This window comes from Vipera ursinii (genome assembly GCF_947247035.1).
Source record: "Vipera ursinii genome assembly, chromosome: 6".
Classification (NCBI taxonomy): Eukaryota; Metazoa; Chordata; class Lepidosauria; order Squamata; family Viperidae; genus Vipera; species Vipera ursinii.
The window spans coordinates 21,474,199-21,618,377 of NC_139515.1; the positions used below are offsets into that span (position 1 = coordinate 21,474,199).

Here is a 144,179-nt window from a genome sequence, read left to right on the forward strand (position 1 = left end):
CTTGAAGTTGATACAAAAATCAGAACTGGGGACCTCTGGAAAGGAGGTAGCCTATCCAAAGAGTAGAGACAAACACAAGAAATGAAACTCAGAAGATCCAAGGTGTGGAGTTACAATTGCAACACACATATAACATGGAGGAGAAAGGAAAGTTTAGACTTGCAATACAACTAGGAAAAAGTGGAAAAGGGTAAAAGACACTACTGTAGAAAGAGACAACCTAAACATATAAAAGGAATAAGGGATACTGTAAATGTTTAAATTAAAACATAAAAAAGTTTTTAAAGGTAGTCCTTGACTTCTAACCATAACTGAGCTCACAATTTTGTTCATATGTCGTGACATTCATAAAGTGGGTTGTCACTTGACTGTGCCCAATTTTACAATCTTTTTGTGGCAGTTGTTAAGTGAATACAATGATCATAATGTAAATATTGCAGTCATTAAGCAAATCCCATGGTTGTTAAGCAAACCCATTGTTTGCTAAGGGGCCAGACCCATTGTTTTTCAGAAACCAAAAATAAACAGTAAAATAGTCCAGATCAATCCCAGATGTTGAGTGATAGTAGAAGGAATTGCCACAATAAAGACTTGTTGTGCAGGAGCAGCTTAAGAAGATAATGAAGATAATTTCTTTTTCTTCTCATGATTAGTATAAACTGTTATAAGATTCTCCAAATCGTCATTTCCCTAAAAATCCGGCATGAAACCAGAGCAGTCAGCTAAAGATCTCAAATGAAATAGCATCAGCATACAGATGTTATAAAGTCTGCATGCACAGAATAAAATAAAATATTCTACAGAATATTAAAAGAGGCAGATGGTAGCAGGTAAATTTCTGCTACCATCAGACTGAGAGAATCCAGTAGGGAATTGTTGATGGAAAAGTCTTCATCATGGTTCAGTCCAAGTTGGGAATAAACAACATGGCGACTGCTTTAGAAAGAAGGTTCCAGTTTATTGAAGAGGAGAGCCAAACAGAAAGATGGCTCTGGAAGAAAAAGAGAAAAAGCACATGTAGCAGGGAGTGGTAGATTTTTATACATTCTTGAGCCTTTTGTTTGTAGTTGTTCCTGTGGCATGAACTTTGACCTGAGTCTGAGCATGCCTTTCTGGTATTCTGATGGTGGTGGGTTAATCCTATTATGTCCCAAAGGTCATATCCTGCTTCCCTGGGGCTGGAGCTGATGACAGTTGGATTGTTTGGTGTGAGGGATTGCTGTTTCTAGGAATCTTTCTTCCTAATCCGTTTCCTGACTCTAGTCTTTCTGACAAGATTATCACATCTGCATTTCTGCAGACTTGAGCATGCCTTTCTGGTATTCTGATGGTGGTGGGTTAATCCTATTATGTCCCAAAGGTCATATCCTGCTTCCCTGGGGCTGGAGCTGATGACAGTTGGATTGTTTGGTGTGAGGGATTGCTGTTTCTAGGAATCTTTCTTCCTAATCCGTTTCCTGACTCTAGTCTTTCTGACAAGATTATCACATCTGCATTTCTGCAGACTTGGTTTCTGTTTGGGACAGAGAGACTTGTGTGTGTGTGTGTGGGGGGGGGGTAGTTTCTGCCTTTAAAATCCTTTAGGGAAATATATTCTGCCTTTTAAATATTTCCAACAATATTTCTTTCTCCTGGAGTGGGGCTGACTTCCCACAGAATCAAGGATGGGGAATAGAATGGACTTCACAGCCTTTATGAAAAAGTGAAACCTGCGCCTGTGGAATCATCCTTGATGTAGAAATTCCCAGGGCTTTTTTTCTCATAGAACACTCAGAACGGAGTTCCAGCACCTTTTTTGGATGGAACCTTGTAGGGTAGGCAAGGCGAGTTGTATGACGTGCGTGAGTTCCGGCACCTTTTTCTTTTACAAAAAAAGCACTGGAAATTCCAATGGGAAAGCAAGAGTTAATGGCCAGAAATAATTTTTAACTAGTTTATGCGGAAGGTAGGAGGTTGTTATCTGTAATGTATTGGCTAATGATAACCACGCTGTGATCCTTTAGACGTTTCTTCTGATGAAGAATACAAATCGTTGTTCCTCTCTGTTTTGCATTGGTCAAACCATAGTTGGAATATTGTACACATTTGGGAAAGATATGGATAATGTGAAACGTGTCGAGAACAACCATAGTTGGAAGAAGAAAGAGATGAGAAATAGTAGGAGATGCTGTCAAGTCTGAAGAAATCAGTGGTGACATACAATAATTATTGGGCTGGGAGCTTACAAATCTCTATGAAGTTTATGCATTGACCAGCGAAGCGAAGGGAGGCTGCCGTACTAAACATTCTTCATTAGCGCCCCCAATAAAGAAAAGGACAAATTAGACCGTTCGCACTTCACATCACCAAGAGCGCATGCGCATCTTTCCTGTTCCGCAATTTCCGGGTTACAAATGATAGAGTGAGAAGGGCTAGAACAGCTTAGTAGGAGACAGCCAAGAGGTTTTGCTGCAAGTTGGTGCGTTGGTCCGGGGAAGGAGCAGTCCGCCCCTTTACGGATCTTTCCCGTTAAATGTGGGTCTGGAACAAGCACCATGCCTGTGGAAGTAGTGAGTAGGTCCCTTAGGAGGGTAAAAAATTCTCTGCCCAAACACCTACAGAAAGCCGGTCTCGAGCATTTGCAGCTGGGGCACGATTATGCGAACCAATACATTCAGGTAAAAACAGTTCATTGCATTTCAGAGGGAAAAAAGACTGGCAAAATGCCAGTCTTGAGATACGGGTGGAGTTACGAGATGCATTCAGTTTAAATCCAGTAGTTCTTAAAATAGGTATCTCTTTTCCTGATCTTGAATAATACCAATTCCTGTGGGGAAAAAAAGACCCCAGACTATTTTACGCAAGCAACTTGGCAATTCCAAGTTGGATCTTTGACACACAAACACGGATTTACAAATTGGTATCTTATCCTCAGGATTTGCCCAAATTAACCTCAGTTTAAGAACCACATATCTAATATATAGATATTTAGAGAATAAACGGATTTGTAGGTGAATCTTTTCCATAGATACGGTAATTCACATGATCCATTCATGTTTTAATTTTAACGTTTTATTTTTGGTTTTTATTTCTTTTTCTGAAGACACATAGGAGCCTTCTGAAGGCACAGTCCTAGGCGATTTTATTCCATGTGGGTATAAAATATGCAAGTTTGTTTTACTGATACAGAATTGAAGCTGGAGAAATCTTTATAATATAAAGCTAACAGTGCTGGAATAAAAATCTATCTGGTAAATTATTAGGATTTTTCCACTTTTCTTTTAAATTAATTTATAAAGTCTCCTAGCCTTTTTTTAATTGGCAAACCATGTCAGAAGAATGAATTTTATTTCTGTCAGCAATTTTCTGTTGTGCCATAGTTATTCCAATATAAATAGTATTATGTCACCTATGCTTTGAATATACACTGTGATTCAAGATACAACAATATATTAGGCCTGTTGTTGACATTTTTATATACAGATTCCAGTCTTTCTTCTGATCTTTGCTTTTCCTTGATCTTGAACAAGTATTTCGGTTGCTGTTTATGTACTACTTTTGTTTATTCTGAGAAAAATGCAGAAAAATCTTGCAATCAGATTTCATTGATATTCATATACACAGCGTGTATGACATTAAGCCAAAGATGATGTGTTTCTCATTGCTCATAATGGGTAACCTGAGAACTACAAAGTAAAAAGCATCATTAGGAAGAGCCACAGGAGTTTTGTAAGAAAAATATTTTAACTCAATTTTGTCAGTTTTATAAAACGTTTTCAAAAGGGCCAGCAACATAGTTCTATGCCTGCTCAGAAATAAGTTGCACTAAATTCAGTGATATCTATTACAAGCACTGTTTTTTTTTCAAAAAAGGTGCCAGAACTCTCATCTTGTTAATCTTTTATTTATATAATTTTATTTAGATATTTATATAATTTAAAATTATATATCCAATTCTTAACAAATTTAATTTATTGTATTTAAGGCAAATGTTCATAGTAAATTCCAAAGTTTTGTCCAATTCTCATCCGGCAAATCTTTGAGATTTGAGCCAAGTTTAATTCATAATTGCCTTTAGTTTTTTCATCTGTTTTTGGCTTAGATGAAATAATGCATCTTTCAGGCATTCACCAAATAAACTAGAATTGTAAGCATCTCCTTAAATACAAACAGCTTATAAGCCGGACCTACCTGTATTAGCAACCACATTATTGATGGCTTGTACATACCATCTCAAGTGAATGAGATGCTCCTATAACCCAAAATTCATCCCTGCCAAAATAGTTATTTTCATCAGACATAGTTCATGAAGAACTTAGAACACTAAGTTCTGTTTTATCAAATTTATCATGAAGACAGCATAGTAGGCTGCCATGGGGTGAAAAATTGTAGAATAACTCTGCCATGTTTATATACTCCAGGTGGGTATAGTAAAGATGGAACATTATTTTTTTTTGTCTACTTGGAAAATGATGTGCTGCACTTCAATAGGAGACAACTTTTGCATATATAGTATGACATATATTGAGTTCCTTTTGGAAGGACTAGCAGTGGAAGATAATAGATGTCTAATACAAGTGCATATGCTGCCTTCAACATATATGTGTTTAATTGATGGAGTCATGTTACAAGATAATGAATTGAAAGAAATTGTTATTAGTACATAAGTTAAACATTTTGTTTCTATTTACAACTGCTGATAAAAAATGGCCTGGCTATGTTCAAATTATACACACAAGACAGGCTTAGGTGAGGGGGAAAGTGTTACAATTCAATCTATTTATGAATATGAATGAATATGTCCCCAGGCGCCTGATGGACCCAGATAGGTTCCAGACGGCGCTTGGATTGATTCCTACCTCCCTTTCCCACAGCCCGGTCGAGACCTTAGTTGACGCCTGGCAACGGGCTGCTTCAGAGGCCCTCGACCGCGTTGTGCCTTTGCGGCCTCTGACCCAGCGCAGATCCCGGCTTGCTCCTTGGTTTTCCGTGGACCTGCGGGAGATGAAGCGCCGGAGAAGGGGCTTAGAGAGCATTTGGAGATCCAGTTGGTCCGAGTCTGACCGAACACAGTTAAGGTCCTTTTCTAGATCTTATCTTGTGGCAATGGAGGTGGCGAAGCGTGCTTACTTCGCCACCCTCATTGCATCCGCAGATAACCGCCCGGCCACCCTTTTTAGGGTGGCCCGCTCCCTTTTAAATTAAGGGACAGGAGAGGACCCCTTGCGGGGACGGGCTGAGGAATTTAGTGAGTATCTGGTGGATAAAATCGCTCAGATTCGGGCTGGTCTGGACTCTGATTGGGCAGTATCTGACGAGGGGGAAGCGATGGGTTTGGCCGAGAATATTTGGGAAGAGTGACTCCGGATGAAGTGGAAATTAAGTGCCGCCACGTGTTTGTTGGACCCGTGTCCCTCCTGGCTGGTTTATGCAGCTCGGGAGGTTACACGAGGCTGGCTCCTGGCAGTTATTAATGCTTCCTTGAGTGAGGGGTGCTTCCCTGCCGCCTTGAAGGAGGCAGTGGTGAGGCCCCTCCTCAAGAAACCTGCCTTGGATCCAGCTATTTTAAATAACTTTCGTCCTGTCTCCAACCTTCGCTTTCTTGCGAAGGTTGTTGAGAGCGTGGTGGCACGGCAGCTCCCTTTGGTCCTGGAGGAAACTAAGTATCTGGATGTGTACCAATCGGGTTTCAGGCCCAGGTACAGCACGGAGATGGCATTGGTCGCGCTGGTGGATGATCTCTGACGGGCCCGAGATAGGGGTTATTCCTCTGTCCTGGTCCTATTAGATCTCTCAGCAGCTTTTGATACCATCAACTATGGTATCTTGCTGCGACGTCTTGAGGGGTTGGGAGTGGGAGGCACCGTTTTTACGGTGGTTCTCCTACCTCTCGGGCCATTTGCAGACGGTGTTGGTAGGGGGGCAGAGGTCGGCCCCTAGGCCCCTTAGTTGTGGGGTGCCTCAGGGGTCGGTACTCTCGCCCCTCCTGTTCAACATCTATATGAAGCCGCTGGGTGAGATCATCCGTGGTTTCGGGGTGAGGTATCATCAATATGCTGATGATACCCAGCTTTTCATCTCCACCCTGAACCAACCCAGTGATGCCCTTGACGTGATGTCCCGTTGCCTGGAAGCGGTACGGATTTGGATGGGGAAGAACAGGCTGAACCCGGCCAAGACTGAGTGGCTTTACGTACCGGCATCTCGTTTAGTCCAAGAGGTTCCATCTTTGGTTATGGGAGGAGAGGTGTTACCTCCCGTTGATAGGGCACGCAATTTAGGCATCCTCCTGGATTCACGACTCAGTTTCGAAGATCATATTGGAGTCGTGGCCAGGGGGGCATTTGCCCAGGTTCGCCTGGTGCGCCAGTTGCGCCTCTATCTGGACCGAGATGCCCTACATACAGTCACTCACGCACTCGTTACCTCCCGTATAGATTACTGCAAAGCTCTCTACATGGGGCTGCCCTTGAAGACCACCCGGAGGTTCCAGCTGGTGCAGAATGCGGCCACGCAGGTAGTGATGGGGGCATCCTGATACTCCCATATTACACCCCTCCTGTGTGAGCTGCATTGGTTACCGGTTGTCCTCTGGGTGAGATTTAAGGTGCTGGTACTTACCTTTAAAGCCCTACATGGCTTAGGCCTGGGATATTTGCAGGACCGTCTGCTGCCGGGAACAATCTCTCATCGCCCAGTACGCTCACACAGAGAGGGCCTCCTCGGGGTGCTGTTGGCTAGACAATGTTGGCTGGCGACTCCCAGGGGGAGGGCCTTCTCTGTGGGAGCGCCAGCCCTATGGAACCAACTTCCCCTTGAGCTCCGGATGACCCCGGATCTCCGGTCCTTTCGCCGCAGCCTTAAAACACTTCTTTTCCATCAGGCTGACCTGGACTGACGACAGTGATTTTAAAATGTTTTTTAATGTTTAACTTCAATTGTAATTTATTTTATTGGGGCTGTTAATTTAATTCTTTTTAACTTTTGTATTGTTGTATTTTATTGTTGTTAGCCGCCCTGAGTCCTTCAGGAGATAGGGCGGCATATAAGTCCCAAAAATAAATAAATAAATAAATAAATAATTGCCCAGTGTATTTTAACAGTGATATAGAACTGTGCTATGAGGAGCTTACAATTTACATTTCTTATTCTTGGGGAACTAATAACAGAAAGAAAATGGATTGAAAAAGTAGATGCAAAAGTAACATTAGATAAATATGAGAAAATATATTTATGAAAAAAATGCTTAAGATTACCACTTCAGATAGAAGTACAAAATCTGCAAGAATCCAGATAACCACTAAAATAGTAGCCATGAGACACAGTTCCTGGCTGAGGGAGGTGACCCCCAGCCCCTTCAGCCACACAGGACGATGTGGTCAAACCAGGTTAAGTCAGTGCAGCAGTTCAGGGCCAATCCGTGCAAGGTGATGTGTCTCCCACTATGCACACTGATGGCGCAGAGCTTGCAGTTGCCGAGCCAGACGCTGGTGCAGGAGGGCGGCGAGTAGGCCGAGGTGGCGGCAGGCATCATGGGCCAGGCTCTCCAGGGCAGCCATGTAGGCATGCAGGGTGAGGAGGCGGCGGTGCAGGTCCAGCACCCGATAGGCCACTAGTTGGCCTGGCCTGTGGAAGGTCAGCCACCCCACGTGCGCCACCTCTGCCCACGCCGCGCAGCCCCATTGTGTAGAGCGGGCCCCGCGGCTCCCACAGCACCGTGGCATTGCCGCTTCTGTCTCCTCCAGGTATCTTCAGGATTACTGTTAAAAAGAAGTGGAGAGGGAAATCGTGTCCGCCAGGCCTCGCCTCCCCATTGGGCCAAAGGTCTCTCAGAGGGCAGGGTGGACTTGACAAATGCGAGTTATTTGAGGAGGGGGTTTCTTTTCCACTGCATTTTCTCCTTCTGATTTGTGGTCAGCCTGGCTGACATGAGGTGAGTACGAGGCAGGTGCACACATGCTTTCCGTGCTTCGGTGCCAGGCTCTCCATGCTGCAGCGCGGCATGGAGAGCCTGGCTGAAACGGGTGAGCATGAGGCAGGAGTGCACATGGACTCCACTTTTTTGGCAGGGCAGAATTAAGTGCTGCTCCTCACCTCCCACTCCTAGTCCTCTCTTACTTACAACTAGGAGATGGTGTAGTTGGGCAGCAGGGAGGGGTGCAAAGTTCCTGCCAACTTGCCTTTGTTGCAGACAACTTGCATGTGCAACGTTTGCCAGTTGGGTCTTGTGGCGTGCTCAGCAGCAATTCCTATTGGCTTTGGAAAGCCAATAGAGGGAGTAGCACAGCTTGTGCAAAAGTTGAAAAAAACCATCAAAAAAGGTGCCAGAACTCCGCTCTGAGCGTTCTATGAGAAAAAAAGCCCTGATTACAAGATTAGTGAAATTAGGATTGTAGCCTGAATCATCATCATCCCAACCATCATACTTATTCTTTGCCAGTGATCCACCGTGTAAATGTTGGCTTGAAGGGAAATGAAATTTATTTTCTACTTAACTGTGAATATTGACTTTCCCTCAGAACTGTTTGTGACAGAAAAGCAATGATGTTGTCTTGCCAGGTTGTATTTGCCTTAGATTTATATTTTTAGGAATGTACTCTTAATTCCTCTGCCTCTATAAAAACACCTGAATCTATTTAGTATTCTAGAAATATTTCAGAGGGATGTGGACAGATAATATTGTTTTAAGGTATAATTTTAAGTTCTGAATAAGGTTGATGTTTATAAAGTTTCAACATTTATTAGAGTATTTTCCTCTGTTTTAGGGATCAGTTGTCATGTCCTATCAATTGATTCGACTTGCAAATGGGACATCTTTCTTCAAGATACTACTTCAAGGTATTTCAGCACAATGAGTACTATATTCTCATGATTGTATTCTTGGTTAAGTTTGTCAAAGAAAGTTCAACGTGGAAGATGTGGTTGAGATATACAGAATAGAACAGCAGGGAACGATCACGGAACATATAGTTCCTGAGGGCATGGATGCAAGTTCTATTATGCAGTGTAAATAGTGTAAATAATGCTAGATATAATTTGAGAAAAACTTTCCAAACTGTGAATCTTGCTTTTTAGTATTTGTTCACTGTGAAGTAAAACAAGATGAGCATAATTTTGCTTGTAGAATGACTTGGGGACAAATAGTTCTTTAAGCATTAAAACTATCCTATGAAAAATGTTCCGTGACTAGTCACTGCATATTAAGAAGTGTTTTCTTCTTAATTGTCGTAGGGTTTCCTTCACTTTCTGATGAGAAATAATCTGGTATGCTAAGTTCTAATATTGGCAAATGTGGGAGCAGGAGCTGCTGCTATTCAATTTAGACATATGCAAATAGTGAGACTGATACTTATCTTTTCAGAATCAGAAAACTCATCTTCCAGGAATAGCAGCATCTATATTTTAGTATTTGGGAAACTGGCAGAAGATTGTGCCAAAGTTGTCCAACAAGGGGTAAGTGATTTTATTTTTCTTGTTACTAATATTAATATAAATTGTATATCTATATGTACCCAATTGATACACTTAACAATTGCAACACCAACCTATGTAGCTTTATTTTAATTTATTGTTCATTGTTCATTGTCATTTTCTCCACATTTCTTACTGTTTTTCTTTTTTGCCTCATTTTTTTGTAAAATTTTGCATGGTAGTATGATGAATGTTTGGAAGACCATTTGCAGTTAACAAATGGCTTGTAATGGTCTTACAACCATTCATTTAGAATTTTTGCAGACATGTTTTTGAGACAGACCATTGTAATCCAATACCATCTCTACTGTTTGCTCTAAGCGAGCAGCTGATGTCTTAAAAATGAATATGTTAGATCTAATGAAGCAGCCAGCTCACAGAATTTCTTTTATATGTAAGAAAAATGAGTTGGAATGCAAATCTCTACAAACTTTTATACATTCTATATTTGTAAAGAGAGCCAGTTTGATTAAGGCAGCAGGCTAGAAACCAGGAAAGTGTGAGTTCTAATCCTGCCTTAGGCACAAAACCAACTGAATGACCTTGGCCCAATTAGTCTCTCTCAGACCTAGGAGGAACTATCTCTGAAACACCTTGTCAAGAATGCCGCTGAGATCACTACAGAAGTGGTCAGGAACCAAGTCTGGCTTAAAGGTACAAACACATACACACACATACTTATACATCCTTTTTTTGTAAAGCATAAATGATTTGGGCACATCTTGAGAAAATAAAATATAATTGAATAATATTGAAATCAGTGGTACTTCTTCATGAGTCCATCACTTTCAGTGGAATGTTCATATACAATTTGGTGAAAAAGTATTCACCCTTCTCCACCTTGGATTTTCTAAACATTTGCATTTCTTTTCCATTAAAAGCTACAGTTGCAAGAAAAAGTATGTGAACCCTTTGGGATTATGTGGAGTTTTGCATGAATTGGCCATAAAATGCACTCTAAACGTCATGTATTTTTATTTATTTTTTTATTTTAATCCCATTTATATCCCGCCCTTCTCCAAAGACTCAGGGCGGCTTACAATCTAAGCACAAATCAAATGTGCTTAGCAATAGCCTTCATTCTGTGTCACAACAATAGAAAAACACAGTCTGCTTAAAATAATTCTACACAAACATTAGCTGTTGTCATGTTTTAATTGAACATAAGATGGAAACATTCACAGTGCAGGGTGGAAAAAGTATGTGAACCTTTGGACTTAATAACTGGTTGACCCTCTTGGCAGCAATAACCTCAACCAAACGTTTCCTGTAGTTGCAGATCAGACCTGCACAACGATCTGGAGTAATTTTGGACCACTCCTCTTCACAAAACTGTTTCAGTGTAGCAATATTCTTGGGATGTCTGGTGTGAATCGCTCTCTTAAGGTCATGCCACAGCATTTTAATCGGGTTGAGGTCAGGACTCTGACTGGGCCACTCCAGAAGGCGTATTCTGTTCTGTTGAAGCCATTGTTTTGTTGAATTACTTGTATGCTTTGGGTCATTGTCCTGTTGCATCACCCATCCTCTGCGGAGCTTCAGTTGGCAGACAGATGGTCGTACGTTTTCCTGCAAAATGTCCTGATAAATTCTGGAATTCATTTTCCCATCAATGACAACAATCCGTCCAGGCCCTAAGGCAGCAAAGCAGCCCCAAGCCATGATGCTCCCTCCACCATGTTTTACAGTGGGGATGAGGTTTTGATGTTGGTGTGCTGTGCCTTTTTTTATCCACACATAGTGTTGTGTGTTTTTCCCAAACAACTCAATTTTGGTTTCATCTGTCCACAGTATATTTTGCCAGTAGTGCTGTGGAACATCCAGGTGCTCTTTTGCAAACTTCAAACGTGCTGCAATATTTTTTTTGGACAGCAATGGCTTCCTCTGTGGTGTCCTCCCATGTACTCCATTCTTGTTTAATGTTTTTCTTATTGTAGATGTGTCAACAAAAATGTTAGCATGTGCCAGAGATTTCTGTAGGTCTTTAGCTGACACTCTAGGATTCTTCTTTACCTCATTAAGCATTGTGCGCTGTGCTCTTGCAGTCATTTTTACAGGACGACCACGCCTAGGGAGAGTAGCAACAGTGCTAAACTTTCTCCATTTGTAGACAGTCTGTCTTACCGTGGACATATGAACATCAAGGCTTTTGGATATACTTTTGTAACCCTTTCCAGCTTCATGCAAGTCAACAATTCTTGATCGTAGGACTTCTGAGAGCTCTTTTCTGCAAGGCATGGTTCACATCAGACAGTGCTTCTTGAGACCAGTAAACCCAAAACAGGTGTTTTTTTTTAAAGGGCAGGACAGCTGTCAGCAACACATCCAATATCATCATACTGATTGGAGTCAAGTTTGGCTCACTCTTGGCTCCAATTAGCTCTTGGAGAAGTCATTAGGCTAGGGATTCGCATACTTTTTCCACCCTGCACTGTGAATGTTTACATGTTATGTTCAATTAAAACATGACAACAGCTAATGTTTGTGTAGTATTATTTTAAGCAGACTGTGTTTTTCTATTGTGACATGACCTTTAGAGCGCATTTTATGGCCAATTCATGCAAAACTCCACGTAATCCCAAAGGGTTCACATACTTTTTCTTGCAACTGTAAGAGAGCTTTACATGGGCCCTATCAATATTAAAAGTCAGTCTGAATGAACAAATAACAGCAAAGTGCAGTTCATTGGTTTGATAAAGTCATCTGCAAGCAGTATGACATTGTGAAAATGTAATTGACCCTTTAGATTCAGCATCTGGTTGCACTAACTTTGGCCTCAAGAATTACAAAACATTTCTTTTCTCATCACGTTCAATGGCAGAGGTACATAAAAAAGCTGAAAGGGAGTAAATACTTTTTCACAGAATTGTTTCCAAGTCTATTAGACCTACAAGCTGTTTTAATGTCAAACATCAAAAATGATTTATATTGTACTTACACAGGAATAAGCTATGTCATTCCCTTTGACATATTAGAAAATATTTTCTATTTTTCTGCCTCTGTATATGTGTGAGAGAGTTTTAAGAAATGTCTGGGTTACTTCTTCTGACAAGCTAATATAGTCTGGTTTGGATTGGCTTCATTTCATTGTTACATGCAAGTATTGCTGTAGTACAGTTTTCAGGTTATTTACTGTTTAGAAAGTGTAATGGAAAGCTTCATTACAAAAGTCATTTTTCATCAAGTCACATTTTTGACTTTATAACTTTTTGGCTGTTGAGTTAATACCATATAGGCTGAAAAATATATGTGTATATTTCTATTTATATTCATAATTCTGATTTATAAAATATATTGGTGAAGGGGACTTTTATCAAGAATTGAATTTTTCAAGAAACGTTTTTTATTTTTTAATTTGCACTTTTTCAGACACCATATTAGTTTTTTCTTTAATAAAATTATTAAAAATGACTTTTTAAATAAAGTTAATATTTTTATAATTATTATCTTATTTAAGTGACCCATATTTCACTTATTCAGCACTTTGATACTTGCACATTTCTACATCTGATTTTTTTTTCAGCTTAGTCTTGTTTTTTTTTAAGAGTTATTAATCTTAGCCTTATTTCTTCCTTAATTTAAATGGTTATTTTGCTTACCATAGGAGTCAGAAAGAAATAAACACTTAAACATCTTTCCTAGCATGAAAAAAAATACAATTCTTGGTTAAAGTGGGTTTTATTTTAAAATTGCCATATATAACATGCTTAGTTACAATTATAACATTCAGCATTCAGACTATAATATTTATACTTCAAATCTTTGCTGTTGGATCTTCTGTTACCCAATTCTATCAGATTGCTACTACATCAAGGTTTCTTATAATTGGTTATTATAATCTGCAAACCTACATTGTACTCAATCCATTCTCCTTCATTTGTATTTCATTGTTTTTGTCATTGCATTTATTTAAAGGCTTCTCTATTTTTAACATGTTTTCTCTTTGTTAAGGATTGTAATATATGGAGGCACTATTCATCTTAAAATGGGCAGTTTGGTTCTGTCTCATTTTATTCATTTTAGTATTTTTCAAAATTATAGCAATAGCATTTAGACTTACATACCATTCCATAATGCTTTACAGCACTCTCTAAGCAGTTTAGAGAGGCAGCATATTGCCACCAAAAATCTGGGTCCTCATTTTACTGACCAAGGGACGATGGAAGGGTGAGTCAATCTTGAGCCATTCAGAATCAAACTCCTGGAGTGAGCAGTGAGTTAGCCTGCAGCACTCCATTCTAAACACTGCACCATCATTGTTTTTATTATCATTTTTAAAAGGTAGGGATAAAAAGATGTGATGTAAATGGTATAGTGACGGATATAATAACATTCTCATTGGCTTTTTTTTTAATAGGTTATCATCATGGTGGTTGGGTTCAGCTTGGCAAAGTCCACTAACGATTGCAGTAGGCATGGGTGTCAGGTGGAAGTGTCTGATGAAGCCGGCTCTACGATTTATGTATATTGATCAAGTTTTTTTTTTTCTCATTCTCTCCATTTTCACTTAATCTGTAGTTGAATTAGACAGTAATTTTAAAAGATGACTGTGGTTATTACAATTTAATTAAGTCATGATGCTTAACAAGATATCTCTTTGTTTTATATATTTTTTATTTCTAGTAAATATGAGCAGTCATGGTCATTATCAATAAATAAGAATAAAGAAAGAATATTAATTTTTACACGATGCTTGTTTTATATTGTGTTTTTATGGGAGTTTTTGAAGCAGTATGCAAATAAATATGTAACTAAAAAGTTAAAAATACTAAAAACTATAAATTTGATAGTTGCTTTCAAAGGAATATTAGTGTATACTATTATAATATTGTGTGTTCTCTGATATAAATATATAGATATAGATTTTTAAATTAAAATATCAGATAATGCTATGTTTCTGGATCTTTAAATCTAAATAAGTTATAAAAATCTGAATTTCTCATTATCCCTTATTGATGTAATTAAGTGTAATAGGAGAAATAAAATCTCTCAATAGTATTACAGTACTATTAGTTTAGTGAAGATGTTTCTCATTGATAGAATATACTTAATGTTATGTTTTCAAAATAGTAAATACGTAATGAATCTACAAGTAGCTTTGTTTAAGAGAACAAACTGATGGAAAAAAATGATCTCTTGTTCATAAGATCATTTTTTCTTTTCTCCTGTTCAATAGCATATGAAATAAGTGTCCATTTCTGATATAATACATAGTGTTTAATTTTAATAAATATTTAATGAAAGTCTTGTTAAAATATTGGCATGAAGATTCTGAAATTACTTTTAACATGTTTATAGTGCTAAAAGTCTTTTTACCCCCAGGTTTGTACTGGATCATCACAACATGTGACTAGGAAAGAAACAGTATCCATGGTAAGTTTGAATCAATTAAATTTGTGGGCTCAATATCTAAAATAAGTTTTCCTTATTCACAATATGTTGCTGCATTAGGTAACAAGGCCTGGACCAAACTTATCCACACTGGGAAGAGATTGTAAGGTCAGAAAATATCCAGGAAATAATATCACATTGTTGCCAATGGTTTTATATAGAGATAGGATATATATTTTTTTCATTTTTTTCATGGAAGGAGAATTACCGTATTTTTCAGACCATAAGACACACCAAACCATAAGACGCACCCAGTTTTTAGAGCAGGAAAACAAGAAAAAAAATTCTTTCTCCTTCTCTAATCTCTCCCTCTCTTTCTCTCTCTCTCTTTCCCTCCCTCTCCCATTGTCCCTCCCTTCCTTCCTTCCTTCCTTCCTTCCTTCCTTCCTTCCTTCCTTCCTTCCCTCCCTCCCTCTTTGTCCTTCCCTCTCTGCATTAGAGCAGTACCCGCGGAGGGGGCCCTGCAGCCCGGCTTACTCTTGCAGAAAGCAAGCTGAAATGGAGTGAGGGAGATTGCCAGAAATGCGAATCGGCCGATCTCGCGCTCCTGCAAACTCCCTCGCTCGGTTTCAGCTTCCCTTGCTACAAGAGAAAGCAGGCTGAAACGAGGCAGATTGCAGCAGCGCGAGATCAGCCGATTCGCATTCCTGGCAATCTCCCTTACTCCGTTTCAGCCTGCTTTCTCTTGTAGCAAGGGAAGCTGAAACTGAGCGAGGGAGAGTGCAGGAGCGTGAGATCGGCGTTTCTCAGCACGTGCCGATTCGTGCTCCTGGCAATCTCCCTTGCTTTCCACTTGCGGAGGTTGGGGCTGGCCATACGGATCACCTTCGGACCATAAGACGCACCGTCGTTTTCCCCCCCACTTTTGGGGGAAAAAAGTGCGTCTTATGGTCTGAAAAATACGGTAGCTCTTATACTAGTGCAAATAATTTGAAAAGACACTTTGCTTGCAAGTGAAGAAGCCCCTTGCTTTTTTATTAAAGTTTTTAAAAAGACATACAAACTAAACCAAATTAATAAAGAACAGAAACAGTAAAAGAAAGAAAAAAAGCAAAAGTGCAGAAATAATAAAAAATATACCGTATTTTCCGGTGTATAAGACGACTTTTTAACCCATGAAAATCACCTCAAAAGTTGGGGGGTCGTCTTATACACCCAGTCGTCTTATACGCCGGAAAAAAATCAGCGATCGGGCGGGAGCCAGCAGGACTGCCCTGCGCATGCATGCGCTCTCCAGCTGTTAAGGAGCACTCCTTAGCAGCTGGGGAGTGCGCGCGTGTGCAGGACTGTCCTGCCGGCTCCTGCTCGACGCTCTTCCCTCTTGAGGCAGCATTCCCGAGGACTCCTTAGGAGCCGGGGAGCTAGCGAGCGGGAGAGCCAGCCAGCGAGCGAGCACACAGGCAGACGGGCGAGCAGCACCTACTTTCGCGCCGCACCGGAATTTCTCCCGTGCTCGTGCGCCGGCCTCCCAGATGCCCCTCGCGCAAGCTCCGGATGCTGCCGCGTGCTGCCCACCTTTCTAGCGCGGCTTTGTCTCTTGCGCTGTCTTGCGGGCGCCGGCGCCGCCCCTCAATGTGTGTCCCCCCCGCCGCAAGAGGGTGTCATTTGTCGTAAAAAAAAAATGGAAGGGGAGAAAGCGCCTGACGTACGTGTGGGCTATAGGTAACCCAACCCTAGACCGTGGCAGCAGGCGGCGTTGGGATAGGGGAGGCGAGGCGCGCGTTCTTCCTTCCCTCTGAAGAGGCAGCCCCGGCAGTTCTTCCACCGGGCTTACTCCGTTTGCTGAATCTTTGTAGTTACTTAAGTAAGTGCTAGGCATTTTTAATAGGTCGCATCGTTTCTTTTCTCCACGTATTGGCACCTCGCCTTTCTACGCTCTTACCTCTCTGGCTCTGTGTTTGAATACACCTACATGCTGCACACACCGGTAACTTTAACAAGCCAAGATGACGTCAAAATGATTGTACCGCTGATACGACAAAATCATTGTACCATTGATATGAGGGTTTGGTCATTAGCATTCCTCCACATGCCTCCCTTTCCCCGACCCGTGAATCCTTTGCAAACACACATGATAACCATCAAAATCCCTTTTCAGGGCAAACCATATTATGAATTCTCTCCCCCCCCCCAGCATTTTCTTACATGAGAGATTATAAATTAGTCCTAAGGAGTGCTCGTTAACAGCTGGGGAGCGCATGTGTGCGCAGGACTGCCCTGCCGGCTCCCGCCAGACGCTCTTCCCTCTTGAGGCAGCATCGCTCCCCGGCTCCTAAGGAGTCCTCTGGGATGCTGCCTCAAGAGGGAAGAGCGTCGGGCGGGAGCCGGCAGGACAGTCTTGCACACGCGCGCACTCCCCGGCTGCTAAGGAGTGCTCCTTAACAGCTGGGGAGCGCGTGCGTGCGCAGGACTGCCCTGCCGGCTCCCGCCAGACGCCAGCCTGCCCTGCTTCCTCTACAGTGAGAGGGGAGGGCGTGCCTTCCCGGGCTCGCTGATTTTCCGGCGTATAAGACGAAAATCTTGAAAATCATCTCAAAAGTTGGGGGGTCGTCTTATACGCCCAGTCGTGTTATACGCCGGAAAATACGGTAAAAAGCTTTTGATTTTCTGTGCAGCAATTTACAAAATTCTCTCTTCTATAATTATAAAAACCTCTCAATCTTTTCTATTGATATCTACTTCTGTATTTTTTAAAAAAAAGGCATTATGTGAGTTTGCATGATGATATCCACTACTTGAAAAAATTAATGGACCTCTAGTTTATATGGGAAAAATCTCTTTTTTCATAATCGATTCTACAATTTTAAGGTTAATAAAAAAATAAAATAATTCAGTCACAGAATTTTTGACCAGCTTGCCATAGATCATGTTCTCACGGATCATTTTATCTTTTATCTTGCCAGAAAGTTGTTCCCCAATACACATACACTCCTCTGAATCACCTTAAAAATGGAACTGTTGTCAACTTGTATGGGGCTGTGACATTCTTCAAGCCTCCATATTTCAGCAAAGGAACTGGTATGTATGATTGAATATACATCTTACCATTATAATATGTTGGGGTATATGCTTTTTTTAAGCAAATGAGTGCCAAAATAGATTGTGAACTAATGGCCAATTTCAGATAAACGGCCATAGCTGATCAAGTAAATAGTCATATCAGCCCATTTTGGAGAAAATTGTGGAAAAGGTGGTTGAATAATAGCAACAGAGGATCTTGGAGGAAATGGATTATCATTCAATGGATCAATAATAATCCATGGATATAAATTATTATTCAGTCTGGCTTCAGACCAAGGTACCGTGCAGAGGCAGTTTGGGCACATATGCTCATGATGTTTGGCAGAGCATGATGTATCCATCCTAATGCCCCTTGTTCTCTCAATGGCTTTTGATACTGTTGGACCAGCTGTGGGATATGAGTAGGAGGTACTATGTGGCAGTGGTTCCCCATGGTCAAGTTTTATTTGATGATGACAGAGATTGATTCATGGTGCCTCCTATTTGGGGTACTTTCGGGCTTGATGATCTTTGCTAGATTAGCCACTACTTCAGATTGCTGTATCATAGTTAGTTTTACATTACCATCCCAAGCTGTGTAGATAAAATTATTGTATTGACCAGTGTATGGGGGTTTTTCAAGTCTGGATAGGGCAGAACTCAATCTTAACAAGACTGTGTGACTATTTGGACCCCCTGACATGGGGATCTCGCCAGCTGTGGTCTTGGATGGGGCTGCATTATTCCAGAGAAGACTGGTGCACAACTTGGGGTGGGGGCAGCTACCGCATGAAGAGCAAGTGGCAGCTGAGGTCAGGAGGGCCTTTGCATAGGTTCATCTTGTGTGCCAGTTGTGCCCTTTTTTCAATTGGAGATCCTTCAGAGATTCACTCATGTCCTGGTTACATCACAGTTGGATTATTGCAGTATGTTCTACATGGGGCTGCTCTTGAAGATCACCCTGAAGCAGTGGTGGGGTTCAAATACCTGAACAACAAGTTCTTCGCATGGATGCAGGCCTGGGCCTCCGAAGCCTAGAATGGTCTTCTGGAAGTAGCATCCATGCATTCCCAGTGACTTCTGGAAGTAGCTTCATGCACCTCCGGCAGGCCGTTCTAGGCCTCTCGGGCCTCCGAGGCCTAGAACAGACTTCCAGAAGTGGCAGCCACACACTTCTGGGGGGCTGTTCTAGTCCTGTGTGCGTTCAGCCAGTTCTCTGAACTCAACAAAATTTAGCTACCGGTTCTACTGAACCGGTGCAAATCGGCTGAATCCCACCACTGCCTAGAAGCTACAGCTGGTTTAATATGCAGTGGACCAAGCAGTAACAGGCACCTCTCAATGTGCCCATGTGTCACCACTGCTGCACAAGCTGCATTGGTTGCCAGTTGGCTTCCAAATGCAGTCCAGTTTGTTGGTTATTACCTATAAAAAGCCCTGTATGGCAGAGGTGGCTGCATACCTGAGAGAATGCTAGTCTCCAACTATTTATTGTCCTCAGTACATTCTGGCAGAGAGGGGGTACTCCAGGACCTCTCCATTAAATGTTGCCATCTTGTGGGTCTAAGTGTGCCTTCTTTGTTGTGGCCCCTTGGGGACAGTGTCCCCCCAGAGATCAGGACAGCACCTTCTCTTCTACGGGTCTGGAAAGCTTTGAAAACCTGGTTTTCGTCCTAGGCCTGGGTTTGATGTTATTCATTTAATGACTCCTGTTTTGTTTTGTGGATTTTGTTATTAAAGCATTTTAGTCCGGGCTCCCTATGATTTTAGCTGTTTTTATGTCTTTTTTAGTTTTCTGCCCTGCTCATTGTCCAATGATTTTGGTGATTATTAAATTTAAATAAATAAATGAAATACATTCTGATATTACAGAATGGGTAGGAATCTTGTAGAGTGGACCTTGACCACCAGGTCAAGGGAAAAGTAGACATGTTCATAAGTGGTCCAGAATAAAACCTGAATGTGTCCAAACCTCTTTAACCATATTTTACTTAAAGGTAAAGGTAAAGGTTCCCCCGCACATGCGTGCTAGTCGTTTCCGACTCTGGGGGCTGGTGCTCATCTCCGTTTCAAAGCTGAAGAGCCAGCACTTGTCCAAGGACGTCTCCGTGGTCATGTGGCCAGAATGACTAGACGCCAAAGGCGCACGGAACGCTGTTACCTTCCCACCTTAGTGGTCCCTATTTTTCTACTTGCATTTTTACGTGCTTTCAAACTGCTAGATTGGCAGAAGCTGGGATGAGTAACAGGCGCCAAACTGCCGACCTTCTGATCGATAAGCTCAGCGTCCTAACCCATTAATTTATTTTTCTTAAGTAGATTTCTCTAATTTTATCTTAAATTTACTGAATTTAATATCTTACATCAAAGTTTATCACTCAAGGCTTTCTAACAGTAGAATATTTTCTGAATTAAGTGGACACAGGCTATGGAGCAAGAAGAAAAGTTCAGCAGTTGTCTCTCTCTGCTGCTGACTTCGATTACTCTCATTTGTCAATGCAGTGGCAAACTGTAGAAGAAAAGAGAAAAAGGCAAGAAAGAAAGTAATAAGGACACAAAAAAACAAAGAACTTAAGAGTTACTCTTTCCTCCAAAAAAGAACTCTTTGAATAGAGGCGCCAAGTTGGCCTCAGGCTCTTTAGCCATTATAAAACTTTGGTTTAATAAGAGATGCAAAAGGTTTGCTACTATAAGACTGTTTTCTATGCATTAATTTTGAAGGGATGTTGATTTGCATTTTTTCTTTGTAATTGTAACACTTATTAAGTGAGTGAGTGCCTTACAGAATGGGTAAGGAAAATATGCAATATTGAAGTAGCCAACTTTATAAATTGCTAACAAATGTATAATTTAATTTGAACTTTTTCTGCATAAACAGAATCTGAAATTTGCAGAGTCCTTGTGCAATTATGTTTTTCCAAGAATAATTACTTTAAAACAGAGGTCTCCAACCTTGGCAACTTTAAGACTTGTGGACTTCGACTGGCTGAGGAATTCTGAGAGTTCAAGTCCACAAAGCCTAAAGTTGCCAAGGTTGGAAACTTCTGCTTTAAAACATCCCAAATTATATCACCAGAAAAAGTTGGAAAGTCATGCTGAATTTTCAGAAGAATGTGAAATTGTTGTGAGACTCCACAGATATTCAGTATATTTGTTGTGTTTATCTCCTAACAAGAAAAATGAAAAGTGCACTGTCAGGTGTGTTGTGCTTCTTTCTCATTTAAATCCCCCCTTCTTTCAGATTAGTCACAGTTAGGCTAATGTGTTTTGAAATGGTTATTATTGGTTCTTTTCCAAACTATTTACAAACCCATTTTGGTCTACAAACTTTATTCAAATATGCCAATAAAGTGTAATTTGGATAATTAAAATCCCACTGCAAATATAACCATAATCATACTTAGCTTTGAAAAAGTTAATGAAACGAACGAAAGTATTGGAAATTTAGATAATTTGGAGAGAGGAGTATAATTTCTTCATACTGTATAATTCATAGACTCCCACTCTTTTTGTAAACCATTTATAAAAAACATTTTTGTTTGCTTGTGTGTAATACTGGTTATAGAACTGTGAGAAATCTTAAAACCTTATAAAAGTACTACAACAAAGTCATTGCAAACAATTGGTTGAATCCAAATTTGATGATATTTATTTTCATTGAAATAATTAAAACTTAAATTAACAATGACTTTTGTCATTGTAATAAAATGGACTTGTTGCTTTAAAAGGGATTCAACTCTTTAAATAAAGAAATTTGCAATGGCAAAATATGAATCCTCAAAACAAAGATATTATGTAGTAATTGCTTTTAAGCATTAAACCATTGAAGAAAATAATCCTAGGGAATAGATCAATTGAATATTAGTTTTTTCCAGTAATTTAATTTAGATTTTCATAGGTTCCTCAATTCATAACAAAAAACCCTTATTTTTTACTTTTTAAATATTATGAAATGATTCTCACATACCATAATATTGTAAAATGTTACATCATATTATAATAGTAATTATAGTGCATAGTTATTAGAATTTAGTTTCATTTATAAAGTATCATGACAAATATCTGAGACTGTTTTGAAGACATTAGATATTAACTGAAACTGATTAAAAAAACATAATAAGAACCACAATTTTCATAGCTAAATAAACTAAAAAAGTTTATCTTGAGATATGAAAGAAACATTGAGGATAGTTTAGGTTTTTAATTAAGTTTAGATCTACTTGACAACAGTAGGGTACTAAAGATAAAATGGTGTGCCACACTGAACTCATGGACAAAGCAGTTCTTCACAATTAACTCTTTCTTTCTGCCTGAATTCTGGATGGATCAGGGTATTCTTGAACCTTCAATTGAAGGGTATTCTTTATTATTTTAATTATTTATTTCAACAATTTTAATGCCACTCTATGAATATACAATATGTATAGCATATCTAATAAACTAGATAATCACTTTTTTTACCAAAAAAAATCCACCGTCACTCATTTAAGGTATGATCCCCATCTAAACAATGCAGTTTCCACAGCTTTATGTAAAAGGCATCTGGCCTGTTTCCCTTTCACCACCATTTCCAGCTGGAAGATTTGTTGGTTTTCTGATCATTTTGATCACTTTTTCCTTATCTTATTTTTCTGCTAATATTTACAAAGCAAAGCTGGTATGCTTTCCAATAAATTAAATGTGTGGATACTATAAAGATCTTTTTAGTGGTAAAAAGGTAAAGGTTTCCCCGCACATGCGTGCTAGTCGTTTCCAACTCTAGGGGCCGGTGCTCATCTCCGTTTCAAAGCCGAAGAGCCAGCGCTTGTCCGAGGACGTCTCCGTGGTCATGTGGCCGGCATGACTAGACGCCAAAGGCGCATGGAACGCTGTTACCTTCCCACCGTAGTGGTCCCTATTTTTCTACTTGCATTTTTACGTGCTTTCGAACTGCTAGGTTGGCAGAAGCTGGGACGAGTAACAGGCGCTCACTCTGTTACGCGGCACTCGGGATTCGACCCGCCAAACTGCCGACCTTCTGATCGACAAGCTCAGTGTCCTAACCCACTGAGCCACCATGTGCCACTTTTAGTGGTATTCAGTAGTATATTGGTAACTAGCATACTTTTGAGATCTTTTTATAGAATTAATGTACATGTAATCACAATGTGATTGCAAAGCAGGTGGCAACATTCTATATATCACATTGACTTCAGTTTTTCTTTTGATGAAATGCAGAATGTATAAAGTAAGTTACAAATCGAGTAATGAATAAAAGAGTTATCAGTTATTGTTAATGTCCAATACACATAGGGAGAGTCCATTCCAATAAACCTGTTGCAAAATCTTAAAGTAATAGTTTCCATTTTTTAGACATCTGCCATTGATTTCTATATTAAGTCGATTTGCAGGTTTTTCAAAATTAAGTATCTGAACAAAATAGTTTTCCGTTCAAAAGCTTTTGTGAGAAGATGTTCATTTGTTACTGAGTGTAATGTATGAAAAGAGATGGATGGATATGTTTTTGTTTTGCTGAGACAGCAAGAACATTTTATTATATATTTTAAAACTTTGGGAAAATTAGCATGCAAGATTTATTTTCTTGTTTTATTTGTTTATAAATAAATTGTAAAAAAAATGTCGGAATTACTTTCATATAAAGTAGATGTATAGGAAAATTCTAGCTAAAAGCTATATTTAAAAAAAACATTTAAATTCATTCATGGATCAGACAAATATTTTGATAAATTGTCTGATAGGTTGGATTTTATTGATCCATTCATCAGTTCATATTGTTTCTTGATTTTAAATAAGCAGATAGATCTAATTGATTGAAAAGAGTACAATATGTCTGTTATGGTGGCAGCAACACAACTGACAACATTTTGTGTGAAAAATAAAGATATTGATAGAATCAATCTGCTACTAATTAACCACATTTTGCTATTTGTTATATGAACTTTTCAAATATTGCTTTAGTTCATTTGTATTGTCATTGAAAGATTGACAAGGAATTAGTAGTAAAGTCATATGGAATTTTACAGTTTAGTACTTTAGTACTTTGCCGGCATCAACTTCCCTTCGCCCTGTGCGTTCCCACAGAGAGGGCCTCCTCAGGGTGCCACCGATCAGAGAATGTCGATTGGTGGCCCCCAGGGGGAGATCCTTCTCTGTGGGCACCCCGGAGCTATGGAATCAGTTACCGGTTGAGCTCCGGATGGCGCCCGATCTTCGCTCCTTTCGTCGCGATCTAAAAACATTCTTATTCGAACAAGCCGGCCTGGCCTGATGGGGGATTGGTTTGGTTTTTATTGTTGTTTTATTGGGGTTTTAATATTGTATTTACTGTTTTTACTGGGCAGATATTTAATTCCTTTTTAATTTTTGTAACTTTGTATTTTTATTCTTGCCCTGTTCACTGCCCTGAGTCCTTCGGGAGAAGGGCGGTATATAAATATTATTAAATAAATAAATATTATTAAATAAATAAATAAAATAAATATGCCAATGTACTATGTGTCATTTGTGACAGGGAAATGAAAAATAAAGAAATAATCTGGATTTCTTTGCATGACAAACATGTTCTTTTTCATTCTTTTTCTCAACATGTGCAGATTATTGCTCAATGGTGACCATTGTAGATCAGTCCAACGTGAAGCTGGTGTGTACATTTTTTCATCTAGTCAAAGATGCCCTTCCACAGGTCTACAGAAATGGTGATATTGTTCGATTTCACAGAATAATGGTAATTTTAATGCACTTCCTGCCATGTGGTAAGAAAGCACTATAGTCTGTTCAAAGGAAAGAGAGCAGATACTTCTTGGCATTAATCTTTGACAGAGAGAATTCTAACTTTTATGGGCTTGCTGATGCATATTGGTCACTTATCCATTCAACTGAACTAGAAGGCTCCACATGGCCTTTGGGCGGCATGGTAGGGGAACGCAGGTCTAGCTCAAAAAACTTTGAACTTAATTTTAAATGAATTATAATTAGATTACATTAATGATAATAGGATGACTATTTAGGAATGTTGCTTTCTACCACATTAACGTCGAGGGAAATTCTTAGACAATTCCTGGCCTTTAATGGACTGCACAAAGTTTTGAGTTCTCTACCATAGCCAGAGGACTAGCCATATTATTCTTGTAGGTAGGCGGAACTGAGGCTTTCTCAAATTACTCTGTGCATTTTGTCTTTGTCTTATGATAAGGGTGGGATTTTGTATGTGATCTGTCATCCTGATCGTAGGTGGATCTTGAACTGTGATCCATGACAGACAGCATGGTTGTTTCTATTAGACATTTTACTTCTGTGCTATCATGTTTAAAGAAACACAATCATTCACAAATATTAATTAGAGATACTCTTTTGCTGCCTCTTCTTGGTCATTACTCTAGCCTTATTTATTTTTGTTTGCTATTCTTTTAGCAGAATCTTGATGTCCTTGAACTTGTAATTCTCTCTCACTTTTCAATATATTTCAATCTTGATGGAGCGGGGGGGGGGATAATTTGGGGATAATTTTTCAACTTTGTCAGGTGAACTGGTTGTAAAGTACATTTTACAGGTGAAAATTGTGAGTGTTTACTTTGTTCAGTGGTTCAAATTAGGGGATATTCACAGTATTAAGCAACATAAATATTTGGTATATAGCATACCAAAGTATTTGGTTCGATTGCATGAATATTGTTCTGGTGGATTTTTTTTCCAACTATGGCAATATATTTGTTCACTAGAGAATGAAATGTAAGCAAACTTATATTGGGCATTGATTTATATCCTGTTAGAATTCCTGATTTTTTAAAAATGATTATGTATCATTTACTTCATTTTGCACCTTAGTTGAAGTTATTTTTAACATACAGTTAGCGTTTAGCAATTGCTTCATACAGTGAGTGTTCATAGTTATGACGGTGATAAAAATATAACTTTGTGACCAATTCTTGCATTTACGACCTTCAAAGGTCTGCAAAGAGAAGGAAAGCTGAAGTAAGCTGACAAGCACCACAGCAATATCACTTAGTGACCGCTTCACTAAATGACGGCTTTACTGAACCCAGTTGTGATGGTTAAATGGTGACTGCCTTTATATCTGATTTAGATTAAGCACACTATTCGAGTCCACCTTTTTTATTTAGATAGGCATGTTTTATTTAGATAGGAGCCTTGGTGGAGCAGTGGGCTAATGCCTCCTTAAGTAACACCAGCTGCCTGCAATTAGTGCAGGTTCGCATCCCACCAGGCTCAAGGTTGACTCAGCCTTCCATCCTTCCGAGGTAGGTAAAATGAGGACCCAGATTGTTGGGGGCAATTAAGCTGACTTTGTAATAATGCCGCTTGGGGTGTGTGTGAAAGCCCTAATAAGCAGGCATATACATAGAATGAAGGCTACTGCTAAGCTTGTAAGCCGCCCTGAGTCTTCGGAGAAGGGCGGGATATAAATGGAATTAAAATAAAAATAAATAAAATAAATGTTTTAGGTACTTATTAAAATGAAAGGCAAAATCACAAAACAGTGTCTCACTTATTTTGGCCATGTCATGTAGAGGAATTCACTGTAGAAAGTAATTATGTTTGGAAGAGTTAGTGATTAAAAGAGAATTCCCCAATCTTTCTGGCTTTGCAGGCCGGCCAGGCTCCGCATGAGTGGTGGGAAAGCATGTGTGTGGTGGGCACACACGCACACTGCTCACGCAAGTGGAACATGTGTGCGCTTGCCCGCCACTTTCACCGTCCAATTCCAAATGGCTCAAGGCCCAGTACTGGGCTGTAGCCCCGGGGGTTGGGGAACCCTAGGTTAAAGAAAACAAAGCCACCAAAGAACAAAAAATCACCAAGAGTTGAACACAACTAAATGGATATCATCATCGTCATTGAATGAAATGATTTGCTATTTGCCACATTCCATCAAGCATATTTCAAGCGCTGGGCGCTGCTGGGCAAGTGCAGTTTTGTAACCGTTTCTCTGAAAATTCAATTCAGGTGTGTTTGGGGTTCAATTGCAGGCAAATTTAGAATAATATTTTAATTAAGCTACTCAATCATTCTAGTTTTAAGCTTCCTGAATGATTTTGGTATTCTCACAAAGAGATGCACAAATTTATATGTAGAATGCACAGACTTTTAATCTATGGACAGATGAAACAACATTCCTTTGTTGCTTGTTTATTTAGATTAGATGTAATATATAAACAAACCAAAAAGAAAAAAAAGCAAGAGAAGAAAAATTTCACACATTGATAAGCCATAAAATGGACTGGTGTTTGTGACAGAAATTATTTAACTCTCTTAAAATACTTGGCAGTACTCTGATAATATAATCCATCTCTTTTCTACAAGATCTGTTAAATATAAAGGGAGTCTGAAGGTCTGAGCATCGAGTGTTATAGAGGAATGTATGAGCTAAGGACTTCAGTTCCTCATAAACACATTTGCTCTAAAAATGGAAATACTGTGCTTTCTGCCCAAAACTGCTATCTTATTAATATCGTTTTATTGCCAAAAAAGTAAATGATTAATTGGAGATTTTATGTATATAAATATTTCTGTCCATATAGATAGAGATATGTACTGTAGGTATATGCATTGGTAAGATTTTAAAGAGTAGGGCATAATAAAGTATTATAACAATTTGCATCAGTAAAGTAAAATAAATTAGGTGTTTCCAATGAGAATATATAAATATAGTTTCAGTTTAGGAACACCATGGTTGTTTGAAACCTAAGCCAATATTATATATGAAAATTTAATTTAACACCTAACCCAAGGATGCCATTTTTCTCAAATATTAAAATCAGAACTGCTTTAGATATCCAGGTTTATTTGAAGGGATCAAGTCTCACAGCTCATATATTCCAAAGTATAACTCAGTAGGCTGTCATTAAAGCCTGTTCAAGAACAATCATATAATTGCTTCAGCAAGTTGAAGTTCTGCAAGAATTCACTAAATCCCATGCAGCTACTGATGGTAATGATGGAAACAAGATAAATCGTGCCATAAATCCCTGCGGATGTACTTAGGCTCTATGAAATATATAACCATTTATACATTTAATAATTGTAGAAATACATTAAAGCTGATACAGTCCTTTTTAAAATTCCCCAGTCAGTTATTGAAAGAATCTATTCCTAGTCTGATCTTAACTGATCTTCTCCAAACCAGATGCATCCTTCTGGCCCAGTTGACTATACTAAGGACTCGTAGCGTATTGCATCTGCTGACCAATAAACCAAACAAAATTGCAGTAGACTCAGTAAAAGATTAGGAAAATAAAGAGCCAGAGGAAGGAAAGATGAGACAAATGCATTCTCCCATTGAAAAGAAATAACATTTGAAAGAATGAGCTATTTGAGCAAGACAGTGATTGTATTATGTTTGACAACGCATTCTCCTTATAGCAAATATTGGTGACCAGGTAAGTAAAGAAAATAGCCATTTCAAGTATCATTGTACTGATTACAGAAGCTGATTTATTTCACCAAAGACTAGTATTATTTTTATCAAGGAAGATTTATTACCTGGAAAGTACCTAATTTTGAAACTGTTATGCCTCTCAGATGTTGATCATCCTTTTAGCAACCAACTGCAAATAAAAATGCTATAATCAGATGTTTATTATAGCAGAACAGCTGTTTACATGAAGCATCAACAGTGCTGGCTTACATTGTTTCTAGTTCAAACACATTGAAATTCAATATTTTTGCAAACTAATGTCTTCCTTCAGAAACAGGGAGGCAATCTGTGGTACTGTGTTAGTGTTTTTATCACCACGTTATTAGTCACTTTGTCCGTTTAATTCTAGAAGGTTTCACACTTATGTTTTCTGCAAATAAAATGGCCATATGTACTCAGTTTATATCTGCTGGATTTCAGATAATGACCCCAGAGCATATAGAAGAATTGAGGACTTTCTCCATTCCACCAGTTGAGAGTTAAAAAAAAAAAACCAAATAAAGAGATGTTCTGAAACCATAGGTTAACCTATTAACTGTAATTTGATACTTTCTAAACATCTTGGGTTTTTTATTACATAATTTTTAGTATGAAGCTTTAACATTTTAGGAGAAACTCTATTCTATATGATACACATTTTTATTCTTGTAGATCGAAGAGTTCAATCATCAGATCCAAGGGAAATCAGGTCCTGGATTTGCTTCACTTACATTTGATGGTAACATTGGAGCCCCAGTGATTCCCCGAACATCTAGTAAAACATTTTCATTTACGGATGAAGACAGAAAAACCGTAGAAGACCTGCGTGTTTGGGTAGCAAGTAATCTTTTCAGTCCGCCTTCCATGAAAAAATTATGTGACATCCAGCCATCAACGTTTTTTGAAATCACTGGCCAACTAATAGCAAAAGCTAAAGTGGATGGATCTTCTTATCTTCTCAAGGTCTCTTTTTATGATTATTCCCATCTCTGCACTCATTATGTTTTAATTCAACAATAATTTCATACTAGCTGTAGGTACAGTTGCAAGAAAAACTGTGAACCCTTTGGGATTACGTGGAGTTTTGCGTGAATTGGCCATAAAATGCCCTGTAAACGTCATGTAAGTCACAACAATAGAAAAACAGTCTGCTTAAAATAATACTACACAAACAGCTGTTGTCAAGTTCTAATTGAACATAAGATGGAAATATTCACGGTGCAGGGTGGCAAAAGTATGTGAACCTTTGGACTTAATAACTGGCTGACCCTCCTTTGGCAGCAATAAAACATGACAACAGCTAATGTTTGTGTAGTATTATTTTAAGCAGACTGTGTTTTTCTATTGTTGTGACTTACATGACATTTAGAGTGCATTTTATGGCCAATTCATGCAAAACTCCACGTAATCCCAAAGGATTCACATACTTTTTCTTGCAACTGTAGGCTATAACTGAATCTTTGGGGGTTTTTTCTTCCATCAAAATCATTTTAAATCTTCTGCTAATAATGCTGCATTTTATAATTCCTGAAACTTTTGGATACCAAAATTTTCATTAAAACAAGTTAATAAGTTCTGGTTTTCACTGACCATGTTTTGGCTCACTTTGTGGTGGCATCTATCCAAACTGACTTCATTATTTGATGGCCCTGATTATCATACGAATAATTAGTACTTTGGGAAGGAAATAGTTCTATGTACTTGTAAACATCTTTGCTTGAAGCCATATTTTTCCTATCCTGTTAAATCTCTTTTGAATCTTTTTTAGTATTACCCAGTTACAGATTTTGATTTTTTCCCTATGAACCAGGGCAATTAGGATTGCTTATTAAACTTCAATATATTCAAACAAAAATGTATTTCCTAGGAAATATACTAAGAAAATATGATTGAAATAATGTACGCTGTTAACCTCCTTTGCAACTATTTGGAATTCTGAAAGTTTAAAAATATAAAATATGTCAAAATAGGTATACAAATTGTGATAATTCTGTGTGAGAGAGAGACTTAAATTTTGCCATGGTTAGATGCATTTTGCTTTCTTTACCTCAGTATGCATTAGCTTTATCATACTTTCCATTAATAAATTGAATTACACTGCTTTACGAAATTTACTTTTATATTCCTTTGTACTGCAGCCCATTATAACTACTCTTGTCACTAGTAAACTATGAGAAAATTGGTTTATAAGAAGTTTTAATGTCTTAAAAATATTCTCCATATTCTGTGTTTTGGCTTCATTTTCGGGAAGTCATGTTTGCTTCTCTGGATGACCTGAGAGTTTTCTATGTCAGATACATACCAATATCTCTCAGATTTCTACATTTGATTATCTGGATCGACAGGCTTTCTGAAACCTTGCTTATGATGCTGTTTTGTTGATCAATAAAAATAGCAGAAAATTGAAGAAAGGCATGGAGAACGTCTCCTAACCTTTCAAGCAGATACCGTATGTTTAATGAGTAATGGAGTTTGCATAAAAGAAGCATGTTTATAATTAGAATACGGCACTGATTCATTGTGAATTTCTGTCTTCCATTGGTTAAAAGGGGAAAAGGCGTTTGTAGCCATTAAAATGGCATATTTTATTCCTAACTTGTTTCAAGTTTCAAACGCTCAATTTAGATAGATGGTTGGAACATTTTGCATGGCCTACTTACAAGTTTAGGAGAATGAATAAAACACATTTATCCAAAACATTGCCACTAGCATTTTTAGGAGCACTCTGCCTTGTTCTTTTAAATTATTCCCCGGAAGATTGCAAAATAATGTTCTTTATACATAAATACTGTCTCAAAGAAATTTAACAAAATGTGAATGAATGTTTGTTCTCTGAGCTTATGGGTTGGTTTCCGAACGCTTTGTTACCAGGCTTGGTAACATCTTCAACGGAGTTTAGCGGACAAATACATTAACAAAATATATTTTGTTTTATGTATATATACAGGTATTTGAAGAAGAATCTTTGGGGAATTACAAGTTGTGTATCCTTTATTGTAGTTTTTAAGCCTTACTGTGTAATATTATTTGTGCAATTTTCTCTGATTCTAAAAAAAGAGTGTTTTTTGTTTCATTGCAGGTATGGGATGGCACAAAATGCCCTTTCCCATCTTGGAATGTGCTTGTTAAAGAAGAAGACCTAGAGGGAGATGAATATTTCCTCCGTAGATTAAAATACCTAACAGTGGATGTTGTAGCTTACGATAATCATGTGCATGTGGCAAAACTATTAAAGGTAAAGGAACTTCTTGGCAATTACAGCTCTTTTTTTTTTGCTAGTTCTGTTTTAACTCTCCATTTTTTACTGAAAGTGAATCTGTGTGTACATTTATTTAAATTAAATTAATTGAATTTATATAAATTGTGTAAGTGCCATGATTAGTCCCAACAAACCAAATCTCCAGGGAGGGGGGAGGGAGAACGAGTAAAGAAAATTCAATTAACTTATTATGAAAAAGAGTATTTAAGAGTTATATTACATCTTTTTGAATACAACTATGAACATTTGGAAAAAAAGATGAAGTCTTCAGGTTTTTTCCTATTACTCAGATAAACTGTTTTTTAAAAAAAATGTAGCCTTGTATATTATACTGTTTTATTTGTTATTATTTTTTTTGCTTTAAAAATAGTATTTTTAAAAAAATTAACATAGTCTTCTATGAATTTGTGATTTGTTCATAAATATTTTCTAAATGTTTCATTTTGAGATTCATACATTATTTTGGGACTTCTGCAATGTAGAAAGAAAACGTTTTAATTTTTATTCCTTATTGAAGAGTGCCATCTTGCTAAGAGGGTTATTTGTAACATAGGAATTATTACTGCAAGTCTTAAATAATTGTATTTCTAATGATATTACATTTTCAAGATTGCAATATAATTGCATTCTACTGCTAAGGTGGTACAGGTAATCATCCACTTACCACCTATTGTTTAGCAACCAATCAAAGTTACGATGAACCTTTCTTGAGGCTACTTGCAATTCTGATTCAAACTTGCAACAGTGTCCCTCCCCTTTCAGTCACTTGACCAAACTTTAGACACTTAGCAGCACGGCTGCATTTACAGACGTTTGCAGTACCCTAGGGTCATGTGACTCTGTTTTACAACGGGTTTGCCAAAAACCAATACTTAACCCACATAGTTAAAAAGCTTTACCAACTTACCATTGTTGGTATGTCTCTAATGTAGCTGGAGAAAGTTGCATTTTCATTTTAGCCATTCACATTCTCACTTGCATTGTTGAACAAGAATCGCACTGCAATGCAGTCATGTACCAATTAATGCCAACCATTTCTCCAATTCCAACCTGCCATATGGAAAACGAGCTCCAGTTGTTTGGGAATTTACATTTCTAGATTTGCTGGTTTGTTTTAAGCCATTTTCACTAAATACCCTTAAGTTAAATTGGGATTTGTTTTCTTCAAGGCCACTTTTTAAGAAAAGAGATAATTGTCTAGTCCTTGTTCACTGGAGATAAATCAAAGTTAGGGTTCCTTATTTTCCATTCTGCCTCAGTTTGCTTTGGATTTTTACTAATTAAAATGCAGCAAAACAGCTTCTATTACCTATGAGAGGTAGAGTTCATCTTTTTGCTGGTACATTTTGTGACAAAATAAAAACTTAATCCTAATACATTGATCCAGTTGTGCAAATGTATGGAAACTGATTGTGTGTTCACTCTGTCCAATTCTGTTGTTCAGGAGTGAGCATTGTGAAATAAATTGCCAAGCAGAGATAGGTGTAGGTGGCTCCTGACTTATGACCACAGTTGGGACCAGCATTACCACTGCTAACCAGGTTGATTGTTAAGTGAGTCACACACAGTTTTACACAATCTTTTTTGTCATGTTTGTTAAGTGAATCAATGTCATTGTTAAGTAAATCCGGCTTCCTTCATTGACTTTTCTTATTGGAAGCTGGCCGGAAAATTCATAAATGGTATCCCGTGATATTTTTTATTTTATTTTTTATTTTAATTCCATTTATATCCCGCCCTTCTCCGAAGACTCAGGGCGGCTTACAAGCTTAGCAGTAGCCTTCATTCTATGTATATGCCTGCTTATTAGGGCTTTCACACACACCCAAGCGGCATTAATACAAAGTCAGCTTATTGCCCCCAACAATCTGGGTCCTCATTTTACCTACCTCGGAAGGATGGAAGGCTGAGTCAACCTTGAGCCTGGTGGGATGCGAACCTGCACTAATTGCAGGCAGCTGGTGTTACTTAAGGAGGCATTAGCCCACTGCTCCAGCAAGGCTCTTTTTGACTCTGCAGCTGCCACAATTACATGCTATTTGCCAGCGTGCCCCAATTTTGATCATGACTGTGCTGCAACAGATATAAGTTGGAGGGTCACTATTTTCAGTGCTGTTGTAACTTTGAACTATCACTAAACGAATGGTTGAAAGTCGAGAACTGTAATAGGACTGCTTTACTGAAAAGACAGGAGACTAACAAATGGAAGAAGCAGGTGAGGACTGATTAAGGATACTGACTATGGAGGGGAAATGATTGAAAAAGCAGCTGAGCAAGGGCATTGATGCTAAAAATATGTATGGGCCCTATATTTTGTTCAAAGAACATTATGAGCGTGTTCATCTTCTTACAAGGATTTACAATGCAGGAGTTGGATTTTGGCTGCAGTTAAGTGGTTATGAATTTTTAAACATGGAAGTATTTCAATAACTAGTTTGTGCAGACTTTTGTTTAGAATTTCCTGTTCACAAGCTGGAAAGGTAAAAGTATGCAATCCTGCCACTCACTGGAAATTACTGGTAGTGCACTAGAACTTTTTTTTCCAGTGAGCTTAAAGTGCATTAGTTTTGTATGATCTCACTGTTGAGAGGCATTGCTGATTTCTTAAACAACACTTCTGTGCAAACATTCAGTCATAGTTCATGCTCCATAAGTACACAACACCTGACACACCTCTGTATGATATAAAGTTAAATACTTTTCTGAAAACTGCAATCCATACTTACTGCTTATGTTGACTTGCTTATAAATTTAATAAAAAGCATAAATATGGCCTTTGCAAAAGTTTAGATACCCTTTTAGTCAATACTTTAATACATTTTTGGCAGAAACAATAGTTTCCAGCCATTCCTTATAGCTAGTGAACAGTTTGTTTGTTTTTTGAATTTTTAAAAAAACTTTTCATGACAGAATTCTTTTAGCTCAGAAATATTCTTAGGTTTCTTTACATGCACGGTGCATATGAGATCTTCCCATATAATTTCCATATTATTCAAGTTGGGGGGACCGCAAAAGCTATTCAAAAAACATTTTCTCTCTTTCCTATAATTCTTTCAGGGTTGATTTGAAGGTAGAGTATGTTTTGGATTGTTACCTTGCTGAAATATCCAATCTTCTTTCACCTTCAGATTGTTCATTGACAGAGACATTCCTGATATCCATCCATCAATTTACACCATTTTATGTAAAAAGAAATCCACTTAGAACTGAAGAATTCTGAAGCTAAGATTTGCTTTATATTCAGAATTGCATCAGACTCCACTATTCTACGTGCCTAATAACTCACTATGTCTTTAATTTTCTAGTGTAATTTTAGGCAGCTAGAAAGGCTTACCATTATATCGATTATATCTTCCTTAACAGTAACTATTATTTTATCATCCAGGGTTAAGTTAAAAAATACTATTAAATTATAAGAAAGTATACATTGTCGTAATTAGATGTTTTGTAGATAACAATAATCCAATTCTTTTTTCTGTGTATTTTAAGATTGGACAATTCATTTCAATGTACAACGTGCACATCAAACCCCAAACTTCTGAAAACGGGCTTGATGTTATACAGTTTCTTCTTCATGGAGGCACAGGGTATGGTCGTGGGATTGCTGTCCTGCCCGAAAACCACCCAGATATCATAGAACTAAAGTCGTGAGTAAATAACATTTAAGATTTGGAGAGAAAACATGCTAATTTGTTCAGCCCGGCATTTCCCATAAATGGAGCAGCCTTGATTAATTCCATTCCCAAAGTTTTAAAATTCTCAAATTAACATCCCACAATTCTTTGACCAGAGATTCTTTGCTATTTATGAACTGTGATGTGCATCTTCTGTGCCTGGGAATGTCTGTATTCCCAGGAGGGAGGGAGCACATTCCAAAGGACAAGAGACAACATAGTTAGATAGTTTGTGTGAGAGAAAGAAGGTGAAGATGGTTCCTCTCTAATAGTTCCCAAAATATATATTTTATGGTGCAAGTAGTCTCTCTTAGCTTGGCAAGATTTCTGTCTATAGGTAAGGAACAATAAAGAAATCTGCTTTGAAGAATCTCAGCATGTCTTTCTTGGTTTTTGGAGCTTGACAATAGTATTCCATACTGTAAGCAAATCTCTGTATCATGAATTGTTCAGGATAATTTCCATAGAGCAGAACAAAACTATTCAGACACCCCTTTGAGGATAAAGCTGTTATTTCATATTTGTATGATTGTACAAAATGTAAACTATGAGCAGGCCTGAATGCAAGTTATCGTATTGGCTTCTGTTCAGCGTGGGGCTCTGCTCTCCTAATTCATCTTCTTGTGATATACCTGCGATAGCCTTTTCCACTCTGGATGCTCTTGAATGAATTTCTTGTCCCAGAATTGTCAGTGATAAATACACTGTGGGACTCTGGGACATAAGTTTTGGGAGGTAGACAAGTAGGATAAGATTAGTTACCACACTCTGCTTTCTGGGCTTCTGATTAGCACAGTAGTGGCAGAGGACAAAAGAGAAAGGTGAGTTCAGAGCTGCTTTCTGCTTTTGCTATTGTTGAATATAGCTATGGCATAAATACTTTTTTGTAAATTCTGGTGTACATTACTTTTAAGTGAGTATCTCTCCCTATCTAGTTCCCTTACCTTATTTGTTTGTTTGTGTGTGTGTGTGTGTGTGTATGTATGTGTGTGTGTATGAATACGTACATAGTATACATAGTATATACACACACTTGCGTAATTTGTTGATCTAGAATAAAAGAACATCTTATCCACAGTTATATACAAGCACCTTGCTTGTTAATGGTAGTACAGTAGAGTATATATCAACATTTAGTTAGTAGGGAATGCATCTGAATGGGTCATTTGTCAGATACACATTACGACAATACTGGTTTTCATACACCATCACACTTCCAAAAGACCTTGTAATTTAACATTTTAGATCTGAGCATAACATTCTGGAAATAATGGCATGGAAATTTAGAGATGTGAAAATTATGGCACAATCAATATCTGCTAATATTAAAGTGTTGTTATACTTATGAAGCAGTAGAATTAACTGAAATCTAATTTCCTGTTTTTAATAGTCTGCTAAACTTTATTCACTTTTAGTATATTTATATATATTCATTATTAGATTTCTGGACACTGTAGACTTGGCATTAAGCGAGACTTCAGAAAGAGATTCTCCGGAGCCTGAAATTTCTTGTAATATATGTAAGTTTTTTTAAAAATATCTTTTTTGTATATTCATAGAACAGGATTGAGAAACCTGTCTCAAAGTTTTTCTGAGCAACAGTCTCTAGGAGCCCTAGCCAGCAAGTTCAGCAGTGAAAAGATACTGAAAAATATAATTCAACATTCGGAAGAGCACAGATCCTATTTTTATAACGTGGTTAAGTCCACTGCTGTTTCTTTTCTTGATGCAAAACAAGATACTAAGAAAAGCTAGAACATTTTAGTAAACAACTGTGCTGTAGATGTATTCACAGCAGAATAATATTTCTTTTTGTAATAGTATGAAATAATAAATTCTGAATTTATATGTAGTACTGCTGTCTTGAAAATGAAATAAAATTCCAACAATGTATGGAAAAATCTACATTGGTAGAATTTTAAATTTAAAATGCTTATTTCGCTGCGTTGTTCTCCGAAAATTTAAATAGGTAATCCGCTTATACAATATGGCTAATCAAATCTGAAAAGAAACCCACCATATCTGTAATTATTTACATGTTATTAATTAGAATTGAACTCTATTATCTTACATTTCCATCTCTATATGCTATACTTCTTTCTTTTCTGTTGCTTATGTAAAACAGTGCTAGGAAAAAAAGAAAATGAATTTCCCCTTTCCTTTTTTTCAAAGTAGGATCCTGTGTAGAAAGATGTCAGCAGTTGTCTGTTACAGGTAAGAATTTCACGTTAGGTATTCTGTGTATTTTAGAATGGGAAGAGAACTTCTTTTATAATAGGACTTCCTGCCTATTCTTTCCTGTGGCTCTGAGATATTTTAGAATAGCACTGTTGGTGAGTTTAAAAAAATAATAAAATAATTATAAATTTATCAATTAAAAATAATTTGATTAAAGTAATTGATTTAATAAACAAACTGTAATAGAGCAGGAAATGGTGGGGAGGGCCTTAGAGAAGCAGAAGTTTGTTTTGTTTGTTTCTTTGACTCGGCTAGGAAAGCATTTTGTCCCAGGCTATAATATTTGAATTGATGTGTTGTGTATTTATAAACTTGATTTAATCCATCAACAATATTGTGAAACAAAACCTAGTTATACACCAGTTTTTAAAATTCTTGGATGCACTGACATTCTGCTAATATAAAAAAACACATACATTTTATATATGTGTTTTATATATATATATATATGTCAAATGCTTGTTAACTATTTTTAGATTACCTTGCTAGGCCCCAAACATGGGACAAATCTTTATTTCCTGTGTCAGCCTAACCTGAAGGCCATCGACAGGCAGTAGTCACACCGGTGACAGCTCATATTTGTGTAAATTTTAAATTGCTAACAAAGAATTAAGGGAGACTGATATGCATTTCAAACTTATTAGTTTTCATCAGTCAGCCATACCCTTCTGAGATTCGAATCTCAGAAGGTTCGAATCTCAGAAGGGTATGGCTGACTGATGAAAACTAATAAGTTTGAAATGCATATCAGTCTCCCTTAACTCTTTGTTAGCAATTTAAAATTTACATATATATATATATATATATATATATATATATATATATATATATATATATATATATATATATAGGATATGTCTATATATGAAAAGAAAAGTACAGAAATTAGGAGAATTTATGAATGCATACAAATGTGTAACCAACTGCAAATAAGTTTGTCCACCCTTAGTCCAAGATGTTGTTGCTGTTGTTGCACATGAGTGTTGATGAGGGCATATGTTTTTAAGTGCTCTATATAGTTTAAACTTAAACATTTGAAATGCCAATTAATATAAATAAATGAGAAATTCAGCAAAGTAGCTTAATGGATAACTGATGGTGTTCCTGAATATATATTTGTTCATGTTTATCCAAATGCTTTTTATGTTTTCATTGTTTTATAGTACTAACAGATCACCAGCATTTTGATGCAACTACACTGAATACCATCAGAATGAGCCAGATTCCTCAGAACTACCGCATCAGAGCTAGGCTGCTTAAATTCGAGCCTGAAAAACTCCACCAGTCTGTAAAACTTCATTGCCCTCAGTGCAATTCATTGTAAGTGTCCAAGTGATACAGATACTTGTATCTGTTGCTGGAGCCGTTGCTTACAGGATAGAATAGCATTATATATTTAATCCCCTGCAATTTAAAATCTACAATAAATACATCATTTATTTTTATATTCTATATTTAATTAATATTGTTATTTTATCTATTAAAAATTCTAAATTGCTACAATCAAAGCTTTATAGTAAAGAAACCAGACACTAAAAGCTACATATCCAGTAAGGTCAAATAAAGTGCAAAATGTAAAAACCCAAACAAGCTAGGCAGTAACAAGGGGAATATTATATGAATGTTTGCAACTAAGTATTCTGTACCCTCCAATCAAACTCAACATGCAGTTTTCTTGGTGGTGTTAGAAAAGATATTTGCCGTTACCTTTTCACTAAATGTTTTTTCACTTTCTGATCTACCTTATAATCCTGAAATGTCTAGTTTCCCTTCCAGGCAATAATTAGGCCATTTTCATCTCAATTTTTTTTTAGATAAGCTGGACATTGCCAACTTCTAGTTGTATTTGGCTGATCTAGTATAGCCTCAAGAGCTGAGAAGATTAGATCTAGTTAATACCTGAATTTGATAATACCTAACAACACCAAGATTGTAGGCTGGATTGGGAAATAAGAAAAATAATCCAGGTTTTTATTTTTTTGCAAACAAACAAACAAAAAATCTAAACACTACCCAAACCAAAAAAAAAAAGAAACTTCTATCCAAGAAAACTCTATGAATGTAATCATGGAAGTCATGAAGAGTTGAATTCCACTTGAAGGAGATGATACCTTTAAATATGTGCCAATATATCTTTAAAATTGTTTTGTTTAAAAATGTATATCTACATACATTTGTGGAAATTATTATGAGCCAAGGTGTAATATTTAAAAATTCAGCAATCATACAGGTGAAGTTTGTAAATATTTTATTTATTTATTTTTTCATTTTCATTTGGGGGCATATGAAATAGCAATACCTGGAATGGAAGCAGCTGCACAGCTCCCTATTCAAAATAACCACCAGATAAAGGGAGTGTTTTTGGAAGTTGTACAAGGCAGCAAAGTGGCCAGGCAGGGACCCAGCTGTGCAATGGGGCTGTCAGATATCAGGACATGTCTTAAGGGTAGAAATAGTGTAAAGTTATCTTTTGTCCAGTGTGAAGTTATCTATATGTATTAATATAAACGTATCTTAAATGTTATGTGATTCTGAATTTTTTAATCTTTAATCTTTCAATCAAGCTTGCGTGTTTTATGGAAATTTAGTTCTCCTAATCTTTTTTATATTTTATATTTTATATTTTTTATATTTATTATAAATTGTAGTGTGTCACCTCATCATGCTGTGAGGTGACACACTACAATCAAGGCCTTAAAATACTTCAGCCTATCTAACATACAAGTGGAAATGTTGAATTATCGGTTACATTTTTTATATTGCATTTATTGAAAAGTTACTTTAAGCACTTTTCTGGTGTTCAGTTCAGGCTGTAATTGTTTCAGGCAAGAAATCCCAGATGGGACTGAACTTGATTCAATTTTACGAGAAGTTTCAGCTACATGTTCAGATTCAATCCTGCAAAGCACCTCGTTCTGCAATTCTGTAATGTGGCAGACTGAAAATCAGGGAGAGCGGCGGGTAGCTGTTCATTTTGTGACACACAAAGAACTATTACAAGACCCAGAGGATACGTTAGTTTTCCTGGAAGGTTAGTTAATTAACTGTGTACATTTCTTTACATATTGTAATAATCTCTAATCCTAAAAAAACATTTGCATGTCAGCTTTTACCCTCATATGCTTCTAACAAGCCATTAAAATTTAAGAGAATAATTGTTTTATACATTAGCAGTACATACACACATTTTTAGTTCTTACTACATAAGCACACATCTTTTCCTGTGTTGTTTTGGGGTAATAAACTCATACAGACTTGAAAATACGGAAAATGAATATACCAATTCTATAAGCTTGTATACTTAAGTCTCTGTTGTGTCTTTCTTTCATTTTTAAGAAAATCTCATCTTCAACTTCGTCTAGAACTAATGATATATAATTAAACCTTGATATAATGAATTCCTATTTAGCAGATTTCAGATGCAATGGACTACATTCTATGCAGACATACCCTCAAAATAACCAACAAATCCATTGTATTTGATGTGGTGTAGATGAGGCAAATTAATTTTTGTCAATGTTATTACAAGCCATGGTAATGTATATCATTTGCATGAATAATATTTCTTATTTCATTTGCATAATGGCATTATGCAGATTATAAAAATAGTTGCGATAAATAGTACCTGTTTAGCAGATTTGGAAATAATAGACAACCCCTTCCTCCCCAATGGTCCATTAAAATTAGAATTCAGCATATTTGAGATATTACCCTAAACAAGTAGTCGTGTTTGGTGACTTGGGACCAGCAACTTGGTTGGGGGGCTTTTGCCCAGGTTCGCCTGGTGCGCCAGTTGCGACCCTATCTGGACCGAGATGCCCTACGCACAGTCACTCATGCGCTTGTGACCTCCCGTGTAGACTACTGCAACGCTCTCTACATGGGGCTGCCCTTGAGGACCACTCGGAGGCTTCAGCTGGTGCAGAATGCGGCCGCGCGAGTTGTGATGGGGGTTTCCCGATACTCCCATGTAACACCTCTACTCTGCGAGCTGCATTGGCTTCCGGTTGCCCTCCGGGTGAGATTCAAGGTGCTGGTGATGACCTATAAAGCCCTAAATGGCTTGGGTCCAGGATATCTGAGGGAACACCTGCTGCCAGCATCAAGTTCCCTTCGTCCAGTGCGCTCCCACAGGGAGGGTCTTCTCAGGGTGCCACCGGTAAGAGATTGCCGGCGGACGACACCCAGGGATAGGGCCTTCTCAGTGGGGGCGCCTGCCCTTTGGAACCAGCTGCCAGTGGAGCTGAGGACTGCCCCCGACCTCCGTTCATTCCGCCGGGACCTGAAGACCTGGCTCTTCGAGCTCTCTGGCCCAGGCTGAGGATTAATCTTATTTTAACGGGTTTTATTTATGCAGGGTCAAATATATTTTTTTTAAATTTGTTTTTAACTTTTGTATCTTGGTTTTTTAATCCCCCTGAGTCCTTCGGGAAAGGGCGGTATATAAATGTAAAAATAAATAAATAAATATAAATAAAATTACAACTGTGCTTATGATTCTACTTCAGGTTTCCTTTGCTTTACACACCTGCAAAAGTCATAAATGGAAGAACTTGTCGCAGTTACTTTTTCATCACCATCGTAACTGTGAACAGTTGCTAAATGAAGACTAAAAATAGGATTAAAAATAAAGATAGAAGATATAGAAAAGAAAGAAAACAGGAAAAAAGAGAGAAGTAAAAATATAGTAAAGAAAAAAAAAGAAATAGAAAAGTGACTTCCCATTCCTCACAGCAAGTATAAACAATTTTAGTAATTTATCACCCCTTAAAATACAACAAATGATCTCATCTTTCCATATCACATCTGTTATCTATAAAGAAATCCATAAAGCATGGTTATTTCTATCCTGGTGTCAACAAAAGTACAATAAGGCTTACCAGAGATGAAAGCATATCTCTTTTATTCTTGATGAAACAATTAAAAATAAATACATTTTAAAAATTGTAAATTGAGTACAACTGTTCTTTAAATCTGCTGTTCCTTCTAGTTCCCTCTAGCATCTAATTTTGAAAATCTTATCTTACTATTTTTTCAGTTGTAGTTCTTGTTGACATGAATCTTTGGGTAGAAAAATTATTCATAAGAAGAATTGGAAGAAGGAAAATAAGGATAAGAATTTGCCATAATAACAAAAAGAATCACAAATTTTAAAAATCTTTTTAGTTTTTATATGTGTGTTTGTGTGTGTATGTATGTATATATGTGTATATGTGTGTGTGTGTACACACACACACACACACACACACACACACACACACACACACATATATATATATATATATATATATATATATATATATATATATATATATATATATATATATATGCATATATGTCAAATGTTAACTATTTAGATTACCTTGCTAGGCCCCAAACATGGGGCAAATCTTTATTTCCTGTTTTCAGCCTATCTTGAAGGCCATCGAACAGGTAGTAGTCACACCGGACAGCTCATATATTTGTGTAAATTACTAACAAAGAATTAAGGGAGACTAAAATGCATTTCAAACTTATTAGTTTTCATCAGTCAGCCATACCCTTCTGAGATTCGAACCTGGGCTGATTGCACATTAGGCAGTTGTTTTTTTACCTCTTGAGCCACAGGATCTCTCTCGCTTTGTTAGCTTCTGCAAGGGGAGATATGTGTCAAATGTTAACTATTTAGATTACCTTGCTAGGCCCCAAACATGGGGCAAATATGGGGCAAATAATATATATATTATTAGAAACTATGCTTTGTCCTGTTTTAAAAAAGTGTTCTGGCTGATTAAAATGTGAGATGTAATCCCTTTCTTACTGTAAGCATACTTTTAACTTAAACCATCCTCTGGATGTCAGTATTCTCACAAAGATAAAACTGTATTCATACTTAAAAGCAAAGATCTTGCAATATATTTCTTTTTTATAGAAGCATATAAATCTGACAGTTCTGGAGGCATTTAGGGACAGACTATAAGATCATACACTCTGAGGTATAGATATATTGGCTTGGTTTGGCTTTTTATTGTTTTTAATCCTATTTGGCATTGCTTTCTATGCAATATGCTGAAGAGTCTCCAGCATATAAACTGGAGAAAATAAACAAATACAAATAATGATCATTAAAAGGAATGGCAACTATCCAAGTAGATTGGTTATGCAGTCATTATGTGACTAACATTTGTGGAAAAATCAAATATGTTGTGATATAAACAGATTTAATAGGGACACATAGCTAGACAGGATAATATGCCCATTTGGATACTGCTGAGATTTGTAATGCAGCCATCTCCAGACTGGATACTTTCTAGAAATATTAACTCCCAGAGTTCTCAGCAAAAAGGTATAATGTAGTCATTACCAGTCAGTTTATCACAGTGTTCCATATTTCATAAACCTCTGGGGGCAATCATTTGGAATTTAGTGATTTAAAGTCAATTACATGTAGTTTTTTTTCCAGCTCAATACAGGTAGTCTTTGTCTTATGATCAAAATTGAGCCCAAAATTTCTGTTGCTGAGTGTAATTTGTTAAGTGAATTTTGCCCCATTTTATGACTTTTCTTGCCATAGTTGTAAATTGAATCACTGTAGTTATTAATAACATGGTTGTTAAGTGAATCTGGCTTTCCCATTGACTTGTTTGTAAAAGGGTTGCAATGACCCCAGGACACGCAACCATCATAAATATGAGTCTGTGGCCAATTTTGATCACATGACCATGGGGATGCTGCAGTGATCATGAGTAGGAAAAATGTTCATAAGTCCCTTTTTTCAGTGCCATTGTAACTTTGAACAGTCAATAAATGAAGTAAGTCGAGGACTACCTGTGTATGAAAGTCCGAATTATTCCATAGTGGAGGATAATCGGTGATGGTTGCGGTTAGGAAGATTTTATGTGGTGTGCTGAGATTTTTTTTAATTTAAAAAATTGAAAGTTGAGTTAAGTTCTAAACAGTCAACCTATATTTTAATATTTGACAATCAATGTAGCTGTCAAGCATCAAAGAAACTTATTCTGTTTCAGCCCTTGTTGTTTCTCTGCTTGCCAATAGACTCAGGGGGAAGGGGGCTTGTTTGGAGTGCCCAGCACACCTGCATGGTCCAGCCTGGGAATCAAGGTCTTCACAGAATGGCTGGGCTGGGAACTAACTGAAGAATTTTCTCATAACAAATGTCTGACACTTAATTGGGGAATGTGACCTGCACAATCAGAGTGGAAGGAAGGTTCTACACTTTTAATTTACTGTTCTGGCCCCATTTTCACCAGATCTGATTTTCTATTCATCAGTGCCGATATGCTGTACTCAATAAAGTTTTGCATTAGAGAATGGAATGTCTCAGCTGTGCTTACCTTGTTGGGATCATCAGTTGGAATCTTGACAGCTGTGAAATGTTTATGTACCTCATCTTTTCCTAATCATGTGACAACTACATTTGTTTCCACAAACTACAGATGCATTAATGCCCAAAGATTAATGTGGTAGTTCAATGAATATAATACTATTTAAATAATCAAGATTTTCTTTATTTTTTTATAGGAGGGACTCTGAATGAAATCTTGAGGTTCACTAAAAAATTTAAAGGAATTATACCAGTGACATCCAAAGAAGATTGTCTTGTGCTATTGGATCTTTCAGTTCCATATTTTTGGGAAGGAAACATGCAGTATTATGGGTAAATGCAAACATAAGCATAAAGTAATATATGTATACATGTTCAGCTTTGTTTACTTAATCAAATATTGATGGTTAAACCTCTGATCTGCAAGTATGAAATGTTTGAGAAGCTATATTATGAATAAATTGAGCAAATAATTAACCATAACAAATTGCTTAGGCTATGTAGTTCATTTTAATTTATCCTATAATTGAACAAATTGATCATAGAAAATTATGTGGTCAATAATCGATAGTGACTTGTTGGCACATAATAAAATGAGCAAATTGAAAAAAATATAGCTTAAACTTTATGGATTATGGTGTTTCACCTACTACAGTCTTGCCATCCAAGTTATGTTAGCTATAGAAAAGTTTATACCATATAATAATTTAGAAAAGTATATTGTTAAAAAATTTAAAAAACACTGATTTATCCATTGGGGCTGTACTCATTCCAAATGACTTAGTGTGACCTAACATGGCAGTCAACTAATTTTACATTCAGCAAGTTGGTAGACTTTCAAAAAGAATTATTTGTCCCAGTGTCATTCACTGAGTGTACACTAGACAGTATCCCTAACCTAATCCAGTCTTTAGGGATGGATGGATGGACAATTTTGCCCTATGACAATATCATAGATGGTTTTGCTTTGCTAAATCAATATATGTTTATTACAGCACTATAGCAATCTGTTAAGAAAATTATTCCATGAAAACATGAGGTAAGATTAGTCTGAAAGATTTATTCATACTGTTGACTCCTGGCATGTTCCTAAATTAATCCCTGCAGTTTTCCTGGAAAAGTTTTTTTAGAAATTGTTTGCCATTTCCTCCTTCCCAATTGTCCTGTCCCAGTCACACAAGCATACATTCCAAGGGTTTGAAGTCTTTATTGAGGCTTCACCAGCACTGAATAGTACTTCCCAGGACAGGAACCAGAGCAAGACTCAATGAGTCCAATTGTTCAAGTCAAAAAAAAAACAGCAAGTCCAGCAAATACAAGTCCATGGTCCAAAAACATAAATCCCACAAGCCAAAATCCAATTCCAAGGTCCACAAGGCAAAGTCCAGAAACAGAGTCAAGGATGAAATTCCAAGGCAAGGTACGCAGGGACTGAACAAATGCACAATCCAAAATGGTAGAGTTGTTCTCGGTGTCAGTCTGCTCCATGTGCAGGGCTAAATAGTTGCTGGCAACTATTAGGTGCAACTTATTAGGAGAGGAGAGGCTGCCTCCATGCAAGCAGCCTCGCTGACCTCCATTGCATTTCTCTCCTCTCAGTCTTGTGTGCCCTAGGACCCAGCAGAGGAGGCCGTTCCTCTTCAGCCCTGTTCATCAATTGCGGCTGCGTCTTTTGATCCTCTTGGATGGAGCTGTGTTTCTTTCTTCATTTTGTCAGCCAGCCACTCATCTGGTTGCTCCTCTGATCCTTCTGAAGTTCCTGGTCTCCTTCTTGCCCATCCCTCCTGGTTCAGAATTCCCATGTCTTCCTGATGCTCCACTACCTCCTGCTCCCAAGTTCCTGAAGCAGGAACTTTCTTGTTGTCTGAGCCTGCTAAGGAGATTCTTTAACACTAGGGCTAAATGAGTGGCTGAAGAACTCACAATCTCCCAGTTTCTAGCCTGGTATCTTAACCACCAAAGTGCAGTATTCCCAGGCAGTTTCCGAAACAAGTACTAATCATTTCTGACCCTGGTTAGCTTCTGAGATCAGATGAGTTTGAGCAATGTCAAAGTAGCATGGCCATAGAGCTATGCAAAGCTTTCACCAAAAATATTCCTAAGTTTTGCAAAGCATATCTTTTAAACGTACACATAAAGGGACCAAGTCTCCCTCTCCCTCCCCCTTTGTGTGTGTGTTTTACTGTTTAAAATTATCTCAGTTGTTTACAATTAAATATTGTAATTACAAGTAATAGGTGTAAACAATAAAGTTCATTAACAGCATTCATGAAAATACAATACAAAAAATCAGCAAGACAGATATTAAAGCAATAACAGAAAGTAAAATCAACAATTAAAAAGTTTAAAAAACCGCAGCAGTATTGATAAATTGAAGGTCTGGAAGAAAGATTCTTGCTGATTTTATTTTGTAATTTTGTATTTTTATGAATGCTGTTAATGGTGCCAAAAAGACAATAAGGATGTTGCCCGACTAAACTAAGAGCCAGTTTGTTGTAATGGTTAAGGCATTAGACAAGAAACCAGAATCAGCAAATAGATTTTTAGGAACACCCCATTGTCCAGTTCTCTGCATGTTTCTTTAGGTTGTATGGTGAAATAATCTATTTTTGTAGGAAATGATTTATAAAAGCCATTACTTTCCAGAGATTTGTTAAAACAAAAACTTGTATTTAAAGTAACAAGAAATTTCCTATCATCAAGCATGATGTTGAGACCAGCTGAATCTGTATATTTGTGGTGATTTTAATTGATGTTTTGTTCCAAATGCTAGGTGCAAGCACTGTTCCAAACCTAAGACTATGGAAAGTCTGGGTTGCCTTGCTTCACAGCAAAAACCATATTGGGAATACACTTCTATAGCACAAGGTTATGTGATATTCTTCTGCTATTCAATAATATTGGATTTTCATTCAGCAGTGTATGTGTAATTTAAAGTAGCCAAATTATTTCAGCAGGGAAGGAAATGCCTAAATCTGTCTTGCTTATAATAGATGCCACAAGGTGGTTAAATTGTACAACATATGTAGAACATCCACAGGTGAAAAAAGGGGACAATATATTTAGCTAAATTAAATGATAATTCATATATAAATAAAACACTTTGTGTATAGGAAACAAACACAACATGCAGGATTTTACATTCTTTAGTGTTTATTCTGGTATTATCTAAATAGGGCATATAGACCAAAAGAAGTAGAAAATAGATATAAGAGTTGGTAATTTGCAAATAATTACATCTTTCCATCAAAATCACTGAATAGCTTTGTGAAAGCTTACCAGCTAAATCTTTAGAACACAAAGTCTTTGGCGTTACATTCCAATGAGCAATTACTTGCTAGACTTTAAATATTTATCAACATATGTCACACCTTCTACTCGGTAAAGTTTTTTTATTATTATATTGCTGATGGAAACATTTTAAATCCTCACCTTTCTAGATAACTTAACAAATGTAAGCTTTGACTAACAAAACAACCCATGCCTAATTATGCATTTGCTTTTGTCACTTTCAGGCATTTTGTCCTGCTAAGGAATGTATTACAGATTGCATTTGTTAGCTTTTCTGCTATTCTTTGTAATTTTTGCATAGACAATAAAAGTAAAATTAGAAATATAAGCAAAGATGAATAATCTCACTTCCTTAGGCAACATTCATTGTTCATGAACAAGTTTAGATGCAGTTATTTTATTGGATAAGTAATGTCAGAAATCTACTTTTCCATAAATGTAGGGGCTTTTTTTCTTTTCCTTTTTGTTCCTCAATTAACATTTAGACTGCCATAGCTGACTCACAACTGATATGCAACATAGAGCATTCTGTCATTCCACTGCCAATTGCAACAAACTAAAGAAATGTTGGAGTGTGTGTGTGGGTTTTTTCTGAAAGTAAGGGTAGAAATCAAGGTATTAAGGGCTATGACAATAACTTTGAGGAACAGGAAGAAAAGCCACAATTAAGCCAGTGGTCAGACAAGGAATTTGAAATTATTTATTTGGTCAGTGACCAGCAACATTAAATAATAAAATGAGCAATAGAAGCCAGGAAATACAATCAGGATCAAGAAAGAGATGTAGGTACAGTTACATATTAGCAATTATAAAACAAATCAACTGTGGTATACTCTAAACACCTTATTACAATGCAGGTAATCCCCAAGTTACGAGCGTTCACTTAACGCTTGTTTGAAGTTATACAAAAAGCACCCCCTAGTATTTGCAAGGAGGTCCCAAAATTACGAATGTTGCAGCACCATGGCAGCTCTGCAACATTCACCCTATTCCCCCCCACTCCCCACAACTGCTTCTCCCTCCCATCCTGCCACACCGGACTCACCTTGCAAAGATCTGTCTCCTTTCTGCTGCTGTTTCTTTGCCTTTGAGGGAGAGGAGAGTCAATGGAAGCTCCTAGATACCGTAATATCCCACAAGTTCAAGCACCCATGCTCTTTTGCATGGTGCCTGAACTCTTGCAAGATCACGGACCCCAGAAACTTTCACTTTTGGAGCAAAAAGTGTTTGCAGTGCCAGTCTCCTTCCCCCCAATTCCTTTCTGCCACTGCTGTAACACTTCACCCAGACGGGGATCTTGGGGAGACTGGAATCTCCATCTGTGAGCAAATGTGATACTTAAAAACACAGGGATTTGCTGCATTTTTAATCGCCCATTTGCTCACAAACGGAGTTTTAAGTCTCCCCAAGGCCTCTAGATAAAAAATGTTTCAGCGCCTATGGGGTGCTTCAAAACAAAGAGAATCCCTGCGTTTTCAATCACCCCACTTGTTCACAGACAGAGCTTCAAGTGTCCCCAAGGTTTCTGTTCAGATAAAAAAGTGTTTCAGCGCCTAAGGGGCACTTCAAAATGAAGAGAATTTCTATGTTTGGAAGTGCCCCATAGGCACTGAAACACTTTTTATCCGAATAGAGACCTTGGGGAGACTTGAAGCTCCGTCTGTGAGCAAATGGGGCGCTTGAGAAATAGAGCATTTGCGTCCAGTCTCTGTCAGGTATCTGTCTGGGTAAAAAGTGTTTGAGATCATATAGGGCGCTTTAAAGCGAAGCAAATGCTTTGTTTCCAAATGCCCCATAGGCGCTCAAACACTTTTTGCCTGGACAGAAACCTTAAGGAGACTGGAAGCTGCTTCTGCCTGCCAATGGGGCACTTGAGAAATGGAGCATTCCGTCCATTTCTTAATGCCCCATTGGTAGGCAGACGGAGCTTCCAGTCTCTTTAAGGTCACTGACCTGGTGAAAAGTGTACTAGCGGTGGCGGAAAGGAGTTGCAGGAAGCAGGAGACAGGCACCGCAAACACCGTGAGAGTTCAGGCACCCATTTTCTACAAAAGAGGATGGGTGCATGAATTTGCACAATATTACGGCACTCAGGAGCTTCCATCGACTCTCCTCTCCCTCAAAGGCAGGAACCGCAGCAGAGAGGAGACAGGTCTTTTCAAGGTAAGTGACTCCGGCACGGCAAGAAGGGAGGGGGAAGTATGAGGTATCTTAATGGTTTGGTGAGGCCTTGGGGGCGTTTTCCATTACTAGCCACACCCAAGGGCCTTCCCCACCCTGAGATAGCTCATGTGAACTTAGCAAACTGCGTATTCACTCACCCATTTGATTAGCGAATGTGTGGGCAAAAGTGGAGTGAATCTCGTTCAGTTATGAGATTCACTCCCACGAATTCTCAAGTTACGAATGGAATGGGCAGGCTCCATTACATTGATAACTTGAGGACTATGTGTAGTCCTCAAGGCTCAGCCAATGTCAATGTATACATGGTTGTACTTTGACAATAAAGGTTAACAAAGAAAATACCTTGTTTATCTAATACTAATAAAACTTAACATAATAAATCTATACATTAGAATATATGTTCTCTAAAATTATTAGAAAACAACTAAGCAAAGTATTGATAAGAATAAGGATCTTTAGTTCTTTAACCAATTTTTCCTTATCATCATTGCAACAGCACAAAAGTTTTGCTACTGCACAAGTGGTGGCTGGATTTGAATCCTGGAGAAAATGGTTCACATAAAAATTATCTGATCTCCCTAGAAATTTCTCTAATAGAGGGAGAATGTTCGTTGATCTGATGTTCCCTTAGAACTTGCAGCACAACAAGACATGTGAATATGTCTTCAACTTCCCCATTGCCACATGTACACATTAGCTCAGCTATTGGGTTTTTATCATACCTTCCTTGAAGTAACATTCTAAAAATGCTATTCTACTCTTAAGAAAAGTCAGGTCTTTCAGCCCATTTAATCCAATTTCTGCTGTGGAGAGATATCCTGTTAAGTTCTAGTTGGAACTCCATGTCCCCAGGAAGTGGCTTCTTGCAGCCCTTTGAAAAGATGAGAGACTGAATCACAGCCCCAGCTCTTCAAATGTTTTTTTTTTAATATATGAGGCTTAATGTTGATTCACCTGAAAGTGTATTGAGAAGTCCTCTGTAAACAGCAATATATTCGACAGTGTTGCTGTAACAGAAATTTCCTTGGAATATATAGTGAGCCTACCCTTTAGACCAGCAGTTTGTGAGAAATATAAACAAATGATAGATATTCCAAAATTAATATAGTAAAACAACTTTCTTAAAAGTAGGCTCCCCATGTGTTGGATTTAAATTTCTACAGTCCTCCAATGGGTTAAAATTCAAATCAAGGTAAGAAAAGCTGTGCTAAAGAAAGATTTATTTTAAAAATAGCCTACCTATTGATGATCATTTAGAGCAGGGGTGTCAAATTGCCGGCCCACGGATCGGATACGTCATGTGGAAGCCACACCCACCCCGTTGCCGGCAATGGCAAAACCATCCCAATATGTTGCGTATGCATCACGAGTTTGACATGTCTGATTTAGAGGTATACTTTTATTCAACTACAATCTATTTGATTGAATCCTGTATTAGAAATTGGTTATCAAAATAGTTTTTTTAATGAGGTATATCCTGTAAGGATTTCTGCAGGAAACTGTTTTTGTTTCAAAGAATCTATAGATCAGTGTTTCTCAATCCTGGCAATGTTAACTGGGTAGACTTCAATTCCCAACTAGTTGCTAACTGGGGAATTCAGGGAATTGAAATCCATCCAGTTAAAGTTGCCAAGGTTGAGAAATTCTCATCTATAGCATTTTCCCAGTGTCTAGATTAGGAATAATTCTGTGTAATTGAAATGATTCTACCACAATAGCAACTAAGTTTAATGTGCCCAAATAAAAGAGCTATTGAAGTGTTTCTTTAACCTTACACTAAATTTACAGCTTGTAGGCTGCTTTCTAATGACTATAAGCTTTTGAGCACCTTTCATTAAAGTGTTGATCATATTTGGTCAACACCTAGTATATGTGTGTGCATTGTTGCCTTTGAATTATTTTTAAATAGAGTTTTTGGTCTGCTTCTGCTTAGAGTTAGGAATTGTACCACTTGAGTACGTCTTCGTGATGAAGTTTACATTGGATGATGGAACAGGAACATTGGATGTATATCTCCTGGACAGTGTAAGAAAGTAGATTATTGGTCTCTTGACTTAATTAGATTAAATCTAAACTTACATTTGGTCAAAGTTATTTTGTAGCAAAGTGAAGATGCCAAGAAATATATAGTAAAAAAAGCATGGCCAATTCCATGTACAGTTAGTTGAAAAATAAGCATACACAAGTGCCTTTGTAAATACGGAAATAAGGATACTTGCACTGGACTTGGTTTCAACCTTTTTACTTATTTTCCAATCCTCCTGGAACATCCTTCTGGATTTTTTTTCTATTTTAAATGTATCTTTAATTCACTGGGACACTTTTGTTATATAAACTATTTATTTAATAAAAAGCTTTTAGAATAGAATAGAATATTTTATTGGCCAAGTGTGACTAGACACCCAAGGAATTTTTCTCTGGTGCAGAAGCTCTCAGTGTACATACAAACATCATTGTAATCATTGCAATATAATCAATGTACATACAAATATACAAACAAGGTAATATAATCATAAGATACCAATAGGAGAAGATAGTAGAAAAGATGAGAAGGATAATACTAATACAGATATACTACATGAATAAATACTCCTAGACATAAGACAGTACTGTGATCATTAGGTGTTGCCTAATGCCTAGTTGTTTTGGCATGCAATGCTTTATAGCAACATCCTGAGGGGAAACAGTTTATATGTCCAGGATGTGAGGGGCCTGTGGATAATTTTCTCAGCCCTCTTCCTGACCTGTGCAGTATACAGGTCCTCAATGGAAGACAGGCTGTTTACAATTGTTTTTTTTTTCCTGCAGTCCTAACTATCTGTTGAAGTCTGTACCTGTTGTCAGAATCCATTTATATCACATTTCATAATTGTATAGGTAGAACAACGTGCTATTACTGGGGATTCTGCCATCTCTCCGAGGGGGGGGGAGAGGATGGTTACTAAAGCAATTTTCAAACAACAGGGGATGTTTTAACGGGGGAAGGGAGGGGGACAGACAGATATGGTTTGTGTCTTCATTTACAACTGGAAAAAGGGAAGCAATAACCATAAAACCAAGGAGAGTTCCCTTTCCCATGGAAGAACCTGACACCTAGCAACTGACGACAGCCTGACCAAATGGATGAGGGGAGGGGCTGGAATGGGAATGGTTTATATAGGATTGAAATGTAACTTTTCTCAGATTCCGTCTTGTATTCCCACAATCAATTCCTTCCTAGTAAACATTTTCCTTTTGGACTAAACTTGCATCCAAGAGTTCTTATTTCCTAAGATGTGGATTGAGGTGGGTCCTGACAGTAGACGGAATCTGCTTTAAGAGTCAACCTGGAAGGGAAAACCTTACCGGGGGACTTTGCAACAAATACAAATGTCTGGCGACGAAGCAAGAGAGGAGGGAAGCCCCATGGAGGGGGAGTCTTCCCCCCAAATGGAATCCCAGAGACAATGGGAAACTGAAGCAGCATATTCCCCCGGGGAAGAAGCGGTGGAGCAGTACGACCGAAAACCCCGGTGGTCGATGGGCGTTGGAAGGAAAAGTGAGTGGGAAAAGGCTTCGGGAGAAAAGACCCTGAGGCGTAGTAACCACCAACCGGAATGGAGGCAAGAGATGGAGAGTTCCCTGCACGCCAGCGAGGAGGAGCGGATCCTGGAAAAGGCCATTGATCTGATGAAAACAACCCTGAGTTCACTGAGGGAGGAGAGAGCTGAAAATCGCAACCGAGGCAGCGCCTGGGGACGCAACTGGAAAGGTAACGGAGGGGATCCAACACCTGAAACCCCGGGGCCATCCAATGGAACAGGAATTGCTGCCTCAGCAGTACCCACCCACCCCCCCAGAACCACAGATGGGGACCAGGATGAGGAGCGATACCGGCCACGGCGCAGACAACGCTCCAGCCAAAGACTCCCGCCCCTGGAAGTCAAATTCAAGGGGGAGCCATCACGACTGGGATTTTTCCTAACCCAAGTCCTCAGCTACATGGAAGAGTATGGACGGGACATCCCCAGTGACAAAACACGCATCCGAATTGTGCAATCTGCCCTGGACGGGATGGCTGCAGACTGGGTGGTGAACTTGCATGACTCCAACGCCCCAGAACTCAACGACTTCAACCGATTCATGTCATCTTTGAGGCGACGGTTCGAGGATCCTTTGGCTGACCGTAAGGCCCGGGAGAGAATCAAAACGGTGAGGCAGGGCAGGCGAGCAGTGGCTGATTATACCCAAGAATTCCGAGCCATTGCCAGCAAGCTGAACTGGCCAGAAGACATCCTCCTTAGCCATTTCAAAGACGGTCTGAACTACGACCTGTATGATGCTTGCCTGCCTCGAGGAGACCCACCCCACCTCGACGACTGGTACATCCTGGCGGAGGAAGTGGAAATAGACCTACTGAAGAGACACCGCAGAGGAAAACCATGGGGCCGCCTGCCACCCGAGCAAACACGCGAGGGGGAAAAACCACCAGCCACAGCCAAAAAATCAACAAGTTGTTTCAACTGCGGGAGAGAGGGCCACCGTGCTGCAGAATGTCGTTCAAAAGCCCCCCCCCGAAAACCAGAGGCATCATCCTCCAAGAAGCCGGGGAAGCCCCAAGGCAACACAAAAGAATCTTCCATGAAGGGGACAGAGGCTGTAGAGTCCACAATTCCTGCCAGGAACTGGGACTGGACTCCGGCCTGCACCGCAGGGACGGTGGACAACTCGGAAGACAGCTCAGAGGGAGAACCATTGGTAAGTGGACCCCTTCCACCCATGCTTAAGACAGTGACTATATTAGCTTCCCCTATGCCTGAAGCAGCCAAAATAAAAGCTCTGATAGACTCTGGGTGCATCCGCTGCCTTATCAGCCCAACGCTGGTGGAGAGATTGAGCATCCCAGTGAGGAGGCTAAAACATCCAATCTCTTTTAGTCAATTAGATGGGACAATAGCAGGGGGAGGACCAGCCACCCTAGCCACTTTACCAATCCACCTATCACTGGGGCCCCATGAGGAGGACATAACGTTTATAGTGGCCCCAGGCATGGAATGCCCAATGATCCTAGGACTGGAATGGCTGAAGAAATGGAACCCCGGGATAAACTGGAGGACAGCAGAACTCAACTTCCCAAAGGGGGGGCAGAAGAACGTAGACTCCAAAAGCACCCCCCCAACCCAGAGGGAGGAGACAGCAGCAGTGGGGAAAGAGAAGGGATTACCAGAGATACCAGAGGAATACAGGGACCTGGCTGAGGTTTTCAGTGAGGAAAGAGCAGATGAGCTTCCCCCCCACCGCCCCACAGACTGCACCATAGAATTCAAACCTGGGGCAAAACTCCCAAAACCCAGGATGTATGCCATGAGCCCAAGGGAAATGGCAGAAATGGAGAGATTCATAAAGAAAAACTTAGAAAGAGGATTTATTGAGCCTGCCAAACCCAAAGTGGCCGCCCCGGTTCTGTTCAGGGAGAAGAAGGATGGATCCTTTCGTTTGGTTGTGGACTATAGAAATTTGAACACAATTAGTGAATGTAATCTGTACCCCCTTCCCCTAATGAAGGATATGTTATCCCACCTATCGAAAGGAAAGATTTTTACCAAACTAGACCTGAGGGAAGCATACTACCGAATTAGGATTAAGGAAGGAGACGAATGGAAGACTGCATTCAACTGCCCAATGGGGTGCTATCAATTCAAAGTATTGCCATTCGGACTGCAAGGGGCCCCCGCAGTCTTTATGCAATTAATTAATGACGTGCTGAGAGAGCACCTATATAAGGGGGTCCTGGTTTACCTCGATGACATCCTTATCTTCACAGAAACTAAAGAGGAACATATCAAACTAGTCAGAGCAGTCCTGAAGAAGTTGCGAGCTGCCCACTTATATGCTAAATTATCGAAGTGTGAATTCCATCAGGAAAAAATCGACTACCTGGGATATCGCATATCTCCAGAGGGCATCGAAATGGACCCTGAGAAGGTCAGAGCAGTACTAGAGTGGGCACCCCCCCGCACACGGAAGCAATTGCAAAGTTTCCTGGGGTTTGCAAACTTCTACCGCCAATTCATCCCCGCATTTGGCCAAATAGCCATGCCCCTCACAAATTTGTTGAAAACGAAGGGGGGGTCACCCGTGAAACCCAGCCAGCCTCTGAAATGGTCAATGGAATGTCAAGCAGCATTTGAGAGGCTAAAGAGACTTTTTTCTGCTGAACCTGTCCTAAAACACCCAGATCCCGACAAACCTTTTGTAATACAGGCAGATGCGAGTGATGTAGCGGTAGGAGCCGTACTATTACAAGAAAATGATGGGGGGACATTGCAACCATGCGCATACACATCCAGAAAACTCACAGAAACAGAACAACGCTGGCCAATATGGGAAAAAGAGGCATTCTCGCTGAGGTGGGCATTACTAACATGGCGCCAATTTTTAGAAGGAAATAAAATACCTTTCCAGGTCTGGACAGACCACAAAAATTTGGAAGCACTAAAAACGCCCAGGAAGCTCACTCCTAAGCAAGCCCGCTGGTCCCAACACTTTCACCGATTCAATTTCACTCTCAAACACTTACCGGGGGGAAAGAACTTCCTGGCAGATGCATTATCCCGCATGCCCCAATATAACAGCACAAGAGTTACTGACTTTAAACCACTAGTACCGGAACAACAACTGGCAGCACCAGTCACCACCAGGGCACAAGAAAAAATGAAACCGAAGGTAGATAGCCAAACTGGAATAGAATTCAGGAAATCTTTGGAAAGTGATGAATGGTTCCAGAAAAATAAACATGTGTGCACAATTAAAGATGGACTGCCATGGGTGGGGGAGAAGCTATATATACCTGCCACACAGAGAATCAATTTCATGCAACTGTGCCATGATACAAAATCAGCAGGACACTTTGGGTTTGTAAAAACCTTACACTTAACTAAAAGGCAATTTTGGTGGCCATCTATGAAAAAGGACATAGAAAGCTATGTGGGTAGCTGTCAAATTTGCGCGATGGCCAAAAGACTGCAAGGGAAACCGCCAGGTCTGTTACAACCGGTGGCAAACCCCTCAGCCCCATGGAAAGAAATAGCCATGGATTTTATCGTAGAACTGCCTGAAAGTAATGGAAACACCGTAGTCTGGACTGTCACAGATCTGTTCTCTAAGCAAGTACACTTCATACCTTGCCAAAAAATCCCGACTGCAAAAGCATTAGCAAAACTTTTTGTACAGCATATTTACAGATTGCACGGGGTACCACAACGCATCATATCTGACAGAGGGGTGCAATTTACATCGGCATTTTGGAAAGAATTTTTATCCCTCTTAGGAACCACCCAAGGACTGTCATCTAGTCACCATCCTCAGACAGACGGAGCTTCTGAAAGACTTAATAATATACTTGAACAATATCTGAGATGCTATATTAATTTTCAGCAGTCCGACTGGACGGACCTACTGCCTTTTGCAGAAGTAGCATATAATAATGCAGTCCACTCAAGCACAGGTTACACTCCTTTTCAAGTAGCTACAGGCCAGAGTTTCAACCCAATACCAGAACTAACCCCAAAAGAACCGGTTATCCCTGACCTGAAGGAATGGATTGCTCAATTACAAAATACATGGCCAATCGTTAGGAAAGCGTTGGAAGATGCCAGAAAAGCATACAAGACACAAGCAGACAAAAAAAGAACCGATCCAACACCATTTAGGGTAGGAGAGATGGTATATTTATCCACAAAATACCTGAAATCACTCCAACCCTGTAAAAAACTAGGACCAAAATATATTGGACCCTTTCCAATTAAAAGAATCATAAACCCAGTAACAGTTGAATTAGAACTACCCAAAAATCTTAGACGAATACACCCAACCTTCCACTGCAGTCTATTAAAGAGAGAACAACAATCTCCACTACGAGAAAAAATCCCACCACCACCACCCCCCATCATGGTGGAAGGAGAACAACATTTTGAAGTGAAAGAAATCTTAGATTCCAGAAAACACCATGGAACGATACAATATTTAGTGGCATGGAAACACCTCCCCTCCTCAGAAAACGAATGGGTTAACAAACTCCATGTTAAAGCACCTAAGTTGCTTAAGAGGTTTCATACAGAATATCCAAACAAACCAGGCTAACAGTTATATGTTTTCTTTCCCCACAGATGGACTCATCTTTTTTCTGAAAGGAGAGCCGAATGTCAGAATCCATTTATATCACATTTCATAATTGTATAGGTAGAACAACGTGCTATTACTGGGGATTCTGCCATCTCTCCGAGGGGGGGGGAGAGGATGGTTACTAAAGCAATTTTCAAACAACAGGGGATGTTTTAACGGGGGAAGGGAGGGGGACAGACAGATATGGTTTGTGTCTTCATTTACAACTGGAAAAAGGGAAGCAATAACCATAAAACCAAGGAGAGTTCCCTTTCCCATGGAAGAACCTGACACCTAGCAACTGACGACAGCCTGACCAAATGGATGAGGGGAGGGGCTGGAATGGGAATGGTTTATATAGGATTGAAATGTAACTTTTCTCAGATTCCGTCTTGTATTCCCACAATCAATTCCTTCCTAGTAAACATTTTCCTTTTGGACTAAACTTGCATCCAAGAGTTCTTATTTCCTAAGATGTGGATTGAGGTGGGTCCTGACACCTGTCTTGTTTAGTTGCTATACCAAACAGCAGCCAAACAGGACAAAAGAAAATAAAAAGCTTTTATTAAAACATACAATTAATTTCAGTTCTCATTCCAAAATGAAATCGTTGGAAGAAAAACAGGCTGTTTAATAAAATCAACATTATTTTTATTCTTTCTTCCAGAACAAATTCTTCCAAATTCCAGCTTCTCAAGTCTTAATCGTTAATATATTTCAAGAGAATATGGAGATGCTCATGAATAGACTTTGCCCTGCAGGCAGAACTCTAGGTAACGAATTTATATTGATGAAATTATGCAGATAATATTTATATTATGCACCTTTTATTATTCATGTACCTGTTATATTTGTCTGTTACATCTGTCTTTATACTGCAATTTGTCCTAACCTCAAGGACAGGAAAATAAATTAATTTATATATTTTCTAACTTCATAATAAGTCCCTTTGGTTACATTCTGTAAAGACAGACATTTATATGTCCAATGTTAAAAAATTCATTAAGTATAATTCACCTGCCGGCTCACACCTAATCATTAGGTTAGTCACAGTTAGTTACCGTGAGAATATAACTGAGATCTTTTTGATTAACTTCCTAAAAGGGCTCTGGTTACTGATTTAGGCTTTTTGACAGAAAGCAGTTTGAGTGGGCTTGTAAATGTCTACTAGAACTACAAAAGAGGAATGAAAGTTGTAGGTTGAGGGACAAAAGAAGGAAGGTGTTGAACTATCTCCCATAGTATCTGACTGGCATTTTCAGTATGTCAGAGTTGATGCACTCAATTAAGCAATGCCATTGATTAGGACCTCGGAAGCATGCCTTCCCTGTTGCAGGGCCTGCTTTCTGGAAGGAGGTTCCCCCTGGCATCCAAACGGCCCCCACTCTGCTGTTTTGAAGGGCCCTGAAGATCTGGCTCCTTGCCTAGGCTGTTGGCAAGGATGACTAAACCTTCCTTTCAACTTAGTTGTTTTCTTTGTTTCTACCTGGTTTATTATTCTGCTATGTCTTATCTTTTTTTAGTTTCTGCTGATGTTTAAACCATTTATAAATTAAAGTCAGGCAGCTTATAAATTTAATAAATCATCATCACAAAATATAAAGACACCCAGATAGAAGTAGGATGACTAGCAAAAGAAATCAAAGCTAGTACCAGTAGTAATAGGTGCCTTGGTGCAATCACAAAACATATGGAACACTGCTTGAACACCATTGGCATTAATAAAATCACCACCAACCAGTTGCAAAACGCAGCTTTACTTGGAACAAGACATTACCTTTAATATCATTAAACAATAACACCTGCCTATCCCAGGTTATTGGGAAGGACTCAATAGTTGGACAAAAGGGCCCAATCCATTTTGAACTTCTGGTTGTTTATGTGACTACTAATCATAATATCTTGGATTATTACTGGTTGCAGGAGAAGAAATAGCCAAAAAATAGTGTTCTAATGGGATGTTTGGAATGGAGAAACGTAAATAGAGAAAAATGTGCTTTATGAAATAAGAAAGCAAGGGAAAATTAGAAGAAAATAATCCAGTACTAGATATTTTGGAATCATATTCTTAGCTATTAATTCTGAGCAAGGAAAATAACAGTTGTAATGGCTAAAATTCTCTAATTCTACACTCTAGCATTCTCTAGAATAACAGAAGCACAAAGGGCTCCATACAAAGAACAGATTTTTACCTATCTCTAACAAAAAGAGCAAGGAGTCAGTGAAACCTCTTTTCTATAGCAGGGAGGTACTGCTCCTAACTTCTGAAGAATGAGAACATAAACTCTTAATTTAAAAGCAGTCCTTCATGTATTCAAGCAAAAATATCTAGCCAAGATGTTGAATTACATCTCAAAGTAATTGGAAACTATAACAAATATATAAATGTCCTGTTAAACATTACCTGTCAATAATTGGAATGAATAAAAAAGAAAGTATTAATTGAAAAGGGTCATTCTTGGTATTCTGGCAATAAGATAAGCTATTACAGCATATCACAAAACAGCTGCTATCAAGTATAACAAAAGAAGCCTATTTTGGAATCATCTTTAAGTACTAACATGAAAGCCTGCATAGAGAACTGCCAAGTTCCTTTTTCTATAGGTAGAAATATAAATTTGATTACTTTCAAGTTAATTTTCAAAAACAGAAGTAGGATGTCTATAATGTTGCCAATTTTTTTCACAAACCAAGGTCGGAAACCAGGTTGTATGAATTTAAACAATTAAATTCATCCATTATAGTCTAGAAATAAATCACCATTCACTCAGTGACTTTTGTGCAAGAATTGCAGATCAGAAATATGTCAGTGATTAGCCTTGAGATTTATTGAAGCATTGAAGTTTACTGAAAAATTCTGTCTGAAATATTTTGCTATTTAGTAAACTTTCTCTGACAGGAAGTCAAGACTTAATTTCATTTTTTTTTTATTAGAGCAAAATATTTGCAAAAGCTGTGCTTTTATGTTGGTTATTTTGTTTTGAGTGCATGCAGTTCAGGGTTGTTTTTTACTTTATTCCATTTATTGTTTGTTTGTTTGTTTGTTTGTTTGTTTGATTGATTGATTGATTGATTGATTGATTGATTTTTATACCGCCCTTCTCCCGAAGGACTCAGGTCGGTGTACAGGGCAATAAATATCAAAAATACAAGATACAAAAGTTAAAAAACATTAAATAATTGTGCCCAATGCAATAAATTAGTTAAGATCAATGTTAAAACCCCAAACCCATCAGACCAGGCCGGCTTGTTCAAATAAATAAGTTTTTAGATCACGTCTGATCCGTGGGGACTGCTTTTACAAGTCCCTGCAGTTTTTTGGCAAGTTTTTTCTCACAGTCTTCAGGTTTCTAGCCTGATGATACCTTAACCACTTCACCAAGCTGGCTCTCAAACTTACTAAATGCTATGAAAGATCATCCTGGAAAAAAATCTGTTCATTTGGATGCTAAGAATGCAACAGGTACATGATTGGAAGAACTGAAGGACCAGTTTAAGGATAGGTCATCATGAAGAAAAAATATGTGTGGGGCAGATCAATCAACTAAATTCTTAGGAAGAATTGCCTTCAAAGATACACATTATTTTTAAGACAGTAATTGCATTGTCACTCTGTTCTTGAAAAAGATAATAGAGTCCTTCTTTTCTACCATCACCACTACCCCAAAAATATTATTCGGGCAATTTAGCCATTTTTTTTTCTTTGAAGTCTATCCTTTACATTTGTCATTTCATAACTTAAAATGTATGTATATGAGATCATTTACAATTCCAGTTCACTATGTATATCAGATCATTGACCTATAGTCTGGGAAGGACTGGTAACGATGACAGTAAAATATAATGGCAGACCTATAAGCTTAATTCCATAAAATCAATTAGTGAAAAGAGCTGCTGTACTTGAAACATGGCAGATTAAAACTAATTAGATAGAAGGGGCCTTTGGAACAGCAAAACATATGCTTTGATTTCCAGGAAAGTTGATGAATCTGTAGCACCATCCTGAAGAGTGAATATATAGAAAATTATAACATGCAAGAGCAGATCTATGTAACATTGTAGAAAAGGAGTATTCTCAATAGTGGAGTCCTATTTTTTATATGACACTTCCATTATGTTCAGTGTAAGAACTACATTATATTGTGAGATGTTAACCATGTCAGTCAAAATCACAGATAAATGATTTGCTTGTCCCTTCAAAAAAAGTCACAGATGGTGTAAGTTGTCTTTTCTAATTTTTATAAATGCTTTTCTTCCCATAAGCCTCACAAAAAGATTTATAAACCTAAACGCAATCTGTGCATTTGCCAGCAGGATTAGTCTTGTTTGCTGTAAAAGTAGTTTATATTCCTCACTATGTATTATTTTGTACTTGTGAATTAAAGATGTCTGATGTTTTTAAGGAAGAGGATAGAGCATAAGGGCAAAATTTAACTTCTGCATAATTTTGTGTTGCATCGACAAGTTATCTCTGTAAGAGAAGGACTACGATTGAATTTAAGCCATGTAACAGAATTCTAAGAAATAGATTTTCCTCTTTAGAAGTACAAACGTCTGATAGAATCAGAACTGCCTTTTGAGATATATGAATTTTATGCTGAATTTTCTTGGTTCATTATTTTTTATATTTATTTCACAAAGTGACACTCCAGCCATGTAAAACCTTTTTTGAAATAGGTCAGAGTAATGAAGTACAGTACACACAAAAAACCCCTCTCATTTCATTTACCTTTCATTTATAGATGACTTCCCGTGGCTTGAATGCTTTATTAAATCTTACTATGTCAAAGATGGAACAGAAAACAGACTTTGCTATCAAATTTTTGATACTACAGTTGCTGAAGATGTCAGATCTAACTGCTGAGAAGATTCAAAGGATATAATTTTTATACCTTCACTTGAATAAGTGAACATTGTTTTTTTAATAATGTACTTTTCTACCATGTGCATAAATAAAGAATTTGCCTGAGAGTATAATATTTAAATGGATGTGTTCTATTTTTGTCTACAGAAAACCCATCATTGAAATTTCTTTGCATTTTTTTCAGAATAATTTAATGAACATTAAGTTACTACACTACTGCTGCATCCAAATTCTTAATCTCTATAACAGGGGTGTCAAACTCAATTTCATTGAGGGCCGCATCAGCATTGCGGTTGCCCTCAGGGGGCCGGGTGGGTATGGCCAGGGTGGGCATGGCCTACTGGGTGGGCATGGCTAGAGTGCATATGGCCTACTGGGTGGGCATATGGCCAGCTCTACATCGTTCGCATCAAGGGTGCCTATGAGGGCCTGGGCAGGAGTGGGACAGATCTGAGGGTCTCTGGCAGAAGGACGGTCTCTGGGCCAGGGCCAAGGCAGTGGGGGCCATTCCCTCACTGTTTCCAGGATGACTTCGCGGGCCACATGAAACCACTTTGCGGGCTGGATCTGGCCCCCGGGCCTTGTGTTTGACATGTCTGCTCTATAACCACATGAAATGCCGCTAATAAAATGAAAATCTTGAACATTTCACAATCCTTTAACTTTTTTCTTGTGTGAGATGTAAGCACAACTAATCTATAAGTAGTTCACAATGATGCTAATTGGGACTGGAAGCTCCGTTGTTAAGCAACATGGTCACAAGTTGAAAAACTGTGTGACTACACCACTTAGCAATGGCAGTTTGGGCAGTCTTGGTTGCCATTGTTAAGTGAGGACAGCACAAGGCATTAACAATAGCACTTAGACTTATATACCGCTTCACAGAGCTTTGCAGCCCTCTCTTAAGTTTACAGAGTCAGCATATTGCCCCCAACAATCTGAGTCCTCGTTTTATCAGGATGGAAGGCTGAATCAACCTTGAGCCTGTCAGGTTTGAATTGCTGGCATTTGGCAGAGTTAGCCTGCAATACTGCATTCTAACCACTGCACCACCACGGGCACACCACCACAGCTCATTAAGTCACATGACTTACTTGCAGCCAGCAGGGAAGGTCACAAATCATCATGTGACTGTAGGGACAGTGCAATAGCAGTAAGTATAAGAACCAGTCATGACTACCATGACTATCATTCAGTGCCACAGTAAGTTTGAATGGTCATTAAACCAGGACTACCCATATTTGGTTCATAAGCTACTCTGAGCCTAGGTGAACTGTTGTCATGTCAGAGGACTGAGATAAGAGGGGCAAGAATGATGAAGTACAAATTTAAGTTCTTTAAAGCAAACCAATTGTTAAAAAACAGGAACAGCTTTTGTATGCAAGGGTTCTGCATCAATACTGCTAACTTACATGGTTCCCCTATAATTACTATAATTTCAATGCAGTAACTCCATTTAAAATTTAGGCTTTTAAAATACTTTTAGCCTTATATTTTATTTTCCCAAAACAACGAAACAATTTCTTTTATGCAGAAAAAAACGAGCTAAAACTATAATGCCCACTTCACTAGAATGCTCCTGATTATGCATATAAAACATGCATGAAAGTAATAGTATTTGAATCAAAGATGTGATATAGGCATACATTAGGGAATGATTAAATGATGAAAAAATAATACCAAATCCTTTCATTAAGTGATGCATGTGATTGCGTTTTAATGCATTTCTTAAGAGATCGCATATATTCTAAGGAACTAAATTTGGTCTTGGGTTACATTCCTGCTAATCTACTTTCCTCTTTTGTATAATCTGTTTTAGATACTAAGATATTAAGATTTTCAGGCCAGTAAGCCTGATTCTGAAAAGTGAAACAAATTTCTGTTGATTGGGTTTGTCTTGCTACCCAGTGTTGTTTTGTGTGTGAAATGAATTTATATCAAAATATGTATAATTATGCATATATATATATATACATACATATACATACACAGACAGAAAGACAGACAGATAGATAGATAGATAGATAGATAGATAGATAGATAGATAGATAGATAGATAGATAGATAGATAGATAGATACCTTTTCACTCCTATAGTGTGTATCTTACACTGTACCAAAAGCCTGGGAATTTGAGGGTTTTGCACAGTACCTTAGGTATTCCTAGCACTGCATCTTCTGGACTGACAGCTCTGACATTGTTCCTGAGATCTCTTGGGGCCACTCCCAGTTAGGAGTCACAGCCTCTCTAGTTCCTCCTTCGGGCCCTTGTATTTGTCCAGCTTCTCATATGCTTTCTTCCTAATATTGCTATTATTTGGCATCGCTCTATGTATCACCATTGTGTCTTTGGTATTCTGTATTCTGAGTTATAATAACAGCACTTTGAAAGTCTGATTTGGGCTGTACTTCCCCTCCTTCTTACACTCCATTGAATAAGGGAGAGGTTTGCTTGAACCATTTTCTAATAACTGTATTGTTTCCCAGAACGTAATCAGTATTTCAGCCCACTTTGACAAGGTTTTCTCATATTTCTATTAAGGTCACCTTCCTACCTTACAGTTCTTAGTTAAAGGATTAATCAACACTTTTTGTAGATATATTTTTAGACAGTAATATTTTCCTTATCTGTCAGCTAATAGATATTGAATATATAATTAATTTAGGTGGCCTAGAATTTATTTTTTAAATAAAAGCTAAGTTAACCTCAAACAAGAGTGAGATTGCAATTTTCTGAATTGTTGACAGTGAGATGGGTAGCATATAAATTTAATAAATAAACATAAATATATTCTATAATTGACCTAATCTCAATTTGTATAGGGCATAGGCATAATCTTTTGGGAGTTGGGATGTTACATTTTCAGTCTCAGAAGACTGCCATGAGGAAAGTATTCAAAAAACTGTAGAAAATGCTCATTTTCAGATAGATATTTCTGTAGTTTTCTGAAAAGTCAGTTAACCTTTGAGATTCATCTTAAATTCTGAGATTATTTCCCAAATCCACTGCTTCAAAACATCTTTGACGGTTTTTCATTCTAAGAATAATACAGGACATTTTTAGGGGGAGACAGTAGGGGAGAGTTTCCTTGTAAAGTTCTTCTGCCGCATTTATCATAATTCAGTACTAAAAAGCCTACACTGAAGTTAATAATGCATATGTCTCGTGGTTGCTTTTCCATGAAAGATTGCACAGAATTGATATATCAGGTCAAAATCTCCTATGTTGTCATCGCTGTAATGTGCTTTCTCATATCAGTACCAGATTCTCAAGGTCCTTCAAACTGCAAACCTGATCCTTAAGAAGTGCAACTCCTTTCTGACAGGTGTATCTCCTGAAATCCAGATGTTCAAATTTAGCAGCATTTCCATTTGGTCCTGATTAAATTTCCATTTCTTATCCCTCACTTTCACAGCTCAGGGATTTATAGAGGCTCTCAAGAACATGAAATTCTTGAGCTATATAGTTTGACTCCCCAAATGCTCTATATTGTGAATACGTAAATAATATTTTAATGAGCTTTAAAGCACCTTACATTTTACTGAAAGCTTAAAGTCACATTATTAATTTAAACAATTGCACATTGTTTCACCTATTTAAGTCTATATCCCTAATATTTAGAATCTCAAGAACTATATGGAGCAGAAAAAGCTGGCTAAAAGAATTACGATTTGACACTGGTAGAAGAAATCCTGAATGTATCACTAGATTGTTGTCTATGAACATTTGAATTAGGCTTTTGGTTTTTGGGGGTTGGGCAAAGGGACAAAGGGTTTTTTGATGTTCTGATTAGAACATGTTTTCCAATCTTCCCTTTGCTGAAAAAAAATATTATTTTCATTGTATTGGTTTAATGCAGTGAAATTATTTAAAAACAAAACCTATCTCTATTGGGTGCATACTCGTCTGGATGGCCATTGTTAGAAATTGTATTGTATTGTATTATAATTACATTTACATTATGCCACTGTATTTTTTTTTCTCTGGCTTTTTTGGTCCCTTCATGTCAGTCTTGACTCCTGCAACTGGAGTAGACCTGCAAATTGTCTTGGCAAGATTTTGGATGTGGTTTGCCGTTGCCTGCTTCTCACGGCTGAGAGACTGTAACTGGCCCAAGTGATCACCAGATTAGACAGAAGCATTATACTGAATGTCAGGAACTGTTCTGTGTATTCAATAGAATGTACTTTTGTACCATAACACTCAACCAGAGTGCAGGTATTAGAAGCTGGACTTTGAAATCACTCATAAGTAAGTCACTGAAAGTATTAATTTCCTAAAAACTGATTGTAAATGTTAAATATAAAACCAGCAAACATATAAACCTGCTTCTGGTAAATAGAAAGGAGTCAGAAGAAAATAGTGGAAACAATGGCAACATGATAGTGTCTCATCAATTAATACCCAATAAGTTATTAAAAGATTTAATAAGATAAATTTCATTCTACAAAGTTAAAAGTCTGCCTTATTATTTTTCACTCCCATTCTCCTCAGCCTGAAGCTAAAGACTAGTCTCCAGTTGCCACCCCTTCCCAAGGAAATGGAAGTGGAATATGTGTGTGTGTGTGCATATATGTGTGTCTGCAATTCTTTTCTATTAATATCTGAGCACCTGTCTTCAAAACCTTCATTAAATCTCAGAATACTTGAGCATGATATACTAGTATATCACAAACAGGGCTTTTTTTGTCATAGAACGCCCAGAATGGAGTTCCGGCACCTTTTTTGGATGGAACCTTGTAGGGTAGGCAAGGCAGGTTGTATGACGTGTGAGTTCCGGCACCTTTTTCTTTTACAAAAAAAGCACTGATCACAAATGTTAGTGTTTCTAAACTAGAAATATTCATTTCTTTGTCTATTCTTCCCAAGATGCTATATATTATGTGCAAACAAATATTATTTATTATCTACACAGAAATATATTTGATGTTAAGTTACAAACTAAAAATATTTACTGACTGAGAAAAGAGTGTTACAACCTTGTGGAACAAGGTCCTTGACTTACAACTGTAATTGAGATTGAAATTACAATCATAAATTGTTGTGATCATAAATCAAGGCATCAGATGTCCAAATTGCAAGTTATGACCCCTATTTTACAATGATTATTAAGTGAAAGCTACAGTCATTAAGCAAACCCAGTCTCCCCAGTTTTTTGTTGGAAACCAAAAATAGACACTGGGAACTAGGAGATAATATTACAATCATTGTCATGTGGCCATTGGAAGCTACAAAAAGTTGTAAAGGTGAACTGGTTACCAAGGACCCAAAATGTGATCATGTGACCATGAGCATGTGGTGTTGGGGAGCCATAACACCAAAAACTGTGTTGTACAGGAAAACAGTAATAATACTTCATTAAACAAACTCAAAAGACTAGGAAGCCGCCTGACAGGAAAACACGCGGGAACTTTGACAGCTGTCAAAGTTCCCCGTACAGCGCAGGCGCCACCACTGACAGCTCGCGGCTGTCAGACACCGGACCAGGCGGAAGCCTGAGCTGTCAAAGTTCCCCGCACAGCGCAGGCGCAACCACTGACAGCTCGCGGCTGTCAAAACACCAAACCATGCGGAAGCCGGAGCTGTCAACAGAAGACGACGCGGATTGGTCCCGGTTTGACACGGCGCCAAAATGAACACTCCTGATTGGCCCTCGCTGCCAGCTGCCGGCTATAAAAGCCGGGCAAGTTATTCTATGTTTGCCTTTGTTCTAAAATAAACCTGATGTTAACTAGCCTGTCGTCCGAGTGGTCCTTAGGCTACTTCACTGGCGACGAAGGTGGGATCGCTCCGGAGTTGAAGTCACGGCCGAGGAAGAGAGTTCCCGGCAAGAGCTGTCACGGGAAGTTTTAACTTCCATTGGAGCAACCCAGGACCGGACGACATGGCAAACTTCGGGCGTGTGAGGGAATTTGATACCCGACACCCCGAGAGATGGCAATCACACCTGGGCCAGGTCGAGGGATTCCTCCTCGTCAGTAAAATCACTGACGACAGAGCAAAGGCCGCCGCTCTACTGTACATCAGCGGACCTCCAGTGTATGATGCCGCCGTTGGCCTGTTCAGCCCGGTGCCCATCACAGAAGTCGCCTACGCGGACCTGGTGGACCAGCTGAACAAGTACTATATGCCGGCTCGCTCAGAACTGTACTGGCGGGTCCAGTTCGCCCAAAAGAAACAGCGGCCGGACGAGCCCGCCAACGAGTTCATCGCCGGGGTCAGACACGCCGCACGGAACTGCAGATTCCCCGACCTGGAAGACTGCATCAGAGACCAGGTGGTGATCGGTCTGAGGGACGAGAAGCTGCAGAAGAAGCTAACATCCAAAACCGACATGAGCCTGGCAGAGCTGACCAGAGAAATCATGGCCTACGAACACAGCCACAAGAAGAAGCCGACGACCTCGACCCCAGAGAGCCCAGCGACCGTCTTCCAAGAAAGCGCAACCTTCAGTGACAGCGAAGAGTCGGTGGATTTCACCGACGGAGAAGCCCTGCAGCGCAGAATGGAACGCAGGCAACCAAGGAGAGGCGACACTTCAGACCGCCGCAGGCCCAGGAACCCCCCTCCGCCGTCACCACGTTATGAGCAACGGGCTGCCTGTGCCAGCTGTGGAGGCAACCATGCCCGAGGAAGCTGCCGCTTCAGAAACGCTAAGTGCCACAATTGCGGAAAGACCGGCCACATCAAACCGGTGTGCCGCAGCAAGGGCCGTGACAACATCCATGATCTGGAGGCAAACTCCCCAGGTAGGCCAGCTACCCAGGCCAACAGAAAAAAACCGCCAGGCCCCCTGGTAGGGACTATTGACAGGATAAACAGCCTAAGCGCAAAGGTTAAGATTTGGGTAAAAATTCAGGGGGTGCCCTGCCACATGGAAGTGGATTCAGGGTCAGCAGTCTCCTTAATTTCAGTAAAAACGTATCAGGAGATCTGTCGGCAAGGCAAGGGACAAATTCCCCTGAGGCAGACCCAGGTACACCTAGCTGACTTCCAGAAAACCCCTATTCCGCTGGAAGGGAGGGCTAAGGTCGTAGTTCAGTACAAGGGGTTCAAGGGGGCCTTAGAGGTTTTAGTTACACCAGGGAACCGCACCAACTTGATAGGGTTAAACTGGTTCGGGCCGCTAGGGATCGCCATAACGGGGGTAAACACAATTCAATCACACAGCCTAGAAGCCGTTTGCAACAAATATGCAGACGTCTTCGATGGCACTTTAGGGAAATACACTGGACCCCCCATCTCCTTACAGTTAAACCCATCAATCCAACCAATTAAGATAAGAGCTAGGAGAGTACCCTTTGCCCTAAAAGAAAAAATTGAAAACGAACTTGATCGCCTCATTGGTCTCGGGGTGCTTGAACCAACGGAGGGGGGGACCTGGGAGACCCCTATTGTCACCCCAGTTAAACCTAATGGTGAAGTGAGGGTGTGCGCAGACTATAAGGCGACAGTCAACCTAGCTCTCAGCCCCCACGCTTACCCGGTGCCAGCGGTAAGGGACGTATTTGCTTCCATCCGTTCTGGCGCCATTTTCGCCAAACTTGATCTCACGCAGGCGTATTTACAACTGCCTGTCACTGATGACACCGCGGAAGCCCAGACAATTGTCACCCACCGCGGTGCCTTTAAAGTAAAGAGACTCCAATTCGGCATATCGGCGGCCCCGGGTATATTTCAGGGTATCATGGAGAAGACCCTGAAAGGAATACCCGGGGTCTGCCCCTATTTCGACGATGTTCTCATCGCCGGAGAAAACGAAGCAAATTTAGCTGACAGGCTGTCAGCTGTGCTGAGCCGGCTCAGAGAAGCCGGCCTCAAACTAAAGCGAGAAAAGTGCTCTATTGGAGTCACATCCACTGAATTCCTAGGGTACAAAATAGATGGCCAGGGCATCCACCCCACCACTGAAAAACTAAGGGCTATTCAAACTGCACCAAGCCCAAGGAATAAACAAGAGCTTCAAGCCTTTTTAGGATTATTAAACTTTTACCATGCCTTCATTCCCCATAAAGCCACTATCGCTGAGCCCCTGCATAGGCTCCTGGACAAGGGTACTGTTTGGTCCTGGAGCAAGATACATGAGAATAGTTTCCAATCATTAAAAAAGATTATCTGTCACAGTTCAACTATCACCCTTTTCAGAGAAGACACTCCAATATGCATCGCTTGCGATGCCTCTCCCTATGGAATCGGGGCGGTGTTAAGCCATCTATTCAAGGATGGTACACAAAGACCCATAGCTTTCTATTCACGCACTCTGACCAAAGCAGAAAGAAATTACGCACAAATAGACAGGGAAGCCCTAGCAATAGTCGCAGGGGTCAAAAAATTTCATGACTACCTTTATGGAAGGCCATTTACTATATTTACTGATCACAAACCCCTGCTGGGCATATTCACTTGGAATAAAACTACTCCACAAATTCTCTCTCCGAGAATATTACGATGGTCCACATTCTTAGCAGCCTATTCCTATCAACTAATACATAAACCAGGGAAAGAATTAGGACACGCAGACTGCCTCAGTAGACTGCCCATGCAAAACAAGGACTCAGACCCAGCCCCAGCTGGTCTGATTTTAGCACTCTCTCAACTTCCAGATTGCCCCCTGACTGCAAACATTATAGCCAACAATTCAGCTAAAGACAAAATACATAGCCGAATCCTCAAATGGGCCACAACAGGGTGGCCAGCTCAAAACCCACAACCCCAATTCCAACCATATTTTAACAGGAAAAACGAGATTTCCACCCATAGGGGATGCCTGCTGTGGGGAAATAGGGTCATCATACCAGAGAAAAACATAGACCAAACATTACACATTTTACATGAAGGACACCCTGGCATTGTAAAGATGAAAGCAATGGCTAGAAGTTATGTATGGTGGCCAGGCATAGATAAACAAATAGAAAAATATGTGGGTGGATGCTATACCTGTCAGGCAACCCGAAATGAACCGCCCCAAGCACCAATCCACAAATGGGAAACTACCAGGAACCCTTGGTCACGTATACATTTAGATTTTGCAGGACCAATCCAGGGCCAAAGTTTCTTAATTGTAGTAGACAGCTATTCTAAATGGCTGGAAGTCACTCCCCTTAGAAAAACAACGTCCGGAGCCACTATTCAAGCCTTAAGAAAAATATTCGCCACACATGGCCTTCCTGACACCATAGTTTCAGACAACGGACCTCAATTCACCTCTCGTGAATTTCAGATGTTCGCTATGAAGAATTGTATTAGACTGGTCACGTCTGCACCATTCCACCCATCGTCGAACGGGATGGCTGAAATTATGGTACGGTCCACAAAAGAAGCTTTGAAAAAATTCGCTAAAGGGAACTGGCAGAGGCAGAGAGCACCCCCACCCAACCCGCACACTTAACCCAGGACAGCTGATTTGGGCACGCTCATACACGGATAAAAACAAGTGGGTCCAGGGGACAGTACTAGAACGAACCGGACCCATTTCATATCTTATAGCCACACAAACCCATGGCAACATACGCCGCCATATTGACCAACTCAGACCCAGACAACCACCACACAACTCTGAGCACCCAAAGCAGTCCAAGCTACAACCCCCCCCGGAAACATTTCCTATGCCAAACCAGGAAGAAGAACAACAGGGGAACGAACTACCAGAACCAAACAACCCCCCACCCCTTCGCCGCTCCAACAGGAATCGAAGAGCCCCCACCTACCTAAGGGACTATCAGTGGGCAGGTTCCAACGTCCAAGAGGGAGGAAACGCACCAGGGGAGGGGTAAGGGGTGTGTTGTACAGGAAAACAGTAATAATACTTCATTAAACAAACTCAAAAGACTAGGAAGCCGCCTGACAGGAAAACACGCGGGAACTTTGACAGCTGTCAAAGTTCCCCGTACAGCGCAGGCGCCACCACTGACAGCTCGCGGCTGTCAGACACCGGACCAGGCGGAAGCCTGAGCTGTCAAAGTTCCCCGCACAGCGCAGGCGCAACCACTGACAGCTCGCGGCTGTCAAAACACCAAACCATGCGGAAGCCGGAGCTGTCAACAGAAGACGACGTGGATTGGTCCCGGTTTGACACGGCGCCAAAATGAACACTCCTGATAGGCCCTCGCTGCCAGCTGCCGGCTATAAAAGCCGGGCAAGTTATTCTATGTTTGCCTTTGTTCTAAAATAAACCTGATGTTAACTAGCCTGTCGTCCGAGTGGTCCTTTAAATTGTTGTGATCATAAATCAAGGCATCAGATGTCCAAATTGCAAGTTATGACCCCTATTTTACAATGATTATTAAGTGAAAGCTACAGTCATTAAGCAAACCCAGTCTCCCCAGTTTTTTGTTGGAAACCAAAAATAGACACTGGGAACTAGGAGATAATATTACAATCATTGTCATGTGGCCATTGGAAGCTACAAAAAGTTGTAAAGGTGAACTGGTTACCAAGGACCCAAAATGTGATCATGTGACCATGAGCATGTGGTGTTGGGGAGCCATAACACCAAAAACAGATGGTAAGTAGCTCTCAGGATATTCTTTGTAAGTTCAGTCATAAATCAAGGATTACCTGTAGTCTTTAGCACTGTAAAATACCTGTTTTATTCTAAATATTTTTTAAAAAAGATTTAAGCATGTACATGAGCCAATTTACTTTGCTCTATTATGACAAAAGCAATGTGTTCGATGTACTGAAACACAACTTTGTTCATCTCATTGCTTTGTATAACTTTTTTGACTCCATTAAAGCTAAAGAATCATGCCATTTTCTATTTTATTTCATTCACAAAAATAAATCTGACAGCAAAAACATTATTTTGGTCCTTTAGAACAAAGGCTCTAGTTGTCCAAACACCTTGCATAGAAGGTGCACCTGGATGGTTCTTAATAGGTTGCAGAATCACAGCACTGCATGCCATATGTCCAGAACAAGAAGACCTGATGGGTTTTACTTTAAATAGTTCTTTTGTGCAGGCACAGAAGACGTTCAAAACTTTTTTGCTGATGTTGCAAGTCAATAATCCTGGGGGCTAAAAGAAGCAGGGAGTTCCATTTGAGAATTTTAGAGTGTTTGATTCACCAAGAGGGGCTTTATAACTTTTTCTAGGATATAAAAGTTAGAGAAGGAAAAGAAGAAAACTATAATTGAAGACAAAATTCCTCTGTTTCAAGTATATTGACTATTAATTTGTTCCTAAAGCTATGAGCCTCAGAGAATTAAGGAATATCTCAGCAAAGAAACAAATGTTTCTGCTCAGCATATTTTGTAATTAACTGATAAACATAGAGTACTAATTTTTCAACCACAGAGTAAGCTTGGCTTCGTCTTTCCCATATTTTAAAGATAATGGGGTCGATTGTGTCAGTGTTCAGTGAAGATAATATGCAATTCATAAGAATATATTATATAAGGATGATTCCATATTAATTCTTAGTGTGGTGACTAGGAGTAGGATGTCTTGAATGTCAATGATCCAGTTACAGGATTCTCTATAAAGATTGATTTTTCCCATCATATTTAAAACTATCAACCATTATTACATCCAAGGGCCATGCATATTAAAGACTAGTAAAGATAGTATAAGATAAAACATTGAACAACATCAGCGTCATCATCAATTTTAAATTGAGTTATGTTTATTTAAAATAGATGTGTGGTCAACTGCAGATAAACTGCTTCAGTGCCAAACAGCCTTTCATGCAAAAGCTATTTTAATCACTGTTTAAAAATTTATAATCAGCACGATTTTTTTCATCCTTTTATGTTAATATTTCATCTACTGATAGGTTCCTTACGTTTGCAGTTTCTCAAATTATGTAAGAGTGTGGGAGGCAGGTGGTTTGAAGAAGCAACACAGTCCAGACTAGGGATTGAGGTGTAGATGAGTAAGAATAGGTAAAAAAAATGTATCTTAATTGCATTGCTATAAGTTTCCTGGGAAGAAGGAGAGAAGATTAAATCTGTGTGGAACTTGCTTCTTAAATTTGCTAGTTATGTAAAGCTTAACAAATGGTTGGATAAATATAATTTTTACAAATGGTTATTGAATGTATTATGCATTACAGGTAGTTCTCATTTAACAATGATAATTGGGACCAGAATTTCCATTGCTAAGCAATGCAGTCATAAAATGCAATGTCACATTCCTGCACTGCTTAGTGACGGTTGTTCTAGCAGTTCCGATTGCTGTTAAGTGAATCCTGTGATGTCATTAAGCGTGACATCACATGGTCATTATTTGTGACCTGCCACTCCCACATTGACTTTGTTTTCCATAACTGACTCCCTAATTATTTATTTGAATATTTATTTATTTATTTATTTATTTATTTAATTTATATACCGCCCTTCTCTCAAGAGACTCAGGGCGGTTAACAGGGCAATACGTAAAAGACAAATACAAAAGTTAAAATCATTAAAACATGATTAAACAATGCCCATAGTACAAATTTAAAATTAAAGTCATAATAACAAACCCACCCCGTCCCATCAGGCCAGGCCCGCTTCCTTAAAGAGATGGGTTTTAAGGTCGCGCCGGAAGGAGCGGAGGTCGGGCGCCATCCGGAGCTCTACCGGAAAATGGTTCCATAAGTCCGGTGCACCCACAGAGAACGCTCTCCCCCTGGGGGCCACCAGTCGGCATTCTTTGACCGGCGGCACCCTGAGGAGGCCCTCTCTGTGGGAGCGTACTGGGCGGAGGGAAGTTGACGCCGGCTGCAGGTGCTTTATTGGCAGGGTGGATTTTAAAAGTCAATATAACACTCTGGACAGATCATAAGAGGTCTCAACATACTACAAACTGCAAGATGATTCTAAAGAAAAAGAAATCTACCTCAAATGTCTTACATATTCAGCATGAGGCATGCCGCGTCTTTAGCAATGAAAATTCAGAAACCAGAATGCCTTCTTGGTCCCCTAATGTCTAAGCTCACTTTTACACTGGAAAAGTCTGACATTGGGAAAAGTCAGGGTCAGCTGGGAGAGAGACTATAGGTATATTTATTTTTAAAGCAAGTAATTGCTTATAAAGGGAGGGAGGGAAGGAGAGAGGGAGGGAGGGAGGGAGGGAAGACCCATGGAGTGAAAGGCTGGATTTCCCAAACAAAGGCTGGATGTCTGAGCTCTGCTAGTTTCTCAGGGACAGAGTTTGGGAATTGTTAGAACTTCTGACTTCAAAATATTCTGACAACAAATGTTCTGTGAATCTTGCCTGTCCACTTTACCCATGGTTTTTCTCTTCTCTGAATCTTGCCAAGCATAAACATATTTTTAGCCCATCATTCGTTCATGTCACAAGTTCAAAGTATGTAAACTGCTTGCACATCAGTGACATCCTTAGCCATTACTGCTAAGCTTGTAAGCCGCCCTGAGTCTTCGGAGAAGGGCGGGATATAAATGCAATAAAAAATAAAAAATAAAATAAATAAAAAATTATTTGGTTCAAGACTTCAGTCTGCAGGTTGCAGTCCATGATACCCTTAATAATGGTCTTTCTACCAATCTTTCTTAGCACCCAACTTTTATAGCCATATATTATTATTGGGGGGGAAAACATTGGATCCTTATTAACATTGAATTCATGACATATTATAAGCTTCTCTTCAATCATGTCCAATTATTTTAGACTTCTGGACTAGTCTCTTGGTTTTCTTGGCAGCATTTTCAGAAATGGTTTGTCATTGCCTGCTTCGTTGATCTGAAAGAAACTGGCCCAAGGTCACACAGTGGGCTTTGTGTACAACGCAGGTCTAGCACTCATAGTCTCACATTTTCTAGTCTGATGTCTTAGCCACTACTACACCAACTAGCAGTCTTTGTTATTATGTTTCTTTCTAAAATTAATGTCTTTTTTTTTACTTTTTCAGAACACGGTGTAAATTTTTCCCTGGTCCCTTGAAAAGAAACTGCTATTTTCTGTTCTTTTCTGTCAGCTAGATTTTCAATAACACACATGTCAATATTATTTTTTAATCTTAATTAACATTAACATTTCTATTTTTACTTTCATAATAAACCATTCTCAATCTCTCTTACTTCTGGCTAACAAATTGAAAAAAATAACTTTTAACATTAAAACATCCAACCAAGCTTGATTCCAACAATCATGTCTCCTAGTCTTGTCATTTTTTATTTTTGCTATATAATTTAAAGATATGAAGACTGGTACAGTCCTGTCTCTCTCCCTTTCTTATTTGAAAATCCTCTTTTCCTCCAAATTCAGTTCTTATTGTAGCTTTTTTTTTTTACTATAAACAATTTTACTAAAAACAATTGATAAAAAGGGGTTCTGGAAATTTTATTCAGTTTAGTATGTTTCACATTTGTAAAAGATAACAATTGTTGATGAATTGAGAATTGATGGGAAAATAAATGATATACATGTATACAATTTATGAGATTGTTTTATTCCTTCCTAACATCTGGTGGAGGAGGATTTTTATTTTTCCTTTAAATATCAGGGCAGAAAATCATCTAGTATGCAGAGGATAATCTGGAAGTCAGATTGGGAGGCAAATAAAATGTTCAGTCTCCAACAGAATCAGCTTTTCTGTAGAGTTGGCTCTCAAAATGCCAACTAATTTGCTGTTAGCAACCATTCTGTAATAACATTTGTAAATGCAAACATTTAGCCCATCTCTGTAGTCTTAAATCATTTTATTTACAAGAATGTTTCTCGTCGGTATTTTGGAAAATAGTTAATTGGCTTTCTGCTCAACTCACCCCCCCAAAAAAAGAAAACAAGGAGGGATACACTTTCTGGGACAGAGATATTCCAGTTTTCAAAATGGACAAGAATTCTCAGTGGCAGCTACATTGTGTCTTATTCTCAGCATTTCCAAATATGCTTAGAAAAGCTGGGAATCCCTGCAGTACTGGATCCTTTATGCCCCACATAGATTAATAGGTCAGGAACCGGTTCTGTCCAGCAAACACACTGCTGACCAAATGCAGGCTTGAGGGTGGTGATATTTCCCAAGTGATGTGCTTTCCTACCTATCCTTGCATTGCTCGGTTGTATATGGAGACAGTGAACCATTTGCAGATTTTGAAAAGCTGAGGAGCAAGAAATGCTTTGAAGAACTTGGTGTGTTTTCTGAAGAGGTTCAGCAGTGTTCAAGACCAAAATCTAGTTTAATTGTCTTGGGAATTAGTAGGGAAAGCTAGGAAGGCAGTGAAAGTATCTTTATTAATCCAAAGGGCATGGGAAATATTATCAGTCAGCAGCAGTGATTTATCAAGTCCACATCAGGGGAGACAAAATGATTGCTTTAAAAATGGTTAAATTTCCAAAACATGAGAAAAGCACTGTGACTTTAATGGTGGGTTCAATGCAGCATTTTGCAAAATGAATTCAAACTGCACATGAGAGACCTGTAGGCAGAAAAGGAATATCAACAAATACGAATGCCGAACAATTTAGAGAATATCTTTAGGGTTGCAATTCTAAGATTCAGCTATAAAAAAGAGGAAAGGGGATGAAAAAGAAAAAGAAAACTTCACGGTAAAATGAAAAACAAACAGCTTTCAAAAGGCATTGGTTAAAACAGTGCTAAAATGTCACCTTGTAACAGATTAGAAGCATGCAGGAAATGAGAACAAAATATCCCATGTAATTTGTGGGGAGGCGGGAGGGGGAGGGACTGAAGACAGCTGGAGATGAATAAACTACATCTTGGAAATCTGCTACCAAATAGATTTGACATGAGATGAATTGACATGTGTGCAAGCATGATGTAATGACTGAACAAAACACTATAAAATTGAAATGAGTTGTGTTATCTATACCATACTACCTATAATCACACTTCCCAGTCTGGTTTCAGGATCTGTGGCATTTCAGTTCTCATAATTCCCAGATAGGATTATTTTTAAAGTATTTGTTGGCCTGATTTCTTAGCTCTCCCCCCACACACACCCAGCTGCAGTTCCAGAGATACTGGGAAAGATGTGGGCTGTATTTCGATCGTTGGTTCAATAAGCAGACCTGCTCTGGTTATTAAGCATTCTGAATCAAAAGCCATCTGAAAATTTCAAATTATCTCTACCTTCCCCAGGTACACACACACACACACACACACACACACACACAGAGAGAGAGAGAGAGAGAGAGAGAGAGAGAGAGAGAGAGCATTAAAATGTAGCAGAAGAACAATAATAGGTTTTCGATGTGCATGCAAATGCATTAATTTGGAGGTCCTTTCAGCAACAGAAAATGAGTTTTCTAGGGCATGGAGAAGCTGCAAAATATATCTATATACCCAGGATGGCCGGATGGTAGTGAATACTAGGGATAACATGTAAATATGAACAACAACTTTATTGATTAGCCCTTGGGCCATATCAAAGTACAAAGTTCCAGCAACAAACCGTCACCAAAACTTGATAAAAGATAAAAGATGTAAATATAATAAGAATGATAAGTCAGCATTATCATATGCTGTCCTTCAATCAGAATAGAGCAGGAAGGGACCTTGGAAGTCTTCTAGTATCTAGTTCAACTAATTGTCTATACAATTAGAGACAAGTGGCTGTCCAGTTTCTTCTTAAAAACTTCCAGTGATGAAGCACCCATAATTTCTAAAGGCAAGCTGTTCCGCTAGTTAATTATTCTCACTGTTAGGAAGTTTCTCCTTAATTCCAGGTTGCTTCTCTCCTTGATTAGTTTCCATCCATTGTTTCTTGTCTTGCCTTCTGGTGCTTTGGAAAATAAGTTGATGTCGTCTTTGTGGAAGACTTCCAAATACTGTAACACTGCTATTATGTCACCCCCTACTCCTTCTTTTCTCTAGACTAGCCATACCCAATGCTGCAACTATTCTTCAGTCCTTCTTTAACTGAACAAATGCATAGGTTGGGCACTCTATTGCCTTGACTGATCTATAGTTTTCCAATGAAATCAGTTTACATGAACACAATAAATCTGTGTGATTTGGCAAATAAGGAAAATTACCATTCTAAATCAAGTGGCTTCCTATAGATACCACTTCCTAAAGTGGTCTATAAATATTATCACATTATGTCTTTGTTTTGTATAAGACAAAATTAGATTTGCTGGATGATATTTGTGAGCTGGCATATAGTATTTGTCCAGAGAAGAATTGAAAAAGAAATCCCTAATGTTTGAAATTTAAAACTTGTATAAAATTATCAGCAGTAGGAATAGGAATTTGATGGACTGAAAACTACATAGGAAAATGACTACAATAAAGAAAATACATATCCATATTTTTTTAAAAAAAACATTTTTCTAGAGCTTTATATGCTTATTCAAAAGTGGATGAATCTATTTTTCATAAACATATCCTCCCCCCTACCCCATTTACTATGTTTAATGCTAAATCACCATATTCTGAGTATTTGAGGAGATTCCTGCATGTGTTGGTACAGTAAGCCTTAATTGTTGTAGGCATTTCTAGTTTGTGCACCAAATCAGTAACAGAAAATGCCATGCAGTTGAAGTGCTCTCACTTTTCCTGTTGGTTGACTTCTTTCATGCACCAGGGGCTGATTCTAGGAAAGCTTGGGAATTATATTGGAGACAGTTATCTCTGGCTGAACACACACCAATGGTCATATGCTGTCTCTTTGTCAGAGCAGATTAGGGGTGATCAGAATGTGGATCAGTTTGCAGAACAGTTTACAGTTTGCCATTCAGATTGTCAGAGACGTGGCTCTGTATGGATAGAGCCTCATGTTACCAAGGATGAATTTTAACCTTTGGACTAATGACAATAGATAGCTTTGCAGCATGGTCTTTTCCACCCATGGTCTTGATCCTTGCCCCTCCTGGCTTCTTCATGAGGACAAAGAAGTTAAGACTAGCTGTAACTCTAGGGCAGGGGTGTCAAACAACGTCACGTGACGTGTCACGGCGTATCACAACTTTTTTTTGCCATTCCCAGCAATGGGGTGAGCACAGTTTCGCTATGATGCATCCGGCCTGTGGGCCGGCAGTTTGACACCCCTGCTGTAGGGTATTACTAAGTAGCCTTCATAGAGATAGTCTATGAAGCTTATTAGTAATAGGTACCTTCTTGTGGCCCAACCATTAGTGATCCCTCTGCCAAACCACCTGGTTTTGACTTGCCTCATTTTCTCTAGTTGAAATTGAACAGAATTAGATGTGATACTAGAAGAAGTGCCTCTGCCCTGTATTAGTGGAGATGGAAAGATTACCTTGTTGCAATTGTGGTGCTGAAATGCAAACTATTAAATATATTGTACAAGATTGCCCATGACATGCATTCTATGGTTCCCTAGATGATCTGCATGAAGCAGTTCCAGAGACGACCACCTGGATAGCTAAATTGTACATCCAGTTATAAGACCATTGCCATACCCATGTGGAAATTTTACTTATAATTTCTGGACTGAGTATATATGTTTATTTCTCCTCTATCATGTTCTAATCATATGCTAAATAAATAACACCAGAGATAGTGATATACCCTTTAGAAGCTTTCCTGAATATAAACTAGTCTCAACCTTCCTTTCTGCTGAGTAAGGAACCAGCTGCAAGGTGCCCTTGAAGAAGCAGATTAGCTGGGCTCTCTTCAGTCGTGATGTAGGCCTAGACATGGCACCAGAAAAGCTTTGGTCACCCTAGCAGGGCCTAAATAGGATATTGCAATATTTATATTCTGCCATGGACATTTTAAGTTGTTGATGATGCTTATTGCTATTATACTGCAAATTGCTGGGAATCAGTTGAGAGTATTGCAGTTGAGAAATGTGATTTATAGACAGGCAACCAGCTATAATCTCACTATTCTAGACTTGGGCCACGCTTGGGACCAGGTTCCACCTATTTCAGATGGTATAATTTAATGGTATATGGAACTAGTAATAGTATTTGGCAAATTGCAAAATTGAATCTTGGTTTAATATTTGTGCAATAAATTAACAGTACTTTAGGGGAAAAGAATCTTTCTTTCCTATCCCTGCAATGCTGATTTCCCAAGTCAGGTTAGTTCTGCAGGAGTCATCATAATAGGTGGAGACTGACATAGGAATGCATGAACTGAAAGTCCTGGTTTGCCCCACTCCTTACTAGTGCCACGTAGCAGAGTGAGCACCTGTTACTCGTCCCAGCTTCTGCCAACCTAGCAGTTCGAAAGCACGTAAAAATGCAAGTAGAAAAATAGGGACCACTACGGTGGGAAGGTAACAGCGTTCCATGCGCCTTTGGCATCTAGTCATGCCGGCCACATGATCATGGAGATGTCCTCGGACAAGCGCTGGCTCTTCGGCTTTGAAACGGAGATGAGCACCGGCCCCTAGAGTCAGAAACGACTAGCACGTATGTGCGGGGGAACCTTTACCTTTACCTTACTAGCACTGATGGTATTACCAAGTTTGGGTAATGAAATATCTGCAAGAAAACAAACAAGCTCAGAAAGCACCAAGGGTCCCTCATTTCAACCCTAAGCTACAAATTTATTAATAAATAAATAAATAAAATTAATTAAATAAATTAATAAATTCTTTATTGCTGTAGCACACTATTTTTTATTTAAGCTAAGTCCCACAACTGGATTTTGCATAGTATGCCAGAGGCCACACTGCAAAAAAGAGATAGAGCCAAGAAAAAAAGTGGCAAAGCCAAGAAATTCAATTTGATACAAAATTAAATTTAATTAAAATGTAGTTAATTAAATACAATATGGTGACATCATATGATAGAAACCTAAGGCCTGAGGACTGAGATTCTGCACCCACTGTTTAGATTCTATGCAAACCCCCCTCTGGTAGCTAACGTACGAGTCATGATTCAGCATGTTGTGTTAGCCAAATTCAACAAGCCATGTTTATAACTCTAGTACAGGGGTCAGCAACCTGAAACAGTGAAAGAGCCACTCAGATCTGGTTCCCTCACAAAAGGAAAAACTGGGAGCCGCAAAAAAATGTGTGCACATGCGCGTACATGTGCGCATGTGCAGAACAGGGTTTGACTGAAGCGTGGAGACAAGGCGAGATATGCACCTACCCTGCATATTTGAATTGATTGGTTGAACTTTTTTAGTCCCGCTTTTTTTTGTGGGGGGACTGCACATGGCAGAGGACTGGGAGCCGCAGGAGACGGCTGAAAGAGCCGCATGCGGCTCTGGAGCCGCGGGTTGCAGACCTGTGCTCTAGTACAAATGTAATTGAATGGGAAGTAGATGTGTCTCTCTTTGTTGAATGTACTCTGCCATTTTGAATCACCACTGACTGCTGATCAGTGGCTTCATTTTTGTCATAGTAGCAAGAAACCATCCATGCGTACCAATTAGTTGGCCCAGAGGTATGTTTCCTTTCAGTGCTGAAGATATGCCCCGGCCAAGAGGTTGAACATCACACTGGAGGTGCAGCTGTACCAGCAAACTGACAATATAAAGCTTGTTAGATGCTGAACTGGGAGACCTATGCTTCTCTTACCTACTTGTGACCCCTCTGGGAGGTTGAAGGAAAAGTAGTTTCCCAAGGCTAAGCTCATTATGCTCATTACCTCTTTTCACAGCAGCTGAGCAGAGGCTATATTGGATGTGTTTCTATCTCCCCGTTTCCCTAGCTGGCCTTTCTTATGCAAACACCAAGTTTGTTTGTGCTAAAGAAGTGTGGGCTACTTGGAGAAGGGGAAAAAAAACCTACATGGTGAATGGTACCTATTTCATCAGCTCCACCATAGCAGAGTCAAAACACTATTTGCAAGAGGTAACTAAGAACTACGTATTGCAATGTAATATGATGGCAGAATGCAGTCAGTTTTCATCACTGATGCTTTACTTCTAACAACAGCTCAGGAAGTCTGCTGTAGACAAGTTATAAATTTGCTGTATAGTCAAAACCATGATCCTGGTGAAAGGAAATGGAAATGGTGCTTCTGGATCATCTGACAGCAGCCGCGTACTACAGTTGTAGACAGGTTCAACATCCGGAACACTCCTGCAGAGACTGGGAAGGGCTGCCCGATATCTGGTTGGCAAAAGAAAAGCAAAATTGTGATTGTATTTAAGAACATTCATATTTAAATCATTGAGTTGCATTTTCAAATTGGAGAAAGAGGATGTTAAAAACCCTTGAAATGGGAATTTCAATATGTTTAATAAACCCTCTGTGGCTTCCCTGAGAAGGAGTGTTCAGTTTTTAAAAACTTTTACATCTATTTCGAAGCAAGTCTATTTAACTCAATAGGATTTAGTTTGGAATGAAAATGTATAGGTTCAGGCTTCTTAAACTTTTTATAACTGGAAAGCATTAACATAAATCTAAGTAAAAAATATAGAGAACTGATGGAACATTGGATAATGTTCCTTTCCTACTTACCCTAAAAAGAAAAAGAAAAAAGGAATGATGTTGCAAAGAAGGCAAACAGTAAGTGAAATAATAGTTCCAAAGGTTATTAATCTTTTATTGGATCAATTCTTTATTAGGTTTTCCCTGATTATTATATTAAAAGAGCAATAGCCAACTTCAAGATCCACCAAAGAATGAAACTGGAAGAAAAGGGGTATGAGAAAGTTATGATTACCAAACTTTATATTCCCACACTACACTGAATCATAAACTAACCAAACAGGCTAGAGTTTGCACAATATGCTAAACTCCAAAGTAAAACCTGCCGTGCCATGCCATGATTAACATAATTGAGAAAAGGAGAGGAAGACAATTTAGCACTGATAAAGATATGGTAAAGGAGCTACCTTGCAACCTTAAAGGAATTTATAAACAAATAAATTTAGCCATGTAATGGGGTGAGCTCCAGCCCTCGCCCCAGCTCCTGCCCAGCATGCAAATGCAAGCAAATAACCAGGTACCACTGCAGTGGAAAGCCAACTCCATGACATCATGCTGGCCACACGACTGTAGAAATGTCTTCAGATGGCACTGGCTCAGTGGCCATGAAATGGAAATGACCCACTGCCCCCTACAGTCAGCAATGGCTAGCAGCAAAAAAATCCACAGGGGTCTTCTATGCTCATAAATGGCTCATCATCTCCCTGCAAGGAAGCATCAGATAGGCTCCAATGTAGCCCAGGATTACTCAACCTCTTTATAAATGGCTTACAGGATGGCATGGGAATATTTTTCCAAGTTGTAATACCAAGCTATAAGGATTGGCTAATCCTTTACAGGACACAATCCCAGATAGAAATTATCTCAACATGCCCAAACACCCCCAATTCAACAGGCTTATATTCATTCATGTCCAATGGAATATACTGCTTTTGAGTAGGAAAAGTCAGATACACAGAGGATTGGGAAGCTATGGTTAAGTGGCAGGGCCCGTGAGAAGACTCTAGAGCAGGATGCATCATAGCGAAACTGCACCCATCCCATTGTCAGCAATGGCAAAAAAGTTGCAATACGTCGCAACACATCAAGTGATGTTGTGAGTTTGACACCCCTCTACAGCAGACATGTCAAACTCGCGATCTCACGTGACATTGCGCACGTGAGATTGCGTTAGGACACCGAGCTTGTCGATCAGGTCAGAAGTTTGGTGGGTCGAATCCCGAGTGCCGCGTAACAGAGTGAGCGCCTGTTACTCATCCCAGCTTCTGCCAACCTAGCAGTTCGAAAGCACGTAAAAAATGCAAGTAGAAAAATAGGGACCGCTACGGTGGGAAGGTAACAGCGTTCCGTGCGCCTTTGGCATCTAGTCATGCCGGTCACATGACCACGGAGACGACCTCGGACAAGCGCTGGCTCTTCGGCTTTGAAACGGAGATGAGCACTGCCCCCTAGAGTCGGAAACGACTAGCATGCATGTGCGGGGGAACCTTTACCTTTACCTTTTGTAGATGACCTCCAAAGTCCCTTCCAGCTCTATTCTATTCTACGAACAGGGTTCAGAGAACATCTATTTAGACTTACACTAAACACTGTAAGTGTAAAGAACAGTGAAAGGAGCTAGCCTCCTTTAGCTTGCAAAAAAAGAAATGTAAGAACAGTCTACAAAAATTTGAAAGATTTGTTATATGAAGGAGTTAGAAAGGGTGGTGACAGAACTACCTTCCTGCCTATTTTAATATCTCCTACCAGTCCTACCCTGTGAGAGCTGAACTTGTTGTAAGCTGAAAATAAGAGCAGACCAGGATCTAATTATTAGGAAGACTGAGCACTGGGAAGCAATGAAACAGACTCCCCTCTATCAGTTATGGCTTTTCCTCTCTGGAGGTTTAAATGAGGGGCTGAATGCACCAGACAAAAGGTTTGGACTAGAACTAGATGATTATAACTCATCCATCCCATGAAGAAACAAAGACCAAGCTTAGCACGCGCACTGACCGAACGTAGCTTACTAAGTCCTTTCTGACCTGGTTAACTGCGTTGTGTTACTACCACTATCGCCGATTTCGGCCAGGACCGGGTTGCAGCCTTTCGACCTAAAGAAAACCCCGAGGCAAAATTCACACTGACTTTAGCATATAAGCAGCGAGACTTGCAAACGTTCGCTGAGGCGAACTCAGCTGTCGTTACAATTCCTGGCTGAGGTACTTCTCTCCCGCTCGTTAACTCAATTCTAGCCAGTAACGTCCAGCAGAGAAGAGTACGACAGGCGTGGTGTACATAATAAGGACCGGGAATTCCCTCTACGTCGAGGTGACTCTCCTGCACCACCACTTTCCAGCCTTGCCTTAATTAACCTAAACCTCGGCTCTTTTATGACTCATGGACTTCAACTCCCAGAATTCCTGAGCCAGCCAAGCTGGCTCAGGAATTCTGGGAGTTGAAGTCCATGAGTCATAAAAGAGCCGAGGTTGCCTACCCCTGACCTAAGAGCTCCTCACCCTCAAGGCTGCAAGCAAGCGCGCGCGCCCGCGCGCACGCATCAGGTGCCGGGGATTTCGCCTTTGCTGCGTTTTGGATCGAGCAATTAGGCCCTGGTCCCTGGTCCTGTGATGTCCCGTTGTCTGGAAGCGGTACAGATTTGGATGGGAGAAAACAGGCTTCGACTCAACCCGGCCAAGACTGAGTGGCTGTACATACCGTCATCTCGTTTAGTCCAAGAGGTTCCATCTCTGACTATAGGAGGAGAGATGTTACCTCCCATTGATAAAGCACGCAATCTGGGCGTCCTCCTAGATTCACGACTCAGTTTTGAAGATCACATTGGAACCGTGGCTAGGGGGGCATTTGCCCAGATTCGTCTTATATACCAATTACGCCCCTTTTTGGACCGAGATGCCCTACGTACAGTCACCCACGCACTCGTTACCTCCCGTATTGATTACTGTAATGCTCTCTACATGGGGCTGCCCTTGAAGACCACCCGGAGGCTTCAGCTGGTGCAGAATGCAGCTGCACGGGTTGTGATGGGAGCTTCCCGATACTCCCATATTACACCCCTCCTGCGTGAGCTGCATTGGCTACCAGTTGCCCTCCGGGTGAGATTTAAGGTGCTGGTACTTACCTTTAAAGCCCTACATGGCTTAGGTCCGGGATACTTGCAGGACCATCTGCTGCCGGGAACAAATTCCCATCGTCCAGTACGCTCACACAGAGAAGGCCTCCTCAGGGTACCGTCAGCTAGGCAATGTCGGCTGGCGACCCCCAGGGGGAGGGCCTTCTCTGTGGGAGCACCAACCCTATGGAATCAGCTCCCCCCTGAGCTTCGGATAGCCCAAAACCTCCAATCCTTTCGCCGCGGCCTCAAAACACACCTGTTCCACCAAGCTGACCTAGACTGACAGGCATTTCAATTAATTTATATTTAGTATTTTTAATTCATTTTAAAATTCTCTAATTTTTATTGCACTGATGTTCTCAATTTTCATTTTATCTTGATTTATGTACTTATTATATGTTTTATTGTGAGCCGCCCTGAGTCCTTCAGGAGATAGGGCGGGATATAAATCCCATCAATAAATAAATAAATAAATAAATACGCCCTGGGCCGGGCTCGACTTTACGTGCGCTCGGCTCCTCTATCACCCGGTGTGATTGGGGTGGAAGGGAAACGCCTCTGCAAATATCAACGAGAACGAGAAAGCAACGGGGGTTCCAGCAGTCCCCCCCCCCGCCACACACGCACACACAGAGACACACGCGCGCGCGCGCGCGCTTTCACTCCGGAGCCGCTTCGCAGAGAAAGAAGCGCTGGGCTTCCCGAAGCGCTGGGAAGCGCGGCGCCTGCGCACTCGGAGACCTCCAGCCTCTTTCTCCCGCTCCCCCGCCTCCTTCCCCACCTTTAACTCGAAGCGGCTACCGAGCGCGAGTTGGCTGGGGCGTGAAAGCTTAGCGGAGCGGCAGCCGCCGGGGGTGGGGTGGGGGAGGTGGGAAGGCGTTTGCCTGCCTGCCTGCCTCTCGAGCCCCGAGGCCAAAGACAGCGAGAGAAAGGCAAGGGGTTTCGAGCAGGATTTTCCCCGGCCCCGCAGCAGAACGACCGTCGCTGCCGCCGCCGCCGCCGCCGCCCCTTGTCCCCCGCCCGCAGATTCAGAAGCTGCCCTTTCGTGCCCAGCTGCCAGGCGCGGATAGGGCGGAAGGAGCAACAAGTTGTGGCTGGCTCTCCAACGGGCGCTGCTTCCAACCTGCTCGCAGCTGGCCCTGGAAGCAACTTTGCCGGCTCCCCTTGGGCGGGGGGGGACGACCTGCTCCTTCCAAAGAAGCCCCCTCTTCTTCCCCTTTCGGAGACTGCCGGCGATCCGCCCCAGCCACTCAGGACCGCCGGCCTTAGAGAGCTCTCGTGGGGTTCCGCACGAGGGCCAGCCACGCCTCGGACTTCACCTGCCTCCGGGAAAGTGCCTAAGAGAGCTCCGTTGCGCCTGCCCCCCCCCCCCGCCCGGAGGACTGGGCGAAAGCGATGGCGCGATCGTCCGCCCTTGCCCCGAGGATCGCACCTCGGCCGCCGGCGAGCGGCTAGCGGCGGTCTCGGGAAGACTGCGAAACGGGGCAGCCCGAGGCGACAGTTGGCTGGGAAAGGCGGAGCGCTCGCCGAGCGAGGCGGGTTGATTTCCAGGGGTGATCTTGCTTCGCGATCCCGAAGCCTCGATTGATGCGACTTTCTTTGGATTTCTCCCCGAAGGTTAATTTGGCTGCAGAAGAAAATTCTCCCGCCCGGGAAGGGGATTTCTTCTTTCGCGGTTTTATTATTTTCTTCGGAGGAGGAGGAGGTTAGTTCCTCCTCATCTTTAATTCACACCTTCTAGAAACGGCGGATCCGTGTGCTGAGGGCATGACTGGAACGTGATACCTCTCCGGGGAAATAATCAGGGTTATTTATCCATTAAAAGAGACTCTGGCTCACTTCTCACCTTTCTTCTGCTCGGGAATAGGTTGGTGAAATGCATTTGAGTGGCAGCCCTTCCACCTTGGTCAAAAACTGTTAATAAGGGTGTGGTTGGGGGGGTACCAGGTCCTTCGCTCACCATGCATCTTCTCAAAACATTTGGCTTACTTTGGCACACGGTCATGCTGTTTATCTTTGCCCAGGTAACATCCCAAGCCACATTAAATGGAGATGGTATTGTCAGAAAAGGTCGGGAGTGTGAATTGTGGTGCCAGCCAGCTCTTCCAGTACTTCAGCGAGCGGCCCACAAGCAAGAAACAGCTTGGGGTATGGGGCACGTAGGTGGCATTCCTGAGATTTCCATACCCAAAGAGCATCTAAGACTGCAGGCTAAGGCTGGAGGTCAGAAGGGCTGGGCTCCACTGAAGGATTATAGTGATGCCAGCAAAGACATGGGGGTCGCTCAGACGGTCAAGCGTGGAGAAGGTGTGCATCAGGCTGGGGGTCGTTTGGAAAAAAGAAGCGAAAGTCATTTGAGGCAAGATTCTTCTGTAGCCTTGAGAATCAGAAGTGCTTTTAAGGCTGAAGAGTGGGAGGAGAGCTCAGCAAGAATTGGCCACAGGAAATATGCAAGGAGCAAGCGTGGGGCTGGGGAGTCCCAGGGTACAAGAGGAGCAAAAAAAAGTAAAACTTTCAAGAACAGGCACTACATCAGTGACTTCAATATCTCAGTGGATAGTCAGATAACTCCCTTTCAGGGAGTTGTGAAAAATGTTGTGCCTCAGGCATTGCCCTTGAATGACTCAGCCAGTCACATGGCAGGAAGGGTACCTGCTCCCCTGAGAAATGGGACCTTCCAACCATCTCATGTAAAGAACCCTTTTTACCCACTGACCCAGGAGTCCTATGGTGCCTACGCAGTCATGTGTTTGTCAGTAATAATCTTTGGCATTGGGATAATGGGGAACATGGCAGTGATGTGCATTGTCTGCCATAACTACTATATGAGGAGCATCTCCAACTCTTTGCTAGCCAACTTAGCCTTTTGGGATTTCCTTATCATTTTTTTCTGCCTGCCTCTGGTGATCTTCCAAGAACTCACCAAAAAGTGGCTGTTGGACGATTTCTCCTGCAAAATTGTACCTTACATTGAGGTAAGTAACAATAAACGTCACCGATCTGTAGTTTCATAGAGGCTCATGAGATTGGGATCATGGGCGCAATGCTTTCTTAATGAATTGGAATCAGAATCCCATTACTTAAGATCTGTTGACTCTACCAGATCCTTAGAAATTGAGGATGCCCTGCTTCCTTACATCCGGTGTGACTGCTTTCCCTTTTTGCATTTTTTCCTTGATAATGGAATTTATTGTATTAAATTTAAGACATGAATTATTTATCTGATTTTGGTACAAGTTAAGTATATGTATGGTTCTTTCTCAGTCTGCTAACTAGTTCTGCTAGAAGTATGCAGTGCAAATATAAGTTAAATGAGGCCAGATTTATGTTTAGATATTCAGCTCTGTTCCAAAGATCTCAGGTATAGGCATTGTCTATTCTTGTTTTACAAACTCCAGTAATTTATTCCAAGGGCATGCAATCTGTTACTCTCCCTTGCCTTTGGCTATGCTGGTTGCAGCTGATTGTGGCTGGAATTTCAAACATCTGCAAGGTACTAGATTGCTTAATCTTAATGTATTCAATCAAAACGGTTGTGCAACCTTCAATAGATAACATTTTCTGAACTGAAGAGATGATGTAAAGTTAAAAATGGTCTTTCTACATTTCCTACTGCCTTTTGATTTACAAATGAGAAATGATTAGGTGTAACTAATATAAGCCCTTTGTCTTTATTTTATGAAATAAGTTGCATTATAAATTGGAACATTTGCTTCCAACTTTCAACTTACTAGGGTGTTGAAACTGTATATTGGCTTTTATCCAAATATTGTAGGCCAATTGATGGAGTTGAAGAAATCTTTGTTGGATCCAAGTGTTGTCATCCAAACTTGTATGCATAAATATAATATCCTAGTTATGTATCTTACCAGATTTACTACAGAAGAAAATACCTCATTTCTACAGGTGAAAGTTAATAGAGTAAAAGAGACGGTCTTTTAGCATGAAAGCCACAAACATTGTTGCAATATTAACAATATTATTTATTTTTATTTATCAAATTTATTTGTCGCTCATCTCACAGTTCAGGCAACTCTGAGCAGCTTACATCAACATATAATAACAGTTATAAAATGGATTAAAATTACAAAAATTCAAGCAAACTAAAAATATTAAAATATTAACTTGGTTTTGGGTCACTTGCTTTGTTTTTGTTCTGTTTTGTTTTACTTTTTTAAATGTCCCAGGTTTTGACTAAATCCTTAGCTTTTGGCAAGGGAATATATACTTTTGCTATCCTGCTTGGACAGACTCCTTTCCACTGTTCAATTGTCTGTTTTATTTATTTCCTGGAAAAAAGAAACCATTAAATCTGGTTGATAGTGTGGAATAATTCTCTGCATGTGACAGTATGCTTGATATCATTCATTTAATTAGCAGCAGATGGGTAAATGAAGGGAGATAGGATGTTTGTAGTCCCCTAGAAAGTCCATTTCTAATAGTCCATTAGTCAGGCAAAGAAATTATTTCCTGAATTGTATTTAAATTGCATGCATGCCAAGAAATGGAAAAGAAGGTGTGGATTTTTTTTTCTGGTCCTCCTATAGTGGAAAGTGCTAATACTGTGGAAATACCATGACCAAATAAATCACTTTGATTTGTAACTAAAAGCTTGCCTGTAAGATATGACCCCTAACTTTAGAACTTCCCATAAAACACAGGAGCATGGAGTAAATATGACCTTTTCCATGACAGACCTAGAGCCATTTAATAAATTTAAGATGTCAGTGTAACAACCTGTCAGTTTATATTGGAGGTTTACTACCTTGACAGCAATATTGGGGTTAAAGCAGGGATGAGGAACTTCTCATTTTCACTGAACAGAATTCCTCATCACTGAGCTTGCTGTATTAGCTTAAATTAATATGTAAGCTTAAAATTATTTTATGTTGGGTTAAGAACTTTTTAAAGTACAGGTCCAGTATTGAAAACATTAAAACAAGTATTTCTGGATCATGCTGTTCAATTGCAGCATCATGTTCAATGGTGTATAATAAGTGGCTTTATTAAAAAATGAAAAAAGTGGAGTAGAGATATGCATCACATAGAAGATGTATTTTGTTCCAAGCTTGGAAAATTCGAGGCAATTATTTCGTAGTTGGAACAATTCAAAGAAAAAAATGATTTCTATGTTTCTGCTCAAAGTAGTGCCTCTTCATGCCATGTTATGTTTCACACTTGGAACAAATTTCTCGTAACCTATGTTGTGTTTCATACTCAGAACACTGACAATGGCCGTTTTGAGCTTAGAAAATTTCACTATCATAATGTTTGTAGAGTCCTAGAACATTGTATGAATAAGATGTGCTCCTATTTTTAATCCCAAGCATGTATGGCTCAGAGGCCTATTATCTCTGAACATTTGAAGGTAAATAAGCCTTAGTTGATGTATCTTTCATATCTTCATCTAATCCATGAGTGTAGAACTCGATCACATTACATGACATATCACGATATTTTTTGCCTTTGCAGAGCTGGGGTGGGCCTGGCCTGCGCGTGACGCATCCAGTTTGACACCCCTGTTCTAATCCCTTATAAAGCAGGATAATTGTGCTCTTCTAGAGGTTGATGAATTACAAGCATTAATGTAAAGGCCACAATTTGCATCAGCAGTAATGAAAGCTACTGGGAGTTATACCTCAATAATCTCTGAAGGACTTTATAGTTTCTTTAAAAAAAATTCCTCAGTTTAAGTCTCAGTGCATTTATGGACATGTTGGTGGAGTTTCAGAATGACTTGCCATTGATTTCTTCTTCAGTGTTCGGGTTACTTGAAACTGAGAGTGAATATGATAATGCTATTTATCTTCCATTTTTCCAAACTAGGTGATTTTTTTTTCACAGTGAAGAAAAAAATGCAATTTTTGCCATCTTCAGATATTGTGTACTAAGTTCTCATGATGTAGAGAAATTTGTTAAATTTGATATTGCAGAACAGTCAACTTAAAAGAATCGCCTTTCAACCTAAATGTAAGGTCTTTTAAAAAAAGATTATTAAGTAATCATTGTCATATAAAAGGCTGATAGCAAGTCTATTGTAAAGGCATCATTAAAGCGATGTGTTTATTTCATTTATTTTTCATGTTTACCATATTTTCTGGCGTATAAGATGACTGGGTGTATAAGACGACCCCCCCCAACTTTTGAGATGATTTTCAAGATTTTTCGTCTTATACGCCGGAAAATCAGCGAGCCCGGGAAGGCACGCCCTCCCCTCTCACTGTGGAGGAAGCAAGGCAGGCTGGCGTCTGGCGGGAGCTCCTAAGGAGTCCTCAGGGATGCTGCCTCAAGAGGGAAGAGCGTCGGGCGGGAGCCGGCAGGGCAGTCCTGCACACACGTGCACTCCCCGGCTGCTAAGGAGTGCTCCTTAACAGCTGGGGAGTGCGCGCGTGCGCAGGACTGCCCTGCCGGCTCCCGCCAGACGCCAGCCTGCCCTGCTTCCTCCACAGTGAGAGGGGAGGGTGTGCCTTCCCGGGCGCGCTGATTTTCCGGTGTATAAGACGACTGGGCGTATAATACGACCCCCCAACTTTTGAGATGATTTTCATGGTTTAAAAAGTTGTCTTATACGCCGGAAAATACGGTATATGGCCACCCATCTCTCACAATTTATCTTGGGGAGGTGAATAATAAAAACTATAAAATAGCAATATAAACAAAAATCCTATAATTAAAAGCAGTATTATGATTCAGAGCAAGGAGATAAGATTAGATGTTACAAACAATGGAGCCGTCTCGTCAACTCATCATTCCCTTGTCATAATGCTATCAGTGTATGTGTTATTTTTCAATATGTAATTTGCTCCAAGAAATTTAAAATCAACTTAGAAGTAAGCATAATGGGGTACTTTATACCTTATTTCCAGGTATAGCATTGCAGTCTGACTTTTCTGTATTATTTCTTCATAATAAAATTTTCTTCTAGAAGTGTCCCAAAGGTGCTTTTCTAAGAGGCAACTGGACTTTCTTGTCTTTCTTTGAAAATGTTTTGTTTCTCATCCAAGAAGCTTCTTCAGTTCTGACTGGATAATGGGAAATGGAAGGATTTATAATCCTTGCAGACAGCTGGTCATTTGCATTGTTTTAGAGAGTCATTGAGGCCACTTGGAGGCCTTCTTATCTGTGTCTTCAGGGTCACCTACATAGTGCAAATGGATGTGGAGCCTTCTTGGAATTGCTGAAAAGACTGTGATGTGTGGTCTGCGTTTTTTCTGGAAATCCGTTTATACTCCTGCACCATTTGAAGGGTGTTCATCCCAAAGTGCATTCTTTTAGAGAGCTGTTGACTCATCTTCAAATAAAAACAAGCAAAAAGCATCTTTAGGACAACCATGATTTGGATGACTGAGAATCTCCATAGACGTTTAGCTGTGCACTTTAGGATGAACACCCTTTGAATGGTGCAGGAGTACAAATGGATTTCCAGAAGAATTGCAGACTACAGGAGCCATTTGCACTTCAGTTTGAGATGCAGACAATACAGACTCATCCCCAACACCCCTACCTATGTTCAACAGTGAAGGGACACAGGGCAGAAAACATCCTGCAGAAAGCACAGTTCCACAACCCAGTCCTTTCAGCAGTTCCAAGAAGGCTCCACACCCATTTCCACTACTCAATTGCCTCTGAGGTCACAGACAAACCTCCAAGTAGCCTCAACGATTCTCTAAAACAATGCAAATGACCAGCTGTCTGCAAGGAATATAAATCCTTCCATTCCCCACCATCCAGTCAGAACTGAAGAAGCTTCTTGAATGAGAAGTGAAACGTCTTCAATGAAAAGAAAGTCCAGCTGCCTCTTGAAAAAGCACCTTTGGAACAGTCATGACCTGGATGACTGAGAATCACCATAGACATTCTTCTAGAAGTAGTTTGTTTTTTGTTTTTTTTCTCTGATTATTATCTATTGTATTTCAGTTCAGAAGAAAAACAAGAGAAAAGTAAAAATAACAAAAAGTCATAAGATGTACAAGGATTGTGAAATTACCTAAAATTTCAAAATGACCTTGATTTAAATTGGTATTTTAGAATAATTTGTCAATTAAATATTTTAAGGCAGTATTAAAATAAGGCTGTATTAAAATCAAGCTATGCAGTTATTAACAAATATTATGTGTTGTTCACATTGTATGTTATAAATTAAAAAAAAATTGTAATTGTCCGTAAACTAAGAAACTTGGTGATTTTAACAGATCATATCTATTATTATCATCTTCTATTGAGAAATTGGATGCAGTATGAAATAAACATAGTTTGCTTTCAATATGTGGAAAACTTATTTAGGTTACCAAAGTCATGATACCCAGGATGTAAAATACATCTTGGCTGATCAATGCACTCCATGCCATGCAAAGTAGTTATACTGTAAACACAAAATCAGCTGCTTCTTTTGCACCATATGTTTAATATTTCCTTGGTTGTCTTATGAATAAATTAAAGTACTTCTAATTCATCCTAACTGACTACTAGGTAGGACAAGGGTTAGGTCTACTTGACAAAACTCAAAAGGGAATAGTTCTTTTCTAGGGCAATTTCATTAAAACATTAATGAGTTGAGGAAGACGGCGCTGATAGCATTTACATGTCCATTGGTGAACGAAATTTGTCCATCTGGCCCAATTATCAAGAGAAGACCTGTGCATGTTTTCCTTCTTCATGAGATTGATGGGCTATAGGCCTGCAAGTACTGATGGCATTTTATAAACAAATTAAGCGATTTTATTCCAGCATCCATTCAAACCCCCATTCATTTTGTTTTGTTTTATGGGTGCTAAAGATTAACTTTTTAGTAATAATTTAATATTGAATGATGGGCTTTTTGCAATACTGTTTGCTTTATCCTGTTGTAATCTTCCCAAATAAAGGACTGGGCTAGAAATATTGTCAAATAAATGATATCTAATTTAGTGTATTCTAATTATTTTCTATAGATAACAGTGATAACTTCAAAAGTTTGCTCTCTTGTTTGTGTTTATTATATTTATTCCTTTGTTACAATCTTTTAATTTAGAGGGAAGTTTGAAGTAGGCAGGGCTTTTAAAAATTATGTAAGTGAACATAATGCCACTGCAGTTTTGCAAAACATATCGTAACTCCTTGGATGATAACAACTATTATTTGATCGTAGTATTAGTTTCTTAGTAGAAGTATTATCTCCCTTCAGGTCATTTCTCACACTCACAGTAATGTATGGATGTTTTTATCAGGTGGATAGGATTATAACACGAATGCTTTCCATGAGCACCATCCGTGGTCCTTAGGGAAGAAGAATGAAGATAAAGAAAGTTCTCAAATTTTCTTGCCTACCTGATCAAAGCATTCATGCATCGATTATTTTATATATTTCCTGTTTTGTTTTAGTTCAGTTTTACCCTGCCATTCTTCCATGAGGTAAAGGTAGCTTACCAGGAATCACCTTTCATTTTATTACCCACAACATCTGTGTGAGGTAAGTTTAACTGAGGGAGAGATTAATCCAATGAACTTTCAAAGATGAGGATCCCTCCACCACTAATCTAGAACTGCACATTATGTTCATGGGGTTGCTCAATGAAATTGTAATTCAGATGTATAAATCTACTGAACCAGATCTTAAAACATGAGGAAGAAACTAAAATAACATTGCAGCTGATGTTGAAACCATGTTCTTGTAAATCTAAACAAAGAACTTCGAAGGTGCTGGCTCAGTTTACCCTTTTATAAAAAGGAAAGTGTAGATTTCAACTTAATTGCATGCCATGAATTTATAAATATGTATTAAGGCACTTGATTTGTGGTTTATGATCAGTATGAATCTTTTTACTCTGGTTACTCTGTTAGGAATATTTGTATTAATATTTGTTAATTTTTCCCCTGAAGATGGAAAAGATTTTATTGAATCTCTTTAAAGACTTAAAACTCAATTTTCTGTTAATTTTCATGTGGCTACTATCAAACATGAACGAATTATGTAAGCAATTTAATTTTCAGATGCATTGTGGAATTTTAATTTGCTGTTAGAACAATTATATTCATTTGCCGTATGTTCATTTTTAATTTGGAACCTCTTTTTTGATGTTATGTGAATTGTGAATTGGCTTTTAATCAATAATTTAAAGCCATATTATATGAAGTCCATCCTGACTGAAATATTATTTATATTACTTTGTAGTAATTCAGAAAGCACATGTTGTAAATTAGTAAGAAGTTAGAAAACCTGTATTTGCTTGTTTCATTTATTCTGAAATATGTTTTCTTTGTATTAATGCTCTTGATTTCAATGGAGCTGCTCCCTTGAATTGACGCTTAAATAGAGACAATATTTGGAATACTTAAGGCCAAGTGCTTTACTCTCAGTTCCAGTTTTCATCCATGTACCAATGGCGTGGCTGAACATTGTTGTTGTTAGTTGCGAAGTCATCGCGACCCCATGGACAACGTTCCTCCAGGCCTTCCTGTCCTCTACCATCTTCTGGAGTCCATTTAAGGTCACGCCTACTGCTTCAGTGACTCCATCCAGCCACCTCATTCTCTGTCATCCCCTTCTTCTATTGCCCTCAATCTTTCCCAGCATTAGGCTTTTCTCCAGTGAGTCCTTCCTTCTCATTAGGTGGCCAAAGTATTTGAGTTTCATCTTCAGGATCTGGCCTTCTAAAGAGCAGTCAGGGTTGATCTCTAGGACTGACCAGTTCGAACACCTTGCAGTCCAAGGGACTTGCAGGAGTCTTCTCCAGCACCATAGTTCAAAGGCTTCAATTCTTTGGTGCTCAGCAGCTGAACATACAAATGCAATAATAGAACAATATATAAGATGCTATATAAATTATCAACAAAATGAATGGGCAGACTTTTTGCTGTTTGCTGAAATAGCATACAATAATGCAGTGCACAGCAGTACTGTTTTTTCACCTTTTAAAGTAACTTCAGGGAGTCTGCTCAGGTCCACTCTTGAAACCATGCTTTTCCTAGAATTAACCAGCAGTATACATCATGGATTACAATTTCAAACAAGAAATGTGATAACATCTCAATAGCAATAGCACTTAGGTTTATATACCATTTCATAGTGCTTTACAGCCCTTTCTAAGCAGTTTACAGAGTCAGCATGTTGTCTCCAACAATCTGGGTCCTCTTTTAACCAACTTTGGAAGGATAGAAGGGTGAAGTCACAATAATGATGTGATGGCTTAATTCTTACAAAGCTGGTGCCACTGCCACATACTAGCACGTGTGTTAAACTAAAAGTAGTGTTAAAGTGACATGTTAGTTATTTAATGACATGCTAATTCAGTTATTGACTCACATCTATGGTACATGATATATTACTGACAATAAATATACAGCAATTTTAGAGATATATCACTTAAGCGTGCAGGTTAATCAGCTTATTACACTACAAACATGCATTTAGCATAGAACTTCACTAATCCAATTTAACCTTGGTTAATATTCTTAAGGCAGTGATTTGCATTTCACCTATTTTTGCCACTGATTTGAAGTAGATCGTGCAATAAATCAGTAACAAGAGGTTTAACATAAATAATGTTAAAACTTCATGAAGTACTCTTTATGTTTTTAAAATGTGCTTTCTATTTTTTTAAAACCATATTTTTCTTGTGTGTATAAGTGTGGATCACAGTATTAGCTCAGTAGGGTTAAACAGTAGTGTGGTAGTGATACTCCTTTCTACTCCCCACAGCCATACAGACTACAGTGTTAATCAGCTAGAACTAACTAAAGGCAGTATTTTTCAGCCTTAGCAACTTTAAAATGTGTGAAGAGTTTTCTGTGACTCTTTTCTGCCAGCTTGTGCTCAGCAAGATTTTGAAGCCCTGAGTGATCCATTCAACATTTTTCAGAGAATGTCCTTTCTTTGGATTTCATCTATTATGAGCATGGACATTTCAGTAATAAAAAAATAAGCAAGATATGATTGTTCTTGCCTGTGTTATTCTGAGCTGCCCAAACTTGATGATTTGAGCAGTATATAACTGCTGTGGGAAAAACTATGTACAAATAAAACCAATGAAATTTCCTTGTTATATTCATCTTCTTTTCTCACAGTGAAGAAGTTTCTTGCCCAGTGGAATAAACCTACAAAATACTTGAGTTCCTAAAAATGTCAAAGTGGACCTGAAAATGGGTTGAACTTCCAGTGCAAGTCTGCACATTCAGTGAGCCATGAAATTATAACTTCGACAATTTCCGTACCAATAAAACTTGATCATTTTAAATCCTTTTTTTCCTCTTCAAAACTTCAGGATCCATGTATGCTTCTCAATATGCATACAAGAGTTTTGCCAATCAGACTTTGGTCAAATAGTCAGCTTTATTTCTCTGCTCATCCTGGTATTGGAAATGCTTGGTTCAGGATCATTTTCCCGATGCCTTTATACATGCAAATGAAAGGAGGTAGTTTTGGTATTCACTAAAAGTGGTCCACAAACATTTGTATCTGCCCTACATCCTGAGTGTGAAATTTCAAAACAAAGGAATTTGTCTTTGACTTGGCAGAAAACAGAACTCAGCAGTGTTTTGAGGCTAACAAAAGCTACATTTGTTATCTTGCTGCTGTAAAAATTAGTTCTAGATGTTCTTCCTTGGAACTAAACTCCCTTCTAAATTTACACAATAAATGATGTCAGACATTACTGTTAAATATGAAAAGGCAACAGTACTGACAACTTTATTTTGTTTCCAATCTGATTCCCTCCACATTGTCCGATTGTAAGTTTTCAAATTCCTAGAAAGTATGGTTTGTAGGAGAAGAAATGTGTTAGTCTGTGGCAGCCAAAAATTAGGTGTCTGATAGCACCTTTTCAAATTTAATTGAAAGCTATAAACCTTAATTAACTGTAGCTGTATTTCACAAAAGTGATGCCTTTTAATTAAATTTGTAAGTCTGAAAAGGTGCCACCAAACGCCTTTGATATTTGGAAAGTATGGAGGGTGCCAAATTGAAAAAAACCTGTTGTACTTCAATAACTTACAATTCAAAGAGTAATAACAGCACATTTGAAACAGTTTTGCAGGTCCAGATGTGCATATGAAATTCATATCCCAACAGAATCCTCAATCTAAAATTTAAGCTCATTCTTAGTGTGTCAGTACTATATTTCAGTGGGACAGAGGAAGGTATGTTTAGAGGTGAGAGACAACATCTAGTGAATTTTGGCTAAGTTGGGACTATCTATATAATTGCACGAGGGAGTTCTTGTTTCTTTGAATGAGGGATGTATTCCCTCTTTAAAGAAGGCAGTCATACTGGTTTTACTTAAAACACTATTCCTAGACCCGTGATAATTTTAATATTATAAGCCAGTCTTCCAATCTTTCATTCTTAGTGAAGGTCACAGTCTTAAAGTGCAAGATACATATGGATAAAACATCCCACCTACTTCAAGTGGAGTGCCATCTATGATAATGATACTTTAATGAATAACTTACACAAGAAGCTAGATTCAAGGAATATGACACTGCTAATACTATTACCAATCTTCAGTAGCATTGGCCAGGGTATTCCTCTAGGCCAGGGGTAGGCAACCTCGGCTCTTTTATGACTCGTGGACTTCAACTCCCAGAATTCCTGAGCCAGCACAGCTGGCTCAGGAATTCTGGGAGTTGAAGTCCACGAGTCATAAAAGAGCCGAGGTTGCCTACCCCTGCTCTAGGCCATGGTAGAGACGTTGTTTCAGCTTCCTTCCTATTTGGATGCACATAGAAGGTGGTGCAACTAAACTACTGTTTGAGACCTGTGTCATTGACCTATGAGATTATCTATGTGCCCTACATTGTTTCACATTTTCATGAAATTGATGGTAATAATCTTACTAGGGGGGACATGATAGCAGTCTTCCAATATCTAATGGGCTGCCACCAGAAAGAGGGAGTCAACCTATTCTACAAAGCATGGCAGGACAAGAAACAATGAATTGAAACTTACAAAGGAGAGAGCCAACCAAGAAATAAAGATAAATTTCCTAACAGTGTGAACAATTAATCTAGTGGCTCCCAACCCTTTCTATACCCTCAGAACACTTCTGATATATTCTGTCACCCCTTACAAAAGTTCAAAATAATGGCAACAAATTATGCATATACATTATAATTTTGAAAACCCAAGTTTTTGCACCCCCTGGAATATTGTCTCGCACCCCCGGTTGGGAACCCCTGAATTAACCAATGGAACAATTTGCCTCCAGAAGTTGTGGATGCTCCATCACTGGAGGTTTTTATGAAGAGATTAGACAGCCATTTGTCTGAAATGGTATAACGTCACCTGCTTCAACTGGGGGTTGGACTAGAAGATCTCTAGTGTCCCAATTCTATTATTCTAATTCCTATCCTAATTCTGGGCCTTTCGGGTTAACTGCAGTTATAAAGCTGGTAAAATCCAATTCTTTTGTTCCCTGTGAAAGTTGGAGTTAGAATAGCTATAGCAAAGAATATATTCATACAGCTACAAATAATATACCAACTACAGTAATTCTTGAACCATTCAGACTGTTAGCCGTGCTTGAATTTCACCCTATTATGACAAAAGCAAGGTGCTTTATCAGGGATTGCTTGTGCAAGTGGCTGCTGACTAGTCCAAGGAATACTGCAGAGGGAAAGAACTGCTCTAAATGCAAGTTGCCCCCTAGGAACAATTTAATGAGCTGTTGTTGACCTTTCAAGACCTGAGCAGCTTAGGGCCAGACTATCTACAGGACCACCTCTCATAAATACTGGAGATCTGCTAATTACTACTGACTTGTAGTGGCCGTCTGAGTCCCCATAGTCTCATTTTGCATCCTTTACAACCCTCTGACCATGAAGCTGACACAATTTCCTGGCCTTTCTTGGTGGGAAAATATGGCTAACATAACAGCAAACACAAACACACACACACACAAACTCCTTTTTCCCCAAGCCCACCCTTATCTGCATATGTGATATGATTCTATTCACCTTGCAGTCCTCGATTCCTCCCCCTCCCCTTGTTGTGTTCAGACCCTGGATGCCAAAAGGTAGCCCATTTTTGGAACAGATGATGTTCTGTGGAATGGACTAATGATCTAACTGGGGGAAAAGTAGCACTGTGTTCTTTAAATAGCTCCTGGTTGGAATTTACTTTCATCTGATGGTAGATGCTTGTTTTAGGTCATTTTTTTAACAGAGACAGGATAATTTGCCAAAGGAGCATAGCAGCAGAGCATGAACTGAAAAAAGAAATGCAATTAGACTGGTTTTCTGCTGCTGGCAGAATAGAATCAGCTTTAATTTCAATTCAGTTAATACCTTTTCACTGGACCGAGATGCATCCTGTACAAACTGTGACATGTGGCTGACTCCCTATTCAGTGTTATTTATTTAGTTTTATATCCCAATGATCATGATATCAGATTGAAAATGAATTATAATAGAATGCTATTACGGATTTATTCTGAGTTTTTTTGCACACCTCTGTTTAATTCCTAATATATTGAAGCAGTTACCATTTATATTTTAATTATTTTGGTTTTCAGAGGAAGAAAAGATAATGCATGTCATTTAAAGGAAGTGCTCCATGGATTGAAAAAGTGCTGGAACTGGCAGTGATGGGAAAGTAAACTGTTGATTAAGGAAAAGAATTTATCTAGTTTTCTTTCTACTCAGAAACCGCTTCTGGACTTTCTGCTCAAAAGAGGAATAAAAATAAAACTCTTTAACTTTGGGTTGTGATGATTAAAATAGGTTGTTGTTACAGAAATGGCTAATAATCAGTATTATGTAGAAATGAAAAGTTGAGATTATAAATTTATTATGTAATTTGCTATCTGTGGAGATTCTCAGTCATCCAGGTCATGGTTGTCCCAAAGCAACTGGACTTTCTTTGTTTTGCTTGAAGAAGCATTGCTTCTCATCCACTATTCAGTCAGAACTGAAGAAGCTTCTTGAATGAGAAGGGAAAGGTCTTCAAGCAAAACAAAGAAAAAGATCCTTGAAAAAGCACCTATGTAATTTACTGCATGAGGAGAAGTTGGATGTCACTGCTTTGTCCCTCTTTCTTCTCCACCAGATTATTATTCTTCCTCTTTCCCTTTACTTACTTTCCCAATTACTTTTATTTTCATTTATATATTCTATTAAGAAAAAAATCAATAAAAATAAAAATAAAAAAAATTAAAGGAAGTGCTGCACTAATAAAGAGACATTACCCTACTATAACAAGTTTATAGGTTAGGCTGGTAGTTTTCAGGAAATCTAGATATTTTGTGTCCTGTATTGTGCATATCCTCATATCTAACTTCTGATTTATTTATTTTTCCTCCTTATCCAGGTAGCATCTCTTGGAGTAACAACCTTCACATTATGTGCCCTCTGTATAGACCGATTTCGGGCTGCCACCAACGTGCAAATGTATTATGAAATGATTGAAAACTGTACATCCACAACAGCCAAACTAGCTGTGATATGGATTGGAGCTTTACTGCTGGCTCTTCCTGAAGTGGTTCTGCGCCAATTGAATAAAGAAAACTCTGAAATTAGTGGGAATCCACCTGTGGAACGATGTGTGGTCAAGGTCTCTCCCCACTTACCTGACACAATATATGTGCTAGCACTTACATACGATGGTGCAAGGCTTTGGTGGTACTTTGGCTGTTACTTTTGCTTACCAACACTTTTTACCATCACTTGCTCATTGGTGACTGCCAGGAAAATCCGAAAGGTGGAAAAAGCTTGCACCCGTGGGAACAAGAGGCAGATTCAGCTGGAAAGCCAAATGAACTGCACAGTTGTGGCACTGACCATTTTGTATGGTTTTTGCACCATTCCAGAAAACATTTGCAATATTGTCACTGCCTACATGTCCACAGGGGTATCTCAGCAGACTATGGACCTTCTCCATCTGATTAGTCAGTTTCTCTTGTTCTTTAAATCTTGCGTGACTCCAGTTCTCCTCTTCTGTCTTTGTAAACCATTCAGCCGAGCTGTCTTGGAGTGCTGCTGTTGCTGTTGTGATGAGTGCATTCAGAAGTCTTCTACAGTAACAAGTGACGATAATGACAATGAATACACCACAGAGCTTGAACTGTCCCCTTTTAGTACGATACGTCGTGAAATGTCCACATTTGCCTCTGTGGGAACTCACTGTTGATTTTCCCTTTGATCAGAATCCTTTCCCAACTTACAATAAAATTGGTTTGAGTTTTAGGCTAATTTCAGTTGGATCCTATTTTTTCCCCATGTTGCAAAAGGAAAAGTAAATTGTGTAAAATGTAAAGTATGCTAGTTTGTATATAACAAGTTTTCTTTCAGAACTAGCTTTAGTTACTAAAAAGAGCAGACTCACCAGGGATCTTTAGAATCATTATCTTGATGGTGCTAGCATTTCTTCATTAAGGGAAGGCTGAACTAATTTTGGCCACTCTCTTCTATTATGTAAACTAATACAGATTTTGGCTTGGGAAGATATTACTGGAATTTCCTTGATAATGTTCACTTTATAATAAGCATTTCTAAAGTTGCAATCCTAAATATATATGCTTGATAGCAAGTCTTCTTAAATTCAGACTTCTGCATAAAAATGCAAAGGATTCCACTGTTTGTCCATGAACTTTTAAAAAGATGGGAACAAATATTAGTAAGTCAATTTATTTTGAGGCATGTGAAGTATGTGCCCATATATTTTACTAATGAGGTTTTAAATTGCTTAACCAAGATCATTGTATCCTTACCCCCCAAATGTTTTGATGAAATTTATTTGATTTAGAGTGTTTGAGAATAGTTTTAAATTTGTTTGATGTAAATAATTATGAGATTATTTGACACAGAAACAATAGTATTTTTATTGTATTCCCTGTACTGTTAACTGTTAGTTAAACAATTTTACCAAGTAATATAAGAACATTTCCATAGGGAAAGCAATCATTTTTATGTTGACTTGTAATAAAATAACTAAGATGGTCTTAATAATATGCTGTTCCAGTCAAAAGCATACATCCTATGCATGTATATGCATAAAGGTGTAAAGCCTCTTCCTTCTGCCAGTATGACCAACAATAACCATTTATGGAGTAGGATATATAGTTATAGGGGTGGCTTCTACGTATGAGCTCCCGTGTGTTAACACATTGAATTGGAAGTTAGAACGTATCTACACAACAGGTTCCCAATATTGTACACCTTTCAAAAAATCATAACAAATCCCTTAATTCTGCAGTACACAATATACAGGCTGAAGATTTTTTCTTTTTAACACGTTGTATGCAAAGGCATGTATTCTGTCTGTCCCAATGGGGATTCCCACTCATATTGGGTGTATGACTTGTGATTCTATTAGTTTCTTTTTACAGTATTTCTACAATAAAGGTATCTCTTCAGTCTGTGTATATAACACTTGCTGTAAGTAAAAATGCCATTTCTAGAAAGTAGAGAATTGCCACAGAATTAGTGACAATAAATTTGGAAGGCTTACTATACAGTATGTGATGCATATTTTATTTCTTGATGTTTCTTAGAAATACATAAACTTTGAATTAAAATTAAATTTCAGGACCTCAATGGTATATTTATTTTGCTGTATGAAGGCTGTTTACATCTTCTGTAATGAGAGGTAGGAGAAGAAGATTTTTTTTTAAAAAAAATCAAAGTTGATTGAAACAACATCTGTGAAAACAGTGGAAACAAAGCAAGTATTCTTGGTGTTTTTGATTAGAAATTCAAGCAGATTTTATACAGTATTTCCCTTCCTATTGCCTAATTCCTAACCCTAATACTGTATTCATATCTATATTTATTCACAGCTTTGGTTTTCCATTTGTTCTTAATATACTATAAAAAAGAGGACATGATAACCTGATACCATAATCACACTACATCATAATGTAATGGTTAGAAAGTTCAAAATTTACATTTTTTATTTTTGCAAAAATTTAATTGATACAATGCTAACCAGTTATAGCATGCTCCAAACAATTTCTATTGGTCAGAGAGTGAAAGTAGAACAAATTTTGGCCTCTTTATCTGAAATTGGTTAGTTTGGAACATGATGAAAATGAAAGGTTTTATATCACAAAAGTTTGGGGAATAACAGAAAGTGCTAATCTTGAATGAAGGCTGCTAAGGTACTAGAGAAGTATAGTTGATGTCTAGAAATTACAGGTAGTTCTTGATTTACAATCACAATTGACTCTCAAATTTCCCTTGCTAAGCAATGCAGTTGTTAAGTGAATTTTGCCCCACAGTTGTTAAGCGAATCATTTTAGTTGTTAAGTGAATCATGCAGTTGTTACGTGAATCTGGCTTCCTGTCAGGACCCACCTCCGAGCTCATCTGCTCTTTCCTCACTGAAAACCTCAGCCAGGTCCCTGTATTCCTCTGGTATCTCTGGTAATCCCTTCTCTTTCCCCACTGCTGCTGTCTCCTCCCTCTGGGTTGGGGGGCTGCTTTTGGAGTCTACATTCTTCTGCCCCCCCTTTGGGTAGTTGAGTTCTGCTGTCCTCCAGTTTATCCCGGGGTTCCATTTCTTCAGCCATTCCAGTCCTAGGATCATTGGGCATTCCATGCCTGGGGCCACTATAAATGTTATGTCCTCCTCATGGGGCCCCAGTGATAGGTGGATTGGTAAAGTGGCTAGGGTGGCTGGTCCTCCCCCTGCTATTGTCCCATCTAATTGACTAAAAGAGATTGGATGTTTTAGCCTCCTCACTGGGATGCTCAATCTCTCCACCAGCGTTGGGCTGATAAGGCAGCGGATGCACCCAGAGTCTATCAGAGCTTTTATTTTGGCTGCTTCAGGCATAGGGGAAGCTAATATAGTCACTGTCTTAAGTATGGGTGGAAGGGGTCCACTTACCAATGGTTCTCCCTCTGAGCTGTCTTCCGAGTTGTCCACCGTCCCTGCGGTGCAGGCCGGAGTCCAGTCCCAGTTCCTGGCAGGAATTGTGGACTCTACAGCCTCTGTCCCCTTCATGGAAGATTCTTTTGTGTTGCCTTGGGGCTTCCCCGGCTTCTTGGAGGATGATGCCTCTGGTTTTCGTGGGGGGGCTTTTGAACGACATTCTGCAGCACGGTGGCCCTCTCTCCCGCAGTTGAAGCAACTTGTTGATTTTTTGGCTGTGGCTGGTGGGTTTTCCCCCTCGCGTGTTTGCTCGGGTGGCAGGCGGCCCCATGGTTTTCCTCTGCGGTGTCTCTTCAGTAGGTCTATTTCCACTTCCTCTGCCAGGATGTACCAGTCGTCGAGGTGGGGTGGGTCTCCTCGAGGCAGGCAAGCATCATACAGGTCGTAGTTCAGACCGTCTTTGAAATGGCTAAGGAGGATGTCTTCTGGCCAGTTCAGCTTGCTGGCAATGGCTCGGAATTCTTGGGTATAATCAGCCACTGCTCGCCTGCCCTGCCTCACCGTTTTGATTCTCTCCCAGGCCTTACGGTCAGCCAAAGGATCCTCGAACCGTCGCCTCAAAGATGACATGAATCGGTTGAAGTCGTTGAGTTCTGGGGCGTTGGAGTCATGCAAGTTCACCACCCAGTCTGCAGCCATCCCGTCCAGGGCAGATTGCACAATTCGGATGCGTGTTTTGTCACTGGGGATGTCCCGTCCATACTCTTCCATGTAGCTGAGGACTTGGGTTAGGAAAAATCCCAGTCGTGATGGCTCCCCCTTGAATTTGACTTCCAGGGGCGGGAGTCTTTGGCTGGAGCGTTGTCTGCGCCGTGGCCGGTATCGCTCCTCATCCTGGTCCCCATCTGTGGTTCTGGGGGGGGGGGTACTGCTGAGGCAGCAATTCCTGTTCCATTGGATGGCCCCATGGTTTCAGGTGTTGGATCCCCTCCGTTACCTTTCCAGTTGCGTCCCCAGGCGCTGCCTCGGTTGCGATTTTCAGCTCTCTCCTCCCTCAGTGAACTCAGGGTTGCTTTCATCAGATCAATGGCCTTTTCCAGGATCCACTCCTCCTCGCTGGCGTGCAGGGAACTCTCCATCTCTTGCCTCCATTCCGGTTGGTGGTTACTACGCCTCAGGGTCTTTTCTCCCGAAGCCTTTTCCCACTCACTTTTCCTTCCAACGCCCATCGACCACCGGGGTTTTCGGTCGTACTGCTCCACCGCTTCTTCCCCGGGGGAATATGCTGCTTCAGTTTCCCATTGTCTCTGGGATTCCATTTGGGGGGAAGACTCCCCCTCCATGGGGCTTCCCTCCTCTCTTGCTTCGTCGCCAGACATTTGTATTTGTTGCAAAGTCCCCCGGTAAGGTTTTTCCCTTCCAGGTTGACTCTTAAAGCAGATTCCGTCTACTGTCAGGACCCACCTCAATCCACATCTTAGGAAATAAGAACTCTTGGATGCAAGTTTAGTCCAAAAGGAAAATGTTTACTAGGAAGGAATCGATTGTGGGAATACAAGACGGAATCTGAGAAAAGTTACATTTCAATCCTATATAAACCATTCCCATTCCAGTCCCTCCCCTCATCCATTTGGTCAGGCTGTCGTCAGTTGCTAGGTGTCAGGTCCTTTCATGGGAAAGGGAACTCTCCTTGGTTTTATGGTTATTGCTTCCCTTTTTCAGTTGTAAATGAAGACACAAACCAGATCTGTCTGTCCCCCTCCCTTCCTCCGTTAAAACATCCCCTGTTGTTTGAAAATCGCTTTAGTAACCATCTTCTCCCCCCCCCTCGGAGAGATGGCAGAATCCCCAGTAATAGCACGTTGTTCTACCTATACAATTATGAAATGTGATATAAATGGATTCTGACACTTCCCCATTGATTTTGCTTGTTGGAAGTCATCTGAGAAGATTACAAATGGTGATCACATGAGGCCAGGATAGCGAAACTGTCATAAATACATGCCAGTTGCCAAGTTCCCTAATTGTGATCTTGTGACCATGGGGATGCTGCTGCAGTGGTTCGTAAATGTGAAAACTGGTCATAAGTTACTTTTGTAGTGCAGTTGTAACTTTGAACAGTCACTAAACAAATGGTTGTAAGTCAAAGACTACTTGTGCAACTGCTTCAGTCACCAACTGTATTCAGCAAGGGCTATTTAGTTTCAACCAAATATGTTTATGTCTGTGTGTTCAATTTTAAATGAAACATACCAACTTTTTTCTTCTTGTTTTTTTTTAAGTTCAAACAAAATATTTCTTTTTTTAATTTCTGTCAGCCTGGATTGAATGCACAGAGATGTTTGAAGGGATGCCTTTCATTTTTAATCACATTTTGGAAAGGATTTTCTTAGAGGGGGAATAAATGGGTGTGTAGCTGTCCTTGGCTTATCTAGAACAGGGCTTTTCAACCGGTGGTACTTTAGCATCTGGCAGGTGGTACACAATCCCTAGCCAAGTGTAGCGGGGGAGGGAATGATCTAACGTGATGCCGTGCAAGCCTGGAGGAGATCAGCTGGAGCTGCAGGGTTCAGCAAAAGCCCCAGCATCTGCCCGCGTGGCTGCATGCTGGTTGGAGTTTGTGGTGCACCTGGAAGAGAAAAGGAGGAGGAGGAGGGTGGAGAGAGGAGGTTTTGGTGGGAGAGAAAAAAACATGGAGAAAGAGAAGAGAAGAGGCTTTTGTTAGTGAAGGAGAGAGCAAGCCTTTGCGAGTGAAGGGTGAGTGAAAGCGTGAGAGAGAAGCTTGTGAGAGCAACGTGAGAGTGAGAGCAAGAGAAGCTTGTGCAAGCAACGTGAGTGAATGAGAGCAAGAGAAGCTTGTGCAAGCAATGTTTGAGCAAGAGAGGCTTGTGTGAGCAATATGTGAGTGAGCAAGAGAAGCTTGTGTGCAATGTGAGTGGGCAAAAAGCTTGTGCAAGCAACATGTGAGTGAATGAGCAAGAGAGAAACTTGTGAGCAATGTGAGTGAATGAGCAAGAGAAGCTTGTGCAAGCAATGTGTGAGTGAGAGCAAGAAGCTTGTGCGAGCAATGTGTGAGTGAAAGCAAGAGAAGCTTTTGCAAGCAATGAGTGAATGAGCAAGAAAAGCTTGTGCAAGCAATGAGTGAATGAGAGCAAGAAGCTTTGTGAGCAATGTGAGTGAGTGAGAGCGTGTGAGTGGATGAGTAAGAGAAGCTTGTTCAAGCAACGTGTGAGAATGAAAGCAGAGAAGTGTTTGTGAGCAACATGTGAGTGAGCAAGAAGCTTGTGAGCAATGTGAGAGCAAGAGAATCTTGCAAGCAACGTGTGAGTGAATGAGCAAGAGAAGCTTGTGCAAGCAATGTGTGAGTGAATGAGAGCAAGATGCTTTTACTAGCAAAGGGTGAGGGGTGGGTTGCGAGCGAAGAGTGAGAGAAAAAGGGAAGAAAAGGCATTGATTTCTGAGTTCCACTGTTGCAGTAGGAAGGAAGCATTAACATTGAACTTCAACTTTTAGTTTTCCATAATATTATAAACTAGCCATTTCTATAACAACAAATGAATCTAACCAGTAAAGCCCAAAATCCCCCCCCTTTTTAGTCATCAAGTTTTTGACACCTTGCTAAGCACTGGTTGTACTTGAATATTGTCATGTCCTAAAATGGTACAATCTGTGAAAAGGTTGAAAAGCCCTGATCTAGAAAACTTAGAAAGGGGTGTGCTGGTCAGTACCTGGATAGGAGATTACAATGCAATCTGAGGGCCAGATTACAGAGTCAGTAAAATGTTTTAGAAGAAAGTAAGAACAAACTAATCCCATACAGTTGCCTAAAAATTTACAGTTATGTCAGTGTAAGTCAGCAAAAATTGAGTTTGAGGTAAAGGTTTTCTGTTTTCTCCATCAATATAAAAATTCTTTAACAGGAATGGATATTTATCACTGTGCTGACTTGTGAAAACTATTCACTGTTTCAAAAGGCTGTATCACTAAATACATGCAATCAAGCATGCTTTAATTCAGCTTCCTGTGTTGAGGAAAGAGGCCTTTTCCAATTTATTACTTTGAGTTTTGAAAGATTGATGGTCACAGTCCAATAATACAATGCTCCTAACGCACCAGCAGCAGGGAAGTGTAGGATTGTCCTGGGTATTTATGTAATAATGGTGAGATAAGGCTAGTATAAATGTTCCCAAATGAAGAACTATATGTTTTGTATTTCTACATGTACACAGTCACAGGGATATTGTCTCTGCAGGTAGGGAATCTTCTTGTTTCAGCCTTCTGGGACAGCTGAGGGAAGGACATGACATGCTGAGAATAAGTCTCTCTAGTGCTTGGGTGCTTCAAGTTTAGTTAAGCGTGTCAAAGGGGAAGCAGAGTACTTGTTGATTTCACTGGCAATAAAGGTTGGCAACATGGCTAGATCCAGTTAGCGCTCTGTCACTGCTATATGCTGTTTAATGAGTGCTTTGGGCTTATTATATCCATACTGAGAAGAAGACCAGGAGAAAAGCCCAAGGATAAAATTTTGCCACTGCCTTTTCCCATGTGGACTGAAAATCATACTATGAAGGATAAATAAGACAAGGACAAGGGAGGGAAATGATAATCTGAGCCAATAGTTGAGTATACTTATTCATCTTCTAATCTCTTTCTTGATGTCTCAGGGTGGCATTAGAGACATTTGGGAGGTGAAGAGCCCACCTTTGGGAGGTGGAGGGCCCATCTTAGAAATTTGGATTGAACAAGTTCTAGTGATACAAAATTGGCAAAGATGCTCAGCTGGGCACCACAGAGAAGTTATGCTATTGAGTTGGCTTTAATTTGAATGCTGCAGATAAAAAGTGGACAACTCTTATCTTGAGAATTTAAAGATGGCAAATGAGCATTTTCAGCAATGTAGTCCCAGTGGGTTTTCGTACTATTGGCAGAATGAAGGATTAATCCCGGTTATTTAAACAGGAGACCTGCTCAAACTTGTGGCCATCTATGCTCCAAGAATGCTTCTTGGGCCTTTGGGCAAAGGCCACGATTTTAGTTTTCTGATAATTAAGTACTAGCTGATCTCTGCAATACTGTATTAGTGTTTGGTGCTCATTTAATGCCAATGGATGTTCTTCAAAGTATTGCTGGATCACTTTTTTTATAGCCTTTGATTTCCTTTTTCTCCAACAGGAAATTCTGGGGGTTTTATACTTTAACTGTAATAAAGAGAAAGAGATAAAGTCTTGAATTCAATAAAGATCTGAATATGAATCAATGCCCTACATCTACCACTTTAAAAATATTACATTTTTACCCTCTTAAGTTTGAATCCTCCCAACGTTTCCTGATATATCCTTTTCCTTGACTGTGTTTTGAAAATATTTTTAAACTATATTATTCGAAATAACAGTTTACTGTTCTGATTTCTCTGTGACAATGGGTCTTTTCTTAACATCAAGCTGTAGTACTCTCCACACATCATTAAGTCAGCAGAAAACTACAGTGCATAACATTTGTTTTTCCTGCTTCAACACCCCACATACCCTGATGCTATTAAGCGCAGATTGAAGTTTTATTGTACAATTCAGCTAGCCTAAGAAATGAATGAATTGAATTTTTTTATATTGCTTTTCTTACTCAAATTAATGGATTTGTGAACTTTTCAAGTTGTTAAAATAAGCATGGAACTTCACTTCTACCTGTGGAATGGCGTAAGTTCATTTGTATTTCTCAGGTCAGAACGCTCTGCCTCCTGAGAAATTAGTTTTAATGTTTTGTTTTTTCTGGGATAACAGAAAATGTGGTTCTAGGAGCAATCTATGTAACGGGAAAATTGCATCATTAAGAATTGTGCAGGTTTCTACCCCAACAAAAGAATGTTGGATTGGAGTCAATGAATATAAAATAGCATACCCTGCAAATGACCTGGAAGGAAAACTATAAGAACCTATATAAACACTTTCTCATGTTATCCAACCTATAGAAATAGGTTGTAATAAATATCTCAAACTTTAAGGTGATATTAAGGACACTTTGGGTGGATCCCCACATGCATCTACCATGCAAATAATACCTCCAGCAAGATCTCCTTTTCTTGTGACCATATAATGTCGTTTTTATCTTGTCTCCTACACACAAGTAAGACAGACCTGTGTTGTAAGCTGTAGTATGTATCCTAAAATAGTTGTTTTTTAAAAACTATATTCTGGGATTCTCCTAGGTCAACCTCAGGTTACTTAAGTGACTGATCACATAAGCAAATTATATAAAATATACAGATTTGCAAAAATTACAAAGAGTTTACTGAACATAGTTTTATCATAACTGCCTGGGAATTAATTACATAAGATATGGGATGCCTGTGGACTTGCAAATGTTAAATTATATTTCCCAGGAGGCCTCATCATTGGTCATGCTGACTAGGGCTGCTGTGAGTTATAGACCAACACTATTTGAAGGAATGTAATTTCGCCGACTCTGATCTATGTATTTTTTTTCCTAAATTTAATAATAATTAGAATAAGTTCATAACGATCAGTGGTTCTGACTAGTTTCATGGTTAGGCTTCTATTTCATGGACTTAATATCTATTTATCTATCTATCTATGGACTTATTCAAAATAATTAATGCTATATATAACATTTATCAGAGAAAAAAGAAGGCTTAATGTTCCTAATGAGAAAGATAAAATCATTCACTGTAAATATTTTCCAGTCTTTTTAAACTTCTGATCATTCAGCTTTATTTCTCCCAGAAGACTTATGCTAATTTAGAACCTAAAAAGATTGCAATCTTGAATATCATCCTCAGAAGAAAATGTTAATCTGGCTACAAGTTTGCTTCCTGTGATTACTATATTTCACATCTCTTCCAAACAAGAGATTCAAGCCTTTCCTTTCAAGCTATCTTTGAAATTTGTAAATGCAACTTAAAAACAATGTATATTTGGTATGTATATATTTGTCATAGTTGCACATACTGCATCTGAAAAAGTGTCATGTGTCTGTGAATCAGTGATTTTTTAAAAATGTTTTAAAAGTATATATTTCTTAAGTAATCAAAGTTGCAATCCTACATTGAACTACAACAAATGAGGACCCCAAAGACTAAAAGAAAAGAAGAAAAGGAAGACAAATGTGAATTTGGGTTTTACAAAAATGGTATATTTTTAAAATTGTGAATGATCATATACAGAAAGTGATAATGAATAATGTAAACACTTCAAAATTATATGGCTATATTTTGTCATTAAAACTTAAATCCATAAGATTCATATAAAAACAGATATTTTTTAAAAAAAAAAAGATCTAAAAAAATCCTCAAAAGCCATCTAGCTCTTTGGGATTAAGATAGATGACATAGTTGGACAAATAAATAGATGACAGACAGAGGCTAGACAGGATTGCCTTGAAAAGAATTAAAATGGCTGAATGAACAAATAGGCTGCTTATAGCATTCAGGCACTCAGTTGTTCCACTCATCATTTTCCTGGTAGAATTCTGATAAAGAAATGTTTGAATGATTCAGTTACAGAATTAATAATAATTCTAGATTTTATGGTAATGCTGATTTTGGTTACAGCTAAGAAGAAATAAATTGTATTTATTTCATAACCATTGGCTATTTTCCTATATACATAAATGCTTCAGGTTTGTTGTTGTTGTTGTTGTTAGTTGCGAAGTCGTGTCCGACCCATCGCAACCCTATGGACAATGTTCCTCCAGGCCTTCCTGTCCTCTACCATCTTCTGGAGTCCATTTAAGCTCACGCCTACTGCTTCAGTGACTCCATCCAGCCACCTCATTCTCTGTCATCCCCTTCTTCTATTGCCCTCAATCTTTCCCAGCATTAGGCTCTTCTCCAGTGAGTCCTTCCTTCTCATTAGATGGCCAAAGTATTTGAGTTTTAGCTTCAGGATCTGGCCTTCTAAAGAGCAGTCAGGGTTGATCTCCTCTAGGACTGACCGGTTTGATCGCCTTGCAGTCCAAGGGACTTGCAAGAGTCTTCTCCAGCACCATAGTTCAAAGGCTTCAATTCTTTGGCGCTCAGCCTTTCTTATGGTCCAGCTTTCACTGCCATACATTGCAACTGGGAAGACCATAGCCTTGACTATACGCACTTTTGTTGACAGGGTGATGTCTCTGCTTTTTAGTGTGCTGTCTAGATTTGCCATGGCTTTCCTCCCCAGGAGCAAGCGTCTTTTAATTTCTTGGCTACAGTCCCCATCTGCAGTGATCTTGGAGCCCAGGAAAATAAAATCTGTCACTACCTCCATTTCTTCCCCATCTATTTGCCAGGAATTGAGAGGGCCAGATGCCATGATCTTGGTATTCTTAATGTTTAGTTTCAACCCAAGTTTTGCACTCTCCTTCTTCACTCGCAACAAGAGGCTCTTTAGTTCCTCTTCACCTTCTGCCATTAGAGTGGTATCATCTGCATATCTTAGGTTGTTGATGTTTCTTCCGGCAATCTTAATTCCAACTTTTGATTCATCTAGCCCTGCCTTTCTCATGATGTGCTCTGCATATAAGTTAAATAGGCAGGGCGACAGTATACAGCCTTGCCGGACTCCTTTCCCAATTTTGAACCAATCAGTGGTTCCGTGTCCAGTTCTCACTGTTGCTTCTTGGCCTGCATATAGGTTTCTCAAGAGACAAATAAGATGGTCTGGTATGCCCATCTCTTTAAGGACTTGCCAGAGTTTGTTATGATCCACACAATCAAAGGCTTTAGCATAGTCAATGAAGCAGAAGTAGATGTTTTTCTGGAACTCTCTAGCTTTCTCCATGATCCAGCGTATGTTAGCAATTTGATCTCTAGTTCCTCTGCCTCTTCGAAATCCTGCCTGTACTTCTGGTAGTTCTCGATCCACATACTGCTGGAGTCTAGCTTGTAGAATTTTAAGCATAACTTTACTAGCATGAGAAATGAGTGCAATGGTGCGATAGTTTGAACATTCTTTGGCACTGCCTTTCTTTGGAATTGGAATGTAAACTGATCTTTTCCAATCCTGTGGCCACTGTTGAGTTTTCCAAATTTGCTGGCAAATTGAGTGTAGCACTTTTACTGCATCGTCTTTTAAGATTTTGAATAGCTCAGCTGGAATACTGTCACCTCCACTAGCTTTGTTGTTGCTCAGCTTTTCTAAGGCCCACTTCACTTCACATTCTAGGATGTCTGGCTCGAGCTCAGTGACCACCTCATTGTGATTATCAGGGACATTAAGCTCATTCTTGTATAGTTCTTCTGTGTAATTTTGCCACCTCTTCTTAATCTCTTCTGCCTCTGTTAGGTCCCTGCCATTTTGGACCTTTATCATGCCCATTTTTGCATGAAACGTTCCCTTCATCTCTCCAATTTTCTTGAAAAGATCTCTGGTCCTCCCTATTCTATTGTTTTTTTCTATTTCTTTGCATTGTTCATTTAAGAAGGCATTCTTATCTCTTCTAGCTATTCTTTGGAATTCTGCATTTAATTGGGCATATCTTTCTTTTTCTCCCTTGCCTTTCGCTTCCCTCCTTTCCTCAGCTATTTGCAAAGCTTCCTCAGACAGCCATTTTGCTTTCTTGCATTTCTTTTTCTTTGGGATGGTTTTGGTTGCTACCTGTTGTACAATGTTGCGAACCTCTGTCCATAGTTCTTCAGGCACTCTGTCTATCAGATCTAATTCCTTAAATCTATTTGTCACCTCTACTGTATATTGAACAGGGATATGATTTAATTCATACCTGACTGGCCTAGCGCTTTTCCCTACTTTCTTTAATTTAAGCCTAAACTTTGCAACAAGAAGCTCATGGTCTGAGCCACAGTCAGCTCCTGGTCTTGTTTTTACTGATTGTATAGAGCTTCTCCATCTTTGGCTGCAGAGCATATAGTCAATCTGATTTCTGTGTTGACCGTCTGGTGATGTCCATGTGTAAAGCCGTTTCTTGGGTTGTTGGAAAAGAGTGTTTGCTATGACCATCATATTCTCTTGACAAAATTCTATCAGCCTGTGCCCTGCTTCATTTTGTACTCCAAGGCCAAACTTGCCTGTTATTCCAGTTATCTTTTGGCTTCCTACTTTAGCATTCCAATCCCCCATGATGATAAGGACATCATTTTTGGGTGTTAGTTCTATAAGGTGCTGTAGAGCTTCATAGAACCGGTCAATTTCATCCGCTTCAGCACCGGTGGTTGGGGCATAGACTTGGACTACTGTGATATTGAATGGTTTGCCTTGGATTCGAACTGAGATCATTCTGTCATTTTGAGGATTGTATCCCAGTATTGCTTTTCCTACTTTTTTATTGACTATGAAGGCTACTCCATTTCTTCTGAGGGATTCTTGCCCGCAGTAGTATACCTGATGGTCATCTGAATTAAATTCACCCATTCCTGTCCATTTTAGTTCGCTGATACCTAAGATGTCGATGTTTAGTCTTGTCATCTCTTGTTTGACCACGTCCAGCTTTCCTTGATTCATGGATCTTACATTCCAGGTTCCTAAACAGAGGCTCTTTGTGGTTTATGTAATACATTCCAAAGAAGTGACAAAGGGACAAGTTCCCTTAACTTATCCTGGAATAAACTTCCAAGATGTAGGTCGGGTATAAAAAAGGATTGGTCCTGAGTTTGTTTATTTGCTTATTTTTATCCTGGCTTTAATATTTTTTTACAAATAACTTAAGGTGGGGAACATATCAACATACAAATCACCTCCTCCCCCCCCCGCAACAACCTTGTGAGGTGGGCTGAGTCACCCAGCTGGCTTTCATGGCTATACTGTAAAATGAGTGTTAAAATTGTAAGGAAACCTCCTTTGGTAAACCCAATGAACAGCAGATAGGGGAATCCCATGGATTATTTTTGTGGATAATTCATTTCATATAAAGGAATACTGACTAAAACATTCTATGCTGATAAAAATAAGTACCTTTATTGGTTATGATGCTCTACATATTACTTATTTTACATACAGTGGAAAATGCTGAGCCTGGATTTTTAATTTCTGATAGCAAACAACTTTATGGGCAAAACATCCACAGATAGTTGACGTTATATCCAGGAATTTGGCCAGGGGTTATATAAATTTAAAAGGCATTCCTCATTTAAGCTAAATCAAATTTTACTCATAGTTTTACACAGATTTAGAAAGTTATATCCTAGTAACATTATGCCTGCAGGTAATGTTGTTTGCAGTAATGTGAATCTTCTGGATTTTGCCCAATTTCCTATTTTCATACAATGATGCAATATCATCTTGCCTACCATGTTTTAACTGCTGAATAAAACATGGTGTAATGTAATGTTATGGATTGATATACCATGCACGTGCACCCAGGTAGTATAACATATGAGTGTTGCAAGATAATGTGAATAAAAGTCCAAGTTCCAAACCAAGGATAAATCTAAGGAAATCCCATCACAGCAGCTGTTAATAAACATGCATGTGAATTTTCATATACACAAAAGAACTTCAGCTGATATAAAAAGGGAATGAAATTAAAACCTGAAGACAATTGAGATAGATAGATAGATAGATAGATAGATAGATAGATAGATAGATAGATAGATAGATAGATGGATGGATGGATAGATGGATAGACAGACAGACTGATTTTTCAGATATGGTTGCCTAAAGGTTCGAAAATTTAATCTGTTAAAAATATGGTATCTCACAATTCATTCCCATTATTATTATTATTTTTTAAGTGCTGAAAACTTTCATAAGGGTAGGAAATAGAAAGGAGCAATTAAAAGGAACAGGAGCAAAGGAACAATTAAAACATCTAAACTGGCTTACTTGCCAAATTCAAAATAATTTGGGATTCCTGGGAATGTGCAATTAGTTTTTCTTGGTGTATAGTCAGAGCGACTAGAAAACTATTTAATGTATCTATCTTTCTGTCATTTCTCTATCATCTCTCTTTTCTTGCACACTTTGGACAGGAAAGTACTACTTATATAAATGGCTGAGTTCATTTGACTTCTTCATCTAAAAGATGCTAAGGGAATGAAAAAACAAGAAAATAACATTCTTCACACCAATGGGAAAAAAGGACAAGTCTTGTCAAGCTCAAAAGATTTACTAATTATGAACTGCGTTTGTGCTCCCAAATTGATATCATTAAAGGTATTTAAAGCCACTGATTTTAATGAGCTTATGTCTGTCTAAGTTGGCATTATCTCCATTTGTTTATTAAAACAACTTAAAAACTTTCTATGTTGTCCTTTGATTTTTTTTAAAAAATAACTCCATACAATAATAAAGAACATCTAACTACAATGAAACACAACTATTCCAGCAAGGAATTCAGCAGAACTTAATTGGAATCAAATACAAAAACAAGAAATAAAGCTGGCTGGAATAAATTGCTGATAAGCCTGGGCAAAGAGAAATCTTCAGAGCACCAAAATATATTTTATTTCTTTACAGCTGGCCCTATCATTAGGCAAACACAGGTAATCACAATATGCCGAACTAACTAGTTTTTAGAAGATAGAACTGTGCACCATTATTGCTTTCAGTCCACTGGAATATACTATGTCTTCCTGCTATTAAAGTAAGATTCACCTAGCAGTCATCTTTTTCTGCATGAAATAGTAGCTGTTGCAATTTTTCTTTCCCCCAGGCAACAATACTAAGACAGTTGTATGTTTTTTTTGTTGTTTTTTTCCACTAGGGAACATTTTGTCAAGATAGGAGTGCATCTCACACAACAGGTACAGCCCTGAGAAATCCATCTCTTTAATCCTCCCTTAATTTTAAAAAAGGTAAGGATCTTGGCAAATGGTCTTTGATGGTCCCTAAGTCTGCCCAGGTTTATCTGGAAGCAATAAGACCCTGAAATGGGCAGATTTAAATATTATAGTTTAGAAGATTATCTGCTGAAATTGTACAAGAGAAGAAGAAATCATGTTCCAGGGAAGAGATAGTAGGACCGTGAGGAGCCACTGAACAGTCATCTGTCTTGGTTCCAACTAGATGTACTTCACAAAGCTTCCATTGTGCTGCCACCATGTAGCTGTGTGGAGAAATCATAATGTGGGCAGTCAGACACTCCTACCCTATGATGTATTTCCTTTCCCCTCCTCTTTCTGGGATGGACTTCCTCTTCCTTGGTCCCGAGAGAGTTCATTCTCCATTAGAGTAGATATGTGATACCAAGCAAACTCAATATGCAGATCCTGGGAATATTACCATTTTCTAACCTTGGGAACATCTTGGGAATATCTTGGAAATGCTGTACGAATATCATCTGAATGCATCCACCTATTGTATTCCATTCTACATGCAATAAAGGTATTTCTATATAAAAGGTGTTTCTACAAGTTCAAACTATCTGGAGAGATCTGTTAATGTTAATGACATCTGCTTATATAGACCACAGAAGTCTTAACAACAGATTAATTAAAGTACAACAGCTTCGATCCAGAATAGTTAGAAAATGGTAATATTCCCAGGATCTGCATATTGAGTTTGCTTGGTATCACATGTCTACTCTAATGGAGAATGAACTCTCTCGGGACCAAGGAGGAGGAAGTCCATCCCAGAAAGGGGAGGGGAAAGGAAATACATCATAGGGTAGGAGTGTCTGACTGCCCACATTGTGATTTCTCCACACAGCCACATGGTGGCACCACATCCATCAGTGTTTATAACAGCCATGCAAGTTTTATGGAATTGTTTTCCATGCGACTCATTGACTCTACTGCCTGTCCTTGCAACATGGAAAGTTGTCGATAAGTGCGCAAAAGAAAAGGAGGTGCCATTTTTCAAATGTTATGTACACTTTTGAAGTAAATCTCTCACTGGATGTGACAGATAGGAGCAGCAGTGACCAGGGAAAAAGCGACTTCTCAACAATTAACAGAGCAACACATCTCATATTTCAGATCTTAAATCACAAATCCTTAATACAAAACTCTTTTATTGAGAGTACAGGTAGTCCTCGACATACAACAGTTCATTTAGTGCCTGTTCAAAGTTACAACAGTACTGAAAAATGTGACTGATGACCATTTACATACTTATGACTATTGCAGCATCTCCATGGTCATGTGATGAAAATTCAGACTCTTGGCAACTGACTCATATGTCTGACGGTCGCAAGGTCAGAGCGGTTATGTGATCACCTTTGGCAACCTTCCAACAAGCAAAGTCAATAGAGAAGCCCGATTCACTTAACTATCATGTTACTAATTTAGAAGTTACTAATTTAAATTCACTTAACAACAAGAAAGGTCATAAAACGGGGCAAAACTTACTAACAAATGTCTCACGTAGCAACAGACATTTTGGGGTTAATTGTGATCATAAGTCGAGGACTATCTGTATTGAAGGAAGAGTCACACTAAATCTGGTTGTTTTTAATGTCATTTTGTTCATGAAACATACCTTAAGTTATTACTGATTATCCCGGTCAAATAAGGTGCATTATAAGAGATTCCCAAAATAGTGGAATAGAAGGCAAAGGTATATATACTGTATGCACTTGTGTTAAGTCTATGTTGTTAATTTAAGTCATACCGTAACAGTGTACTGTTCGTTAGCCAGTTTGATCTAGTGGTTAAGGTACCAGCCTGGGAACCAGGAGACCATGAGTTCTAGTCCTGCCTGAGGTGTGAAAGTTGTGTCAGTGATTTGGGACCAATCATACTTTCGTAGCCCAATTCACCTCACAGTGTTGTTGTTGTGGGAAAAATAGAAGGAAGAAGGAATATTAGCTGTTTTTGCTGTCCTGCATTATTTACAAAAATAATAAAACTGGGATTTAAAAAAACCCAATAAATAGAGTAAATAAATCATCCAGTCACTCTCCCATGTTGAACCCAGAGCTGATTCCTGTAACATATCGCTGAATATGGATAATCCATTGTATAAAGCAAGGGAAAGAAATGCATCACCCAAATTTGCTAAAGTTAGTATTTGCCTATTTATTGATATGCATGAAAGTGAGATAATTACTACTTTTCAATTAGAAATTAATTTAACAAGTTCAGAGGCTCTTTGCAAGGACTAGAGAAGGAGGCAAGAGAAGACTGTGAAGCAACCCATCATCCACTCTCTGACTTATCTGATCACCTCCCAGTCTCAACAAGGCCACTTCTGTTGCCCTTCCAGGGTAAAGCACCTTGTAAAAATCAGCCCTTTTTTTCTCTAGTTTTTTCCCCAATTAAGGGGAAAAACGAAATGAGAGTTTGGTACCTAGATAGTAAGAGCTCTGCAAGGTAAAATCATTCAGAAAGCGGTGAATATATTTTAACAAATTTGCCTGTAACTTCACCAACCAGGAATAAGTCTCTCTCTCTCTCTCTCTCTCTCTCTCTCTCTCTCTCTCTCTCTCTCTCTCTCTCTCTCTCTCTCTCTCTGTGTGTGTGTGTGTAAACTTAATAAATTACAAAGTCAGCCTATTTACACGAGCTAATTAAAATAATCTGTCAGTTTAGCCATAGCCTAAAGCAATAATTTCACACTGAGAATTATCCACAAGCGTAGTATGACTTTTTAAAATGCATGAAGATAAGGAAAAGAGAATAAAAACAATCAGTAAAAGTGAAAATACTTTTATAATGCAGATACTTCATTTTATTCTGAAAGAAAGTAAATATAGTCTCCATGTTTCATTAAACAACTTCAGCAATCGTTTTTGTCCTTCGAAAGAAAGAACAATTACAATGTAGAGAACAAAAGGGTAGATTCTTCTCTCTCCCTGCTGGATAGAGAAAGTATTATTGTCAGATGCCTCCCTGAGATCAGCATAAAAGCTGCTGGTTATAGCTCACAGAACTTCACTGTGACCTTGCATTCAACAGTTCCAAAAAAGTCTTGATCGGTGGTGCCATGTTATGTAATTGGTGTAACATTTTATAAACATCCTTTTCTAAGAAGCTAGAAATAAAAAAGCTTCTGCATCTTTAATAATGTTTTCCAGGAGGTAAGCACACAGAATTAGTAACAAAGCCACTGTATACGTATTGGGTGCATTCTTGTTTTCCCCAGAGAGCTTGTTATGAATTTATGAGTTGAATAAAACTAATGGTTTCTGCAGCTGGATTATCCAAAATATCCTTATCAAAACAGGCATGAAGCTCTTCAATACATTTTAAAGAGATTACTATTATTTATAGGACTGGGTTTTTTTGCATTTAATTGTTAAATTCAACTCCTTATTTATTTGAGCTATTGTTTCAGAACCTCAATTTGGATATATTACAAAGATCTCTAGAATTCTAGGAAAAGTGGGAGGAAAGACAAGAAGAGAATGAGCAGCAGTAAAATGGTTGGATTCAATAGAGTGGCAATGGATTCACTGCTGGAAGATCTGAAGAACCACATTGTGGCTAGATTGTCCTGGAAGAACTAAAACAGATTGGGGACAGATTATCTTGGACCCAATCTATCTATAAGGTTGCTAAGATTTGGTACCAATTTGATGACACATTTTAAGATCATATATGGTGGAGTAACTACATAATTTAGGGAAAACTTGTTCTTGAGTTGACCTTACCAAATTCCTTTTGAGAAAATTGGTAATGTACTGCTCGTCTGGCTCAGATGTCTCTTTGGTTCTCTTGCATTGCTCTAGCTCAGACATGTCAAACACAAGGCCCGGGGGCCAGATCTGGCCTGTGAAGTGGTTTCATGCAGCCCGCGAAGCCATCCTGGAAACAGTGAGGGAATGGCCCCCACTGCCTTGGCCCTGGCCCAGAGACCCTCCTTCTGCCAGAGACCCTCAGATCTGTCCCACTCCTGCCCGGGCCCCCATAGGCACTCTTGATGCAAACGATGTAGACCTGGCCATGCCCACCCAGTAGGCCATATGCACTTTAGCCACACCCACTCAGTAGGCCACGCCTACCCAGGCCACAGCCCCCTGGCCCCCTGAGGGCAACCGCAATGCTGATGCAGCCCCCAATGAAATTGAGTTTGACACCCCTGCTCTAGCTGCTCCTATTAAACTCCAAGGCCTGATGACGTGGCAGGACAGATCCTGTAATGTAAACAAAACACAAGTTAGAAACTGGCTTGACAGATAAGTTTCTAGACTTAAAAAGGAGATTAGGAAACTCTCAAATGCAAGCATGTTTTATATAATCAGTGAACTCAACCACATGTATAAGACATCAAAACTACAGGAATAAATATTCATGTAAAAGTTGGAAAAAAAATGCAGGTGCTTGTACACAGTGCTCAGGGCTATTTTTGCCCTTAGGAAGAGTGAGATGGCTGTCACAAGCAACTGATTTTGTGTAATAAAATGTAAAACATCCTGTGAATTGTTGGCATCTAATTGTATTAACACTAATCATGATATAGAGTCAATCAATGATACTAATCAACTTTAGAAATATTCTGCCTTCAGTGCCAAGTGAATTGACCTCCCTTGAGTTCTCATGGACCAGGTTCTTGGAATGAATCTGATAGAGACCACAAACCAGTGTATGAATGAGACAAATCAGTGAGTGATCACTTCCACTGTCACAACTCTTGACATTCTGCTTTATTTCTGTGATAGTCCCTTTCCACTATGTCATTTCCTCCCTATGCAAAAGGGTGCCAAAGAAAGAATGAATTGCTGCTGCATGAAAATTGAAATGCTTGCCGACAGAAGCCTTTTGAAATTAGATGAAATCCTGCAGGCAGACCTAAGGTTGAAGACTGTCTAGCTTTGAAAATTTGGGTTGGGCAACACTTAATATTCCACCTCAAATACCAAAATATTTCATTTGGTGATGATGATCTGGGTTGCAAAAGTCTAGATCACCACTCAATGGCAGCAAAGAGATCTAGAAAGCCTTCTTGACATCTAGTGGTCATTTGAATTTTTGCTGCTTAGAACTGCTAATTGCCATCTCTTTGCAATCAAGAGCCAGCATTTAAGAGAAGGCAGTTAGTCTTACGGCATAGATTAGATTACTTCTAATGCTTCCATCTACATACATTTGCTGTAGTTAGTTACTAGATCTATCAAGAATTCTTACCAGAATCCCCAAAGAGAGGTTTTAATTCTTTGTCCAGTTTCCATTTATTTTAGCTTTCTACTATTTAACAATTAAGCAACCATATACACATCCATACATTGCATAGGTAGTAGAAAATGCCTTAAGGAGGGAGAGGAGGAGAGAGGGAGGGAAGGTGGGGAGGTCTGAATGAAAGCTGTTCTATTACCTTGGCAACGCTACCATCAGCTCCACTCTATTCTCTCCCATTCCTCCCTTTTCCATGAACACAGCCTTTGTCTTGTTATTCCATTGCTCCCCTTGTTTTCAAAGCTACTATTGCCTGCATATGAGGTGGCATAAACTGAAAAGCTTTCACAGCAAAGGCACAGGATGCATTCAGTCTAGTAACAAAGAATGAATGAATGGAGATGGAAGAAAATTGAATACTATGATGTCCTGAACTCTGCATGAGAATGCTGAGAGATTCTTAGATTATTTTCAGAACTTTTAAACAAAACCATAGGAAAGCAGATATTTGTAGATGATTGAAAAGCCAGTATAAAAAGTACATGAAAATCAAGGCAAAAATATAATAAAATAGGAACAAATTATACATTGATATCTGATTCTGACAGTTCTTCTCAGTCCTGCTTTAGAATTAGTTTGCTCATTAATTAATTAATTTGACTGCAATTGTAAAGCTTTTCCTTCTCCTATCTATCTGCACCTATGTGTAAAAATTGAAAGAATGTAAGAAAAGAGCCTTGGTGGAGCAGTGGGCTAATGCCTCCTTAAGTAACACCAGCTGCCTGCAATTAGTGCAGGTTCGCATCCCACCAGGCTCAAGGTTGACTCAGCCTTCCATCCTTCCGAGGTAGGTAAAATTAGGACCCAGATTGTTGGGGGCAATAAGCTGACTTTGTAATAATGCCGCTTGGGGGGCGGGCAAAAACCCTATTAAGCAGGCATATACATAGAATGAAGGCTATTGCTAAGCACATTGATTTGTGCTTAGATTGTAAGCCACCCTGAGTCTTCGGAGAAGGGCGGGATATAAATGGGATTTTTTTAAAAAAAAACCTGATTTGTCCAAGATATATTTAATACTGTAGAGCAGACATGTCAAACACAAGGCCCGGGGGCCGGATCCGGCCCGCAAAGTGGTTTCATGTGGCCCGCGAATCCATCCTGGAAACAGTGAGGGAACGGCCCCCACTGCCTTGGCCCTGGCCCAGAGACCCTCCTTCTGCAGGAGACCCTCAGATCTGTCCCACTCCTGCCCAGGCCCCCATAGGCACCCTTGATGCAAATGATGTAGAGCTGGCCACGCCCACCCAGTAGGCCATACACACTCTAGCCATGCCCACCCAGTAGGCCACGCCCACCCTGGCCATACCCACCTGGCCCCCTAAGGGCAACCGCAATGCTGATGCGGCCCTCAATGAAATTGAGTTTGACACCCCTGCTGTAGAGGGAGACCTTGATTTATGACTGGGTGCTTGGGAACTGCTTGAAGTCTGACAGACCTACTTGCGAAGGGCTACTTATAACCCAGATTTGAAGTTTTGATGAAGTTTACTTCTGGTTTTTGGCAAAATGACCATAGCATTCAATTTACCACAGATTCACTTAATAACAGTAATTCGCTTAACAACTACAAAAAGATTGGTCACATAACCCACCTATGTTATAACCATCAATTCACATAACCCACCTATGTTAAAACCATCAAGTCCAGTTGTGACTATGTATTAAAATACATAAGCATAAACACATTCATTGCTTGCTTACTTCCAGGTTCCAGCTTCAGGACACTTTCAAAATCTAGCAAAGGACGAAAAAAAGAATTTAGGCTTTTAATATATTTTTATATGAAAGATACAAGTAAGTGCACTTCTTCCAATATGCACATTTATTTTCAATAGTAGAGTTACATCCATAAAGAGTAAGCACTTGGCTGTTTCACTGACTTCAATAGGACTTCCAAAGCATTTCTTTGGATAAAACATATATGATTTTCTGAATAGTAGCATTATGTATTCTTTAATTCTTAAGTTACTAAAAAGCAACAAGAAAAAAAATTGGTTCAAAAAACACTAAAATGTTATGCTACTGTATATCTTAACATTTTGAATATCCGAATGCTATTGTTCAATTGGAGCTGCTTCCTTCAAACAGTTGGATAGAGAAAGAATCAGCGTTAAATAGACACAAACACAGTTGCATAGTTTCTTTTAGTTTTCCCAGGGCAGCTCTAGTTGTGCCTCTTTTGGCAAAGGCTTTAGAGTATGAAGAATCAAGTAACACAACTAGAGTGCAATCTTCCTCTGCTTCTTCATATCTTATTGATGAGAGTTTGTTTAAAAAAGCATTTATTACAGCATAATAATTTAATGCTGTTTAAAGCATACAATAATTCTCACCTATTCCAATCAAGGGTTTCATATTTTTATGTGAGGTAGGAAAGAAAAATGTATACTAAAATGCATGTAAAATCATTTCAATGGATCAGTTATGACCATGATGATCAAGCTCCATTATGGTTGTAATTCAAGACTGCTTTTATCAACTTTCTTTTTAAATAGTGGCTTGCCAGTCACCACTGAAAAATGAATGAGCAGCTAATAAAACAACACACCTCCCCCCAGTGATTATGGAATTCAGTGATGCTCTGATGATCATCATGACATTTTGCAGAAAAGAATAGTCTAAATGCATTATGCAAAACATTCCAACTCTAATATTTCAAGCTCATTCTGAGAATTTCAAACTTGAAAAAAGAGTTGTGTCTAACCTCAAAATGGTTTTGCTCCAGATTGAAAAGCAAATGAGGCTCTGTTCATTGCTTTGAGAGTCTTAGTTCCAGTGATTGATGTGTTAAAATTCACTGGATTTAGAATATATATTTCTAGCATAGATAATAAAGCAACCTGCTGCTCTCAGCCAAGAACAAGGAAAGAAAGGCATGGCAATAAGGAAGAAAAAGCAAAGAGGGTTATGTGAGATTCACATCACAGAAATGACATGATTTCTCTCATCTCAGCAGGTGATCCACAAGCCCCACTGTGCAGTTCCAGTTTCTTCCAGTAGCTGATTCAAAGGCTTAGAAAAAAGTTTCTGCTTGTATTTAGCATTGATAGTCAAGCTTTTCTCAACTATTAGAACTGCAGCATGAGGACTCTGTTGTTGATTCTGTTGGGTCAGGCAGAAGTTTGGAGGTACAAGTAGTAATTTTGCATTGCCACACACAATCTTAAGAACTGATGGAGATCACTCACGTTGCTTTCCTCCTTGCTTGGGGGAAGCTTTCCTAGCAAGTATCAATGAAATTTGACAGCAAAGAGCCAAATGAACCATAGTGAGAGTAATTTCCAGCTGATTTTCATGGAGCAAATCAATAAAAACCTAAAGCAAATTTTAACCAGGATTGAAATTCCTGCTTCTATTCCCCCAGGGAGTTTCTTGCTATTGCTCACTACACCACTTTTTTTTTTAATTCCATTTATATCCCGCCCTTCTCCGAAGACTCAGGGCGGCTTATAAGCTTAGCAGTAGCCTTCATTCTATGTATATGCCTGCTTATTAGGGCTTTCACACACACCCCCAAGCGGCATTATTACAAAGTCAGCTTAATTGCCCCCAACAATCTGGGTCCTCATGTTTGTGTAGTGGACTTCTTGCCCACTACACTACTTGATTGGCAAAACAGCACCACCACCACAACATGAATGGAAGAGCACAGTCTTCAAGGCTTCAGATGTTCAGTCATGCAATATTCCAGCAGCAAATTTAGGCTAGAGAATCTGAAACACGTTTCATAGCTGGATTTGCTTCAATGGATATAAACTGACCCCATATTAAAATGAAAATCCAGGAAGCAGCCCTTGGTAACACATCGAATTTGTATTTTTCTCCACGAACAAAATGTGGTTCACAGTTAGTGTTCTTCCTGCAATTGCCTATGGCATGGAAGCAAAGACAAAGGCATAAAGCAATTCCATCTAAGCAGCTGAATAGAGCAATTCAGTGTCCATTCACCACACATATCATGTATACCTTTAAGCCTCTACAACATGAAAATGGGTCATTTTGTTTCCTCCATGGTAATATATATTTACATGAAAAAAAAACATGCTACATGAAAAAGGACATTTGGTAGCAGTTTTCACATGGATGTTTTACTGAACTGGCAACATGTCACATTTCTCAGAAAATTCTTTTGGAGTTCCCCCAAGACTATTGAATTAATATTTAATTAATATTCACTGCTCACTTTCATAAAACTAAATTTCATTAAATATAAAGGGGTCTCCTGAGAAAAACTGAGTGTTTTAGGTTGTACAAAATAGAGTAAGTAAGAAAAGAAGAGGAAAATTTACTGGTTTGTTTCCTCCATGTTCTGGATCCATGCCACCACCCATCCTCTTTTATTTTATACTGGAACAGTAGAAAGGCTAGAAAGTGGATGACCATAAGTGCCTTAATCATAAAAGCAAGCTGAGTGACACTGGGCCACACTCTCTCTCTCACCTCACCTCACCTCATAGAGTTGTAGGGAAAATGGGAGGAGGAAGGTGTGGTGGATATGTTCACAGACCTGAGTTATTTATAAAAAAGAATAAAGGGTACAAGTAAATAAATAACCCTACAGAGATTGTGCTTGCAGTAAGCAACAACACCTGCATCTTTAATCTTCCTTTCACACAACTTGTGTGATGGATTCATTTCTCCATGATAAAGCCAGCCCTCGACATGATGTCCCGTTGCCTGGAAGCGGTTCGGGTCTGGATGGGGAGGAACAGACTTCAACTCAACCCCGACAAGACTGAGTGGCTGTGTATACCGGCATCCCGGGATATTCAGAATATTCCATCTCTTTCTATGGGGGGTGAGCTATTATCCCCCATAGATAGGGCTCGCAACTTGGGAGTCCTCCTAGATTCATGGCTTACTTTGGAAGATCACATAGTGGCTGTGACTAGGGGGGCCTTCGCCCAGGTTCGCCTGGTGCGCCAGTTGCGGCCCTATCTAGACCGGGATGCCCTGCGTATGGTCACTCATGCGCTCGTGACCTCTCGTCTGGACTACTGCAACACTCTCTACATGGGGCTGCCCTTGAGGATCACTCGGAGGCTCCAACTGGTACAGAATGCAGCCGCGAGAGTTGTGTTGGGAGTCTCCTGATACTCCCATGTTACACCTCTGCTCCGTGAGCTGCATTGTCTCCCAGTTGTCTTCCGAGTGAGATTCAAAGTACTGGTAATGATGTTCAAGGCCCTACATGGCATGGGTCCGGAGTACCTCAGGGATCACCTGCTGCCGGCATCAACTTCCCTCCGCCCTGTGCGTTCCCACAGAGAGGGCCTCCTCAGGGTGCCACCGGTCAGAGAATGTCGTCTGGTGGCCCCCAGGGGGAGGTCCTTCTCTGTGGGCGCCCCGGATTTATGGAATCGGTTGCCGGTCGAGCTCCGGATGGCGCCCGACTTTCACTCCTTCCGATGCGATCTGAAGACTCACTTGTTCAAACAAGCCAGCCTGGCCTGATGGGGGATGAGTTGGGATTTTATTGTTGTTTTTAATATATCTATTTATTGTTTTAGTTTGGGCATTGTGTTTAATTCTTTTTTAACTTTTGCACCTTTGTATTTTTATATGTTTGCCCTGTTCACCGCCCTGAGTCCTTCGGGAGAAGGGCGGTATACAAATAAAATTATTATTATTATTATTATTATTATTAAAATGGCTCACTGCTGCTCTTTACAATCTTTTGGCTTCTGACAGTTCCTATACTACTTTGGACATTGTTGTAAACAAAATATTCCAACACTAGCAAGTGTTAACAACTAGTCAGATCTAGTCAGATCCAACAATCTAGTCAGATTTGGGTAATTTATTGGTAGTTGTGGAAGGAAAGGGTAGCATTCTTAATGTTTGTAGGAAGTTGAAGGCCACAGAGGTGCAGATGTAAAAGTACATGAAGGCAAGATTGTATTTTGGGGTAGAGGATTAAGGTTTGGAGATTCTTTGTTGTTGTTTTTTCCATAAAACCACATTAAACTCCTTGTGATGCTATTGCTTTGCATATTTCCACCTCAAATTATTGAGAAAACATATCTTCAATTTTCAGAAAATATTGTCAAGGAGAGCTCTGAAGGACCATAGAAGAGAGAATTGGGGAACCTATCAGTTCCTAGATGCACCCCTCCATCCCAGCTTATCTACAGGGAGATTTTCACCTCACGTCTTTCAACATTATGACTAAACAACAGAGTGTTATTTTTAACACGGTAATCTTACTGCAGTGAAAAATATTCTTTTTTTTAAAATGAGCATTAATATGATGATATTAATGATAATTGGTGTTTTACTGTAGCTGCCTAATGCAATTACTATGGAGTAATGTTGTGCAGGAATTAAGTTCTGTTAAAGGTAAGGCTAACAGAAACGGGGTGGGGAAAAAGAAACTTTACAGTAAAACAGAAAAGTGTTGAAAGAAAGGAAAGAATGGAAGTAAATGTAAGCAGAGAAAGCAAAAGAGAAAAGTTTTTATATAGCAGAAGCAGTAAAAAATGTTTATTCCTGATATGCTGTCCATTGTAATAATATAACATATTCTGATCTCAAATCTTTCCCCTTCACTTGTTTTCAAAAAGAATGGAAATTTGATGGTCAAATAATGGTTTCCAGCAGACATTTGACTAAGCAAAATTTTTATCATATTGAAAATTAATTTAAGGTTATGCCTCTGGTATGGTAAATACATTTGCATTACATTTCTGTAAAATGTTTAGAGATGCAACGGTCCTCTAAATTTACTATATCTTTCCAAAATAAATTTCCTTAGCTCTATGCTTCTGGTGATGGAGCAACTAGGTCCAGATAAATGGAAGAAAGCCTGTCCTATATTTTCATACTGAGGAATTTCTGCTGGTGGAACCAGTGTGGGCTTCCTGCAAAAAGGGTGTCAAAATATTATCATCATCTTTCATTACTGGCTGTGCTAGGTAGGACTGTGTGAGAACAATAACTTCAATAATGAGCAGGCTAGAAACTAGACAGAAAAAAAGTTTTCAAAAATAGGCTGTATTTTTTCTGGAGAATATTAGAAAGGCTATCGACTGAGCAAAATTGTCTTTGTTGCTGCAGAGATAATAACCATGAGCCATTAAACCAAGTGATGCAACTGTCTGAAGTACTGGGAAGCACGAATGGCAGCTCCTTGGGTGTTTCTTTGGATCACCTTTCCTGTCATTTCCCTCAAACTTAGGGGACCCTGTCTAGGTCCTAGACTCAGTGTAAGTTGCCAGCTTAATTAGCAGATGGAACAGAGAGGGCACCATCTTCACCTGAGACAAGAAGCTTTTGGTGCTGGTTCTATCATAAGGAGCAGGACCAGAACAATAGGTAAACTTTGGAAGAAATTGGACTTAGTCAAAGGTAAGCAGAAACATCCTAACAGTAAGAGCTGTTCAGCCATGAAACAGACTGTTTTCAAAGGCATTTTCTTTTTTTGAAGATATTTAAGCAGTCCAGGAAGTCCTCGACTTATGACCACAATTGAGCCCAAAATTTCCTGTTGCTAAGCAAGACAGTTGTTAAGTGAGTTTGGCCCCATTTTACAACCTTTCTTGCCATGGTTGTTAAATGAATTGCATATTGCTTTTGCAATATGTGTGTTTTTGAATCCTCTTGATACACTGTCTTGTAGCCTTTTACATTTTTCCCTCCCTCACTTCCATCAACTGTCCATTTCCCCCCACTTCTTTTATTTTTCCCTTTGGAGAGCTTCAGGTGAAACAAACCGAGAAAAGAAAACAGTGATAAAATCACAATACAAGAGCACAGTTTGCTTACATGGGTCAGAGGAGTTCTTTTTTCCTCTGAGCTTCCAATCTTTTACTGAGCTTCAAAACTTTTAGCTGACATGGTGTATTACAACAGTGACCTAATCTTTAACCATAGTTATGGCTCATACAGATAAGGAGGACATGATTCCATGACCTACTGACACGACTGTGCTTAGAAGCTAGCTTTGTTATGCATTCAAGCTATTTCACAAGTTTTAATGTGTGCATAAATGATACAATGAACCATTTTTCTGATGTAAAAAAACACTGTAATTGCAAACAATGTTTATAGAGCTACTGGAGACAAAGAACCCTTTAGAGGATTTCATCCATTTAATTTCAGAATTAAACATTTGGCTGCTATGCTATGGACTGGATCACACAACCAACTGAACAGAATCAGAATTGAATATGATGTGTTCTATATTTACTTGAGTTTTAGGTTCTCCATTTTTTATCATCTGTTTTGAGTAAAAACATGGCGTAATAAAAATGCTACTTAAATAATGAAGATTTATCTCACAACTTATTCAAATCAAAACTTTATTACTGTGTGGAGTCCTTCATTCTCTTTGAGCTTTGTTGTTTTCTTGCAGATGTTTCATTACCCAACTAGCTCAAATTTGTATAGCTATCTATCACACACAAAAATGGGTGTTTTTTTTTCTTTCAGACCATGGAAAGACAGTCCCTGAATAACAGAATATATGAGCATTGACTCTTGTTTTCAACAATATTGACTTCCAGTAATTGTGGAGATTCTTCAAACAGCCCTTGCTGCAAATGTTCTACTCTCGGAATCTGTAAGTGTTATTAAGATGCTTCTTAAACAACTTGAATATGAAAAGCTATCAAAATACGTCATTATCATTATCACACTTATTGAGATTAGAATAAGTGTATGATATATTGCTTGGACCACTAGCTCGTGTCTGAAATTAAATAATTAACTTTCCCTCTTGTTGTCAGTGCAGGCAATATTAGAAAGGTGCCTAGCAACAGCCATCTGGATGCTCCTAAGGAACTCTGACAATGAAATTACTTTTCTTGTGCTTCTTGTCTGTGGATATGTGTCCAGACATGAATGGATGGATGAAAGCAGAGAGCAATATGGGGATGACTCCACCAAGCCAAGAAATTAAAAATGGAATGTCACTCAAAACCCAGTTTCCATGGATCCAATAAGGAGAAAAGAGAAACCAAGCATTGTTTGTTTGTTTTGTTTGCTTCATATGTTCTATCTGAGCTGCATCACAATGATTTTAGGTTGCTTTTGTGTTGGTCTGGGAAAAGTAGGCAAGCCAGCAATCAAATACATCGGAATGTGTTATTAAAATGTTACGCTTGAAGAGCAGTTCAAAAAGTGTTGTAGTGGGGCAATGAAGCAGAAGGAGACTGAGCTGAGCTGACAAACCTATATTTTAAGGGCACACACAGCACACACATTCCTTTTGCAGGCATTTCTATAGGCCATGATCATAGTCAGCTCTTGCTGATATAATCAAGAATTATATTGGCTCACATATATTAAGATTACTGTAGTAGTGTCATTTCATGTGATTTAGGTACAAGGTAAAGCTGGTGATGTGTGGGGAAAAAAACTGGTTGAGAGTTTTGTTGGCCTCTGCAGAAGTCTAATTATACTGAGTAAATACCTTGCCCCTCATATGTGGTTTTTGCAGCTCTCCTGACTGGCAGCTTGTTAAATGAATAAAAGGTTGGTAATAAGAGAGGTGAAATTGCAAAGCTGAGTGATACCTGCTTAATTTCCACTTCCCCTGGGTCAGATATCTGATGTTATTAAATTTCATTTGTATAGTTACACAGGCTTCTGTGCAAAATGGACCATCCCAATAGCTTTAATAAATAGTGCAAATAAACCACCACAACAAAAGGTTATCAAATTGTCCCTGGGTTATTACTTTAGCAGCATGTTTGCTTCATTATCTCCAGCTTATCTTTGTGTGTTGAGCCATTTACAGCAATAAAATGGAAACAATATAATAATCCTCAAAATAGCTGTGCACATTTCAAACATCTTCCCAATGGTACAGCAATTGTTCTGGGAAGAGTTTATCAGTACAATACATTGTTCTGGTTTCTAGGCTGCTTAAATACTGCTCTCCTGCAACATATAATCATTTGGCGATGCAATCATTTGGCTTCATATGCCCATCACTGAATTTTTTTTTGCGGGGGGGGGGGGAACACTGGATTTTGGTTGGTGGATGGTTTCACTAGCTGCTTTGTTATCTCTGTTAACTGTATGAGAACTATGCCTTTGCAGACTACTGAAAGGCAACAACTTTTCTCCCACCAATGAATTTCAAATAGCAAAATGTTTAGTTGTATAACAACATTTCAAATGAGATGGCACAAACATTTGCCAGTCAGTGCTACGAATTAAGAAGAGTTAGAACCATTTATAGTATTTGAATAGGAATTTCACTGAGGCAATACTAGCACTTATTTGAGCTTTAAAAAACTAGAACAGCCAACTCTGGGGTGCAAATATATCGTCTAGTGAGCATTTGGGTTTTTATAGCCATATGTAATAATGTTATAAAAGATTGACTAGAGAACTGTCAACCTCCTCCCCCTTCCCAAACCAAGAAAGGTACATAGAGTTACTTCTAAGCAATTGATTCTCACTTATAGACAGAAATCTTGCCAAGCTAAAACAACGTCATTAAAGATATAGTCTGGGAACTTATTTGGAAAGAGCTTTCTTCACCCAATTTCTCTCACATGAACTATCTAAACTTTGCTGTCTCTTGGCCCACTGGAATGTAGCCCTTGCCTCCTGGAAATCCAGACCACAAGGTCACACATGGCTGGCAGTGGGATATTTTGCATTCAACAGCCTGAGCATTCTCTAATCTTTCCAATCTTAGTTAGGTATACTTCAGCAATCATCTGTCAGATGATGTGTGGGGAGATCTGTCAATCAATGGATGAACCTCTGAGAGCAGACTGAAGTAAATCATCTTAAGAGGTTCCTAACAAGGACCAGCCTAGGAGGAGAGACACAACTGAGGAGGTATGCTTTTCCAAATAATTTTACATATATGGCTTGTAATTAACAGTCATTAACAATGGAATGTAAGGTTGCCTAGAATAAAGGTGTGTTCCCATATAGGGACATTGAAATGAGACTTTGAGAGCAAATTTTATGCATGCTTTACATACTACTTACTGTGTATCCAGTGATGATAATGGTTTATTGATTTTGAGTGCTTATATCTCAAGCAATAAAAACAATAGAATAGAGAAAAAATTACATGCAATCCCAGAAAACACAAACATGCACATAGACAGCACAAAACCCTAATAGGAGTTTGGCAAGCCCTCTAACATCCTGGCTTCTGGACAACACTAGGTTTTCAAGAATTTCCAGAACAAGTGGAAGGTAAGAGACAGACATGCATATTTACTATTCTCATCATTAATGACAGGCTTTAGAGAGCCCTGGACAAAGAATTTTTAGGATATACAGATTTCCCAGGATTTGGGGACACCTCCCCTTCCCAGCTTCTCATATAGTGCTGTAAAGCAAAATAGAAAGGCTTAAAAAAACTAGGTCAATGGTATGTAGAAATCAACAGCTGCCCTGGAGCTTCCTTCATATTCAATACGTCCCACCCCCAAAGTGTTCTTGATAAATCAAAAGAGCACCACAGTGAAAATAGAAGAGATGGGGAGAAAGAAAAATGTCACAATTAATCTTTTGATGGACTTTTCCTCCACTGTGCTGGGCCTATAGCCATTTCTGATATGATTAGATATCCTAGAGGAGACTTCATTCATAAGTCACGTTAATATTGCATACTTCTAATTATGCAAAGATAATTTCCACTGATGCTGAACAAAGATAATTAAATAAATCTTCTATGGCTCCTTAAATCTCTCTTGCTTGGAAACTGATTACATCAGAATAACTAGTATATATGATGTATTTATTAGATGCATTTTTAAAATAAACAAATCAGGTTTAACATTCTTGAGTATTATCATATGGACAGAATATGTGTGTGGTTTTTCCATTTCAATCATTTTCATTTCACATGATAAAAAATCAGAACAAGTTATTGTTCATCATAAAATAATTAAAGATCATTCCCCATTCTTTTGATGAAGTGGCAAAAACTTTGTTCTAATATTAGGACTTTGCTAACATTTCCCCATAGATATAATTAAAACAAGCAAACCATGATTTTTATATAATATGAATCTCTACATTTCCAATCCACATTTAGTCAAATTGTATTTATTATTCAGACTTAGTTGTCCAGGAGGTAACATTTGTTCATAATATTATCAAGAAAATGATATGAGGGGCACATGACATGGATTTTGCAACGTGTTAATTAACATAGTTACTTTGTATTTTAATTTAACTTATTTCTCTCTTTTTTAAAATGATGGATAAGGCTTTATCAAACCATTATAGACAGGAATGTAGGAAAACTTTTTATCCTATTGCTGTATGGATTGATTGATAGCTTCTAACATTCCTAAATTGAAAATTCTAGAAGGGATGGCTGAAGAATATCTCCTGATAAGAAAAAGTTTGTTGGTGATAATTGGCATTGGTCTGTCTCTTCGTGAACTTCAGACAACCTTTTCCTCATTAACATCTTAAATTTTACACCCCTTCTGATAACACACCTCATTTAAATGGATGCACATGTAACACAATTGACTATATGAAACTGATTTTCTATGCAAAGGGGAGGTTATTTTTATTCTGTCCAATCAACTTTTTTCTTGTATTTTCTTTGATGTGTTGGCTATAAAATGGAATGTAAGCTAAGGATCTGGGTTCCCTCTTTGTATGAGAGGAATCCCTTTTGTCTGAATATTCTTATAAATTGTAATTAAATGATCTTCCTGTCTCACTCTGTCTCATAGGCATACCAAGGCACAGGCCTAACAAGCCATATTTGGCCTTCGGATATGGATTATGAAATTTATTATGGGTGGTTTTGTAATGAGTTATGATCTCCAGAATGAAAAATTGGAGCTATCATTTTGAAGATGCTCACAAATATAATATGATACAAATAAAGAATAGACACAGAAATAAATGCATTATTTATAGAGGAAAAATCTTAGCTCACATGTAACTTGTAGGTTTTACACCAAAACAGATGCTTCAGGTACTCTTCACTGGGGCTTAAGTTCCTACCTTATGTATTTCTGACATGTTTTGTCTTCACAGGCACACATTTGGAGAGAGAAAGTACACATTTTCTTCATACAGTGTGTTACGGGAATCTCTATAATCATTAGTTCGAAATGCTTCTAGAAACAGAAAAGTAGTGCCAGCTTCAGACACATTCAGAACTATACAGATTATAAATTCAAGCCATGAGTGGATGATGGTTTGTACCACAGGGTACAATCTCTCTCCCTCTCTCTCTCTCTCTCTCTCCTCCCCCTCCCTCTCTACACACACACACACAGTCACAAAGAAACAAGCAAGATCAGTGTTCTTGTTTTCAAATTATGTTTTATAGCCAAGAACAGCCTGTTCTGGCTCCATTACAGTTATATGGTGGCCAACAAGTAAACTTGCCTCACAGTTCCTGCATGTTGAAATAGGACATTATTGTCATCAGTAATGATTGAAACTTTGCTAGGCTTAGAGAGTTCTTAAGTGAATTCTTCCAAAGCCTAATGCTTCATTAATGCTTCATTAATGGCTATGTGTACTTATGATAAAGTCCTGCTTCACTCCATTAATGAAGGGTGAAATATTCTCCATTACCTAATTATTACAGATGTAGAAAGTAGAGCTAATTTTTGGTAAAAATGCAGAAAAATTATATGTAAGTTGCATCTTTGTCTTTTCCCAAATCCCATGTCATTAACCTTGATTTGCAACCATGACCAATATTGTTGCTGACTTTTCTTATTGTGATCTAAACATTTACAGAATAGATAGAAAAAGTGGATAGTTTAAAGCATGGTAGCGAACTGAAGTTAAAATTATTCAGCTTTAGTTGGGAAAAGATGAAGATAAGGAAAATTATTCTACTGAATCAACAGTTTAATTTATGACTGTTTCCTTAGAGAATATGTGCTCTCACATTTCTCTTAAAATAAGAATCAGCTTAAAAGTTTTTAAAAGTTAAAACTATTGATAGAGGTACAGATACAACAAACACCAAAACATGTAAGAAATAGCAGCCAGAAAAGTTATATTTTTTTAAAAAAAGATTTTTTTAAAAAAATAAAGAAAGGCAAGAAAATAAGAACAAGGTTATTTAACTCATTTAAATCAAATATTTAAATATTTCATAAAGGTTCAGCAGAGCTAATAAAACATGCTCATCTTCGTTTTTTAGTTGAAGGAGCCAGCTTGTCTGAATTAATTTCTGTGGTCATGTGGCCAGCATGACTATATGCTAAAGGCTCACAGAATGAGGTAATAACCTTCCCAATGAAGTGATACTTGTTTATCTTGCATTTGCATGCTTTTGAACTGTTAGGTGGACAAGAGCTGGGGCAAGTAATAGGAACTCACCCAGCTGTGCAGTGCTTGGGTCTCATACCTGGGCTGTCAGTTTTCCAGCTGACAATCTCAACATCTTTAACCACTGAGCCATCCCACCACCAGATAGAACGACAGACAAGCAGATAGATATAATAAGTAAATGTAATCCATAAATAAATAAACCAATCTCCTGAGAAGATTTAATAATTGATGGCAGTCCTGGGCTTTACAGGTTAAAAAGATGAGAAGTCATGGAGATTTAAAAATGATGGGAAGACATATGCTCAGTGATGTGCTGGAGCCAATTGTTAAATGTTCTGGAATTTTGTGAGCAGACAACAAAGCTAAGCCAGGAGGCCTACTATACCAACCAATGAGTAGTATTGTGTGCCCACCAGCAGACCTGTTTGTCACACACTTCTCAGCACACCATTCTCCTGCAGTTTCATTTAATGCCACCACCTGATAAAGACTCAAAAATAGAGAAATCTCAAAAGTTCTAAACCAATTGCATGAGAAATTAGAAAGTCTCAAGTATTCCAAGAATAAGATAGAAAGAGAAAACTTGTCAGAGAAGAAGAAAACTTTTAGAAGGCAAAAGACAGAGATTGGCACAAAATATTGTAGGCTGGAGGTTCATTCACTGAGCTTGTGGGTTGGTTTCCGAACATTGCATCACCAGGCTAAGTAACATCTTCAGGGGAATTTCAGCGGACCCCTAAATTCTGCTGAAGATGTTACCTAGCCTGGTAACAAAACATTCGGAAACCAACCCACAAGCTCAGAGAATGAACCTCCACCCTCATCCTACACCCAAGCTACAGATATTCACCACTATCACAAGCTCAGCAATAGAATGCTTCATTTAGAAGAGATTAAACTCTTCCAGTGTGAATATTTAATGTTGTGAGAAAGTTTTTTTCCATGTTAACTATTAACTGAGATCATAAATAATGACCAAGAACTACATTTGAAGATGGGGATTTTACAAAAGATTAAAAGAAAACAAGGATATGGAAAAGGAAAATTACAGCTATGTCTACCACGAATAGGACAAAGTAAAGAGAGGAGGAGACAGTGAGAGGGTAAATAAAATCAAAATGTCATGCAAATAAAATCATTTTGATTCAATACATAGAATGGCTTGTAAGGCCAAAAATGTTTGTTGTTGTTGTTAGTTGCGAAGTCGTGTCCAACCCATCGCGACCCTATGGACAACGTTCCTCCAGGCCTTCCTGTCCTCTACCATCTTCTGGAGTCCATCTAAGCTCACGCCTAGTGCTTCAGTGACTCCACCCAGCCACCTCATTCTCTGTCGTCCCCTTCTTCTATTGCCCTCAATCTTTCCCAGCATTAGGCTCTTCTCCAGTGAGTCCTTCCTTGTCGTTAGGTGGCCAAAGTATTTGAGTTTCAACTTCAGGATAAAATGTCCTATATTTGAGCCAGTCTGGTGTAGTGTAGTTAAAGCATCATGCTAGAAGGCAGGAAACCACAAGTTCCAGTTCCATATTAGCACAAAGCCAGCTTGGTAACCTTGGTAACCTTGGTAACCTCTCAACTATAAAAAGGAGACAATGCCAAACCACTTCTGAAAATGCTGCCAAGAAAACTGCAGGGACTAGTTCAGGCAATTGTCAGGAATCAAAACTGACTTGATGTCGCACACATGCGCCCACGCACACACACACACACACACTCAAACAAACAAAACAAGTAAATAATGAAAAGTTGAAGAATAAAGAAAACAGGTGGGTGGATATTTTATGGTGAGAGAAGAGAGAAGAGATGACAAAGAGAAGAGAGGGAGAAAACTTGGAAAGGAGTAAGGCAACACATGTTTTATTTTTTATTTAGATGAATTACATACCCCCTTGCTGGTTTTACTAATTTACTAAAGAAAAATGTTATTTTTATAAGTATTTTATTAATTTTCTAGTTTTACAATCATAAATACTTAATGAACAATGTGTTCTCTGGGTCCATCAGTAATTCAGTGGTACATATTAACTTCCTCAATCTAGGTACAAATACTACACCATCCAGTGCTTCCTAACTTCTTCCAGTGTTATACATTTTCCATAATGAGCAAATACAATTCTTATTGCTGTTAATACTTATGCAATTGAATAACAGCATCTTTGTTATATTTTTCTAATATTATATATAATATCAGTAATGTCAATTTAAAATATCTTTTCTAACCAAAACATATCTCAATTGTATTTTCACTTAATATCCATTTGTTCAATTAATATCCTGTTTTTCCCACGTTTTTTTTAAAATTGATTTCCCATCAGTGTTCAAAGAGTCTCTATCACTTATAATTTTCTCATAATAAATTATATTTGGGCAACCAAAGGCTTCCCTTGTTCAAACCCTCTTAGCATTTTTATATTTTCCATATTTTACCAAAATGTAAAATTCTAGTTATAAATCCTATCTTTGTAGTTCTAATAACACTTCTATTTCTAACAATTATCTATTTTCTTAGCCATATTCAAACATCTCTTTAATACTATAATATCCCATCTAATGGATCAGGACTTCTATTTTCTGCAGTCTTACTCTAGCTTTCTTCCTTTGTCAACTAACTTTTCAAGTCAATGCCTTTGAATCATCAAGTAGTTCTTCCTCTATTTTTTTGTATATTATGGCTATAATAAGTAAGACAATTTGGTTAAGGTATTTTTGGAAGAACGCTCAGCCCATGGATATTCATTAAACAGCCTCCCTCCTTCTCCAATTTCCCATAATTCTCCTAACAGCTTTCTCTTCCAGAGACTGGCTCTTCTTCTTTATACTCAAGAGTGTTCTGAGATCTTGACAGGTAAGATGTCTTTTTGGTTTCTGGTATTATTGTACATCTTCTAATTCTTGGTTTGTCTGAGTCTGTTTGTTAATTCCTTCCTTTAGGTCCTCCATCTTTGGATCCACTTTCTCTAATTTTCCTTCTATTTTCTGGTTACTAGTTTCTTCTTTATAGTCATTTTTTGAATTTGTGGATTTAGATTAGAAAATTGTTCTTTTATCTCCTTTGCGTTATTTTTAGTCTCATAATGAGATAATTCAATTGTCTCTTGTATTAATTTTAACATAGAAAGAATTTCCTTCTTTCGTCAACATTTTTTTGTTGATATGTCAAGCTGGGGACTTTAGAGATAAGTGTTAGAGATGGTTTTTTACCATTTAAAGCTGAGTATGGAAGATCCATTTTGTTTTTAAATGTAGTCTGTCTATTCCAATCTATTTAAGGATTTAAAGAGTTCCAGTCAATTGTCATTTGAGCTCCAAGTTATCCAGCCAGCCTAGCAGTCCATTCTTAAGCCTCCCCTAAGCAAATATAAGCAAAATTCAACTTTTCTGTCCAATAAGAAACATGTCCTTTCTCCCCAGAGAGAAAAAAGCAATTAAAAGTTATTCATCAGTCAAAGGTTTATAATCCAAAGTATTCCATCATCTCAATCTATAATGCATGTTTCTTCTACAGGTAAATAGCTCCATGACACAGCTCTAAAAGTCAGTTAGTATTTATATTTGTGGTCCAGGCAGGCCAGTTTCAAAATAGTTTATCATCTCTGCCACACAGATAAGCAGCCCAAGAGTTTTTTTCTCCCCTTTCCCAGCTGCAATCTAAAAAAGTGAAAATTTCCAAGGACAACAAAAGTCTTATCTGGGTCTGGGCTTCAAGCCAAGTTTTCCTTAAACATAATAAATTGTAGTCCTGTGGTTCACCACTATATGTTGTTCATGCCATTTTCCAGCTTTTTGAGTACAAACTTACATTATAAGCTTTTCAAGTCTTTTTTTTAACAAAAAAAAAATCTCAAAAGCACTTTTAGTCCCCAAATTTCAAAGCTATATATATATGTATTGATTCCAAATTAATCTCATAATTTTCTCCATTTCCCCCAAGCAATTAATTTACCACTTTTCTTTTCCTGAGGGAATGGGGCAAAATTTCCCCTTCCCTCTCTCCTCGGGGAGCATTCTTTGCTTTGGGCAGTTTTTTTCCAGGAGAAAGTCTTAAAGTCATAAAGAGAGGATAGGGTCTCACCCAGTTCCATCCATGTTGCTCGAAAGTTGCTCATTAGCACTTATTTTCTTTGATTGTCAGCAGCTTCTGACTGGCTACATGAATGTGGCCAATCTTTCCCCCACTGGTTTGTAGGGCTTCCTTCTGTGATCAACAAGGGTCCCCTCCTTCTTGGTTGCCTCTCTAGGGCAAATTTTGACCTTTTCAAGGGTCCCCAAAAGGGCAAAATCGAACATGGAAGACAGAGTCCCACTTCTTGCACCCGTTATGCTGCGATGTCAAACTGGAAGTCACTAATGAAAAATGTTATTAATTGGAGTATCTGCAAGTTCATTTGGGAAACAATTGTATTTTTTTAAAAAAATAATTTGGCACTTTTCACAATTAGCAGACTGTAAAAGAACATTTTTTTTAAAGAAATAGAGATTAGAGTGTTCTGAGGATTCATTTTCCAATGCAGTTTCAGTAATTGGACATTGTACTGTTTTTTCCACTTA

The 144,179-nt window shown here is 39.0% G+C and overlaps 2 protein-coding genes across 2 annotated transcripts; both read left to right on the top strand.

The window, feature by feature from the left end:
* Window positions 1-2,436: 2,436 nt before the first annotated feature.
* On the top strand, window positions 2,437-63,352 carry POT1 (protection of telomeres 1). The gene is made up of 19 exons (XM_083366024.1): window positions 2,437-2,657; window positions 8,745-8,817; window positions 9,341-9,432; window positions 13,808-13,912; window positions 14,773-14,823; window positions 17,745-17,859; window positions 24,435-24,565; window positions 28,928-29,218; window positions 31,335-31,490; window positions 35,004-35,161; window positions 36,629-36,708; window positions 37,361-37,402; window positions 38,590-38,746; window positions 40,252-40,457; window positions 44,948-45,083; window positions 47,524-47,618; window positions 52,159-52,250; window positions 59,035-59,140; window positions 63,110-63,352. The coding sequence occupies exons 1-19, from the start codon at window positions 2,535-2,537 to the stop codon at window positions 63,229-63,231; spliced, it is 2,331 nt and encodes a 776-aa protein (XP_083222150.1). The 5' UTR covers window positions 2,437-2,534; the 3' UTR covers window positions 63,232-63,352.
* Window positions 63,353-89,570: 26,218 nt separating this feature from the next.
* GPR37 (G protein-coupled receptor 37) lies at window positions 89,571-106,015 on the top strand (the record flags this gene model as incomplete). Its single annotated transcript, XM_083366196.1, has 2 exons — window positions 89,571-90,584; window positions 103,889-106,015. 2 exons carry the CDS (start codon window positions 89,571-89,573, stop codon window positions 104,705-104,707), a joined length of 1,833 nt encoding a protein of 610 aa, XP_083222322.1. The 3' UTR covers window positions 104,708-106,015.
* Window positions 106,016-144,179: the final 38,164 nt, after the last annotated feature.

What these genes read in the sequence shown, in the direction of transcription:
- POT1 (XM_083366024.1), top strand. Translation starts at nt 2,535, where the DNA reads ATGCCTGTGGAAGTAGTGAGTAGGTCCCTTAGGAGGGTAAAAAATTCT. An exon ending in CCAAAGTTGTCCAACAAGGG is followed by an intron (nt 9,433 to 13,807) that starts GTAAGTGATTTT and finishes TTTTTTTAATAG; the next exon opens with GTTATCATCATGGTGGTTGG. An exon ending in TGAAATTTCTTGTAATATAT is followed by an intron (nt 36,709 to 37,360) that starts GTAAGTTTTTTT and finishes TTTTTTTCAAAG; the next exon opens with TAGGATCCTGTGTAGAAAGA.